At 42.0% G+C, this 144,179-nt stretch overlaps 1 protein-coding gene across 2 annotated transcripts; it reads left to right on the forward strand.

Annotated features, from left to right (window-relative positions):
- The first annotated feature begins 18,232 nt into the window (after window positions 1-18,232).
- Window positions 18,233-113,873, forward strand: LOC124805306 (putative beta-carotene-binding protein). Of its 2 annotated transcripts, XM_047265821.1 has the most exons (6): window positions 18,233-18,319; window positions 37,658-37,756; window positions 73,503-73,653; window positions 103,526-103,662; window positions 109,366-109,518; window positions 112,792-113,873. In XM_047265821.1, exons 1-6 carry the CDS (start codon window positions 18,259-18,261, stop codon window positions 112,992-112,994), a joined length of 804 nt encoding a protein of 267 aa, XP_047121777.1. In that variant the 5' UTR covers window positions 18,233-18,258; the 3' UTR covers window positions 112,995-113,873. The 2 variants fall into 2 exon arrangements, with proteins under 2 accessions (XP_047121777.1, XP_047121778.1); XM_047265822.1 differs by lacking the exon at window positions 37,658-37,756 and having other exon boundaries at window positions 18,267-18,319.
- Window positions 113,874-144,179: the final 30,306 nt, after the last annotated feature.

Raw genomic sequence — 144,179 nt, forward strand, 5'->3', positions numbered from 1 at the left:
ACTTCTAATTTGATCACTGATATATTTTCAAAACCGATGCTGCTTATTTCCAAACATTTTCAGAAAAGCATTTAAATACTTTAGAGAGTTTAACACGCTTCTTGTTTAGAGCCGGTAACGGCATAAATCTTTCAGTGGCGAGTTTGTGGGTGTCTAATTCACCGCCTTCTGGAGGGCCCGCCTTGCGCCGTGTTGACACGCCTCCAGGTGTGTGGTCCAGCAACGGTGCCCTGCGTGTGGTTGCTAGTGAGTGGCGACATGTAACGGAACTCACCACACCGCTACGAGACACAAATGGCTCTGAGCACTATGGGACTTAACATCTGTGGTCATCAGTCCCCTAGAACTTAGAACTACTTAAACCTAACTAACCTAAGGACATCACACACATCCATGCCCGAGGCAGGATTCGAACCTGCGACCGTAGCCGTCACGCGGCTCCAGACTGAAGCGCCTAGAACCGCACGGCTACACCGGCCGGCTACGAGACACAGTATAGAGCCAAATACGCACCGGCCCTGCGTCATACTTGCCCTCGTTTTATTCCACACACTGCATTCCTCCAATGGCTGACTCAAGCACCAAGCTAGTTTCATTATATCCATAAACTGTAAGTAAGACAAATACTGTGCACTTTAGACGCGAAAATAACCGTTCTTAACCTCCCGAGTGACACCGCCAAGAGTGATTTTACTTAGTACTTCTTAAATTAGAAATTTCTATGTTATTAACGGAGAATTTTATAGCAGGAGAGAATAATAACGTAACTGACGTGTAAGGGAAATACACAGGGTGAGTCACGTAGGAGGTAACACTGATTTTATTTCTTGAACGGTGACACCTATCGAAACGTGGTTTTTGGCAAATGTTAGAGCGTCGATGGGCAATACGTTATTCTTTGGTTAATGCTTTTTATGCGAGTATCAGCTCAGATGTTGAAGTAACAATGTTTTTTTAAATGGAACAGTGTACCTTTTACAATAACATCCGATAGATTTTGAGAAGAAAGTTACAGTAATATAACGTTTGTTAATGTTGACGCTGAAATCTGTCGTAAAAAATTCGAGAAATATCCTAGGGTGTGACAGCACTGTGGCCGGAAACGGCATTTCTGTGCAAAACACTTCCAAGCAGGCCTCTCGGATCAGGCTGCGTTGTTGTACACCGTAAGGTAGGCCTGCGCTACGATAATAAAGCTTTTTTTCCCCTTGAACCAACTTACGACCCAGATGCAGGTTCACCTACGAATGATGTATGTGGATATACGACATGGATAGAATCTAGCGTATCACAAACGGCTTAGAAAAACTATTTCACATTTGTGCATCCTCCAAATTTACGTGAGCTGAAACAGAGAAATCAACTGGTCCTTATTCAAAAATAGGGATGCCTTATACGATGCAAAAGACAACTACTGTATAAAATAGATAAATTGGACTCCTCTTTTCCTGTACGTGGCTGTGTGCTTCTTAGAGGTAAAATACATGTTGTCGAACAACTTTCTCCACCTATACGGCTCCATATTATATCACAAGGGATACATCCGTTGAACAAAACATTTTATTAATAATACCTTAGTGACCACCTGTCCACCGCAAAATAAATATCTTTGTTAACGAAACGTCGTTTCACGCTGAACGTAAGTGCCAAATGACAATGTTACCACGTACACACGTAAATGAAATAAACAATTTATTAACAATGATATGGTAACTACCCAAATTACATGAAATAAATCTTGTCTTCCAAAAAATAGCTTTATCCTTTATTTTGGCATATTTACAAACTGTTGGCCATGAACTGAAAGGCACATTTGCAATCGCTTTTCGAAAGAACGATGAACGATATAAATATAGTGGATGATATGTGTCGCGTTGCCTAAGAGCCAACACCGTGTTACGAGAGGAGGCCGAAATCCACGCGTTTTAGCTCACGCAGGCTGGCGTGAGGAGGGAAGAACTGTACTGACGTGAGGTCTGGAACATGACAAGAAATGAGAATTCAGAAAGCGGACATAATTAGTTTGATACTTAACTTTAATCCATTAATGATGAACGTCGCTATTGACGGTATATGATTCACAATATTATCTGTTCAGAAGACATAGTAACTGAATATGGCGCCTTGCTAGGTAGTAGCAAATGGCGTAGCTCAAGGCTATGCTAAACTGTCGTCTCTGCAAATGAGAGCGTATGTAGTCAGTGAACCATCGCTAGCAAAGTCGGCTGTACAATTGGGGCGAGTGATAGGGAGTCTCTCTAGACTAGACCTGCCCTGTGGCGGCGCTCGGTCTGCAATCACTGATAGTGGTGACACGCCGATCCGACGTATACTAACGTATCGCGGCCGATTTAAAGGCTACCACCTAGCAAGTGTGGTGTCTGGCGGTGACACCACAATATTATAGAGCACGCACTGTCGATTCCACGATACATATCGTCTGGCCATAGACTACATCTTTGAGTGCTCCCCAAAGAAAGAAATCGAGAGGAGTCAAATCCGGAACATAGCAGGCAATTAGACAACAGAATTTTGTCCTATCCAGCGTCCAGGAAAGTTGTCATTCAGTATTTGCGTTGCAACGCGGGACTAGTAAGCTGGACAACCGTCGTGTTGCAGCTACTTACACTGTCGAATACCCTGTGGTAGGTCCCTAGACGAACCGGCAGAATATTTGCCAGAAAGTGTGCTTACGAATGTCCATCTAGAACGCCTGAGATGGAGTAGGGTCCCACAATGTAATTTCCTATGATGCCTCACCATTCGTTTACGCACCACTGCCGTTGATGTTGCACCTGACGAAGACAGTGTGGATTTTCGGCTGCCCGTGCATGTTGTGTAAATTTACTTAAGCGTGGTTAGTAAACGTAGCTTCAGGGGTAAAGAGCACTCGTTGGGAAAACGTAGGGTCGTCCCTCAGTTACTGAAGAGCAAACCGACAAAACCCTGTTCGACGTTCGAAATCACGGTCGTCGAGTGCCTGATGTAGTGACAGGTGAGAGGGATGGAAATTCCGTCGAAGCAGGATGCGAATCTGTCTGATTCCACATTCCTTGGCAATATGTCTCGTCCACTGTGCGGATTAATTAGCGTCGTAGCCGGAACAGCTCCTTCGTGTTGCAACCTCTTTTCTTGTTCTGTCTTTGACGTTCAGGCAGTCTGTCCGCACTAGGATGTTAATGATCGTGCAATTGCCTGGCGCATCGGATGTTGGCGAACTGGATAGACAGCGCTATACCACTGTAGTGTTTTTGCGGCACTTCTTTCACATTCACCACATAAAAGTAGTATATCCAATTCTCCTCATTGGTGTATATGTCTGCACGCAACGAACGTTGAAGAAGATATGAGCGGCCTGCAGTGCAGACAAGTCAACCGGAAAATGTGTTGACATCGGACAGAATAGCATGAGAGCTCTTCTTGGCGATGTTTGCATCGCTAATGCCGATTCCGGTCACCATTCTCTCATATTGTAGGACATTTTGCGATTTTTTTTGCGACAGGATTCAACATTAACAAACTCTACGTCATGCTATGTCACTGTAACTGTCTTCTCAACCGATATCAAAAGCAATTAAAAAGTGTTGTGTACATAGTTCCGCGTAGTCAGCGCGTACACAACTTTCCCACTAGAGCGCGCCCCGCTAAGCACAACAGCGTAGGCGCAGCGCTCGTCCGTCTCCACACTCGAGATGGCGCTGCTATAGAGACGGACCAAATTCTGCTTCCGCCCATCCGCGTATTAATACGTAACGCAGACAATGAGATTGCTGCTAACGTAGAACCTTTTCTCCTCGCGAATCACACTCGCGCAGTGATACATGACTGCGCAAGGTATTATAACAAGTGTACAGACCTCTGATTAGTCAGTCTGCATTTGTCTGCACCAGTCTGTACCAGTCTGCATTAGTCTGTACCAGTCTGTACGAGTTCTACATTTGTCTGTACCAGTCTATAGTCAAGTTTCAGTCTGTGCCTAATAAGATTACCATATTCCTGTACATAGCCATGAAGATAAATGTATAGACACTTTTGGCAAGTATCAGAGATATATGTGAGAATAAGATTAACGTACCAATACCAAAGGAACTTCAGAGTGTCAATTGTAAATAGCATCCAGAACCAAGTTAAGTAATTTTTATGCTTGTTATTATATTAATAAATGTGTGTGAAAATTAATCAAGTTCTGTTTAAAGTTGGTCACCATCAATCTGCTACTCTAAGCGTGCAAGTGGCATTTCTATCGTCTGACCTACCGGCAGAAGATAAACACGCCACGATAAGACCACGAGACATATTGCTGACACTCGCCTACTTCGTTAGAGCGACAAGACAAATAACCTGATGGTGTGTGCACTGAAGGCCTTACAGTACGCACACCACAAAAAGTATATGGTTCCATTTAAAAAAACGTACTTGCTTCACTATCTCCGTTGATACCAGTGCTAAGAACATTAACAAAAAAAAAAAGAAAGAAAAACGTACCCCTCGACGCTCTAACATTTGCCGAAAACCGCGTTTCGATATGTGTAGCCGTACACAAAATAAAATGAGTATTACATCTCAAGTGACTCACCCTGTGCAATCTACGACAGTCTGGAGGAGGACCTGTGCTAGTAAAATAATGAACATATTAGAAACAGAACAAAACTGGATTTTCGTGTTGCATACACCGACAGGCGAAGTATTTATGTGATTAATATTGCAAGATCACAGGTTAATGTAAGCGCGAGATAAGCTATTGTAAATGTGACACACTGCTACATTAATAAGCAGTGTAGCCGTCAGAATGATGAATGCAAGCATGCAAACGTGCATGCGCTGTGTTGTACAGGTGCCGGATTTCAGTTTGTGGGATGGAGTTCCATGCCTATTGCTATTGGTCGGTCAATACAGGGAGGGTTTAATGCTGTTTGTGAATAACTCTGGACTTGTTTTCCGATGATGTCCCATATGTTCTCGACTGGAGACAGATCTGGTGATCGAGGAGGCCAAAGTGACATGTCGACTGTTTTTAGAGCATGTTGGGTTGCAGTAGCGATATGTGGGTGAACGTGGCTACATTCCTGTCAAGTCTTTCTGCAATATGGAGACGGGGCACCCAGTTTCTGTAGCCTTTCTACACGACGTCATTCAGACTCAGTGAGGTGCTGACAAAGGTGTCTTTGTCGCCTTAAAGGCATCCTTCACTAACAGTAACGTACAGCATCCAATCTCAAAGGAAACTAATGCTCAAGATCGTTACAGCATGTATTTACAGCAAATCTGATCAGCATCCTCATAGTGGCGCTACTAGTGCCAAACTTATGCGACTGGCGCGAAATGTGTCCAAAAATGTTCAGATGTGTGTGTAATCTTATGGGACTTAACTGCTAAGTTGTGATTTTTTCTGCCAGTGTAGATTTGCTCAAAATCAGGGCGGTCAGACTACAGTATTATAGCATGTTTCCTTAGTACGCTGATGTTTTATTTTTGATGTTTAGTGTAAATGCAAAGCCGTAAGAATTAAACCACCTCATGAAGCATGCAGGAGCAGCACATAGAACAGTAGACCTGCAAACGCTGGACATTCTCCAGGTGTATGCCGAGGCCGATTCCTTTCCTTAGCGGTATACAATTGCAGAAATGATTACCTCGACGTCGAACAGTAACATATCGCCGGCCAGAGTGGCCGAGCGGTTCTAGGCGCTTCAGTCTGGAACCGCGCGACCGCTGCGGTAGCAGGTTCGAATCTTGCCTCGGGCATGGATGTGTGTCATGTCCTTAGGTCAGTTAGGTTTAAGTAGTTCTAAGTTCTGGGGGACTGATGGCCTCAGAAGTTAAGTCCCATAGTGCTCAGAGCCATTTGAACCACGTAACATATCTTTCTTCCTTCATACTTTACTTATCATAAGATAACTTAGCGGAACAAATCCGGGTCTCTCGCAAGTCATGCATTTTCACTTTCAGTAAGGCTGTTGTTACTTTCAATATGTTTCATCAGTTAGTGGAAAAACAGACGAGGAATGACGAGCAACAGGTAAGAGATAGTGGACATGACGCTTGATCTATAGAAGCAAATTCACTGACATATTGAGTAAATCAAAAACCCTGGAAATGTTAAGGAATTGAGACTTACCTGATCTGTCTTCGCAGAGCTGGGGTATGCTAAATAAAGAGGCGGTCCTAAGCGTCTGGTGCAATAGTCCTTTATGATAACCGACGTTAGGATCATCTAAACTTCCTACTGAAAATCACTTTTCTGATGAAATATTCTAGAGAGTTATACAGTACATTAATCCATATGGTCACTACTTCAAGTTGGAAAATATAATTTCCTTTACATGAATCATACAGCGTCAACTTAATTCAGTATTATTTCTCACGTTTACATACAGAAATCATTAATTAAATATACAGTGTGGTCCATTGATAGAGACTGGGCCAAATATCTCACGAAATAAGCGTCAAACGAAAAAACTACAAAGAACGAAACTTGTCTAGCTTGAAGGAGGAAACCACATGGCGCTATGGTTGGCCCGCCAGATGGCGCTGCCATAGGTCAGACGGATATCAACTGCGTTTCTTTAAAAATAGGAACCCCCATTTTTATTACATATTCGTGTAGTACATATAGATGTTTTAGTTGGAGCACTTTTTTCGCTTAGTGATAGATGGCGCTATAGTAGTCACAAACATATGACTCACAATTTTAGACGAACAGTTGGTAACAGGTAGGTTATTCAAATTAAAATACAGAACGTAGGTAGGTATGTTTGAACACTTGATTTCGGTTATACCACTGTGATACATGTACCTTTGTGAACTTATCATTTCTGAGAACGCATGCTGTTACAGCGTGATTACCTGTAAATACCACATTAATGCAATAAATGGTCAAAATGACGTCCGTCAACCTCAATGCATTTGGCAATACGTGTAACGACATTCCTCTCAACAGCGAGTAGTTCGCCTTCCGTAATGTTCGCACATGCATAGACAATGCGCTGAGGCATGTTGTCAGGCGTTGTTGTTGAATCACGATAGCAAATATCCTTCAACTTTCCCCACAGAAACAAATCCGGGGACGTCAGATCCGGAGAACGCACGGGCCATGGTATGGTGCTACGACGACCAATCCACCTGTCATGAAATATGCTATTCAATACCGCTTCAACCGCACGCGAGCTATGTGCCGGACATCCATCATGTTGGAAGTACATCGCCATTCTGTCATGCAGTGAAACACCTTGTAGTAACATCGATAGAACATTACGTAATAAATTAGCATACATTGCACCATTTAGATTGCCATCGATAAAATGGGGACCAATTATCCTTCCTCCCATAATGCCGCACCCTACATTAACCCGCCAAGGTCGCTGATGTTCCACTTGTCGCAGTCATCGTGGATTTTCCGTTGCTCAATAGTGCATATTATGCTGGTTTGCGTTACCGCTATTGGTGAATGATGCTTCGTCACTAAATAGAACGGATGCAAAGAATCTGTCATCGTCCCGTAATTTCTCTTGTGCCCAGTGGCAGAACTGTACACCACTTTCAAAGTCGTCGACATGCAATTCCTGGTGCATAGAAATATGGTACGGGTGTTGATGTAGCATTCATTCTCAACACCGACGTTATGGAATTCCCGATTCTCACGGAATTTGTTTGCTACTGTTGTGAGGATTAGCCGCGACAGCAGCTAAAACACCTACTTGGGCATCATCATTTGTTGCAGGTCGTGGTTGACGTTTCACATGTGGCTGAACGCTTCCTGTTTCGTTAAATAACATAATTATCCTACGAACGGCCCGGACACTTGGATGATGTCGTCCAGGATACCGAGCAGCATACATAGCACACGCCCGTTGGGCATCTTGATCACAATAGCCATACATCAACACCATGTCGACCTTTTCCGCAATTGGTAAACGGTCCATTTTAACACGGGTATGTATCACGAAGCAAATACCGTCCGCACTGGCGGAATGTTACGTGATATCATTTATTTATACGTTTGTGACTATTACATCGCCATCTATCATAAAGCGTAAAAAGTGGTCCAACTAAAACATTCATATTTCTTTATGTACTACACGAATATGTAAAAAAAACGGAGAGTTCCTACTAAAAAAAAAAAGACGCAGTTGATATCCGTTTGACCTATGGTAGCGCCATCTAGCGGGCCAGTCATAGCGCCATCTAGTTTCCCCCTTCAACCTAGAGGAGTTTCGTTCTTTGTAGTTTTTTCGTTTGATGGTTAATTCTTTTTTTTTTTTTTGTGGTTTTAGGGCGCACAACTTCAATGGTCATTAGCGCCCTGACTACTCTAAGATTGCACCGCGAGGCACAAGTTGACAACAACAACTAAAAGGGAAAACACGATAAAAGACAGACTGACAGGCGTAGGATTAAAAAACAGCATCATCAAATGTCCTTAGCGAGGTTTGTCAAATTGATAAAACGAAGAACACGAGCAGCTGCTCGTGTGTCATCCGCTAAAATGGCATCGAAAGTACTTGGCAGGTTAAGATCTAGGCGCAGTGTGTTAAAATCTGGACAGGACATTAAAATGTGTCTAACCGTCAGCAAGTGCCCACATGGGCAGAACGGCGCCGGCGCAGCCGTCAGCAGATGGCGATGGCTGAACCGGCAGTGTCCAATTCTTAACCGGGCCAAAACTACCTCCTCCCGCCGAGAAGGGCGTGAGGAGGACGTCCAAGCCACGGGAAGAGGTTTTAAGGCCCGAAGCTTGTTGTCTGTAAGTGCAGCCCAATCGGCATGCCACAGCGATAAAATGCGCCGACAAATGACCCTGCTAAAATCGGACGAAGGGACACAACAAGAAGCTGTCCGAGGCTGGAGGACCGCAGCCTTGGCCGCGGCATCTGCAGCTTCGTTCCCAGGGATACCGACATGGCCAGGAACCCACATAAAGCTAACCGGAGAACCGAAGTCCACCAGCTGCTGAAGAGAGCGTTGGATCCGGTGTACGAAAGGGTGAACCGGATACGGATCACTGAGGCTCTGGATGGCGCTCAGGGAATCGGAGCAGATGACATAAGCAGAATGTCGGTGGCGGCAGATGTAAAGAACAGCCTGGTAGAGGGCAAAGAGCTCAACTGTGAAGACCGAACAATGGCCATGGAGCCGGTATTTGAAACTTTGTGCCCCGACAATAAAGGAACACCCGACCCCCTCATTGGTCTTAGAGCCACCTGTATAAATGAAAGTCATGTCGATGAACTTCGAACGAAGTTCCAAAAAACGGGAGTGGTAGACCGAACCGGGGGTAACCTCTTTTGGGAGCGAGCTGAGGTCAAGGTGAACGCGGACCTGAGCCTGGAGCCAAGGTGGCGTGTGGCTCTCGCCCACTCGAAAGGTTGCAGGGAGTGAAAAATTAAGGTGTTGAAGGAGGCGACGAAAGCGAACTCCAGGGGGTAGTAGGGCAGAGACATACAACCCGTATTGACGGTCAAGAGAGTCGTCAAAAAAGGAACGATAAGACGGATGGTCGGGCATTGACAGTAGCCGACAGGCATACCGACAAAGCAGTATATCGCGCCGGTAGGTGAGTGGCAATTCGCCAGCGTCAGCATGAAGACTCTCTACGGGACTAGTATAAAATGCTCCGATCGCAAGTCGTAAACCCCGATGTTGTATGGAGTTGAGGCGGCGTAAGATGGATGGCCGTGCAGAGGAGTATACGAAGCTCCCATAATCCAGCTTGGAGCGGACGATCGACCGATATAGACGAAGTAGGACGGTTCGATCCGCTCCCCACGACATACCACTGAGAACACAGAGGACATTTAAAGAACGGGTACAACGGGCGGCCAAATATGACACATGTGGAGACCAGCTAAGTTTCCTGTCAAATGTAAGGCCTAAAAATTTTGTTGTCTCCACGATTGGGAGAGCAACGGGACCGAGCCGTAAGGACGGTGGGAGAAACTCTTTGTAGCGCCAGAAGTTAATACAGACCGTCTTCTCGGCAGAAAAACGGAAGCCATTGGCGACACTCCAGGAGTAAAGGCGGTCAAGAGAACGCTGAAGACAGCGCTCCAGGACACGTGGACACTGCGCGCTGCAATAGATGGTAAAATCGTCCACGAAAAGGGAGCCTGATACATCAGATGGGAGGCAATCCATTATTGGATTGATCGCGATGGCGAAGAGAGCGACGCTCAAAACTGAGCCCTGTGGCACCCCATTCTCCTGGCGAAAGGTGTCGGACAGGACAGAACCCACACGTACCCGGAACTGTCGATCCATTAAAAAGGAACGAATAAATAGAGGGAGGCGTCCGCGAAGGCCCCATGTGTGCATGGTGCGGAGAATGCCCGCCCTCCAACAGGTGTCGTAAGCCTTCTCCAAATCAAAGAACACAGCCGCGGTCGGGCGCTTCCGCAAGAAGTTATTCATAATGAAGGTCGACAAGGTAACCAGATGATCAACAGCAGAGCGGCGCCTACGAAATCCACATTGTACATTGGTAAGTAGGCGTCGAGACTCGAGCAGCCAAACCAATCGAGAGTTAACCATTCGCTCCATCACTTTACAGACACAGCTGGTAAGCGAGATAGGTCGATAACTGGAAGGCAAGTGCTTGTCCTTCCCCGGCTTAGGAATCGGGACAACAATAGACTCGCGCCAGCATGCGGGAACATGTCCCTCAATCCAGATGCGATTGTATGTACGAAGAAGAAAACCTTTACCCGCAGGAGAAAGGTTCTTCAGCATCTGAATATGAATAGAATCAGGCCCTGGAGCGGAGGACCGTGAGCGGCCAAGTGCGCTTTCGAGTTCCCGCATGGTGAATGGGGCATTATAACTTTCACAATTCGAGGAGCGGAAGTTAGGTGGCCTAGCCTCCTCTGCCTGTTTGCGGGGGAGGAAGGCAGGGTGGTAATGAGCGGAGCTCGAAACCTCTGCGAAAAAGCGGCCGAAGGCATTGGAGACAGCCTCAGGGGCCACAAGGACGTCATTCGCGACCTTCAAGCCAGAAACTGGTGAGTGGACCTTAGTGCCAGATAGCCGGCGCAGGCTACCCCAGACAACAGAAGAAGGAGTAAAACTGTTGAAGGTGCTTGTGAAAGCAGCCCAGCTGGCTTTCTTGCTTTCTTTGATAATACGACGACACTGAGCACGTAATCGTTTATAATTGATACAATTCGCCACTGTAGGGTGGCGTTTAAATGTGCGTAAAGCACGTCGACGAGCACGTAAAGCGTCTCTACATGCTGCGGTCCACCAGGGGACCGGTACGCGACGTGGAGAAGAAGTAGGGTGAGGGATGGAATATTCAGCAGCAGCGAGAATGACTTCCGTGAGGTGTGCGACCTGACGATCGCAGCTTGTGAAGGTTTGATCCTGAAAGGTCGCCCTGGAAGAGAAGAGCCCCCAGTCTGCCTTGGAGATGGTCCAACTAGAGGAGCACGGAGAGGGGGTATGCTGCAGGAGATGGATAACACACGGGAAGTGGTCGCTCGAATATGTATCAGAAAGTGCATACCACTCAAACCGGCGTGCAAGTTGGGGAGTACATATAGAGAGGTCTAAATGGGAATATGTGTGAGATGTGTCCGAAAGAAAAGTAGGGGCGCCAGTATTGAGGCAGACAAGATTGAGCTGGTTGAAAAGGTCTGCTAACAAGGAGCCCCTCGGGCAGGATGCTGGAGAGCCCCAAAGGGGATGGTGGGCATTGAAGTCTCCAGTTAACAAAAATGGTGCAGGTAGCTGAGAAATAAGTTGCATCATGTCTGCCCTGGTAACAGCAGATGACGATGGAGTGTAAACGGTACAAAAGGAAAACGTAAAAGTGGGGAGAGTAATGCGGATGGCAACTACCTGCAGGCCGGTGTGCAACGTGATGGGATCGTAGTAAATATCATCCCGGACCAGCAACATAACCCCTCCATGAGCTGGGATACCTACCACAGGGGGTAGGTCAAAACGCACAGAGGTGTTGTGTGCCAAGGCAATTTGATCGCATGGGCGTAGCTTCGTTTCCTGGAGGGCTACGACGAGCGGACGGTGCAAGCGGAGCAGCAACAGCAAGTCCTCTCGGTTGGAGCGAATGCTGCGAATATTCCAGTGAATAAGTGCCATCGTAAGAAAAGGAAGATGAAAGAAGGGGTCACCTCGAAGGCCGCTGAGGGCCTGGCTTCGAGCGAGCACTGCCGCCGCTATCAATAGGCGGACAGTCATCGTCCATTGGGTCTATAGGTTCATCGGCCATCTCGGGAGGATGGCCGGGAGGGGAAGCTTCCTCCGCCGGTGAACGGCCAGATGTACGGCTACCAGCGGTGCGGCCAGGCGAAACGGATGACGGCCTGGGGCGGCAACCGCTGGGTGGCGCAGGAGAAGAAATGCGCCGTGGCGGAGAAGGAGAACTGTGCTTCCTATGAGCCTTTTTGGAAGGACGTTTGGTGGAAGTACCGGTCGAAGGCTGGGAGGTCGAGGTACGTAGGAAGTCTGCACGGGATGGTTCCTTCTTGAAGGCCCGTGCATCTGACTTCGGGGTCTTCGTCTTAGCAGAAGCTGATGAAGGGGCTGGTGTCTGTGGGGTGATGGGAGGAAGAGGAGACGTCGACCGCGCGATCTTAGCACTGGCCGAACGGACGACCGTGGTGCTGAAGGTCAGATCGCATGTCTGGGTTGCCACCTCCCTGGTAGTCCGAGGAGAGGCGAGGACGCTGGGAGCAGCGTGGGCTTCCTACTAGCCAATAGCTTGCGAGCAGCCGAGGTGGACACTTTCTCTTTGACCCGAATTTCTTGGATACAGCGTTCTTCCTTATAGACAGGACAGTCGCGGGAGGATGCGGCATGGTCACCCTGACAGTTCACACAACGAGGAGACGGAGGTGGACAGTCACCCTCATGGGCATCCCTGCCACAAGTGACACATTTAGCCGCATTGGAACAAGACTGTCGAGTGTGATTGAAACGCTGACACTGGTAGCAGCGCGTAGGTGTCGGGACATAGGGTCGAACAGAAATAACCTCGTGGCCCGCCTTGATGCGCGATAGCAGCTTAACACTATCGAAGGTCAAGAAAAGTGTCCGGGTCGGTACAAAGTCATTGTTGACCTTTTTCATGACCCTATGGACAGCCGTCACGCCCTGCTCAGCGAGGAAAGATTGAATCTCCTCGTCAGTCAATCCGTCGAGGGAGCTAGTATAGACTACACCACGAGACGAATTCAAAGTTCGGTGGGCCTCCACCCGGACAGGGAACGTGTACAGGAGTGTGGCCCGAAGCAGTTTTTGTGCCTGAAAGGCACTCTCAGTTTCTAGTAATAAGGTACCGTTACGCAACCTGGTACAAGATTTGACAGATCCGGCTATGGCATCTACGCCCTTCTGGATAACGAAAGGGTTGACAGAGGAAAAATCCTTTCCGTCCTCAGATCGAGAAACGACGAGGAACTGTGGGGCAGGCGGTAGTACTTTTGTCACTGGTGGCTGGTCACGTTTCCGTTTTTGGGCAGAAGTCGAAAGCGATGGAGTAGAATCCATTGCGGAGGAATCCCCCATGATTGCCAGCGTCTCCGATGGCGCGCTCCTTCCTTGTGGGGACCCTCTCAGAGGGCACTCCCGCCTTAGGTGAATGTTTACACCTCAGGTCACACCTCCCGAGAAACAGACGGAGGGACCAATCGGCATGGTCAGAAGGTATCAGCTCAGGCAATCACCCCTCCCCGGGCCTGGCCTTTACCAGGGGGTACGCGCGTGCCTTACATGTCCACCCAGGGCGGGGAATTACGCGTTACCCCGTCACCGGCTACGCGTGCGAACGCGTGAGTCGGCCTTCAGGCACGCACAGGGAGGAAGGAAGAAGAGGAAAAAGAAGAGAGAGAGGGAGAAAGAGGACAGACTGTCTCAAACGCGGAGGCGGAGACCAGAGAAGGCAAGGAGAAGAAGGCAGGGAGAAGAAGGCAATGAGAAGGTAAGGACAAGAAGGCAATGATAAGGCAAGGAGAAGAAGGCAATGAGAAGGCAAGGAGAAGAAGGCAATGAGAAGGCAAGGAGAAGAAGGCAATGAGAAGGCAAGGAGAAGAAGGCAATGAGAAGGCAAGGAGAAGAAGGCAATGAGAAGGCAAGGAGAAGAAGGCAATGAGAAGGCAAGGAGAAGTCAAGGGAAAGAGTAAGGAAGACAGTGAGGTGGAGAAGAGCAAAGAAAGGAACCAACAAAAGGAAGGAAGAAACGAGAAGTGAAAATCCAAAAAGACCACAATTATAGGTCGTGGAACCGTCCGTCTCCGGACGCAGGCGCTAACTACCCCCGTGAGGGGGATGGTCTCCTTTTAGTCGCCTCGTACGACAGGCAGGAATACCTCGGGCCTATTCTAACCCCCGGACCCGCAGGGGGGGATGGTTAATTCGTCAGATATTTGGCCCGGTCACTATCAATGGACCACCCTGTATATGCACTACTTAAAGTGGCAAGCGAGGTACTTTTTCCGTCAAGACACGAACGAAGTAGAAACGCAGACCACAAATTCAGGGAAAAATGACGCGGCTCAATCGATTTCACGATAAAAAATTTTCTTCTCCAATGCGTTGCAACATTGAAACCCCCAGCTACAGCAGTGCGTGGTTAAAATTTCCTATCTGTTTGAGAACGGGAGACAAAAACACTACATATATTATAGAGTTACGGTCTGGAATGTTTGCGTAACACTTTTACACAGTGGTAAAAAAAAACCTGGAATAAACTTACTTTATTTTGTAATAGCCTAGACCAATTTATGCAAGAAACAAGTGAAATAAAAATTATTTCTACACTACCTCCAGTCAGTCCTTTCTAAACTTGTTTGCATTTACCAGAGGTCGTAAACTTACAGAGGGTTATAGGTGGTGTGACATATTGCTGCGCCTTATGTTATTCGGATCTGCCGACTCATATAAGAACTAAAATTATTTTTGACAAATGTCAAATAAACAATAGCCACAGTGGCATACAGTTCTTTAACTGTATCACATTCTTACAGTGTTATGAAAACGGATATTTGAGTTGCTGCGAATGCATTATAAGTAAAGGTTATGCCTTGAAAGTTCAGCTTTTCTTCCTTGATATGTCACTGCTTATTAATATGTGAAATGTGTTATTTATCATCAAAACTGTCAATCATGTTTCGTGTTCTTTTCCCCTTAATTGGGTCCGCAGCTCGTGGTCTAGTGGCCAACCTTGCTACCTCTGGATAATGGGTCACGTGTTCGATTCCCGGCCGGGCTGGGGATTTTCTCTGCCTGGAGACTGGGTGCTTGTGTTGTCCTCATCATTTCATCATCATCATCATCATCATCATCATCGTTGTGCAAGTGGATAGATTGGACTGTGAAAAAATTGGGACTTTGTACGGGCGGTGATGACCGCGCAATTGAGCGCCCCATAAACAAAACATCATCATCATTTCCCCTTAATTGGATTTGTTACTTCACTCTCGGTATAGTAGTATAGAACTGTTGATATTACCGTCATTATAGACATTTGATTGTACTGTTGTAAAGTTGTTGTTTAAGAGACCTTAGTTACGTGTAATTTAGATAAATCACAATGACTTAACAAGAACCTGGCATACACCGCTTGTAACTACAGAAAAACGTGAAGCGTTATATGATATTTGTCTGTTAGATATTCTTGATTAAGACGTCATTTCGTTACGTCTACGTGATGCCAAAACAATCTGCTCGAGTTGAGTCAATCAGAACTAATATGACCGAGCGAGGTGGCGAAGTGGTTAGCACAATGGATTCGCATTGGGGAGGACGACAGTTCAAACCCGCACCCGCCATCCAGATTTAGATTTTCTGTAATTTCCCTAAATCACTTCAGGCAAATGGCGGGATGGTTCCTTGGAAAGGGCACAGCCTATTTGTTTCCCTATCCTTGACACAATTCGAGCTTGTGCTCCGTCTCATGTACATGTACATGTACATAGATACTCTGCAAATCATATTTAAGTGCCTGGCAGAGGGTTCATCGAACCACCTTCACAATTCTCTATTATTCCAATCTCGTATAGCGCCCGGAAAGAATGAACACCTGTATCTTTCCATACGAGCTCTAATTTCCCTTATTTTGTCGTGGTGATCGTTCCTCCCTGTGTAGGTCGGTGTCAACAAAATATTTTCGCATTCGGAGGAGAAAGTTGGTGATTGAAATTTCGTGAGAAGATTCCGTCGCAACGAAAAACGCGTTTCTTTAACGATTTCCAGCCCAAATCCTGTATCATTTCTGTGACACTCTCCCCCATATTTCGCGATAATACAGAACGTGCTGCCTTTCTTTGAACTTTTTCAATGTACTCCGTCAGTCCTATCTGGTAAGGATCCCACACCGCGCAGTAGTATTCTAAAAGAGGACGGACAAGCATAGCGTAGGCAGTCTCCTTAGTAGATCTGTTACATTTTCCAAGTGTCCTGCCAATAAAACGCAGTGTTTGGTTCGCCTTCCCCACAACATTTTCTATGCGTTGCTTCCAATTTAGGTTGTTCGTAATTGTAATACCTAGGTATTTAGTTGAATTTACGGCCTTTAGATTAGACTGATTTATCGTGTAACCGAAGTTTAACGAGTTCCTTTTAGGACTCATGTGGATGACCTCACACTTTTCGTTAATCAGGGTCAACTGACACTTTTCGCACTATTCAGATATTTTTTCTAATTCGTTTTGTAGTTTGTTTTGATCTTCTGATGACTTTATTAGTCGATAAATGACAGCGTCATCTGCAAACAACCGAAGACGGCTGCTCGGATTGTATCCAGAATCGTTTATATAGATAAGGAACAGCAAATGGCCTATAACACTACCTTGGGGAACGCCAGAAATCGCTTCTGTTTCACTCGATGACTTTCCGTCAGTTACTACGAACTGTGACCTCTTTGACAGGAAATCACAAATCCAGTCACATAACTGAGACGATATTCCATAAGTGCGCAATTTCAATACGAGCCGCTTGTGTAGTACAGTGTCAAAAACCTTCCGGAAATCCAGAAATACGGAATCGATCTGAAATCTCTTGTCAATAGCACTCTACACTTCATGTGAATAAAGAGCTAGGTGTGATTCACAGGAACGATGTTTTCTAAACCCATGTTGACTGTGTGTCAATAGACAGTTTTCTTCGAGGTAATTCATAATGTTCGAACTCAATATGTGTTCTAAAATCCTGCTACAAATCGACGTTAACGATATGGGCCTGTAATTTAGTGGTTACGCATACTACCTTTCTTGAATATTGGTGTGACCTGTGCAACTTTCCAGTCTTTGGGTACGGATCTTTCGTCGAGCGAACGGTTGTATATGATTGTTAAGTATGGAGCTAATGCATCAGCATACTCCGAAAGGAACCTAACTGGTATACAGTCTGGACCAGAAGACTTGCTTTTATTGCTGGCTGGAGTGGCCACACGGTTCTAGGCCTTACAGTCTGTAACCGAGCGACCGCTCCGGTCGCAGGTTCGAATCCTGCCTCTGGCATGGATGTGTGTGATGTCCTTAGGTTAGTTAGGTTTAAGTAGTTCTAAGTTCTAGGGGACTGATGGCCTCAGCAGTTAAGTGCTATAGTGCTCAAAGCCATTTGAACCATGTTTTTTGAACTTGCTTTTATTAAGTGATTTGAGTTGCTTCACTACTCCGAGGATATTTACTTCTACGTTACTCATGTTGGCAGCCGTTCTTGATTCGAATTCTGGAATATTTACTTCGTCTTCTTTTGTGAAGGCATTTCGGAAGACTGTGTTTAGTAACTCTGCTTTGGCAACACTGTCTTCGATAGTATCTCCATTGCAATCGCTCAGAGAAGGCATTGTTTGTTTATTGCCGCTAAGATACTTCACATGCGACCAGAATCTCTTTGGATTTTCTGCCAGGTTTCGAGACAACGTTTCGTTGTGGAAACTGTTATAGACATCTCGCATTGAAGTCGCTATGTTAAACCAAATCTTCCTTCCTTTAGAACCACTATGTATGGCTACTCAGAGAAGAATGCAATTGAAACTATTCATCAGCGTGCGTGGACGACGTTGTAAATAACTGGCCCAGTAACTGATATTGTCGTACAGATAGTTTGACTGATGTTGAACGTATGTTACACATTTTCCTTATAATTACGTAAGTTCGCATGTTACCTGCAAACAGCTGTAGCCGCCGTCGAGTGGTTGTCGCCGCCGGAGTGGGGACGCGTAATGACCTCGCGACGCCGCGTATTCGCCGCAACATATAAGTGCGACCGTACCTGATGTCTGCACTCCACGTTCTGCAAGACATGCACCACCGACTGGTACCCTTTTTCCTGCTCGTCGCCGGGATGGCGGTCGCCGAGTTAGGTAAGCTGCTCCACTCTCTCAGCAAACTACCCCACGCTGCGGGTATCGGCTTCATGCCTTAACGAGCTTGTGGTGATCCCTGATGTTTTCTTAGCACGAAATGAATATATGAACACATGTGTTGATTTTGTATTGACCGGACTTCTCATCTGATTCTGTATTCTACAGTTAGAAGGCCTGTCTGCAGTCCTCCCCAGTTTCTATACACAAGACACTACTAGTGTCTTTAATTTTGCTATACTGAAGTTGTTGCAGTCCCACATTACTGCAGTTTTTGAACTGAACTAGGGCTTTATTTTCGATCAACTCATCATTACAAAAACGTACTCAGAAAATGTGACAATGGCTGCTGAAAAAATGTTGTGCAAAGTGAAAATCGTAACACGATAGGACGTCGGAATTATTTTTACCTTCCTGGGGAACCCTTAAAAACAATGCTACAGATATTAATTGTAAGTGTACAACTTAGTTTGCGAGTAACAATGTGATACTACCGTATTTACTATCGAAGTGTAAAAGAGTTCTATAGTGCGAATCACAATTGTTGAAATAAAAATTAAGATGTCAATGAATTATTAAATATGGTTGACGTTTCAAGATTCTATAACAACTGAAAATGAAATTTACGCTTGAAATAGGCTAAGCTCTCATAAACTGCACATTTCCAGCATTTTTATGGTTACTGGATCACTGATAATGTGCGGCCCATTTTCTCAGACACATATGCCGAAAGTCAGTCACTAAATTTACTACACCTTCAAAGATATAACATAGCAAGTCTAGAGATGCAACGTGGTACTATTTACAAACAGGTGTTCTTATTACAAATTGCACCACTACAAATAAAATACTTTTTTCTTCACGCTTACTTCCATATCTTGGGTATAGAACCGTACACAACATCTGAGGCACTTAATCATTCCTCCTGGTCAACGGCGTACATGTTGTAGAACAGCTTGAAGATCTATTGCCTCATTTGATTCTACCAGTTATAGTTTCGTTCGACTTATTTCTGTTCTTCTAATATTTTTTATGAAGCCTCTTTTCCCTAAACAGCAAAGGAAGTTAATCTACTTCTAATTCTTTTTTATGGAGTTGGGACAGAAGAGGTGTTGTATGAGCCTAATGAAACTTTCCTGCTACTTTTTTATTTTGTGGGTATCTGATTCAGGAGTGTATCTTTTCCATTAGCTTACCTTGATATCGCTGGGAGTCCCTGAATTGCCGTCAATTCATTTCTTCATACTCATATCTAGCTTCTGGTTTTGGATTGGTTTGTCGTCGCCAAGAAGTCTGTTCAACCGCCAGATTCCAGTTTTCACGTCACTGGAAGCATTTTGGCCCCAGGCGGTCAGCAAGTAACAGTTCCGAAGACGGTAGCGAATGCGTGGGAATACTAACGTTTGTATTGATTTGTAACATAGTTTTTACAATGGGTAGAATACGATATGCCGTAAAATCGACGGTAACTACAAAATGACACAGTTGTCACTCTTTAGCTTCCAAAGGGTCCGGTAAGGTACGAAATAGTACATTACGGGACATTCAGTTTACCATTTTCTTGTAACGTACAGATGTTTATTGAATAATGTTGTTTACCTTTCATAACAAAATATTACAAGTTAGTACTGGTAGATCTGGTGTTTTGCAAAGAGACGTTGTATATCTACCCAAGAAGGTCAAGTTTCGTTCATCCATATTAGTGAATTTGGAGTGTAGGAAACCTATACGGAATGTAATATCTTTATTATTTAAGGTACGAAATAAGCCATCACAGCTGTAGCTTAAGAGAAAACAACACAGACATGATAATAAGTCGTCAAAAGCAACACAACAATACTGCTTCCCAACTTAGAGGAAACGAGCTCCACAATTGTTGCTAAATTTGAACCTCAAACGGCAAGAATCATCAACATATCCGCTTTTGAAGGGAAATAACCACATTTACAAAAATTATTCGTGCATTAGAAAGCCGAGTATAGTTTAAGAATAGGCGAATGAATGGACTCCATAAAAAAATGTTCAAGTGTTGAGGAGAGTGCCTATCGTAGTAAAACAGCTAACAACAGAAATATAGATTTTACATGCATGAAAAAAAAGTGTTTATATTCTCTTGCTTCCAGCGGAATAAGCTGCCAACATACGCATTTTCCAAAGTATTTCTCCGTGAATGAGTTGTAGCTTACGTCATTGATACTCGAAAGTATTTCCCCGTGAATGAGTTGTAGCTTACGTCATTGAATCAGCGTGGTACGGATGATTTTACGAGTGTTCCATGGAAATCCATGTCTCTTGGAAATTTACTAACTATTTCGTTAATTAAGTATAAAATAATTAAAAACGAACGTTATCATTTCAACACATGTGATTGTCTGCCTCTTCACTACTTGGAGCGTTAGTGTCGCTCCATCTGTCAAGCGGTAAAAACTTTCGTAGCAGAGAGTGTTGTAGCAGCTTTTATTAGACTGTGTTATAACACTGAAGGATACCACCGTCTAATAAATGCAACCACGACACTCTTCGCTGCGAAAGTAGTTACCGTTTGGCAGTTGGAGAGACACTAACGCTCCAAGCAGTGAAGAGGCAGACAGTCACATGTGTCGAAAAGACGGTTCTAGGCGCTGCAGTCTGGAACCACGCGACCGCTACGGTCGCAGGTTCGAATCCTGCCTCGGGCATGGATGTGTGTGATGCCCTTAGGTTAATTAGGTTTAAGTAGTTCGAAGTTCTAGGGGACTGATGACCTCAGATGTTAAGTCCCATGGTGCTCAAAGCCATTTGAACCATTGAGCCTTAAAGCTTTTTTAGGCCTCAACCGCCTAGAACCGGTCGGCCACCCCGGCCGACAAGTTCTAAGGAAAAGAGATTGAAACGAAACCTGGAGTGCAGTCCTTCTTATAATTGATCGAGTCTAAAATAATTCTCAGCCTCTGTAGGATCTCAAGTGTATATTGCTATATCCGCGGACTGCGGAAAGAAAAATTTTCAAGTCACTTGTAAGGACATTATTAGCTCTATTCCAGGATGCATTGAGGGCTATTTCCACTTACGTGTTGTGCGAAGGAAATTTGGTCCGTGCACACCGTGACCTCTTGTGGCGGAGACGAAGAGCCTGGTGGCCAGCGATGAGAGTCTGCGTGTACAGGAAAACAAGCAAAGCTAGTCCGTACTCGGTCCGGGGCCGGCTTCACAAGTCTTTTCAGCGGGTGGCCGGAATTTTAATCGCTTCGCCTTGATATATTATGTATCTACTCTATCTTCGATTTAAGAATTTAACACTGGACATACCCATCTCGATAAGGTCCGTCTCTAATGACCTCGATGTTGACAGGACGTTAAACCCTAATCTTCCTTTCGAGAATTCAGTCCTTCACGTGAGTCTCATAGCAATCCGTTGTGTAGGAAATGGCCTTTTTATCGGTGTCCGAGCAACGGTGTGACGTTCAGGTACGTGTAGCGCGTACAGTGTTTTGTAGACCTGTCGCGCAATGAGGAGCCCTCGCCTGATTTGAAGCGGTGTCTCACTAGGTTGGTTGGTTGTTTGGGGAAGGAGACCAGACAGCGTGGTCATCGGTCTCATCGGATTAGGGAAGAATGGGGAAGGAAGTCGGCCGTGCCCTTTCAGAGGAACCATCCCGGCATTTGCCTGGAGTGATTTAGGGAAATCACGGAAAACCTAAATCAGGATGGCCGGACCCGGGATTGAACCATCGTCCTCCCGAATGCGAGTCCAGTGTCTAACCACTGCGCCACCTCGCTCGGTGTGTCTCACTAGGCTCAGCGAACAGATTCAGTACGAAGATATTCCTAAAGGCTATGGTGGACAGCCATACTCCTTCATGGTGCATCACTTCCAACATTTTTAAATAAGAGGACCTTGCCGTCCCATAAAGCGCGCACCCACACTGAAGCAAAGATCGCACGAACGCCCTGTAAAACCAGAGGAGTGAAGTTCGGTCGGCTCTCTATGAAATTTGACCAATGTATTTTAGAGTCCTTCCAAAGGCCTCTTCTCAAGTTCTAAAATATGGCAATCATTTCAGATTAGAATCGAATGTGAGACCTAGCAACTTCACTGTGTCTCTAAAATTAAGAAAGGGCCTCTCATGCCCAGCACAGAAAGGTCTAAACTGGAACATGACCGGTTAAGAAGAATGCACACAGACTTCTCCGTGGAGAAATTAAAACCATTCTTCTCCGCCCATAGCTCCAACCATTTAATAGTCTGTTGCATCTGATGAGTTTTCGCGGCAAGGCGTAAGGAGGGACAAATGACAGAGAAGTCGTCAACAAACAAACGTCGTTGTATAACACATTTTACTAATGACGTTGTAATGTCTCTTGCAGCTGTCTCTCCGCGATATTTTCAGAAATTTTATAAATTATATAACTCAGTACATATCTCGAAATATCTCTTCTTATCTTTCCGATTATAAATGCAAAGTAGTTTCAAGCCCAATTATTCCTTGGAGCGTCCATTTACTCCATGGAATAGCTTCTCTGCTATCTGTGTTTTCTCTCATGAAAAGAATGAAGGAATTCTTGCCGATTAGTCGTGAAAGAAGGAGGATGTATATGTATGTATTGTTGAGCTAGTCGCCATCTTGATGAGATTCTGTATGAGAAGGAATTTAATACATGAACTAAACTAAAGTAAAAAAAAAAAATATTAAAACGTGACTGTATTACTGGCAGTGGCAAAGACACTAACACTTAAAACTCTACCTTGACGGACACTGTTTTCGCCTGAAAGACAGCAGAATGGCAAAATAACGTGGTGAGAGTAAGAGGAGCACAAAGTTAGGAAGAAATTCTCGAAATTCTCATCCATGAAGCTGCCCGAAAATGATATCCCTCCATGTAGTATTATAGCTGAACCGTGGATTTACTTTCAAAATCTTTTCTTAAAGAATTTACTTTATTTACTAGAGATTCACCAAGAACATTTAATGACACAAAGTGAGCGTGGAAGTAGTTGCTAGTGGGTAACTGATGAAAACAAATTTCTTTCAACAAATGGAAATTTTATTCCTAAAAACCCTTTCTTTAAAAAAATACAGATTTAAAAATTATAATCAGAAAGCACCCTCTAAATATTAAGTAACAATTTATTCAGAGGCAAAATAACAATTTTTTTTTTGACTGTGTGAGCTTTCGGGCTGAGAACCTTGCCGCTCCCTTTCTATACGGCCGTAGTCACGACCGCTCACAACAACCTATGAAAGACTGCACTGGTGCAAATCTGCAACACACCCGATTACTTTAAACTAAAAATTTTAACAACTCACACAAACACATAAACTATGCACCCGTAGGAGGGATGGAAATGGCACAAAACACTCACATTAAAAAATTACTTGCCACCGAAAGTGCAACTTGTTTTTAAAAGAAAACTCTTACGGTGGAAGGGTGGCAACTTTATATACTAAATTGACCATTTAAATAAAAACCCATGAAATGCAGTCTTACATAGAATGTACAAACATGCTCTACATAACAAATATACCGCCTTTCAAGATTATACGCAAGTTAAAAACATATTTCAGCAATTAGGCCTTTACACCTTAAGCAATAAATTCTTTAACACTGAATCCGACAAACATGACAGAGGCAGCTATTAACGTATGGCAGACTGACAGAAGAATTACTGAACAACCCGAACCTCAGATTGCTCTAAACCGCCCCAACTCCTCAAGGGAAAATCGGACCACCCAATTCATAAATAACCACCTTCCCGTGAATGGGCAAACGGAGAAGAATGGTGGGACGACCCCCAAAACAAAGCGGCTGGTGACCTCACCATGAAAACAAGTAGAATTTAACAAGTAAATGAAACAACATATCTCCAATCACTCAGCTTCTAATAAACTGCGATTTTTGGCGAAGACCTGGCGCAGCACCCCCAACGCTCTCCCGAACCGTCCGCTGCCAGCCGCTTCAACGGACGCAGGAAGGCTTGCCGATCTCCCGTCTCACGGCGTCGCAGTCGCACCGGCCAGACTGATGTCGTGGGTAGACTCCTGTTGCTCTCGTGTCGACCACGAAGCCGCTACCCCTTTCTATACGGCTATACGGCGCGGCCCACAGGACTCACGTGGGGGCCTCACATGCGCCGACACTCAAGGCGGATAAGTCATCTTGTGTCTCATTGCGCGACCGACCAATCGACCGATACAACCGCCAATGACCGTTGCCCGCGCAACTCGAGCAGACTGGCGGCCTAACGCGCAGACTCAGATGCAGGAACTCAGCCCCGACCGGGCGACCACTAGCTGAGTTCTGTTACTGGTGGAGCGGCAAGACTCTCATTTTCTGGCTTTAAAGTTTGATCCAAACGACAGACATACTCGCACTCTGACGACAGACAGACACTAACTGCCGCACAAATACGAACGAGAGACGGACCAGCAACTGGTGACGCGAGACTGACCCAGCCTCACACCCTGACTGACCACCTGCCACTGGCGAGCTTACAGCGCCCCTTAAATGCACGTGAACAGGCAACCTTTCCCCTTTTCCGCCAGAGGGAGACACCAAAGCTGCGATTGTCACCGCGGCGCCACCGCCGGAAACGGAGGGCGACTGTTTCACACTATGCGCTGCTGCGCGCTCTTCAAAACAGCAAATTTTACCACGGCTCAATAGTCTTGTGAATGTCAAAATATGCTCAGGAGGTGATGCTGTTGCAGGAAATCCTGTTGTATAACCGCTGTAGTCGACTCAGGTTAGGAAATGTGAAGAGATACCTTCTGATCCGCCGGCCGAGGTGGCCGAGCGGTTCTAGGCGCTACAGTCTGGAATCGCGCGACCGCTGCGGTCGCAGGTTCGAATCCTGGATGTGTGTGATGTCCTTAGTTAGGTTTAAGCAGTTCTAAGTTCTAGGGGAGTGCTCAGAGCCATTTGAACCAGCGACCTTCTCATCCTAAGACCGAGTTAAAAGGCGGTTGACCATCGTCTCCAGCACAACGATAACTACTCGGGTTAGTGGATTCCTTCCTGAGTTTCAAAAGTGGAGTTAATACTGTCTCTCGCCACTAATTGGAAAAATGACCTGAAGCTGAAATGAAGTTAAAAAGGGGAGGAGGATTTCTTTTCCCCACCTGTTTGCGGTGCCGTAACATGCTGTAATGAACCGCATCGGAATCTGGTGACCCGTCACGAGCTGCACATAGTTCAGGATCCATCTCCTGTATCGAGAAGGGGCAGTTGTATTCTTCACCAGTGATGGAGCTGAAGTCCCAAATGGCCTCTCAGTAGCTACTCTCTAGCTGGATGTTGCGCGAGTGTTGCAAAATAGGCAACCAGGGTGTACGAAATGTATCACGGGTTGGGCGACAGTCCCCATTAGAAATTGGAAATTTGTGGTAAGTACCAATGGGACCAAACTGCTAAGATTGTCGGTCTCTAGGCTTACACACTACTTAATCTAACTTAAACTAACTTACACTAAGGACAGCATACACACCCATGCCAGAGGTAGGACTCGAACCTTCGAAGGGGGTGGGGGGCGGGGGATAAAGGGGGGGGGGGGTGAGGGGGACCACGCGGCACGCGAACCGTAGCAAGGCGCCCAAGACCGCGCGGCCACAGACTCCCATTTTCCCATAACAACAGCAAAGCGGCACATCCCTCTTCTCCCAGAAGTCAACCAGGTGGTTTGCCCAACAATTTCTGGTGGAACGGTTTATAGTGGTCAAAAGCAGTTACTACAGCAGTTACTATGGGTTGTTCTCCCTAATAATTTGGCGACATTTTGCCTCCACGACCCGAATGATCAGTAGGTTCTTCGGATTTGGTCGACACTTGACCCTATTCAGAACCACCAACATGGTCCTGATTGCAGAGCGGCATTCGCTGATCCACCAATGGGAAGGCTGCCTTTTTAGCTGTTCTGAATACTTCAGAATGGAACCCTGAGTCACGTGATGGTCAAGTTTGCTGTGTGACCCATGCAATCATCGACACTGTTATAGTGATTAAACGACGCAAGTTTGCCGTATAGCGTCCTCTCGGCCCTACTGAGCACTCAGCCTAGCAGTCTTTCGGGGACTACTCTGTCTATGGGTGAACCGAGACTGCAGCGTGATCACTTGAGTGCACGTCATCGACCACTTCACATTGAACGGCCTGTACAAGGATTTATAACACTATGCCCTTATAACTGAACCTTTAGTTCTGTCACGGGAAAAGCTACGTATAACACTAATGTCCCGTGAAACACGGTAATGTTACCCTCTGAGAGGATTTCAAAGTTCGACTGTGCGTGTGTCAAGTGGAAAAGGTCTCGGATTACAAGTTGACAGTAAAACCAAACGGGGCTTAACCTTGGGAGTTACTAGAAGTGGTAAAATTGTAAGTGACAGAAAAAAATAACGGTCGCCAGCCTAATTAGGCACATTAATTTGGAAATATATATTTGAGAAAATTGGATATTAGAAATTGAAGTTACTTTTGTTGAGATTTTCCTTTGAATATCAAACAGGATACAGTGCACTCTGTACTGTGTGTAGCAGCAGTTACCAATAACACACACACCAGTAAATTATGGGGACCAAAATTGCACCGAGCTCATACTGATGATGGCATTACTGAATCAAAATACTGAAACATCACTGCATTAAATGCAGAACTAATTTTGGACATGAGGGGCTTCTATCTTGACTGACATGAATAACACAAATAAAAATGAGTAACATCTTAAATACACTGTTTAAGCTCTTATGCATATAGCTGTTTTCATTAGTAACAGGAATAGTTCATTTTTTCTTAACAGGAGAACAATGTGATGGGGACCCATGAACAGGTATAGTTTCACTTGATTATTGTAAATGTAAAACTATTTCTGAAAGCTAATCATTCGTTTAAATTACCTTGTAAGGTAATAAAATGCAACCATAGGCTTAATTAACTTCAAAAGGAACCATTCATGTTGGGCATCTTTGAAAATGTGCATAACTTCACTTCTAATAGTACTGCCGCAAATCGATTCATTTAAGATCTATGTGTACTTGTTCTTTAACCACCTGTGAAGCTCTTATTCTTGGAAATAATATTTACACAATCTTGCACTGTAACTCTATAAAACTACACTCCTGGAAATTGAAATAAGAACACCGTGAATTCATTGTCCCAGGAAGGGGAAACTTTATTGACACATTCCTGGGGTCAGATACATCACATGATCACACTGACAGAACCACAGGCACATAGACACAGGCAACAGAGCATGCACAATGTCGGCACTAGTACAGTGTATATCCACCTTTCGCAGCAATGCAGGCTGCTATTCTCCCATGGAGACGATCGTAGAGATGCTGGATGTAGTCCTGTGGAACGGCTTGCCATGCCATTTCCACCTGGCGCCTCACTTGGACCAGCGTTCGTGCTGGACGTGCAGACCGCGTGAGACGACGCATCATCCAGTCCCAAACATGCTCAATGGGGGACAGATCCGGAGATCTTGCTGGCCAGGGTAGTTGACTTACACCTTCTAGAGCACGTTGGGTGGCACGGGATACATGCGGACGTGCATTGTACTGTTGGAACAGCAAGTTCCCTTGCCGGTCTAGGAATGGTAGAACGATGGGTTCGATGACGGTTTGGATGTACCGTGCACTATTCAGTGTCCCCTCGACGATCACCAGTGGTGTACGGCCAGTGTAGGAGATCGCTCCCCACACCATGATGCCGGGTGTTGGCCCTGTGTGCCTCGGTCGTATGCAGTCCTGATTGTGGCGCTCACCTGCACGGCGCCAAACACGCATACGACCATCATTGGCACCAAGGCAGCAGCGACTCTCATCGCTGAAGACGACACGTCTCCATTCGTCCCTCCATTCACGCCTGTCGCGACACCACTGGAGGCGGGCTGCACGATGTTGGGGCGTGAGCGGAAGACGGCCTAACGGTGTGCGGGACCGTAGCCCAGCTTCATGGAGACGGTTGCGAATGGTCCTCGCCGATACCCCAGGAGCAACAGTGTCCCTGATTTGCTGGGAAGTGGCGGTGCGGTCCCCTACGGCATTGCGTAGGATCCTACGGTCTTGGCGTGCATCCGTGCGTCGCTGCGGTCCGGTCCCAGGTCGACGGGCACGTGCACCTTCCGCCGACCACTGGCGACAACATCGATGTACTGTGGAGACCTCACGCCCCACGTGTTGAGCAATTCGGCGGTACGTCCACCCGGCCTCCCGCATGCCCACTATACGCCCTCGCTCAAAGTCCGTCAACTGCACATACGGTTCACGTCCACGCTGTCGCGGCATGCTACCAGTGTTCGAAGACTGCGATGGAGCTCCGTATGCCACGGCAAACTGGCTGACACTGACGGCGGCGGTGCACAAATGCTGCGCAGCTAGCGCCATTCGACGGCCAACACCGCGGTTCCTGGTGTGTCCGCTGTGCCGTGCGTGTGATCATTGCTTGTACAGCCCTCTCGCGGTGTCCGGAGCAAGTATGGTGGGTCTGACACACCGGTGTCAATGTGTTCTTTTTTCCATTTCCAGGAGTGTATATTTTGTAATAAACTAAGGATACTTTAGCAAAAGCCAACCAACTTCATTTTATGGTTCTAGCTTTAAAAAAATTAAGGTTTTCTCTATATTATTGATTGATCTTTAAATTTGCGTACTTAAAGCTCCTACCTTAACAATTTCACTTGGAGTAGTCCATAAACAAAGCACTGATCACGAACTTTACTCTTATTTTAACTTTTACTACTCCTTTTACTTTAGACAAAAATCACCTTTAAACAATGAATGCCAGAAGTCGGGATACTCGGTTTTAGTAGCACTTAGATGAGGACCCTGCGTAGGTTCGTGATCAGAATTGAAGTTATGATTTCGAACACGAATTGATGATTTACGTGATTATTATTGAAAGAACACACAAATTAACTGTTCCATACCAATGTCCATTACGTAACTGAATGTATGAAGTCTGTGAAGCAGTGGCGAAGATTAGTGGCAGGCGAAATGGCTGCTAACTGTACTCACGGCTCTTGTGTGAATGCTCTATAAAATCTCTTCTTGTCGTCGGATTTCCAACATATTAGAGCCATTCCATTATTCCATGAATACTATGAATACCAGATAATAGCCAGATCCACATCCGAGGCAAATCCCTTCTAATTCAGCTTCAAATTGTCTCTTTTAGCACCGTCAAGGTGTACCGTGCTAAGGCTAGCCACTCACTGCGTGCCGTTCACACAAAGGAGCCGTTCAGTTCGACCGCGAAACCCACCTTTTAAATCGCTCAGTGCCACTTTAGTTGCTGAGGGACTTCCATACAGCGTTTACATGTTACAAATACAAGAGCCCTAAGTATGACTCAGCTTTTAACTGCCCCGTGGGATAGCCGCGCGGTCTTGGCGCCTTCTCACGGTCCGGGCGGCTCCCCGCCGTCGGAGGTTCGAGTCCTCTCTCGGGCTTGGGTCTGTGTGTTGTCCTTGTTAGATTAAGTAGTGCGTAAGCTTAGTGACCGATGACCTCAGCCGTTTGGTCCCATAAGACCTTTTCACAAATTTCCAACTGTTAACAAACATACTTCTTTCACAAACCCATTCATATTATAATAATTTAATATTTCGACATATTCTTTTGTTTTTTCATGTATACTTTACAAAAATATATCCTAATGGATATAAGTGTTACAGACTGGAGAGCACACAGAAGGATAGGTACCAGGGTACGGCTCTGTTGAGCTGCTGAACTGCCTGCTCAGCTCCACACTCAGGAAACACGCACATAAGGTCATGAAAAGAATGGCAATTATTCTATCCCTGGGACAGATGACTGCTGAGCCAAAGGGATGTCGCATGCATTACCACCACCACAGAGAATGAAGTAAGGAGATCACAGAGAGTCTCTTCGTCTTGAACCTCACTGGGACCCGCTGGAATGATCAGATTGTCAACATATGAGATGTTTGCAGTGTTACAACGATCAGTTATAGCCGGCTGTCAGAGAGAGAAGCTAGCAATGGTAGGCCTGGTTTACAAAACTGCCACACTTCCATCTGCTCTCTCTCCGCTCTCGCAGTCGTTTTTGGGAAGCCAGTAGCCAGATGGCTGAGGGGCATTAGCGAATTAATAATACATCTCCCGAAGACACACACAAATTGGTCAATGCATGAGCCAATGGACGTAGTTCCTCTACATGTGTCCCGAACCGCCGAAGTTCCAGTGAAAATAAAGTATGGAAGCCAACTTAATGGTGAGGTGTTCCTCTGTTTTTGTCTCCGTGGTGGAGAGACTAAAGCTGTGCAAGATAGTGGGGAGGGGGGGGGGGAGGAGGGGGGGGGGGGAGGAAGTGTTACCCGAGGGACTTGCCATTTCCCTCAGAAAGAAGTCCACGTTGATACCGTCAATGGTATCATCGTCGTCTCATTTAGCAGACAAGACGAAAGTCGCATAGTCTAATGATTCTGGACATGATGACTTTGGCCTGCCCGTTTCCGTCAACAGCTTGGATTTTGGGGCAAGGCCACTATAACGGGAACATTTTCCTGAGCCTCTCCTACTGCCTGCCGTGAGGGTCTGCTATCTTTTCTGACAGTGTACTCGACAAAAGTCATTATTGCTTTGGTAGGCAGACATAGTTGTTGGACTTGTGGTGGAGGATTTCTGCTGCATTTTCAAGGTGAGGTGGATGTGCTGTGCTCAGCTGTCAGAGTCTGGTTGCGAACAGTAGTCTTCTGTAAAGGCTGCTTCAGTGCTGATGCAATCAATTTGACAGAAATGGGTGGCTACTACACCTCAAACGTCTTCTTCGCGTCAAACTATGAGATTCTGTATGTGATTTTAATCTTCTGTATTCTTTCTCTTCCGGGAAAATGTACGTTCCTTGCTCACAACTTGAAGGACTTGGGAACAATTGACACAGATGGGTGGTGCAGCACAGTGGCTACCTGGTACGTGGTGACAGGGTGCCTGAATATTACAGTCCATTGTGGTGTGACCAAAGCTTTGACGTCGAAAGCAGCATATCAGATTACTTCAACATGACGAAAGTCTGCTGGAAAGTACTGAGGAAACTTTTATAGACTGAAAGCCAAGATATAAGTCGCTGGCTTCTGAAGCTCATCATCAACACTTTTCTAACGATTCTATATTTCAAGGACTCGTTTGCTTTCCCATTCCTTGGAGTTCTTCGATATGTGCGAGGGGCGTCCAATGTCTTATGCAACAGATTTTTTCCTGAAGGCGGGTTGATTTTAGTCGGAATTCCTATACAATATATTATTCCCCACTCTTTTCGGTAAAAAACTCTGCTTTTCAACATAATCTCCGTTGAATGCGATGGCCTGGCGCCACCTTATTGGGGGCGGGGGGGGGGGGGGTGTTGTATGCCCATATGGTAGCACTCTACTGCTCGATGTCGGAACCAACGTCTTGCTGCATCAATTAACAATCCCATCATCCAGGAACTGCTTTCCGCTTCCCGCCGAGCCAAATAGATGGAAGTCAGAAGGTGCAAGAGCTGGCCTATAGGGTAGATGAGGAAGAAGAAGCCAGAGAAGTTTTGTGAGCTCCTCTCTGGAGGGTGCAGACTTGTGTGAAGCCTTGTGTTGTCATGAAAAATGAAAATTCGCATGCATATTTCTGGCGACGAGCACGTTGAAGTCCTTTTTAAATTTCCTGATTGTGGCACGATACACTTCTGAGTTGATGTTTGCACCATGAAGGTGGAATTCAAATAAAATTGCTCCTTCAGAGTCCCCATCTCCATTGCTTTACTGGCTGAGGGTGTGGCTTTGAACTTTTTCTTCTTAGAAGAGGTGGTCAGCAAGTATCCAGAGCGCCGTTAAGTGGAATGACCACATAAATCAAATAGCGGGTAAACCAGGTGCTAGTCTCAGATTTATAGGAGGAATCTTAAGGAAATATACCGCATCCGCAAAGGAAGCTGCTTATAAGGCGCTTGTTCCACCGGTTCTTGAGTACTGTTCATGATGAATCCGTACCAGGCGGGACTGATAGAAGAGTTAGAGAAGAGCTGACGAAGAGCGGCGCCTTTCGTCACGCGATCTTTTAGCCGCCGCGAAAGCATTACGGAGATGCGCAACAAATTCCATTGGCAAAATTTATAAGAGAGACATTGTGCATCACGGAGAGATTTGCTATTGAAACTTCGAGAGAGTAGTTTCTGCGAAGAGTAAGACAGCATATTACACTATCGGCCATTGAAATTGCTACACCACGAAGAAGACGTACTACAGACGCGAAATTTAACCGACAGGAGGAAGATGCTGTGATATGCAAATGATTAGCTTTTCAGAGCATTCACACAAGGTTGGCGCCGGTGGCAACATCTACAACGTGCTGACATGGGGAAAGTTTCCAACTGGTTTCTCATACACAAACAGCAGTCGACCGGCGTTGCCTGGTGAAACGTTGTTGTGATGCCTCGTGTAAGGAGGAGAAATGCGTACCATTACGTTTCCGACTTTGATAAAGGTCGGATTGTAGCCTATCACGATTCGCGACATTGGTGCTCGCGTTGCGACTGTTAGCAGGATATGGAATCGATGGGTTCAGGAGGGCAATATGGAACGCCGTTCTGGATTCCAACCGCCTCGTATCACTAGCTGTCGAGATGACAGGCATCTTGGCCGCATGGCTGTAACGGATCGTGCGGCCACGTCTCGATCCCTGAGTCAACAGATGGGGACGTTTGCAAGACAACAACCATCTGCACGAACAGTTCGACGACGTTTGCAGCAGCATGGACTATCAGCTCGGAGACCATGGCTGCGGTTACTCTTGACGCTGCATCACAGACAGGAACGCCTGCGATGGTGTACTCAACGACGAACCTGGGTGCACCAATGGCAAAACGTCATTTTTCGGATGAATCCAGGTTGTGTTTACGGTATCATTATGGTCGCATCCGTGTTTGGCGACATGGCAGTGAACGCACATTGGGAGGGTGTATTCGTCATCGCCATACTGGCGTATCTCCCGATGTGATGGGACGGGGTGCCATTGGTTACACGTCTCGGTCACCTCTTGTTCGCATTGACGGCACTTTGAACAGTGGACGTTACATTTCAGATGTGTTACGACCCGTGGCTCTACCCTTCATTCGATCCCTGCGAAACCCTACATTTCAGCAGGATAGTGCACGACCGCATTTGAAGGTCCTGTAGGGGCTTTTCTGGATACAGAAAATGTTCGACTGCTGCCCTGGCCAGCACATACTCCAGATCTCACACCAATTGAAAACGTCTGGTCAATGGTGGCCGAGCAACTGGCCCGTCACAATACGCCAGTCACTAGTCTTGATGAACCGTGGTATCGTGTTGAAGCTGCGTGGGCAGCTGTACCTGTACACGCCATCCAAGCTCTGTTTAACTGAATGCCCAGGCGTATCAAGGCCGTTATTAAGGCCAGTGGTGCTTGTTCTGGGTACTGATTTCTCAGGCTCTATGCACCTAAATTGCTTGAAAATGTAATCAAATGTCAGTTCTAGTATAATATATGTGTCCAATGAATACCCGTTTATCATCTCCGTTTGTTTTTGGTGTTGCAATTTTAATGGCCAGTAGTGTACTTTCCCCCACATACGCCTCGCGTATTGACCACAAGAAGAAAATTCGAGAAATCAGAGCCAGTACAGAAGCTTATTGACAATCATTCTTCCCACGCGCCACTCCCGAGTGGACAGGGTTGGACCGCTCAGTTAGCGGAACAAAAGTACACTCCGCCACACTCCATTGGGTGGCTTGCGGAGTATGATCTACACGCGAGGTGTCAATTCATGGATTTCCGTTTTGTGTCACGATCCTTAACAGGGTGTACGATGATCACAGGCGGCGGTGCATGTTCTGCAACGTATTTTCCAAGCTGGTCTCAAGGCTGGTAAAGACTTCTTCTGGTAGGGCGTTCCATTCCTCCACCAGCACTGCTGCATGGTCGTTGGTGTGTGTGATATTGCCGCAAAATGTATCTCCAACACATCCCACATGTGTTCGATGCGATTAAGCAGTGGGATCGGGTAGGACAGTGCATTAACCGAATCTCCTCTCTTCCAACAGCTCCTGCGCTGTTCGATGCGGTAGATTATTTTCACCCATAAAAATAGTCAGGGTTGGATGAACCCTTGAAGAGACGCTCAAGCGGAAAGAGTACAATGTTACAACAACGTTGAGCAGTGTGTTTACCGTGTTCAAAGATTTGGAGGTTAGTATTGCCATGCAATATTATGCCCCCCACATCACAGCACATGGATCACAAAAACGACGAAGTATTCTGGACGTATTCTCCTATGGCGAGTTGTGGGAATACGTCATGCACCCAGGAACATTGTCGAACATGATCGGCAGGCAGATGTGGCCAAGCGGTTCTAGGCGCTTCAGTCTGGAACCGCGCGACCGCTACGGTTGTAGGTTCGAATCCTGCCTCGGACATGGATGTGTGTGATGTCCTTAGGTTAGTTAGGTTTAAGTAGTTCTAAGTTCTAGGGGACTGATGACCTCAGATGTTAAGCCCCATAGTGCTGAGGGCCATTTTGAACGTGATCGTTTTGATGGTGCAGGTGTTATGGCGAGGGGAGGTAAAGTGTTGCATGCTCGTACTGACCTCCAAATCTCTGAACAAATACACTCACCGGTCAACATTATTGTGACACTGTAATCATTCGCCATGCGCATTTTTTCAGGAGTGCATTCGGCTCTAACTGTATTTTTATCGATGCAGTGCAGGTGGAGGAGTTCTTGGTCCACGATGATACTTGGCAAAAGGACTGGGCTGCCCATACCCCCAACGTAAATCCCACCGAGCGCTTGCGGGATGCCTTGAGAAGGTGTAGGCCTACTGGAGCACGTGTGCTCGCACAAACGACCTTCCACCAGCTGTCAACCGCCCTCGAAGAGGAATGGGACATCCTACCATAACAACTCTTTATCAACCTTGTGGCCAACAAAGGAGCGTTGCAAATCATGTACTGTCGTCCGTGATGATTGCACGCACTGTTGAGGACCATGTCCCATTTTGTGTGTTCAGTGGACCATCACAAAACGCCATGACTTCAATGTGTTATAGTCTCTTAATAAAAATGTTATTTCTGAGCGTCTCATTGCTATTTCTTTCGGTTAGCTTCTGGCATATAGCAGATCTTTCTTTGTACAGTCCAAGTTTCATGTAGCTATGTTACTTGGCAGTGGCACATCATGCGGAAATTTTTTTCCTCCTTATATTTTGCACCTCAGCGTACAACTGAGGTGCAGAGGTTGCTTTCTAATGACTGTTCTGCCATACAGCCAAACATCTCACTGATGCGCAGCCCACCTTCAGATTGAGATTTTTTATAGACGTTTTTGCCATCCTCGCGATTCGAGCACTTAACTCAAGATATCCGTTCCCTGTGACACGTAACACTCCACCGCCGCGCTGCACTGTGGTCATTGTAGCGTGCCCAGAGCTTAGGGTTATAGAGAACTTTCGGCGCTCTCCGTTCCTCAACTCAGGATGCCGGGTTCTGAGGTACTTGCCACGTAAAACGACCCGGGGACCGTTGTGGCTAAAATAAATGGCTCTGAGCACTATGGGACTTAACATCTGAGGTCATCAGTCACCTAGAACAACAACTTAAACCTAACTAACCTAAGCACATCACACACATCCATGCCCGAGGCAGGATTCGAACCTGCGACCGCAGCGGTCGCACGGTTCCAGACTGAAGCGCCTAGAGGCGCTCGGTCACAACGGACGACGACCGTTATGGCTTTATCGAAAATACCATGAATGCTGCATCAGTCCTCCCTTTCCTTCCCACACATTGTTAAAACTCACTTTTTAGTGCACAGAGTCTAGGGCGGTTTTCAATGTTGCTACGCATATTGCCTCTAAATAAGTCCAGTTATATTTTAAATAAATTGCAAACAGTCTTTACATTCTAGTAAAAGTAGAGGCTCTTAACTCCACAAAAAGATGTTTAATTCCTCAGAGTAGAAAATAATCTTGAATCACTCTGCGCCAGAATTCTCAACAGTCTGTTAGACTGTTCACATTGAGGCACGTTTGTAGGCGACCCCTAAGCATTACTGACATTTTCCGAGATTTACTTTCCACGACAATTTAGCACCGCAAACACGTACTCCCAGCTGCCCTGATTAGCAGGATACGGCGATGTATCCAGTTCCTTAGTTATCTTTAGACCAAAACTTTTTTTTGGATTCACTGAGGTACCCTCGTGCGCACTCCAGACTACCATTAGGGAGAATTGGGGAAAACGACTGGTTTTTTCCAACGGTAGCGTTGAAAAGCACTCTTCCTGCGGCCGTGAGATGACGAGACGCAAACATCGTAGATCGCTGTTAAAGGGGTGCGTAACAAGGGTGCATTGCTCCGCAAACTGCCTGGCTTCATTTCCACATAGCTTTCACTTCAAATGACGTAGTAAATCGCTGCCACGAGAGTTGATTTGTTGTAAATAATTTGGAATTATATTGGGGTTCTAAAGCATTGAGATGCCGCATTTCCCATGGAAAAACGTTACCCGTCCCCACGTTCTAGTGGGTCGAGTCAGTTACAGCTATGTCCCACTTATTTTGCTCTACATTAATTATGTGGTTTTTATAAATTGTTTTCTCAGTTGACTCAGAGTAACCTGCAATATGCTATTTGGGATCTTCCGCGACCATTATCCAGTATGTTTACCTGAATTTCCGACAATTCGATCCCATAGCCTTCAGCCTTCTTAACTATCATCAAGACTGTTTGTCATAAAGGACGTATGTGGGAATTAGTAAGACTTTCGCTGAGGACTCCTTGTGATGAGTTGATTCAAAGCAGTTACTAGGTCTTCAGCATAACCCAGAAGTAATATCCTTTATACTATCTGAAGATGAGAACCAGTCGGCACCGGTGTTAAATTAGGAAGAGGGCTGCGTTTGGATCTTGGAACAAGGGACTGATTAAATTTACTGTTATTTCACGATATGATTAACACTGATGAAATTCAAACACCTCATTTACTCTGTATTACACGTTGGTGAAACAGAACAAGTTGATCACGTATATGACTCATACGTCGATAGTAAAGACATATTTGCTTCTCTTGCATGTTATTAAGTGCAGTAGCCAGATAAAATCTATATACATATTCTTCAATAGGTAGCTTCAAGATGCTGACAGTTTGCTCGATGTGTTAGTGGGACAATTCAAAAGGTCGTATAATTTACAAGGCTCTACCGTATGTTATGTAAGGAATGTGGCTTTCTGTTATCCACGGAAAGATTGAAAATGTCGACGATATGTCACGAGTACGATAATATTTGCACGGTGTAAACATGTCAAAGGCCGGACTGTTTGTACAGAGAGCTCCTTATTGTTTACAGTGGCACCTCTGCTTTTCAAGACGTGTGCTGACGATGAACACAACGTTGCGGAATGTCGACGGCAGGCTCTACAGGAAGTGATACCCCTACTGGCCACTGGTAAGTAGAAACTCGCCTATCGTTAGAACACCACATAAGCATAAATCGTTAGTAACAGGAATTCCAGCTTCCAAATGTAAGTACCACGTAGCTTTAAATGCGACAACAGATGTGGAAAGTTACTTAAAGTTCCAATTACGGGAAACTTAGGTGCCCACTATTGAAAATATTAGAAAAAAGTTCAATTTTTAAGCGGTTAGTGTGCATTTCTGAAGCAATTTTCATGTGGAGGTGGAACGCCTGTTTAGCAGGACGAATTTTATGCTAGCCTTGTGTCCATGTTTGTCTATAGAGACTGACATACCTTCACTGTCAAGTCAGATTGTAAGAGTGAATGCGAGTGCGAGCGTTAGAAGCGCTAATAAAAAAATATATTCACAGGAGCCATCTATGAGTTATACAAACTGTCCCAGGAAGAACGGTCAGTACTCAGGAAGATGACATGAACGATCCTTCGGAACAAAACAGACTAGTAAACATGGGTTCTAAAATCCATACCTTGAGAGTTATGAGCACTTGTTAACAACATTCACTATCGTGAAAAACATTTCTTCTACTGAATAAGTGTTCATAGCTCTTGAGGTATCGCATTTTAGAGCCCATGTTTACTAGACTTGTTTGCTTCGAATAATCTTTCCTGTCATATCCCTAAATACTGCCCATTCCTGCTGGGAAACCCTGTATAGCGGTCTTTCCAAGAAAGAGCCTCACGGGCTGGAACGCTCACGACCTCAGCTCACAGATGCTCTGGTGAGTCGAGCTGACGTCACGCGCGGTAATACCCTGCAGGCGCAAGTAAACGGATGTGCCTTCGGCTGTTTAGTAATCGTGGATATGAAGTTGTGACGGCAAGAAAGATGTCTAGAGGCGAAAGTCCACTGCCTGCTTCTTTGGGGAGAAAAACAGTGGCTGAGATTGACGTCCACAGTGCCTGTAAATGCAATTTACAAAGTCATTAATTCGCCTTCATGCATTAGATTACGATCTAACAGAAGAGGGTCCTCGTAAGAAACTTACTTCCTGTTTGAAGAGCAACTTTCAAGAAGATGTAAGTTAAGAACATACAGAGGGGTCCAAAAAAATGTATCCACTGTTTAAAAGTCCATAACTTGCAAACTAATTGACGGAGTTGTCTCATTTTTGATGAAAGTGTAGCTTAAAGTCCAACTTAAAGGTATCACTGTAGGTGTTCAAAATGGTCACAATTAACATCCACACACAAACGATGCCGCCGAACTGCAGCACGAACTACTGACTGCAACGTGTTCAGTTGGATATTTGCACATCAATGTACGATGGATTCTCGAAGTTCATCCAGTGTGCGTGACTTTTGTTGATAAACGACATCATTTAGTGTTCCCCACAGGTAAAAGTCCAGAGGAGCTAGGTCTGGGGAACGTGGTGGATACTCCACAGCACCTCTACGGTCTATCCATCTTCCTGGCAGATTTTTGTCGAGATACGCCCTAACACGAATTTGGTAGTGGGCTGGGGCACCATCTTGTTGAAAGTAAACTCTTCCGTCTCCATACAAGTCTCGGATGGCAGGTAAAATGGATGTCTGAAGCTTCTGAAGGTACACCTCACCGGTAACTGTGCCGTCAAAGAAGAATGGCCCAATCAAGCCCCGGTAAGACAACCCACACCACACATTTTACTCCTGGCAAATTTGAACTGTGCCTCATCAGACCACACAATTATCTCTGCAAACTCTTCATCGTTGCGCACAACGTTAGTAAACCACTCGCAGCACTCCATTCTACGATCTGGGTCGTTCTCGTTCATTGCGTGTAGCAATCGTGGGATGTAGCACTTCCACTTTGCTGTCTTCAAAATTCGCCGAACACTAGGGCGACTCACTCCAGTTTCACGGACACACTGTCTCACAGACTTCTGTGGTGAGCGAGTGAATTGTTGTAACACACTATGGGAGTTAGCTGGGCTTATTACTGTTACCAGTTGTCCAGATCGTTGTTGGTGTACATCTGTAACACAGCCTTCGGCTTCAAATTTGTCTCGAATGGGACGAATCGTTAAGGGTGTTTGTGGCTCTGTTTGATATTTATTTCGCCATTGCCGTTGAACCTCATTAATGTTTGCGTACTTAAAATACCACTTCAAAGCTGATTTCCTTTCATCGAATGTAAGCCTTCCGCCAGCCATGCTTACTCGAGTAACTAGGTGCAACTAAGAACAAAACACTGACTATCTGGCGACTACCATCTGACAAACAAAACAACGCAATACAACGCTTGTGTAGTGATTTCCGGAACTACAGACTATTACACTACCAAAGATGAGACAACTCTGTAAATTAGTTTGCCAGTTATGGACTTTTAAACAGTGTATACATTTCTTTGGACCTCTCCGTATTGTGAATGAGTGTTTTGCAGAAGTGTAAAACACTTCTTATGCTACAGTAATACGTTTATCCGTTCCATATAAATGCTGCTCAAGACAACCTAAATAAAGGTGTAATTCGTCCAAGTTACAAAGTAGTACACATAACTGCTCAGATTGAAAAAACCATTGTCTTTGTGACCACACGTTAAATCATGTCTGGTAGCAGTAGCAGAATGCGTAGTTACAAGGTGATTAGCAACTTTTGAAAACGTTTGTCTCTCAAAACAATCGGTGACCCGTCGAATCCTCGATAAGGAAGCTGATTTCGAGCCACGACTCAGGAATAAAGCCAGAGTTTCACAGCCTTTTATCTCGCAATCGATGAGAGGTTTATATGACTGCGCCGAACTTGTTTTTGTACGTGGTGTGCACATGCAGATGTAAGTTACGAATGAGCTATTAGATCTGGTACCACTGGATTACACGACAATAAGGGCTCAATGATTTTGTAACCGTATGTGTGTGTATATAGTACGTGAAATTGCCGTGGGAGAACCTTAATTCTGTCGCCACCGTCGGTGCGCGACAAATGGTTGGGCGTCAGCATAGTTTTTCTCTCGCTTAAAAAATAAACTGAAAGAGTAACTTTGGAAAGGATGTCTGCAGTACACACTGTATCGTTCATTAGGAGGCATTCTGTGCAGCAACGTGGAACTTTGTCATGTAGTGAACATTGTGGTTATGTCTGTGAATTTTATACGAAGGCACAGTGTGAACCACTATCAGTCCAAAGGCTGTCTACGCAACATTAAATACAGATGTGGAGATATACTTTATAATTGCGTCGTTCGGTGGATCAACAGAAATAAGGTTTTGGATTCTTTTTATTTGTTTATTTGTTTTTTTTGCGATTCATGAGGAAATCTCCTTGTGCCTAGACGAAAAGGGATATAAATTCCACAGAACCAAAATGGATATCAGATCTTGTTTCCTGTCAGGTCTAACAGTGCACCTAAATACACTGAATATATCACTACAGGAGAAAGATTTGTTGGTAGCATGCATGCATGACTAATACGAGGCGTTCCGATGTAAGGTGTGTATTTACGAGATAGATGGGGAACTGAAATCTGACGTTCTTCACTCGCCGTGATTCTCTAAATTTTCTTGCTGACGTCTCCTGTGTAAACTATCAACCTGCAATTAATCAGCAAATAAATGATTTAGAATCGTGGATCCAAGAATCGAACATTTCATTGTAGGCGCTGCAACTGTTCAGTACTACTTTTTGAGTTGTGTCTGATGCTGCGCGTATTTGAATGCAATTGGAACTGATTGACTTACAAAAGTCGTCATTAAAGGACAGGTACTGCTATGGTCTGAATTTGTCTCCATGGTATCAAAATGTAATAGGAAACATGTTCGGGTCAACATACTGTTGTGAGCAGCAATTCTCTGCAATGAAAAGGACTAAAACAAAGAAACGCCGCTGCTTCATGACCATATAATGAAGAATATGCTCCGCATCGCTGTAGCAAACAAGGTACCACCTTATATAAGCGCACACTTCTCGCAAAAAAACCATAGAAAAACATAAAAATCAAAAAATCTCTTATTAGTTGTGCAAAAATTACTCTGCTCGACAGTTCCACACAGATGGTCCATCCCTTACCAGCCTTTAAATTTTAATTTCCTTCAGTGTTTTATTGTGATTAATTTCATTAGATCGAGTTCATGCCCAAGTCGGGATCTGGAGTGTAGCTGCAGTGCCTCGTGTCGCTATTCTCTTGCCGGCCCCTTCAAAAATGGTTCAAATGGCTCTGAGCACCATGGGACTTAACTTCTGAGGTCATCAGTCCCTTAGAACTTAGAACTACTTAAACATAACTAACCTAAGGACATCACACACATCCATGACCGATGCAGGATTCGAACCCGTGACCTGAGCGGTCGCGCAGTTTCGGACTGTAGCGCCTAAAACCGCTCGGCCACCCGGGACGGCCCGGCCACTTCACTTTGAAACGTCCACTGCGCTGGTAAACTTCTACATTATATGATTTTCGAACAGCTGAGCAAAACTCAACGTACTCAAACAGTTTTCTCTTTACTTATTCTGATCATCACTAAACTGAGAGCCGGCCGGTGTGGCCGTGCGGTTCTAGGCGCTACAGTCCGGAACCGCGGGACTGCTACGGTCGCAGGTTCGAATCCTGCCTCGGGCATGGATGTGTGTGATGTCCTTAGGTTAGTTAGGTTTAAGTAGTTCTAAGTTCAAGGGGACTGATGACCTAAGATGTTAAGTCCCATACTGCTCACAAGGGAACATCCCCATCGCACCCCCCTCAGATTTAGTTATAAGTTGGCACAGTGGATAGGCGTGGAAAAACTGAACACAGATCAATCGAGAAAACAGGAAGAAGTTGTGTGGAACTACGAAAAAATAAGCAAAATATACAAACTGGGTCGTCCGTGAGTAAGATATGCAATATAAAGGGCACTGTGAGGTGAGTAGCGCCGTGGTCCGGTGGTTAGCGTGAGCAGCTGCAGAACGAGAGGTGCTTGGTTCAAATCTGCCCTCGACTGAAAATTTTGCTTTCTTTATTTTCTCTGTTCACTGTAATAAGTTTAGTGTCTGTGTTTTGCGACCGCACCGCAAAACCGTGTGATTAGTTACGAAAGGGCGTGCCTCTCCAATGGGAACCGAAAACATTTGATCGCAAGGTCATAGGTCAACCGATTCCTCCACAGGAAAACACGTCTGATATTTTGTATGCGACACTGGTGACAGCATGTGCGTCACATGACAGGAATATATTGTCGACCCACCTAACTAGTACACTTGGCGAATGGATGAAAAGATTCTTCTACCTCGCCCGATTTAGGTTTTCTTGTGGATGTAATAATCACTCCAAAAAAAGTGATGAAAGCATAAGAGTTTTTCACATAAACTGAAAATAAAAAGTTAAAATTTTCGGTCGAGGGAAGATTTGAACTGAAGACCTCTCATTCTGCAGCTGTTCACACTAACCACGGGACCACGGCGCTCCTCGTCTCATATTGCCATTAATATTGGCTATATTACACACGGACGACCCAGTTTGTATATTTTGCTTATTTTTTCATAGTTCCACACAACTTCTTCCTGTTTTCTCGATCGATCTGTGTTCAGTTTTTAAAGGCCTATCCACTGTGCCAACTTATAACTAAATCTGAGGGGGGTGCGATGGGGATGTTCCCTTGTCAGAGCCATTTGAACCATTTTTTTGGAGCATAAAAAAACAACACACATTTTGGATTCGAATTTTCTTTTGCTAAGCGGTTGCAGGAAATGAAGCAGGCAAAAAGGAATACAAACGTCTCAAAAATGAGATTGACAGGAAGTGCAATGTGGCTAAGCAGGGATGGCTGGAGGACAAATGCAACGATGTAGAGGCTTATCTCACTAGGGGTAAGATAGATACTGCCTACAGGAAAATTAAAGAGACCTATGGAGAAAAAAGAACCACTTGTATGAATATCAAGAACTCAGATGGAAACCCAGTTCTAACCAAATAATGGAAAGCAGAAAGGAGGGAGGAGTATATAGAGGGTCTATACAAGGGCGATGTACTTGAGGACAATATTAGGAAATGGAAGAGGACGTAGATGAAGATGAAATGGGCATATGATACTGCGTGAAGAGTTTGACGGAGCACTGAAAGACCTGAGTCGGAAGAAAGCCCCGGGAGTAGACAACATTCCATTATAACTACTGACAGCCTTGGGAGAGCCAGTCCTGACAAAACTCTACCATCTGGTGAGCAAGATATATGAGACAGGTGAAATACCCTCAGACTTCAGAAAGAATATAATATTTCCAATCCCAAAGAAAGCAGGTGTTGACAGATGTGAAAATTACCGAACTATCAGTTTAATAAGTCACAGCTGCAAAATACTAATCAGAATTGTTTACAGACGAATGGAAGGACTACTAGAATTCGACCTTGAGGAAGATTAGTTTGGATTCCTTAGAAATGTTGGAACATGCAAGGCAATACTGACCCTACGACTAATCTTAGAAGAAAGATTAAGGAAACGCGAACCTACGTTTCTATCATTTGTAGACTTAGAGAAAGCTTTTGACAATGTTGAGTGGAATACTCTCTTTCAAATTCTGAAGGTGGCAGGGGTAAAATACAGACAGCGAAAGGCTATTTAGAATTTGTACAGAAAACAGATGGCAATTATAAGAGTCGAGGGACATGAAAGGGTAGCAGTGGTTGGGAAGGGAGTGAGACAGGGTTGTAGCCTCTCCCCGATGTTATTCAATCTGTACATTGAGCAAGCAGTAAAGGAAACAAAAGAAAAGTTCGGAGTAGGAATTAAAATCCATGGAGAAGAAATAAAAACTTTGAGGTTCGCCGATAACATTGTAATTCTGTCAGAGACAGCAAAGGACTTGGAAGAGCAGTTGAACGGAATGGACAGTGTCTTGAAAGGAGGATATAAGATGAACATCAACAAAAGCAAAACGAGGATAATGGAATGTAGTCGAATTAAGTCGGGTGATGCTGAGGGAATTAGATTAGGAAATGAAGACACTTAAACTAGAAAAGGAATTCTGCTATCTGGGGAGCAAAATAATTGATGATGGTCGAAGTAGAGAGGATATAAAATGTAGACTGGCAATGGCAAAGAAGAGAAATTTGTTAACATCGAGTATAGATTTCAGTGTCAGGAAGTCGTTTCTGAGAGTGTTTGTATGGAGTATAGCCAGTATGGAAGTAAAACATGGAGGATAAATAGTTTGGACAAGAAGAGAATAGAAGCTCTCGAAATGTGGTGCTACAGAAGAATGCTGAAGATTAGATGGGTAGATCACATAACTAATGAGGAAGTATTGAATAGGATTGGAGAGAAGAGAAATTTGTGGCACAACTTGACTAGAAGAAGGCACCGGTTGGTAGGGCATATGCTGAGGCATCAAGGGATCACCAATTTAGTATTGGAGGGCAGCGCGGAGGGTAAAAATCGTAGATGGAGACCAAGAGATGAATACACTAAACAGATTCAGAAGGATTTAGGTTGCAGTAGGTACTGGGAGATGAAGAAGTTCAAAATGGCTCTGAGCACTATGGGACTTAACATCTGTGGTCATCAGTCCCCTAGAACTTAGAACTACTTAAACCTAACTAACCTACGGACATCACACACATCCATGCCCGAGGCAGGATTCGAACCTGCGACCGTAGCGGTCACGCGGTTCCAGACTGAAGCGCCTAGAACCGCACGGCCACACCGGCCGGCGGAGATGAAGAAGCTTGCACAGGATAGAGTAGCATGGAGAGCTGCATCAAAGCAGTGTCTGGACTGAAGACCACAACAACACAACAACAACAACAAGCAGTTGTTCTCAAACGACTGCAGGAAAGCTACTGGTTAAAAAATATTTGATCATTTCAAACTGCCTGATGAGGAGGTGGTGGTTATCTTTTCGCTTTTGGTCATATATATTCGATACATCAAGCTCAGTAAGTCTCTACCCGTTGTTCGAAGAATTTTCAGAAAAATAGAGTGGAACTGCGGCTGCTAATCTGTCGGAAGCAGAAACTAGCAGTCAGAAGCTGTCATCATACTTCGAAATGCGTCCCTCAATCGTCAGTAGAAGTATTTCGAAATTTTTGTGTTCATCCGCAAAAAATTTCTGAATTCCATTCGAGTAGATTGTGCCCATATCTTTATGATATCTAAAAGGCCTAAATCTGTTTCTCGCCAGTAGACATCTGTTTACCAGTCTTGTGTACAATTTTAGAATGTCTAAACAAATAATGTTTCTCTCCATACGCAAAGATTTGTGTTCGCTTCTGTGTTTGACTCAAGGAAAGCAGAAAGCAGCAAGCTGAGTCATCTGCTGCGACGCAGCACAACTTTTTTTGTGTAAACGCAGTGAAACTGCTTCCCCTGCTGCGTTTTACTCTGTGCATACATAACTGAAAACCACAGGTTTTAGACTCACGTGTTTTTTCGCTATGCAGTGCTCTCATTCGACTGCCATCAACTGGGTGTCACTTAGGTGACTCGCATGTCCGTAACCAGTTATTCAACCAGGGAAATGGGGCCTGCAGTGGAACTTGGAATCCGAGCCATGTTTCTGTTCTGTCGAATCTCCATATCATTGCGATGTCAATGCCAGGTTAAAAGGCAGAGTGAAAAAAATGAACCACCAGGGATTCTATCCTATAGCCTTTCAGTTTCTAACAAAACGCTCCACTACCTTTTTTGTTAAAGAATTTCTTCTGACAGTTTGAAGCCTCATTAAATAACACCGGGAATAACCTATAATGCACTGTTCTGCACCACTGTTAGAAATGAGAAATTTCGTCGCCCTTTGCTCAGAAGAGATGTGGAGAACCACTAACTTAACTTCTTTTTATGGCTTCCATGCCGTTTCCTTAATTTGGTTTAACTTCTATTATGGTAGAACGGTAAATAAAAAGTATCTCTTTTCGTTTTCCGTCCTTGTCCAGATGACTGTCATTGTACGGGAACGCTCGCAGCTCAGTGACAGGCCCGAGGTTTATCTTCGCGGGTTTACCAGTGTATTCCAGAATCTGTTCATGATTTATCCACTGCACTGATTTCCCGAAGTTTTTTTTTTTTTGGTCATCAGTCTACTGACTGGTTTGATGCGGCCCGCCACGAATTCCATTCCTCTGCTAACCTCTTCATCTCAGAGTAGCACTTGCAACCTACGTCCTCAAATATTTGCTTGACGTATTCCAATCTCTGTCTTCCTCTACAGTTTTTGCCCTCTACAGCTCCATCTAGTACCATGGAAGTCATTCCCTCATGTCTTAGCAGATGTCCTATCATCCTGTCCCTTCTCCTTATCAGTGTTTTCCACATATTCCTTTCCAATTCTGCGTAGAACCTCCTCATTTCTTACCTTACCAGACCACCTAATTTTCAACATTCGTCTATAGCACCACATCTCAAACGCTTCGATTCTCTTCTGTTCCGGTTTTCCCACCGTCCATGTTTCACTACCATACAATGCTGTACTCCAGACGTACATCCTCAGAAATTTCTTCCTCAAATTAAGGCCGGTATTTGATATTAGTAGACTTCTCTTGGCCAGAAATGCCTTTTTTGCCATAGCGAGTCTGCTTTTGATGTCCTCCTTGCTCCGTCCGTCATTGGTTATTTTACTGCCTAGGTAGCAGAATTCCTTAACTTCATTGACTTCGTGACCATCAATCCTGATGTTAAGTTTCTCGCTGTTCTCATTTCTACTACTTCTCATTACCTTCGTCTTTCTCCGATTTACTCTCAAACCATACTGTGTACTCATTAGACTGTTCATTCCGTTCAGCAGATCATTTAATTCTTCTTCACTTTCACTCAGGATAGCAATGTCATCAGCAAATCGTATCATTGATATCCTTTCACCTTGTATTTTAATTCCACTTCTGAGCCTTTCTTTTATTTCCATCATTGCTTCCTCGATGTACAGATTGAAGAGTAGGGGCGAAAGGCTACAGCCTTGTCTTACACCCTTCTTAATACGAGCACTTCGTTCTTGATCGTCCACTCTTATTATTCCCTCTTGGTTGTTGTACATATTGTATATGACCCGTCTCTCCTTATAGCTTACGCCTACTTTTTTCAGAATCTCGAACAGCTTGCACCATTTTATATTGTCGAACGCTTTTTCCAGGTCGACAAATTCTATGAAAGTGTCTTGATTTTTCTTTAGCCTTTCTTCCATTATTAGCCGTAACGTCAGAATTGCCTCTCTCGCCCCTTTACTTTTCCTAAAGCCAAACTGATCGTCACCTAGCGCATTCTCAATTTTCTTTTCCATTCTTCTGTATATTATTCTTGTCAGCAGCTTCGATGCATGAGCTGTTAAGCTGATTGTGCGATAATTCTCGCACTTGTCAGCTCTTGCCGTCTTCGGGATTGTGTGGATGATGCTTTTCCGAAAGTCAGATGGTATATCGCCAGACTCATATATTCTACACACCAACGTGAATAGTCGTTTTGTTGCCACTTCCCCCAATGATTTTAGAAATTCTGATGGAATGTTATCTATCCCTTCTGCCTTATTTGACCGTAAGTCCTCCAAAGCTCTTTTGAATTCCGATTCTAATACTGGATTCCCTATCTCTCCTAAATCGACTCCTGTTTCTTCTTCTGTCACATCAGACAAATCTTCCCCTTCATAGAGGCTTTCAATGTATTCTTTCCACCTATCTGCTCTCTCCTCTGCATTTAACAGTGGAATTCCCGTTGCACTCTTAATGTTACCACCGTTGCTTTTAATGTCACCAAAGGTTGTTTTGACTTTCCTGTATGCTGAGTCTGTCCTTCCGACAATCATATCTTTTTCGATGTCTTCAATTTTTCCTGCAGCCGTTTCGTCTTAGCTTCCCTGCACTTCCTATTTATTTCATTCCTCAGCGGCTTGTATTTCTGTATTCCTGATTTTCCCGGAACATGTTTGTACTTCCTCTTTTCATCAATCAACTGAAGTATTTCTTCTGTTACCCATGGTTTCTTCGCAGCTACCTTCTTTGTACCTATGTTTTCCTTCCCAACTTCTGTGATGGCCCTTTTTAGAGATGTCCATTCCTCTTCAACTGTACTGCCTACTGCGCTATTCCTTATTGCTGTATCTATAGCGTTAGAGAACTTCAAACGTATCTCGTCATTCCTTAGTACTTCCGTATCCCACTTCTTTGCGTGTTGATTCTTCCTGGCTAATGTCTTGAACTTCAGCCTACTCTTCATCACTACTATATTGTGATCTGAGTCTGTATCTGCTCCTGGGTACGCCTTACAATCCAGTATCTGATTTCGGAATCTCTGTCTGACCATGATGTAATCTAATTGAAATCTTCCCGTATCTCCCGGCCTTTTCCAAGTATACCTCCTCCTCTTGTGATTCTTGAACAGGGTATTCGCTATTACTAGCTGAAACTTGTTACAGAACTCAATTAGTCTTTCTCCTCTTTCGTTCCTTGTCCCAAGCCCATATTCTCCTGTAACCTTTTCTTCTACTCCTTCCCCTACAACTGCATTCCAGTCGCCCATGACTATTAGATTTTCGTCCCCCTTTACATACTGTCCCGAAGTTTATTTACTGAAATAACTCTGAGCACTCCACTGGCCGGAAGCTCTCACCACCATTTGGGCTGCTCCAGATGACGATGAATGTATCGTAGAACAGTAGAAATCAAGTTACTCACTTATTCTGGTTAACAGAAAAGCTCACAGAATTAAAAATAAGAACAGAAAAAAATATATGACTGGCGAGAGGACATAGTTTTCGCCAAAGAAATCTTCAAATCGAAATTACAGACTTGGCTATTTCATAGGTAACGTCTATTCCCTTTCCAGACACCATAAAAAACGAGGTATGAGAAGAAAAAAATGAATATAGAGTTACTATTTAGGTACTGTGATCGATATGTTTCGTTTTAAAATAGGCACCAAGTTTCACACAACAACAATTTAAAAAAAGTTGACAATTTGTTTCCTATAGGCTTTTGTCTTCATTAGGATGTGGTACAGAAGGACAAAATATTGCTGGAAATCTTCTTTGTTTTTGTTTTCTTCGGTCATGAGGTAATGTACAGTTTGGCCTTTTAGCCAGTTTCCAGCATTCTTTTTTATGTATGGGTGGGGCACACTACTGGGATTCAAAAAATCTGCAGTCATGATACTGTTTGGTGCAACATTAGCCTAATGAACTGCCACATTTCCGTCAGTGTAGTGCACATAAATCTATGTTCCTCGGTATCTATTAAGCCGCAATACCCACACGTTGGCGAATCTGCTATACGGATGGCGCGATGTTCCAATTTGGTTGCTACTTTCCTGTTTATTGCCTTGTACCATGAAGCTTTCATGCTTGTTAGTAAGTTACGAGCACTGCCACTTTGCCAAATTATTTTCGAGTCATAATGAGGGTATATTGGCTGGTTACTTCACGCATGATCATTTTAATCGTCGAGCAAGTATGCACGCCGTAATTTTATAGTCAGTATTCATCAGAGTAATACGTCATAAGTTTTTCATTGACGCACGGCATGGGTTTTTCTGGATTAGCACGACAGAGCCTTCTAAGTATTGCTTCGGAATTTGTACAAGAATTTATTAATTCTTTACATACAAGGAGCAATTTAGATTCATTTGCCTGGTAAAGCTACCGGAATGCCATTAGAATCAGGCAACATGTCTCCCGGTCTTTGCGCAATGGCAGTTACCAGATCGCCATCGCCAGTTTCTACTACAAGACTCCGCGATGTTTCAGTGCTGAGTTTTTCTTGAAGATTTTATAACAGGTCGTCTTGTGCTTCGTAACCAGCAGCACTGCCCAATACAAGGGTGGCAAGATGGCCCTAATTTTCCTTTTTAGGTTCGTTCTGCGCTGTAAGAATAGTTCCATCACTTCTTTTAATTTCTGTGATTATTTCTCTGTCTCCTGTCTTCCTTTCTTGGATGACCTGCAATAGCGAAGTTTCTTCACGGAAAACAGCACCCTGCTCTTTTGCACGAATCTGGAAACATTATAATTGTTTCTGCCTCGAAGCCTGAAGTTTGGATTTGATTCTCTTAACTGCTACATTATTTCCATTGACTGATGCGTCGGGTTTGAATGGGTCACGCAGCCATTAGAAATAAAATTTGTCTGTTTTCTTGTACCAGAAACAATTTTCGCGCAAATATTCTATTAACGTTTTCCTTAATTTCGTCTTCCGCATTTAAGCTACGAAGTCAGAGCAGAATCATAGGAAGTGAACTTACTTTCACATTCCTGACATGTTTTGCTGAAATGTTGCTGGCATTCGGCATGATGAAAGTGTGAAACATTTAGTTTCCAGCAACCTCTATCGCGCTAAGTGCCCTGTTTGTCCATGTCAGTTATTCGTGTAAATACAATATGGTCAGTAAAGCTGGAGGGCTGTTCTTCCTTTTGCAACACGTTGGGCTTTAGGTTATCAGATACGAATATGCGATCTAAGCGAACTGCTGAGCAATTAGTGATAAACGTAAAACCAAGCGCATCACCGTTTTCTGCTAACACGTGTTAATTAAAACGAACTCTTTAATTACGTATTACAGTTCAGCAAACGAGACAAAATTTGGGACTTGATCTTTGGGACTCAAGACATAATTAAAATCGTTCGCTAAAATAATATTATCATGGCGCAATCCGAATAGAGGGACAACCTAATATTTAAAAAAATCTCTGCTCTATTGCGACATTTGCCGCTGCCAGATTGGGCATAAACGTTCACGATTCGGATGTTGTGTACGGTACAGGCCATTCCACTATTACAAAATTGTTAAGGCTTTCGTGGCCAGTTGTTGACTGACTGCCTATTTGCTTCTGTCTCGGGTTCTTAGGCCGACGTTCGTCTGATGATTTTACTGACGTTTCGCCAGCACGAGTGGCTGGCATTGTCAAAGCTTCACCCTCCATTGCCGGTGGTGAACTGGAGCCGAGCTAACGGCCGCAGACTATATGTACCTGTGCCCCTCAGCGACGCTCTGGAGCACATCGGCTACATTTTCCGGCAAGACATCACAAAGCTCTTCCATGCATGTCTCACCTCGAGCTATTTCACGTGGAATGGTTATTTCTACGAACAGCTGGAAGGAGTTGCCATGGGTAGTCCTCTTAGTCCAGTGGTGGCCAACTTCTTCATGGAACATTTCGAAGCACAGGCACTGGATTCAGCGACTTCTAAACCTAAAGTGTGGTACAGGTACGTCGATGATACTTTCGTTGTGTGGAGCCATGGTGAGGAACAGTTGGGTGACTTCCTTAGACACTTGTACAGCCTCCACACCAACATATAATTTACAATGGAAGTAGAAAAGGACAAAAAAACTACCATTTCTAGACGTGCTGGTCACAAGGGACGGCGGAAACCTGGGACATATCGTGTACCGAAAGCCAACACACACGGACTGATGCCTGCACAAACTATCAAACCACCACCCAAGCCAGAAAAGAGGCATGATTCATACGCTCGTAACGCGAGCAGGACGTATATGTGAGCCGCAGCACCTCAAACGCGAAATGCTACATCTGGAAAGTGTTCTGAGGAGCAATGGGTACTCCACAAATTATATTAGAAGTATAACAGAGTCAAACACTCGATGAAGTAAGAAACCAGGAAAAGAAATGTCGGGTACGGCCTTTCTACCATACATTCCCAGAGTGACGGACAGAATCGGCTGTATATTGCACAAACACGGCGTAAAGACAATCTTAAAACCGACAAGGAAGATCAAAGAATGTCTTAGATCGGCAAAGGATAAAAGGGACCCACTTGCAATGCCGGGAATATACCGCTTACCATGCACATGCGGAAAAGTTTATATCGGAATGACTGGACGATCAATCAACACCAGGATCAAAGAACATAAGCGACATTGCAGGTTGGGGCAGGTAGAGAAATCGGCCGTGGCAGAGCACGCGCTGAGTGAGACCGACCATGTAATAAAATTCTCCGACACGGAAGTTCTGGCTGTAGAGAAGCACTATCACACCCTCTTGTTTAGAGAAGCTGTAGAAATACACAAACGTGGGAACAGCTTCAACAAGAAAGAGGAAAGCATTAAGGTAAATGGATCCTGGCTTCCCGTACTGCAGCGAACGACCGTCGCAGGTAGCAAGAGGAGAACCGCACCGGAAATGACCGCGGAGAAGCGCTCGAACGTTGGCGCGCCAGGTACATATAGTCTGCGGCCGCGAGCTCGACTCCAGTTCACCACCGGCAATGAAGGGTGAAGCTCTGACAATGCCAGCCACTCGTGCTGGCGAAATGTCGCCCGAAGAACCCGAGACAGAAGCAAATAGGCAGTTTGATCCTACTATTATTTGTAAGTTTTTCAGCGAGCTGGGCTATTATACCTTACTTCGAGAGTATTGCAGTCCTCAATTCGCTCCTGTTCCCGAATCAATTGTAGCGCATGTACTTCGTCTGCATACAGAAAGTCATTTAAGGTATTTAATTTCAGTGAACTGCATATGCTGTTTATGTTCAGAGTTACAGTTCTGCTGGCCTGAGACGCGTTCATAATCTAAAACGTTTTATAAGTTCAACTCTTTCATACAAGCAGTCAGTGTGAAATCTGTCAATTAGTTTAGACACATACCTCCCTCCTGTTGCTTGTTCTGGGAGGAGTAACCGTTCGTTAGAGGAGACGGATAGGGCCTGTCTAAAACTTAAGGGAGTTTCTCTCATTTTTCTCATCTTCTGCACTCTTGTCCGCTGAGTTCTTCTCAAACGAAAACCTGAACGTGTATATAGCGGGTGTAGGGGGGATTTCTGAAGCACCTTTGTGTAGAGCTGCATCTGTGTCTTTTCTTCCGCGGTGGTGGGTGAATTATCACCGGCCGGTGTGTGAGTTGGCGTAGACTGAGTACGATTGGAAAATTCCTCTGAACTTTCGTTTAATCTATGGGCTTTCGTGCTTTACATGGAACTGTTTGCTCAGCAACTTGACGTGGGATACATCGTCTTTTTTTAATTTTTTTCTGGGGGAGTGGCATTTCTGTGAACTTGCAGATTTTTCAGCTGCAGTATCTTGTTCAGGTTTAGTTCTCGTCATTAGACGGTGTATCCAATTTCGGAATACTTATCGAAACTGGCTCGTTTAAGGTTCCTTGCAACGTTCGGTTGGTTGCGATGCGGCCGGAGTTACCTCTACCACTTCAGTGACTTCATTGGAATATTGTCATCATTACCACTATCAGTTTGAGGAGTGACCAGAATGGGGGCGGCGGGCAGCCGCCACGCACGTTATCTACATAGAGGACGCAGCTGCATGTCCAGCGGCTTCGGCAGCCAGCAGCTGGACCACGCGCAGCTGTATACGTTAGGATCACAGAAAATGGTTCAAATGGCTCTAAGCACTATGGGACTTAAAATCTGAGGGCACCAGTCCTCTTGACTACGAACTACTTAAACGTAACTAACCTAAGGACATCACACACATCAATGCCCGAGTATATAAGACATTACAGGTTTTCTTGCCGCGTCAATTCTTGATAAAATCTCTAGCTTTCGACGATATCCTCCATCGTCATCGTCAGGAGCAACTGACTGTCTTCTCTGCTGCTGTGGTGGCCTTATATAGCCCGTGGACGGCTTCTGATTGGTCGGCGATTACGTAGTGCTGTCGCAGACGGTGTCAATGTGTGCGCTGGTGGCGCCATCGCTTCCATTTGAACGTAAACCTTGGAAGCAATGTCTCGGCTGCTTCTCTGCATCAAGCGCTCGTTTCCATACACAGCTCAGATGGTATCCCCTTTCGCGGTTAAAGTTCTTTTGGCTCATTCTTATTTCAACAGCCTCCATAATAACAGAATCCCAGTACGTGGAGGCATGGGACAGAATTTTTGTTTCATCGAACAATATTTTATGTTTGTTCATGAGGCCTTGCTCCGCATTTGCCGATTTCTCCAGTTCTCTATTTCCAATATGGTGTTGGTGTTGTGCACAGCGGTCGGAAACGGTACGAATGGTTGACCTATATAATTGCTTCCAAACTCACAGGGGATATTATAAACTCCAGGGATCCTTAGGCCAAGATTGTCCTTAACAGGGCGCATCATCTCCTTAATTTTCTTAGGAGGACGAAAAATCGGTCTTTTACCCCGTCTACGCAGGACTCTTCCTATTTTGCTGGAAACAGCGCCACAAAAAGGAAGAACCGTAATTGGTGTTTCATCCTGTGAGTGTGCAGCATTTTCACGTTTCCTGTTTTTGGAGAACGCTACCTTTATATCGCGTGCACCATAGCCATTCTTTCGGAACACGTACTTCAGATGGTCAATCTCGGACCTTAAGTGGTCCTCGTCAGAAACAGTTTTTGCTCTATATACCAACGGATTCAGAAGGATGTAGGTTGCAGTAAGTACTGGGAGATGAAGAACCTTGCACAGGATAGAGTAGCATGGAGAGCTGCATCAAACCAGTCTCAGGACTGAAGACCACAACAACAACAACAACACCGACGTGTTCAAAACGGCTCTCTTCTGAGCAGGATGATGGAAACTCTGTGCATTCAGGCATAAATCGGTATGCGTCGGCTTACGGTATACAGAGTGGCCAAGACGCACGGTCGCCTGTCGTTGTACTGAAACGTCTAAGAAAGGCAGTCTCCCTTCCTTCTCCATCTCGACAGTGAACTGGATGTTCGAATGTATGCTGTTTATGTGTTCCATGAATTGTTCGAGAGCTTCTTCGCCGTGTGGCCAGATCATAAATGTATCGTCAATATAACGATGAAATAAGGATGGGTGGAGGGGAGCCGAATTTAATGCACGTTCCTCAAAATTCTCCATAAAAAAGTTTGCCAGTGATGGAGACAACGGAGAGCCCATCGCCATACCGTCCGTCATTTCATAAAATTTGTTACCATACAATAAGTAGGTGGTCGTCATCACATGCCCGGACAACTTTATAGTTTCAGGAGGAAAAAGACCCGCCAGCATTTCTAAAGTGCCCTCCACCGGAACTTTTGTAAACAGCGATACCACATCCAGGCTGACCAAAATGTCATTTGGACCAACTATAATCTGTTTGATTTTCTCAATGAACATCTGGGAGTCTTTGATGTGATGTTCACACCGGACGACTATCGGAGTCATCAACTTTGTTAGGTATTTGGCCAGCTTGTAAGTAGGAGAACCAATTGCACTGACAATAGGTCTCATGGGAACATTTTCCTTGTGGATCTTCGGTAGTCCGTACAACCTGTGCGGTCTAGGAGCTCGGACTCTGAGATTTTTTTATAACATTGCCTGGTAGCCCGGAATTCTTCAGCAACTTCATGGTTTTTCTGCTGCACGTCAAAGTTCGGTCCCGTTTAAGACATGTATACGTACTGTCCTCCAACAGTGATTTCATTTTACTATGATATTCGGTAGTATAGATAGCTCGAGATCTTATCAAGAATTGACGCGCCAGGAAAACCGAGAATTTTTATACATAAGTGCCGTCGCGAAAGACTTCGTTCTCATCAATGCCCGAAGTAGGATTCGAACCTGCGAATGTAGCAGCTTCGCGGTTCCGGACTGAAGCGCCTAGAGCCACTCGGCCACAGCGGCCGGCTAGGATCACACATGACCCTTTGAGCGACAACCTGCAGACATTGTATGCTACCCTTCATACATGGCTATACACCGGTAGCCACAGAAGTCAAAAGTTAATAAAAGGTGGGATATGTTTCCGTAGTTCTGCTTTAAGTTGTCTGATACCACTCAGCACCGCAAACGAGTGCGAGTTCGGCAACTTTTCTGGAACATTATAGACTACTTTCCCATAAGACGATACTTCTGGTTTCATTTGCTCACTTGGGACTTCAAAAGGTGACTCGAAAATTCTTGCTGTTCTCAGACCAAATCCGTAATGGATAACAATATATTCATCAATGCTTCCGTCAAAGTGCTTGAATCTGAAAGTGCCACTAGGTTCGACAATTTTATCGCTAAGATCGGGATTTATCATTTTGACACTGACAATAGTACTCACGACCGAGAAATAGATACCAACTAGATCATCACGACCTATCTTCACATCTTCTTCAAGAAAAGATTCGTAAGAGTTCGGTTTAGCAAAGTTCCAAATGAAGGTGAACTTCAAGGCGTCTGCTCTATTTGATTGACTCACACTGGCATCGGGTAATATTCACACAAACACAAACACCCATCGGAAAGCTGCAATAAGCGCTCAGGCTTATCGCGAACGAGCAATGCGACCACAGCTCATGGCGGAGGTTCGCACAGAACAGCTGCCAAAGGCAGATTGCCACTAGACCACCACAGCAAATGTGAAATTAGTGACGCTTTCGGGTGCCTCAAGGCACTGCTGCTCTCTCGAGTGACAGTGACAGTGGCAATGTGTTCACAACTTAACCTTAATTCTGCATAATTCAGACAATTTGTATGAAATGTTTGTTAATTATGTAGGAAAACCTCCCTCGTGAATCAGTCTATCTATTAGTAAAAACCGGATAAAAATCCATATAGCAGTTTCAGACATTAGACTGCACATACAGATAGACAAGAGAAGGCGACGTGAATCTATGTCTGTACTAGCGACACGATGGTTGATATCGAGCATCTGCCGCCAGCCGACGTGATTGGCGTAGCGTATTATGTTTGTGGACGAATAAAATTGTTCAGACAACAATAATCAGTAAGTGAGCATCATAACTTTCATATAACGTATTCGATGTAAGCAGCCCACTGCAGGAAAGTGCCCTGGAGGCATGAATATTATGTGTTCCATATAGTATTTGCGTTTCGAGTGACATCTCATGGCAATGACGGGAGCACACCGTGGTGCAAATAGCATGTTTACAACTAATATAAATATTACGTACTCACAGTGAGTGTATGTGTGTGCGAGTGATTCAATGATTCAGTACCTCAAATAACTTCCAGGAATTCAGCCGGATAACACTTTCAGCGACTGCCGATATTTCGGCGGGAGAACACCCCGCCAGTTTCAAGGCAAACTGCAACAGACAGGTGACGTACATGCAAATTTAAAACCTCGGTTCTCGGACTGATGCAGGAAAGATAACACACACACTGAACACTAGTGCCACCAAAGACGGCCAAAGTCAGAGGTAGCGATAGTGAGACTACGAACTCACAGGTGAGGTAGCATTGACTCTGCCCCTCTGTTTTTTGACAAGGGAGAGAGCTGGATTCCAAACAGAGTTTAAACAAAAACCTCCGTCCCTGTTAACAAGGTTGCTCACTAATTTAATCTCAACTGCCTCCTTAACAACACTGTCCCAATAGCTGGACGTGCATTCCAATATCTCGGTGTTATTATATAACATTGTTATATAACATCGGGTAACTAATCTAAGTCATCCGACTGCCACCTCTTCCTAGGAACTGGTGGGAAGAGGACTCAGTCTGTGTATTCAGTCTTTATTTAAACAACTGGAGGCAGTACAGCCATCTAGTGTGTTAGCCATGAGGTCCAGAGTCCAACTGACCTAGTACACAGTACTGCCACCAGAGCATGCTGTCATCTGTTGTGTGATGTAATAAAAGATGGCGTTTGCCGTGGGGGGAAAACGGCGGGAAAAGGACTCAGCCTGTGCTGGATTGGATGGACGTAAATCTTTATTTTGCTGGCACTCTTTACTTAAACAATTTGAGGCAGTACCTCCATCCAATGTGTCTACCATGTGGTCTGGAGTCCAACTGACCAAGTACACAGTACTGCCACAAGAGGGTGCTGTCATCCCTCCTATGACATAACCCTAGATGGCGGTCTTGGGGGAAAAATGGCGGGAAAATGACTCAGCGTGTGTTGGGCTGCTGGATACAAGAAGGAGTGTACTTCATTTATTTTCGAGCAATTTACTTAGGGACGGATTTCACATAGTTTATTTATTACACTGATACAAAACACACAGTCTGATGTGCTTGGGGTCACGCCACACAGCCTACAGACCAGAAAACTACTCGTAAATTACCGAAATAACGCATGTCAAACGCTCCACAGACACGCAAACAACTCCTAAATTACCGAAATAATTCACTACACAGCACACAGATATGCCAACTAGTTAATAATGCAGAACAATGATGTGCAGACATGAAATATACTCATAAATTGTCAAAGTAATGCAGAACACAGCATACAGACCTGCAAACTACTCGTAAATCACTGAAATAATGCGGTACACAGATGTGCAGACCTGCAGGTTAGTCGTAAGTCACTGATAAATGCATATATAACGCTCTCCAACACGCTCACAACACTTAAACAGCCGAAATAATGTGGTCCACAAACACTCATTGCATGTAAAAACGCTTTCGAATTATTATCAGCGTATCAGAGCCTCCAGCGTAGTTGATTTGCGTAAAATGCTTCGAACTCCATTCTTCTGGATGTCCATCATGCTAAATATCACCCATTTCTTGTTCTTCTTAATAATCTGCTATTACATCACAGCACTTTCAAATCTGTTACTATACACCGATGAGGGGTGCTAACAACCTCAACATGGGTGCATCTGGAGAAATTTTGTGTACTTCGATGGGCGAGACATGAAATGTAGCAGTCTACTTCTGGTCAGTTGCAGATTAAATCGATAATGGTGCTGCAGGGTGGGTTGGTCAGTGACAGTGTGACAAGGTCTTTCAGTCTCTAATTTTTCCCTAAGACTGCGAGAATGCTCTGTGACCCTCATCAGCATAGAGATAGATCGTAAATTCAGCACTATGTTTGAGGCATTAGGAATGTGTAGAGCACTGTCTGCTATACTTTGATGATGTATGTGTTCGATAATTAACAATGAATGGACGTACTGCACAGTCATCTATCTACATTCGCAAAGATACTCGCAAAGTAGACAGGGGCCGGTTTAGCTATGATACTGGAATTTGGAAACATACTCTCGCACTGTGCGACTGGTCCCAGCGGAGGTTCGAATCCTCCATCGGGCATGGGTGTGTAAGCTTAGGGACTGATGACCTTAGCAGTTAAGTCCCATAAGATTTCACACACACACACACACAGTTGTAAGTACAGGGATAAAAGATATATGAGGCTGGCTTTTTTTTCCTAGGATGATTCTGTCTATGCGTGCTTGGCGTGCGGCGCCAGTGACCTGTGGTGGGAATGATCCACATTTACCTTTAACAGAAGGGGCTGTTGGAATGCAGAGGCATGTTGGAGTGTAGGAATATAGCTGAATTAACCATGTTGTCCTCTAGACGACCGAATAGCGAACAAATACTTTGTATGCGTAGGACAGCTTTCGTGATTGCGTGGAAATTTGAAAAGATTCAATATGGACGTGTATTTGCACTGGACCATTATTCCCCCCTCCCATGTAAATTGTTCAGTTGACTGCTTCTGCACATTTCATGCTTTTATTAAGTTGAGGGGCATCGATTGTGGTATGTGCATCTAGCATGTGAAAGGCTTGTGGAAGACACATTTTCTGGTTCTCTAGACATGAGAAACACCTTAGTTGACTTTGTAAATTATAGGGATGATTTGGAATCTGTTCCATTACTGACATCAGTATTCGTGAATGGAAATATCAGTTTCCTCCATTGTTTTCCAGTTGTCACGTAAATGTCTTCACAGATGGGATACGTATCTAGTTACTCAGTGGTTTACAGCACTCTCCACCTCGCTAAAGTTAGCTAGGATACTGCTGTGTGCTTGATAACAAGAAGTACCGCGAAAATGGTATAATATTATGGCAAACCATGCGGAAATACATGTGTTCTTGTAATCCCAGAGTCTGGAGATGGGTGTAGAAAAGCAAGCAAACAAGCAGGTCTGGACCAGAAACAGTAACGCATTTGTACCAAGGGGAAACGAGCCTGAATTTCTGATAGTGACATCAGTCTGCTGAGGGTGCTCTGGTCATGCATCGGGAGTGGATGACTTGTGACCATCCGCTGCTGCAAAATAGATAGTTCTGCAAGGAGTATATAAGGTGCTGTCTGTCCTCGCAGTATATGTACGAGCATCTAGTGGTCGATAGCTATACGAATGATGTAAAAGGGGCGATTTTTGTATGCACAGGATAAAAATTGTATGTTTATTCCATCAACATGGTATGTTGCTGGGTTGTAGATGAGTTCACGCTCTAATATTCAAGTTCCTGTCCTGAGCGGCAGAGCAGCATAATTGAGTATTTCCATATCTGACGATCTGTAGGCCACTTTGCAAGGTTTAATTGTCGGTGAAATAGGGTGATATGCGCAGAATACATTTTTGCCACTGAAAGTCTTGTCTGCAGAAAGAAAAAAATAAAGACGGGCGGTGCTTCCACACCAGCGGCATCAGTAATTCGGTGGGTAAATTCAATAAGAACCAATCATAATGCTCCATTCATTCCACAAGACATCCTTTGTTCTGAGACGTAGAAGCCTCTACATAGCAGCGAGAACATTTTCGTTTTGTAGATGTTTGTTGAAAGCAGGACTTAACGATTTCCAGGAAGGATAACATGTGATGGACGGGGTGTCAAGTTAGGAGCATCAGGAGGAATGCATTCGGCGTTATTCTGCGCTATTTTTGCAAACAGATTCCGTTAGGACAAGAATTTCCATGTAGACAAGCTGAGACATCATAAAAGATCCTACAGAAGCGACCAAAACTATTTTGGGGCACTACACAATTTCCGAGAGGTCGACTTGGCTGTTATTTTACATAGCCATGTGATGTCAGTATAACACTAAGAAACTTTTAGATGCTGAGTCGCCATGCGGATGTTTTGGGGAAATGTGTCAGCTATGCGTTCACGGCTAGACGCGTCTTGCATGTCCTGTTAGGATCATGATGGAGAGAAAGTGATTGAATAGATTTCCATACCACAAGCTGTGATGTCAGTATGCACACGTTTCGCATCAGCAACACAGCCCAGAGGGTGACTTGGGGCTTATATAGATAGACATATGACGTCAGTTTAACACTCGAAGAACTTTAACAGTAGACGTGACTTTCACCTGCTTGCTGTAGATTACAGTGGCGTGAGAGTGATGACTCACACTGGCTTGCATCTGGCAGTGGCTCTTGGTGGCGTTCTCGTGCGTACGCCCCTGGAGCCTCTGATACATTGATGATAGTTCGAAATCGTTTTTACATGCAATGAGTGTTTGTGCACCACATTATTTCCGGCTGTTTAAGCGTTGTGAGCATGTTGGCAGAGTGTTTTATATGCATTATTTCTGTGATATACGAGTAGTTTGCAGGTCTGTATGCTGTGTACTGCATTATTTTGACAATTTACGAGTTGATTACATGTAGGCACATCAGTGTACTGCATTATTTGCAAGTAGTTTGCATGTCTGTGTGCTGTGTAGTGCATTATTTCGGTAATTTAGGATTTATTTGCGTGTCTGCAGAGCGCTTAACATGCGTTATTTCGGTGATTTACGAGTAATTTTCAGGTCTGTAGGCTGTGTGGCGTGACCCTAAGAATGTCAGTGCCCTTGTAAAGGGCACTGTAATAAATAAACTATGTGAAATACGTCCCTAAATAAATTGCTCGAAAATAAATAAAGTATGCTCCTTCCTCTCTCCAGCAGTCCAGCACAGGCTGAGTCATTTTCCCACCATTTTTCCCCCTAAACTGCCATGTAGGAATACATCACAGGTGGGACGACAATGTCCTCTTGTGGCAGTACCGTGTACTAGGTCAGTTGGACTCTAGACCTCATCGTTGACACACTGGATGGAGGTACTGCCTGCAAAATAAAGACTTATGTTCATCCTATCCAGCACAGATTGAGTCCTTTTCCCACCATTTTCCCTCACGCCAAACTGCCATCTTGGATTACATAATGGAATGGATGACATTGCCCACTGGTGGAAGTACTGTGTACTATGTCAGTTGGACGCCAGACCGTGTGGCGAACACACTGGATGGGTGTACTGCCTGCAATTGTTTGGATAAATACTGAATGCAAAATAAAGACATGTATCCAGCACATGCTGAGTCTTCTTCCCACCAGTTCCAAGGAGGAGGTGGCTGTCAGAAGACTTAGGTTGGTGGAGGTAACTCAAGAGCCCTTTATTTCCCACAATTTTCTAAGGTTAGTAGAGATAGTCCAAGTGGCCTTTCTTTAGTGCCAAAATTCAAATTTTCCTCCAATCTGTAGCAAGAGGTGGCGGTCGGATGACTTCTGCTAGTGGAGGTAGCCCAATAGACGTATCTTCCCGTCATTTTCTTAGGTTAGTAGAGGTAGTTGTGGTGTGTTGCATTGTCCTGATGAAATTTGAACTTCCCGCCATTTTCTGGGGGGTGGGGGAGGGGAGTGGGGGTTAGGTTAGTGGAGATATTTTTTCATAGAAAATTCCTCACTGGGTGTATGAAAGATTTTCGATGCATCCTCAGGCAATATACACTATTTACAACATAGTAACGTTGAACATTGCCCTGTAGCCACTGCCCACCATTCGTGTCCAATATACCATCATCTGGTGAAAGCGGTGGTTAAAAATTAAAAATCTTTTTTTAAAAATTTTTTATATGATGGGAGTGGCAATGACCGTGCAAGCTGAGAGGAGCCGCGCGGCAGCCAGCCAGATGACGGTATATTGGACGTGAATGATGGGGAGCGGCTACAGAGCAATGTTCAACATTACTATGTTATAGCGTATATTGCCTGAGGGTGCACTGATAAGTGATGTGAAACCTGCTATGTCTGTGCAAGCAGAGGAAACTAACGATCAAAGTGTGAAAACAATTAATTGGACTGTTAAATTAACCAAAACAAATTCTCCAAGTATAACACCAACGCAAAATAGAGATCCACAAGAGACTTCTCCGATATACCAAGCATAATCCAGAGATCAGCGAGAAGATCCAAGCTGGGCTGCCGGGGCGGCAGATATCCATGTCTGCTGGCTTTCAATGAACTGCCGATGTGCAGCCAAGCACCGGCCTTTATAGCGCTTCGGCGGATGAGTACCTCGGAACTATTTTCCATCACGTGGTTTGATATGTGGAAATAGTTCTGGGATCTGCGACCTCTTCCTTATGTTTATGTGGGCTGGTAGTGGCCCCAGATGGCTGCTGGTGTCTTTGCAGTGGTGTTGTTGTTGTTGCTGTTGTGGCCATTCATCAATATTGCCTGTCGGTTGTGTAGTGCTTCGGTGTGCCTGCGAGTGGGCAACCCATGGCTGCAGACTGTCAGTTTGATTGCTGATACTCTAGGCGCCGTGATGTCTGGTGGAGAAGGCCACAGCAAAACCGGTCACAGATTTAATAAAAATCATTCATTCAGACATTGCGGAATTTTCTTTGAAAAAGGTCGGGCTGCCATCTTGGAAGACGTCATCGCCGCCATCTTGGATATATGGCAACAATGGAAAGTGGGGTGACGCCAGACTAGTTCCACTACTAGCGTAGATGACCAATATGTATGATTTTGTACACGTGTTTTAAGAAATAAAATGCGATTTGAAATCGAGTGCGTCAGAAGGAAAAGGAGGGAGTGAACTATGAACTAAAAGCAACTGTAATTGTGGCTTTCAGGTAGCAAAGTCGTACCAAAATTGTGCATGTCATTGAGTGCGGAAAGTGTGTCATGAAATATAATTACTGATTGTCATGAACAATTAAAAACAGCATCAGTGCTTACGAAAATGTCACAAGTGAAAGATAACAGAAGATCATCAAGAAGACGTCGTGGGGAAGAAGGAAGAAGATATGGCGAGGCCATACACGTACCAGGAAAAGGCATCGCTGCGTGCAGGGAGTGCAAGGGAAGCAGTCCATCATAAAAGCATCAGTATCGGGTGCACAAGGGGCGCAGTCGCATATGAGGTCCAGACTCGACATGCGGGCTTGATGTCGCCACATACTTCAATCAATTGCATCGTCAGGAGAGTGCAAAACCTTACACAAAGTAAGTCAACGTTTACATTATTCACATGGAGCTTGAATTTTAGTGATTAACTGCTGTGGTATATAGTCCACTTTAGAATAGTTAAAATGAGTACGTTAGAAGTGTGTGAGAAGGAAAGAACTAAAATAACCATAAATTTAAGAAAAATCTGTTACAAAGGTGGGAAAAAGAAAGCACAGCATCAGGAGAGAATAAACGACTTTTATGATATATTGTATTAGTAATAAAATTGATACTATGTAGGAATACGTACTAGAGGTTGCTGGTACCATGTAGTACGATATCAGGCAGGATAATCTAGAAGAATTACATGAGATTGGTTGGAATCTTACCAAAATGTGGGGTTGGGTCAATCATTTTAGAGAAGAACTCGACAAATGGCTATTATCATGAGATGTGTCTGATATTCCAGAGGATATTAAAGAGCAACTAAATGCTCCTTATGCAAGGGTAACGCAAGGAGAATGCCGATAACTTGGCAAACTATCTAAATGCCGAAGTAGGAGACTATAATAGTGACACTCAAAGTAAAACACAATACACCGACGAAGAGTTTTTAGCAAATAGGTGCATAAAGAAAGGTGGAAAAATAGAAGAATCTGATGTGAATTTTGAAGAAAGCTGTACGAAAGTCCTAGAGGTCGGAAGGAGCAATTTGAAAGATAATGAGGAGGAAAATTTATTGGACAGAATCTTTGGAAATGCGTAAGAGCAACGAAAAGTTAGGATGAATGATTTAATGATAGATGAGGAACAGGGAATCATTCAAGTGGATGTAAATGGCAAATAAAGTGTCTGAAGCTAGTAATCCAATAGTTAACAGAGAGGATGCAATTAGAGTATGGAAAAGTTATTTCTCTGATGTAGGAAGACTGCTTCAAGATATAAGAATATTAACAGAATCTACTAGAGATACCTGTGGTAATATAGACCATACTGACACAAGATTTGACAGCAAGGATGGTTCGGTTAAGAATACTAACAATAACAGTAACAAAGTAATAACAGCTATCACTGATACTGATGAAGGAATGATGGACTTGGAAGAACAGTCTGTCGATGTCATGAAACTAATGAATTTAATGACAGATACTTTATCCACTATCGTAAGTGAAACCTTTCAGTTGGAACCTAGAAAAATTGTAAATGAAAATGAGGCTGCCATTAATATTTTAGAAGCTACTGTCAGTGATGAGACTGAATGATTCAAGTGGACAGTCTCTGATGTAAATAATAAATTCGTTCCAGATGAACACGTACAATCAGTGCTAAATATTACAATGAATGCTGATGCAAAACTGGACACAAATGAGCAAATCCAAACCACACCGTCTGTTAAAGTAGATTCTGTTAAGAAATTTGATGCCAGAATGCAAATGAGATGGTTGCGAAAGTAGTTGGAATTCAACAGAAGACCAGTGATTTTAATAACATAGACATTGAGCATTCTACTCAAAAGGCTAAGAACAAATTAAATTCAAAATCGAGAAGCGGGGTTAAAGTAAGAATACGTAGTAGAAATGGTTAAGAAGACTTCTACGTAAAAATAGGCAGTTTCAGCAAATTTATCGCTAAGAGAAAAGTATACAATAGTGTGAGCCCTAGAAAAACCAAATGGCAATGGAAACCAGAACAATTCCAATGAAAACGAAAGATGTGGTACGGTTTTCCTAAGAAAGAAGTAGATGGGAAAAGAAGCGGTTCAGGTTTTCATGGTTGTAGAGAAAATAATGAATGTGACAAGGAAAGTGTAGACAAAAATTTACATTTTCACGATAAGAGGCGATGTAACGATTTTGACAGAGAACATCTTCCTTGGAGATCAACATTTCACAATAACAGATGATTTAATAATAATTTCAATGGATGTATGAACCAAGAGACAGGATAAGGAATATGAATAAAGAGAATTGTCAGTTTAGGCTGAGCGTTGAAGATCGTAAGTTTGAAACAGTAGTAACCACTGGAGTCGTTAGCAAGTTATGTGTCAATCTAAAAGGTGGATAACAGCTAAAGAGAGCGTACCTGCGATACCAGTGCAGAGATTTGACATTGCAGACACCAGTGAAATAAAGAAACAAAATTTGGTAAAAATGAGGTATAAAGACAAACTAGTGGGAATTATTGACTGGGTGAAACGACATCAACGTGTCAGTTTTATTGTAGGAAAGGATCCGCTGGTACACCATGCTGACGTCATGAACTTTGAGAAGGCCAATATGACCGTTAAGGTAAGTGGTACGGGAAATAAAGTGAAATTTGAAAATATTGATGAACCAGGATGAAGTGCTAAAGTGATGTTACATGACGATGATAAGCGAATGTTTTCAATGCGAATCCAGTAAGGGTGTAATTAAATCACAAAGGGAAAGGAACAGTCAGAATTTTTGTGAAACAAAGTTAGCAAACTGTGAAATGAGAGCTAAAGTAAAGGAAATATGGGTAGCAAATAGTTATATGTGGAGTGAGGAATTTGATTTTGAAGAATTTGTTTTCGAAACCACAAAACGGGTTTTCGATGTGTAGAAGATTAATGAAAAATGACGAAAAATCATTCAATACTAATGACAAGATGAAAACTTATTGTGAGAATTTTGAAGAGCAGTGTATCAAGCACAGCGTATTCCATCCACAGGTAGCAGAAGTGGCACGTCCTGAGTCCCGGTTAGTAACAGGCATATAATTACAACATGATTGATGTCAAGAAATACCAGATTAACGTTTGAAAAGCCGTTTGGCTATGACTCACATGAATACCTGAAGCCGGAAAAGAACCCCTTTTGTAAACAAAATAAGAAGAATTGAAATGTAATTGTATATATATAGTGAAATAGGAGATTTTATTGGCAAGTGGCCAACATATGTAATATTTTGTCTACTGTTTGTCAACTTACACGAAGCCACCTCGGTTTAACGGCTGTGTGAACTGGCGTGTAGTGATACATTTTAAAGGCGTCAACCAAGTTATCGACCTGCTGCTAAGGGCTCCCCCGGAGGAGGTGGCCATATAGCGAGTCCATCACACAAAAGTGCGTCACAGTGACGTAAACATGGACGCATCAAAAGGCGCAGCGTTTGTGGTTGTTTTGTAATGATTTGAGTTCTACTGTGAAATAATTTGGTTGGAGAATATTGATTATATATCTGAACACATGGAATTAATTAATTAATTATTTGGGAAGTTGGGAAACCTTTCTGTGGCGTTTCGGACATGGAAAGTAAAAGATTACTGTTATAAAAAATATGACGAAAATTATAAAAGCCTGTTACTGTATTGTGTCTAAACTATGTTCCTTTGTCACATAATAAAATACATGACGCCTGGAATCGCGGGAAATATGGAGCCGTAATAACGGAATGACCGGAACTGATACCAAACCTTTCTCTGCCTCGTGATGACTGGGTGTTGTGTGATGTCCTTAGGTTAGTTAGGTTTAAGTAGTTCTAAGTTCTAGGGGACTGATGACCATAGATGTTAAGTCCCATATTGCTCAGAGCCATTTGATACCAAACCATGCCTCACTCACTAAACAGGAGCAGGAAACATAACGGGAGCATAGCACACAGAAGAGTCGATCAACAAGGGCAACGTGGTTAAAATGAAGACAGTATCTCAGCGGAGTGTGCCATAAAAGAACGTCCGTCGAGTCATAAGTGCTAGTGAAAAATGTTATGGCGGATGGCTAAATGTCGTTACAGAGCAAAAGAAGAGTAAATATCCCGTCTGTGGTGTTACTGAGTATTCAGACTGATAACGATTATCTAGTAAAGGCGTCTTTTTTCACGTTTATGTTTATGGAATGGTAAAATGTTAAAGAACGCTCTTTTATATTTAGACTGGACGGTAACGAAGCCGCCGAATAAATAGCCAAATTTTGGATTTATAAATTACTATAATGAAATGTTATCTTACTAATGATTAGAATAAAATAACTCTGTCTAAAAAGAATATTTGCAACTTTGGTATATTATTTGGCAGTGTGAGTTTAAAATATCTCATGTTCTATAATACTTTGTATTTATAATTCATCATATTAAAAAGAATTATGAGTAGAGATCCTACGTGAGGACAGGAAATGAAATGAAAATGTGGTGTGTGTGACCTGGTGGTCAAGGAAGGCAGGATCGGTTACGACTGCGGATGGGGACGTAATCACTTACTATTGGTTCACTTTTCTTTTTATAACTCACAATTTATTTAAAATCAACAACAAATTAAATAATGGCAGTAATTTAAGATTTGTTTCACGGCTGAAGGCCTTAAAAGCAATAAATTAAGAGTTGATTAAACTTGCTGCAACTTACAATTACAGTTATCAAAATGTAAAAGGCAAGTGACCAAGGTCTTAAAGCTCGTTGCAAAAATACAATTGCCAAATTAAAATTTTAAGACAAATAACGACACTCACGGCTGAAGGCCTTAATGGCAATAAATTAAGAATTGTTTCATGGCTGAAGGCCTTAATGGCAATAAATTAAGAACTGTTTAACTTGTTGCAACTTACAAACTACAGTTATTAAAATATTGGAAACAAGTCACCAAGGTCTTAAAGGTTAACTGCAAAAATATAATTGCCACATTAGAATTTTAAGACAAGTAGCGACAGTCACAGGTGAAGGTCTTTAACACCAAGAATGGCAATAATTAAAAAAAAATTAACAAACATACTGTCAAACAGCAAGGCCATAGAAAAAGTTAATTTAAAAGACAGGCAACTGATCACCAAACAGGTGAGAGAAAATGGTAGTAACCTTGATAGCACAACCGTTTAAACTTGCTGTAACGCCAAGAATGGCAATTATATTAAAAAAATTTAGAAACATACAATAAAGCAGCAAATATAATAACAAGGTTAATTCAAAATACAATAATAAAATAATAACACAATAACAAAACACAAGGACTAGTCACAGACAGTGCTCCAGGAATCGACGTCTGAGTCAAGCCAGAAACACTTTCGCAGGCGATGAGAAAGGCAGCCAAGAGTTGCATTCACTTCACAAGATGGTGACTCAGGCTACTGGCAGTCTAACGAATGACTAATGATAATCTACTGAAGCTACCTAGCGTCCGATAACCAATGCAACGGTGGAAGTGGTGGTCAGCACTACGTCCCCAGAATGCTGTGTTTAGAGCGTCCGAAAGGAGAAAGGAACAAATACTACCAGAGTAGAAGAATCACCAACCAACCTACAATCAAGAAAGCTGTCAAAACTACACGCCTTACCGGACAGCAGTGACAAGGCGAGGAAACGTACACTGCCAACATACACTAACCTCCAGGGCAAGTTATTGGGGCTTAGCGGCCACCAGGCAGGAAAAATACCGCTGGTTGAACTTAACAAATAGTAACACATAGAATGCAGCAATTAGTAACAAGAAGTCGAGGAAAGCTGATTAGATCCGCCTCCCCAAGCACTCCACTCACTGCTCTTCGTCTCGGCGACACTGCCAGCAGCAACACGAACCCACGTAACTGGAGAACCGCGAGATCTCACATTGGTGGAGGTTTCACTGCTAGGATTAAAATCCACTCAACTAAAAGCTTGTTGGATCCGGGTGTCAACTAGGTCGTGTACCCTCTCGACCACAGCCCTTTCATCCGGCAGTGTATGCGTGCCGCCAGCAGTCCCGGCGTGTTCCCGCACTGCCCTCTTGGCTCTTCCGGAGTCCCCAACCGAACTGCTCACTCACACGACCCAGAAGAACAACCACGTCATCCCAAAGATAGGGCCACAGTTACTACATATCGATAACGCCGCTGCCGCCACTAGCAGACAGGCAACGGTTGCGAAACGAAGTGGCGCCAGTCAACACAAGAAGAATACAAACAACCGCAACCATGTCAACTAAACGATACAGTCTGGCCTCCAACAGAGTACGGAAACCTACAACAGCACCAACGCGAGCCGCAGCAATGCTCAGTGTGGATATAAAGAAACTGAAAGTTAGTATGCTTTTGAGATACGCCACCCATATCTAACACGAGCTTGCGCCTTTGAAGACATCTACCCCAGACTATACCGTATTTTCCTAGCCATTTAGTACCAAGGAAGTAGATATTGCACAGACAAGTTAAAGTGAGAAAGGTGCCAGAGCCTGATGTAATTCATCCCACATTCCTCCTCTACTACGGATATATACCAAAAAATGACTTGCGTCGTTCTTTACCGATATCACCATGAGAAGGAGAAAGCCTAAAGTTCAGCCTCGAACACCAACGACGAGCTGAAAATCTATCGCCCAATACCTCTTCGTATCTCAATATACAAGCTTCTTCAAACAACCATCTACAAAAGACTATAATACTTGAAAAAATTCCAATTGAACAAGCTTGTTTTTGCGCAGAAAGAAGATATACAGACCAAATAATGTCACTCACTACCTATATAGATTCAGATCTCCAAAAGAAATTAAAAACATCAACTGCATTTATATTCTCTCATCTGATTATGACAGAATATGGAGACGTCGTCTTCTCTACAGACCCATTCAAACAATCTCGTTCAGAAAGACAGTGCAGCTTATTAATAGTGAGCTTGCTGGGAGCTCATTCCAGATAATGCTGGGCAACAGGATAAGCTCTTGAAAGACGGTACCCCATTGCAGTTCTGTTTATACATCTCCTATATGACTGAAACTAGATCACGTAAGTGTTAATACGCTGAAGGCTTAGTGTTGGTAGTAGGAAACCGAAATTTCGAGGAAACGCAAGCCGTCTTAACACCTGATCTGGCGGTAATGGGAAAATATGTTATGAGAGGGAGACTGAAACCAAACCCCACTAAGACAAGAGACTGCTTGCTGCCATTAGTGCAACAGAGCTGCATATAAGCGGCTCCAAGTATATTTCGGTGACAGAGTACTAAACGACAACCAGCGCCTGGAATATCTAGGGGTTACACTGGGCCCGACACTGTCCTACAAGAAGTATCTGGAAAGCAGCCTGCGAAGATATGAATTAGAAACAACATCCTACATAAACTGTACAGAACTGTCTGGCCCTCCACTGCTGGAAGTGTGGACACTTCACCATTTAGATCACGCTAGTGTCAATACACTGAAGACTTAGTGCTGGTAGTAGGATACCGAAATTTCGATGAAACGGAAGCCGTTTTAACACCTGATCTGGCGGTAATGGGAAGGTATGTTATGAGATGGAGACTGAAACCAAACCTCACTAAGACAAGAGACTGCTTGCTGCCATTAGTGCAACAGAGCGGCATATAAGCGGCTCCAAGTCTATTTCGGTGACAGAGTACTAAACGACAACCAGCGCCTGGAATATCTAGGGGTTACACTGGGCCCGACACTATCCTACAAGAAGTATCTGGAAAGCAGCCTGCGAAGATATGAACTAGAAACAACATCCTACATAAACTGTACTGATCTGTCTGACCATCCACTGCTGGAACTGTGCTCACTTCACCACTTAGATTAGTCTACTGCGGGACATTGCGTTCGTGTATGGTTCAATGGCGCGCACACACACAGGTTTTCGAGACACAGCTTGGCAACGCAACGAAATTATCAGTGGTACACTAAGATCAACCCCGTCGAATGGCTGTCCATATTGAACCACATTTACACCCCCCCCCCTTCCCCCCTTGACGTTGACCAAAAGTAGCTCTTCTTTGTGAGTCTAAAGGCATACAGAATGAGATTTTCACTCTGCAGCGGAATGTGCGCTGATATGAAACTTCCTGGCAGATTAAAACTGTGTGCCGGACCGAGACTGGAACTCGGGACCTTTGCCTTTCGCGGGCAAGGTCCCGAGTTCGAGTCTCGGTCCGGCACACAGTTTTAATCTGCCAGGAAGTTTCATATCAGCGCACACTCCCCTGAAGAGTGAAAACTCATTCTGGAAACATCCCCCAGGCTGTGGCTAAGCCATGTTTCCTCATATTCTTTCTTTGAGGAGTGCTAGTTCTGCAAGGTTCGCGGGAGAGCTTCTGTTAAGTTTGGAAGGTAGGAGACGAGATACCCTAAACGCATACGGTTCAACCTTCCTATCTATCAAAATATCAAAATGCCGTTACCATGGAAAGAAACCGGCTCCAATCAACGAAACCATTCATGAAAACTCCCGTTGAAAATCACACGTCTCAATTCAGCTCAACCGACTCACGGATACAAGGGCCCCACACGACTGTTTGTAGAGGGTGGGCCAAGATATGGGGGATCTGAAGTATTTATAATATTTTGGAAGACGAAAGGCGACTCGAAAGTAACCATAGAAATTTACATTTTCGACCCTTTTAAAAACCTTTGTAATACCGCTTCTTAAATAATTTTCTTGAAAGAAAAGCTCTCTAAAAGCTAGAGCCTGTGTACGGGTGCCCTTGCACTAGAACGAGACTGGACAAAAGTGTTGCACTCCACATTGCCAGAACCTGCCCTGGCTAAGAAATAAACACCCTGGTTTCGACTAGTCGCGCACAACATGGACAACGATTAAGAGAATACGCACCAATGAAGGCAGAAAAACGGACTCTCTTCGTAGACGGGATAAGGCGCCACGTCAACATGCGATTATTTAGCAGCCAGGCAAACCGTTTGTCACGTTGTTATGAAATGTACCAACGTGACACGTCGCGGAACGTTTGACAAGTTCCTGGTAACAACGAACGACTCAACTGATTTTATTAAAAATTTACGTGTCTGAATGCAAATTGTGTTATCGTTTGCATTATGTTTAATATTGTGATTAAAAAGTACCGTAAATAAATAATAAATAAACTTGAAGACAGGAACTTTGAAAAGACAATAGTTAAATCAGCTCTTTTTGTTTAACTGGGTACATATTTCTGGTGACACGTGATCAATATACTTTCTTGTCCTTCTCTTTTACTTGGAAGAGTGGCTAATTTTCTAACCTGCAACAATCACACATTGTTGCATTCGCCATGCTAGACTCAACCCACTAAAAGTAATCCAAAGAGGTCCAAAGAAAGAGCAATCTCACTATTGAATCCTTACAATGTGCGCAGGAATTCCAGAGATCGGCGCTCCACCAATCGACCCTGCGGATCAGTTGGCGCCCCTGACGTGGCACACCAGCTCCATAGGGCTCGACATCACGTTCCGTCTGGACAACAGCCGCTTTAGCGGCCTGGGGAGCGCCGTCGTCGATAGCCTTCAGTAAGTCCAATTATCTTCCATTGTGTGTGTAGGGAACCAACGTTTCCCTATGGATAAATCGGCACCTCTCTAGTTAAATACATAATTACTCATTACCTACTAATTTGTCAGATAGTCAACCAGCGACATCTACATCTACATCTTCATGGATACTCTGCAGATCACATTTAAGTGCCTGGCAGAGGGGTCATCGAACCACCTTCACAATTCTCTATTATTACAATCTCGTATAGCGCGCGGATAGAATGAACACAAATATCTTTCCGTACGAGCTCTGATTTCCCTTATTTCATCGTGGTGATCGTTCCACCCTATGTAGGTAGGTGTCAACGAAATATTTCGCATTCGGAGAAGAAGGTTGGTGATTGAATTTCGTGAGAAGATTCCGTTTCCAACGAAAAACGCCTTTCATTTAATGATTTCCAGCCCAAATCCTGTATCATTTCTGTAACACTCTCTCCCATGTTTCACGATAATACAAAACGTGCTGCCTTTCTTTGAACTTTTTCGATGTACTCCGTCAGTCCTATCTGGTAAGGATCCCACACCGCGCAGCAGTATTCTAAAAGAGGACGGACAAGCGTAGTGTAGGCAGTCTCCTTAGTAGGTCTGTTACATTTTGCAAGTGTCCGGCCAATAAAACGCAGCCTTTGGTTAGCCTCCCCCACAACATTTTCTACGTGTTTTTTCCAATTTAAGTTGTTCGTAATTGTAATACCTAGGTATTTAGTTGAATTTACGGCTTTTAGATTATACTGACTTATCGTGTAACCGAAGGTTAACGAGTTCCTTTTAGCACTCATGTGGATGACCTCACACTTTTCGTTATTTAGGGTCAACTGCCACTTTTCGCACCATTCAGATATTTTTTCTAAATCGTTTTGCAGTTTGTTTTGATCTTCTGATGACTTCATTAGTCGATAAATGATAGCGTCATCTGCAAACAACTGAAGACTGCTGCTCAGATTGTCTCCCAAATCGTTTATATAGATAAGGAACAGGAAAGGGCCTGTAACACTACCTTGGGGAACGCCTGAAATCACTTCTGTTTTACTCGATGACTTTGGTTCAAATGGTTCAAAAATGGTTCAAATGGCTCTGAGCACTATGGGACTTAACAGCTGTGGTCATCAGTCCCCTAGAACTTAGAACTACTTAAACCTAACTAACCTAAGGACATCACAAACATCCATGCCCGAGGCAGGATTCGAACCTGCGACCGTAGCGGTCTTGCGGTTCCAGACTGCAGCGCCTTTAACCGCACGGCCACTTCGGCCGGCTCGATGACTTTCCTTCAGTTACTACGAACTGTGACCTCTCTGACAGGAAATCACAAATCCAGTCACATAACTGAGACGATATTCCATAAGCGCGCAATTTCAACACGAGCCGCTTGTGTGGTTCAAAAATGGTTCAAATGGCTCTGAGCACTATGGAACTTAACATCTTAGGTCATTAGTCCCCTAGAACTTAGGACTACTTAAACCTAACTAACCTAAGGACATCACACACATCCAAGCCCGAGGCAGGATTCGAACCTGCGACCGTAACAGTCCCGCGGTTCCGGACTGCAGCGCCTAGAACCGCACGGCCACCGCGGCCGGCGCTTGTATGGTACAGTGTCAAAAGCCTTCCGGGAGTTCGGGAATACGGAATCGATCTGAAGTCACTTCTCAATAGCACTCAGCACTTCATGTGAATAAAGAGCTAGTTGTGTTTCACAGGAACGATGTTTTCTAAACCCATGTTGACTGTGTGCCAATAGACCGTTTCCTTCGAGGTAATTCATAATGTTCGAACACAGTATGTTCCAAAATCCCGCTGCATATCGACATTAACGATATGAGCCTGTAATTTAGTGGATTACTCCTACTACCCTTCTTGAATATCGGTGTGACCTGTGCAACTTTCCATTCTTTGGGTACGGATCTTTCGTCGACCGAACGGTTGTATATGATTGTTAAGTATGGAACTAACGCATCAGGATACTCCGAAAGGAACCTAGTTGGTCGTAAGAGAAATCAGTAACGGACGCCATTCGGTGGCAGGTAATATATTTATTGCGTTAACAGTGTAGAAGCTTCGTTCGAAAAATTATCCACTTTCTACATCCCATCTAGGGACTTACAGGACAACTTAAATGAAGGGAGGCTGCACAGTAGTAACCTCCTGTTCGAAACATTGAGGACGACCCAGCCGAACAACTTGTTAAATGCTGAATCACCTAGAGAATATACTAAAACCTGAGAGCTGCACACTGGGCTCAAGTATTGTAAAGGAATTGTGATACGTTGGGGTAGTATGAATATAGATACCAAAGAACTCCAACAGGAACGGGAAAGCGAAAGTGCCACTGATGTACAGATAGATGGTGAGCTTGAGAAGTCAGCTTCTTTCATCGTGGCTTTCCATTTACCGAAGTACCAGAGTTTATTGCAGGAGGCTTTCTCCATCTTAAAGTTAGGCCTTATTTACCTAATTCAAACGATTCCTTTAAGGGTCAAAGTTTCAGTCACACCATCAAGGTTTTGTAACAATCACGTACTGCCTGTAAGATGCGGTTCCACGGTCCATGAACCAGGTATTCAATGTATTGCCTCACACGTGTGTCAATTGCACCCATGTCCATCTAATTTGGAGCAAGGAACGTCCTGTCTTTGTGGAAGAGAAAAAAATACAGGAGATTGAAATCACACAACGAATGTCCAATGATGACGTTTCAGGCCTCGCAGCCACTCGTCAGGTCGTTTGTGTCAGCGTTGAAGTAACCTGTACAGGAAACGTTGGCACCAAGCTTTGACAGATGAGCAGAGAACACCAGCTTGAACCTGTAAATGCAGCTGCAAACTTCCACAGCAAGTCCAACAACTATGCATTCCTACCACTGAAATGACGGTAATTATCGAGCCTAGTGTATGAAAGCATAACAGACCCTCGCGGCAGATAGTAGGAGCATCCCTAAAATGTATGACGGAAAATAGGCCAAAATGATCAGTTCGAGAGCCATCAGACTACGTGACATGGTATCGTCTGATACATGAGGTACAACGTCGACGTTTGCTTAATATAACCAGAAAGTCCCTGAAGTAACACCCCCTCCTTCCCCGCCCCTCCCCCACATCTCTTCGCTTCAGTCTTCCAACCAGAATGGAATGACAAGAAATAAGACAGAGAGGAACCTCACTGTTAAAACTACTTCCAAACTTCCGTGGATTCAGGACACATGTGGAGAAAATACATCTGTTGGATTAGGGTAGACCAACTTGAGTTGTTTTCTGAAGAGAAATTATTCTAGCGCACACAGTGTGCGTTCAGGCTGTTCAGTCTTCTGTCCCTGGGGAAATCATCAAGAGGACTCCTGGAGAATAGAGAGATGCCCCTTGGCTGCTGTAATAGGGAATCAGTGTTCCCAGACCAAACCCTGAGACATTGGCCAGACGATGGCGGCCTTTTTTGCGACAGTTGCCACAACTGTCAAACAGTACTCAGCCCTCCGACGCTACAAAGCAAAGAATAAAACTGCCCCTTTTTCACGCAGGACCTGGACTCTGCAACCTCTGAAGCTCTTGACACGTCACTAGGTCATCATGGGTTCCATTAGGATATGTTACTGTACCTCATAGGGTGGGACAAAGAAATTATCGCTGTCCTTTTTAACCTCATTTCGGCTTCAATTCACTTTACCTATTCGAGGCACGAGGCAATTTTAATCCTTCTTTTAAAACCTGGCAATGACCGCTCATAATCGAATAATTATTGTAATTCTGCGTCACTAACGGCGTGTAAAAGACCTTGAAAAGGATGGTTAACGCCACATTTTCTGTATCTTAGAATCCAGGCAGCTCCTTAGTCGCTCTGAGTGTGGATTCAGGATGAATCGCTCCACGTTTGATAAACTGATACTGCTGGAAGTTGCTATATAATAGGCTTTTCAAGTTCAGGTATATTTTTGACATTGAGAAGGCCTATGACACTTCTCGGGAGCCTATTATGCTCAGGCAGCTCCATAAATGCTGTTTTAGTTGGTGTGTTTCATCTTTATACGTTCCTTACCCTTACCATTCTATTTTAGAAATCGAGTCAGTGACGTCCTCTATGATAGCTTTGAGCAGGGGATCAGTGTCAGAACAGTGTCCCTCAAGTTGGGTGGGTATTTTATATTAAACCGGGGACCTAAAAACGACGGAGAGGATTCGTCCCGCCATAGCTCGCAGTGGTTCACAACAGGCCACAGTAGTCCATCCACCCTACCGCCACCCCACACCGAACCCAGGGATATTGTGCAGTTTGGCCCACAGTGGACCCCCCCCCCCCTCCACCCCCTCCTCAAGGCATCGTCTCATACAAGACGAGTATAACCCCAAATGTTTGTGCGATAGAGTAGTTATGGTGTACACGTACGTGGAGACAGTGTTTGCGCAGCAATCGTCGACATACTTTAACTGAGTCGGAAGAAAGGGAACCAGCCCACATGGACCGAGGCAGATGGAAAACCGCCTTGAAACCATCGACAGGCTGGCCGGTACACCGGACCTCGACACTTATCCGCCGGGCGGTTTTGTGCCGGGGACCGGTTCGCCTTGGAGTGGCCGAGCGGTTCTAGGCGCTTCAGTCTGGAACCGCGCGATCGCTACGGTCGTCGCAGGTTCGAATCCTGCCTCGGGCATGGATGTGTATGATGTCCTTAGGTTAGTTAGGTTTAAGTAGTTCTAAGTTCTAGGGGACTGATGACATCAGCTGTTAAGTCCCATAGTGCTCAGAGCCATTTGAACCATTTGAACCGGTACGCCTTCCCGCTCGTGGAGCAGCGTGTTAGACCGCGCGGCTAGCCGGGCGGGCGTCCCTCAATGTCGTGTTTTAAATGTGACCGGCTTCGCCACTACTATAAATAGTATCACGTCAGTAGTTAAATGTATTGTATAATGCTCTTTATTTGTTGACGTCTTCTCTGTCTTTTGATCTGCTCAAGCATTGCAGCAACAACTCTTCAATTAAACGTACTTCTCGAAATTTGGACAAATGGGCAGAGAAGAGTGGTTTTAATATGTCTACCGAGAAGTCTTCGTGGATTCTTTTTAACCATTCATGTTGTATTTTATACTCTTTAGAGTTGCGAATGGGGCATAAGACTCATACTTTTAAAGATAGGGCGAAGTTCTTGTGCCTCTCATTTGATTCTCAACTTGCACGGTTGCCACACCATAGGAATCTGAAAAGATGGTCCCTAAAAGTTTTGGATATTTTAAGATATCTCTGCCATAATTCATGGCGAGGAAACCGAACTTGTCTGCTCCGGTTTTTCACGCCCTTCATGCGATCTCGGCTTGAATCCGAGTGCACACTGTGTAGGTCGGCACGGCCGTCTTGTTTAGAAATGTTAGGCGTGATGCACAGTGATCACCGGCGCCCTTTCAACCAGCCTAATACCGAGTGGAGTGAGCGGCCACTGCACACCAGGCGACGGTTCCTCATGTCCACTGTAAAGCATTGTCCATGCCGTACGCACCTGCGTTCCATACCGTTGGTAGGTCATCAGTGGAAAGTCTTATCTTTAATCCACAACGAACTGTGAGGCCCTATCCGTTTAAGGGGTGCGAGTGATCGGTCTGCAAGTTTTACACGAATGTTGGAGATCTCCGCCTTAGCTTTGTAGACCCATTATTATTTTATACTTGACGAGTTATAAGAAGTTTTTTAAGTCATTTTAGGCCGCACCACTGATGGTTTTAAACAAGCGGACCACCTTCGCGGTTCAGTAATGTCCTTCAGGATATGGCTTCTTTGTGATTAGACTGAGCTTGCCGCAGAACTCCATGTGAAGAGGCAGTTTCAGACGAATAGTTTCTCATCTGATCTAAATCTCTTACCGCCTTACAAACGTTGTACAATATATAGCCAGCTAAGAAAATGGTCTAGTTAATACGCGAGGAAGTATATGTCAAGCAACGGCGGGGTAAGCAGGTGGCATCCCGCTCTGTACCAGGCCACGTGAAAGTTTGGGAAAATGAACAAGCAGACGAAACTGCGAAGGATGCCTGCAGCGAATATGACACTACGCAAAGTGTCATTCCTGTTAAGGCAGTCATTTCGGTGTTGTATCGGAGGTCCGAGCATTTATAGGTGAAGGAGTGGCTGGCAGCGGCGGACAATAACCCACGGCTGCTGACGCCAGGCTTCTGTCTACCCCTCGCACCACCCCTCCTCCCTGCTTATTGTGTGATGCCTGTGGCACGCAAATTACTGTACTCCATATTTTAATCGAGTGCATTGTATATTGCGATGAGAGGGTGGATGCGAATTTTGGCGTCGATCTGCCCTCGATTTTAGTTGCTGACGAGACGAATGTGCCGAAGGTTTTAAAGCTCTTTTTAGGTGCCTGCTTTTGTTTCAGAAAATTTCACTTCGTGGCTTCCTAACTCAACAGGAAGCTCTGCTATAGTCAATTTTCTGTTTTCCCTAGTTGGCAAAGACTTTTGTAGTAACTCCATGGACCCATCTTGAAAACTAAAACTTTATTTATGACGCTTTTCGAGTAAACATTATCATATCAGTGTGGCAAAATTTGCACAAAACTCAGGTTAGAAAAGTTAATATATAATTATTACAAGGCCAATGTAACATCAGGAACGGAAGTACATACTAGGTATAAGCACTTACAAAATGCTTAGAAAGCGAATACAAGTGAAACATACAAGAAAAATGTACAAACTCACGTGCAATTGCCAAAGATGTTATTTTGAGACGTCGCATGTCAGACTATTGTTTTGGACAAGCAGTGAAAGCGAAACTCTGAGAACACGAAGTCTGAAACAGTTGATGAGCTGGAAAACTAAGAACAAGAACAAATTTTCTCTGCTGTAAGCAGTAATGACCATAGGTAATAAGCTAGCCGACGAAGGCACGCAGCCGGCCGCGGTGGTCTAGCGGTTCTAGGCGCTCAGTTCGAAGCCGCGCGACTGCTACGGTCGCAGGTTTGAATCCTGCCTCGGGCATGGATGTGTGTGATGTCCTTAGGTTAGTTAGGTTTAAGTAGTTCTAAGTTCTAGGGGACTGATGACCATAAATGTTAAGTCCCATAGTGCTCAGAGCCATTTGAACCATTTGAAGGCACGCAAGGTGAAAGTATGACTGGGCTATAAGGGGAGATGGGAAACCCTAAAACAAAAATAAAACAAAAATGTGGCGAACAATACATCAACTGAATCCGAAGTTTCGCGTTTGACACCGCTGCTTGCCTGAATTTTTATACCGCATTTGGTCTGAATGCTGAAGTCTCTAGTGTAATGGTAGCACAGTTACAATGTGTTTCAGTTTACGGCTCAAATGGCTCTAAGCACTATGGGACTTAACATCTGAGGTCATCTGTCCCCTAGATTTAGAACAACTTAAACCTAACTAACCTACGGACATCACACAAGATTCGAACCTGCGACCGTAGCAGCAGCGTGGTTCCGGACTGGTGCGCCTCGAACCACTCTTCCACAGAGGCCGACTTCAGTTTATGACACACGAGTAATAATAGTTCCGTCCGATAACATTTTTGCTTGTCCACCTCTGAACAATGCAAGCACCAGAGTTCTCCGGGGCCCACTTGCTGGTAGCCAGCAGCGGCTGCTGCCGCAGTTCTATCCTCCTTCACAATTGTTCGAAAGGATCAGCTACCGCTTATCGCTTTGTAGAGTTTAAAACCCTTCACTGAGTGATGCTCCACAAAAAATGACGTCAGTATTTTTATGCCATTGAGACATACGTTGGAATTATTTACAAAATAAGCATTTCAAATATTGTTGAAATTACACTGAAGCGTCTAGGAATATGGTATAGGCATGCGTAATCATATACAGAGATATGTAAAGAGGCAGCTGCTACAATGGCAGGTTATCAACTCACTTAGTAAGTCTGAACGTGGTGTTATAGTCGGCGAACGAATGATGGGCCACAGCATCTCTGAGGAAGCGATGCAGGGAAATTCTCCCGTACGACCATTTCACGAGTGTACCGTGTATATCAGGAATCCGGTGAAACACCAAATTTCCGACATCGCTGCGGCCGGAAAAAGATCCTGCAAGAACGGGACCAACGACGACTGGAGAGAGTCGTTCAGCGTGACAGAAGTGCAACTCTTCCGAAATTGCTGCACATTTCAATGATGGGCCATCAACAAGTGTCAGCGTGCGAACCATTCAAAGAAACACCATCGATATGGCTTTTCGATGCCGAAAGCCTAATCGTGTACCCTTGATGACTACACGACATACAGCTTTACGCCTTGCCTGGGCCCGTCAATACCGACAACGGACTGTTAATGACTGGAAACATGTGGCCTGGTAGGACGAGTCTCGTTTCAAATTGGGTGGAGCAGAAGGACGTGTACGGGTATGGAGACAACCCGGTTAATCCATGGAACCTGCATGTCAGCAGGAGACTGTTCAAGCTGATGGAGGCTCTGTAATGGTGTGAGGAGTGTGCATTTGAATTGACATGGGACCCCTGATAGGTCTAGATACGACGCTGATAGGTGACACGTACGTAAGCATCCTGTCTCATCACCTGCATCCATTCATGTTCATTATGCATTCCGACAGACTTGAGTATTGCAACATCCCACAGGTCCAGAATTGCTACAGAGTGGCTCCAGGAACACTATTCTGAGTAAACACTTCTGCTGGTCACCAAACACACCAGACATGAACGTTACTACGCGTATCTGGGATGGCTTGCAACGTGCTGTTCAGAAGAGATCTCCACTGCCTCGTACTCCTACGGATTTATGGACAGCCCTGCAGAATTTAAGGTGTCAATTCCCTCCAGCACTACTCCAGGCATTAGTCGAGTCCATGCTACGTCTTGTTGCGGCACTTCTGCGTGCTCGCGGTGGTCCTACACGATATTAGGCAGGTGTACCAGCTTCTTTGGCTCTTCAGTGTATATTTTGTCATCACAAATCCTATATAACCTTAAGTAATTAACAATAACTGAAAGCGAAGAACACATAAATTGTAGTGCATTAATTTATGCCTTAATTTTTACTTTTATATTTCAAGAGGAACAGTGTATTCCCAAGTGTGATATCTGTCATAAAATGTTAAGGAGATAAAAAAAAATCGAAGCATCGTCAGCAATGCATGAAGGCACATATGCCACGCCGCGCGGGACTAGCCGAACGGTCAGGGCGATGCAGTCATGGACTGCGCGGCTGGTCCCGGCGGAGGTTCGAGTCCTCCCTCGGGCATGGGTGCGTGTGTTTGTCCTTAGGATAATTTAGGTTAAGTAGGGTGTAAGCTTAGGGACTGATGACCTTAGCAGTCAAGTCCTGTAAGATTGCACACACACACACACACACACAGACACGTATGCCACAGTCACATTCCTTAATGCGGTTGTCTTGAGGAATAGAAATTTCACTAACATTCTAAATACCTTGCGATATGGTGACAGTTTCACATCAGATCAAGCATATTAAAACATTTTCTCGAAGCTGGAACCTGCGATTGACTACACATCCAAACTTGCATTTTATTAATTTCATCGATTTCCGTTTGCTGTGTGATGAGAGTTAGGCATTTTGTAACCGCCGTATGCAAAGTATACGTCGTAGAGTTGACAAAACGGTGCCCACCTAGGTGGAATCACTTTTAACGAAAACTTCGATTTCCCAATTTCATCGACATTCAAATCATCGTGTAAGGAGGGTAGAGATCAGTGAAGTACAGAAATAGCACCATGTTTAGGATTCAATACCTCAATCAATAAAAGCGAAACCCACATCGGAGCACTTTGCTGTCCGTTCGTCCGTCTGTCTGTATCTCTGTTCTACTGTTAAGATCCCTTTTTATGGCGGTAAAGGTAACAAGATGAAATTTATCTAAATAATATAAGCGATGTGAATAACTGAAGCTTCTAAGCCAATGAACTTAAAAGATGGACGATATATGTCAAATATTTTGATACTCGTAACTCATTCATCGAAACAAATAGATTTATTATGTACAAATATGTCAGTTGCATTGGTCTAGTAGTGTAGTATGTGGGTGCAGCTGGCCGGAGTGGCCGAGCGGTTCTAGGCGATACAGTCTACAACCGCGCGACCGCTACGATCGCAGGTTCGAATCCTGCCTCGGGCATGGGTGTGTGTGATGTCCTTAGGTTAGTTAGGTTCATGTAGTTCTAAGTTCTAGGGGACTGATGACCTCAGAAGTTAAGTCCCATAGTGCTCAGAGCCATTTGAACCATTTTGTGCTTGCAAACCACGAGCTTGCGGGACTGGATCTCGGTGAGACTACCGATTCTATAGTTTTTGTTTTAACCTAGTACTCAACGATGTGAGGAGTCGCCAAAAACAACATGTGGTTCGAATTCCGCGTTACATTGTAGATTCTATTACGCCAGTTGTATAACGGGTAGGTTATGGACAATTAAGTCGAAGGGGGTCCAATAGAGAGATTTACACTATGTTACTGAGTCACCTGAAAACATTGTTCTTATCTCTTTACATAATTAAGTTTGTACGGAACCCTCAGATCGATCGTTCTTTTTTTTAAATATAAGGTCGCAAAACTTTGCCCGAAAGCTGACGATGGATTTCTTTGTTTCAATTGGCCGACAGCCTTTCTCACTTCAAACTGAAAAGGTTCTCTTACTAGAGATGAGATACATTCTGTTTGATCCGTAACCATAACAAAGTCAGTGTTGACTTCAGGAACCATAGCACAGGTTTGAAGTTGAAAGAATGTTGCTGTTTTCAATAATTCATCAAACGTAAGCTTGTCATTGGTGTTGATGCATTTGGGGAATGACGCTGCAGAGTTTTGTGTTTGCCTATGGATGAATCGCACCAGTTGTTTTAGTTTGATACTTTGAACAAAAACTTGTTCATAGGAATGGGGCTGCTGCAGCCAATGCCCACTGCCATCGTGCTCCAGTTGTCACGACATGCCCATTGCTTATAGCGTCTGTAAAGCAATTGAGCAAACATCAAACGATCATTTTATGTCAAGTCGATGCTCCGCTTGTCGCTTGGGTCTTCCATCGCGCTACCAGTTTTGTACTTGTGAGATAGCGCCCTCGTACAGAGCTCAGTATGGAGTAACAATTTGTGAAGAACTGTTACTAACAGTTTTTGTCTGTCTCCAAGAAGTGAGTCTCAGGTGGTGGTAGAAGCAGTTGTATGATAGCTTTGACGTAAAGTGTTTGTCCTTTAAGCGGGAGAATGCGTTAGGTTTTGGTTCTAATATCGCTGGAGACAAGCTTTTTACATTTTCTGTGAAAGAGCCACTAGCAGAAAGATTGACAATTAGTGAAGAATTGCTAAGACAACTTCTCTCCTACAAATTTTATCGCTGCCTTATTACTGTACCCTGTAAATCTAAAGGTGAAAAAGTTTCTTAGTTGCACGCTTGTTAGTGCCAGCCTTTTCATCTCCGACGTTGTGCTGACTGAATTGTGTCATTGAATGATTTGTTAGTTGGATCTTGTTACGTATCGACTCCTACTGCTACGTTTGCATTCTTTCGCGGTAGTCAGGTAATGTACTTCAATAAGAATGTGGATTGAACATGGAGACAGACCGTTTCGAAGCCGATTGTGCGTATTATTCCGCTCATTCGTGACAATTTAGGATACTTGCTTATTCGAGTCATGCTACCACAGGACGGTAGGTGCGCTATTCTTAAGTATTGAGGGAACTGGATAATTTTTTATTTCGTCCGTCTCAGTTGCAAAATGTTCAAATGTGTGTGAATTCCTAAGGGACCAAACTGCTGAGGTCATCGGTCCCTAGACTTAACACACTAGTTAAACTAACTTAAACTAACTTATGCTAAGACCAACACACACATCCATGCCCGAGGGAGGACTCGAACCTCCGGTGGGAGCGGCCGCGCAGTCCGTGACATGGCGACTCAGTTGCCCTCAGTTGCACTGATATAAAATTCAGCTGTAGTTGTTACCGGTTTCGGGCTGACACCCCCATTCTAAAAACCACACACTTCGCTATTAACTGTAATCATCCATACAATACAGTGTCAAAAGACATGAACAGCTTCTGTACAGCAAAGTATACGGCGGGCAACAAGTACCCTCATTACTCTTAGGCTATGTGTCTGTTGCAACTGACTGACACAACCAGTGGGTGATTGCACAAGAAGTTGCTGTTACAGTGTAGTTATGACCAAATAGAACTAAACACTTTCTTAATCTCCACGTGTAGCAGCAGTGGAATGACAATAATAACAATGGCAGTAATAACCGAATTATCTGGTGGGTGACTTCAACTCTGAAGCGGCATTTCTCGAAACTAAGAAATTTGTTGAAATAGGGTCTATGATGAGTAGAAGCACCTTTCCATCCCACTGGTATGAGACTGGAATGGTTTTCGTGTGAGAAGCTTGCTGTTAATTTACCAGTTAATGGACAACCGGATTTTCTTCATCGAGTCTAATTTGTAATTTAAGCTAATTTTCCGTTACAACACAATAAACGATCTGCAAACTAAGGCATACAGACGTGTAGTGGAATAATTCTAGCTTGACAGGTGTAAGATATGGGTTAGATTACAACGTCAGGCGTCCATTTTTACCAGGCATGAAGAGATCTCTTTCACGTCTGCACCATAGTTCAGAATCCGTATTGAACATAATATCCCTTCGCAACCAAGTGGGGGAGAGCCGGTTTAGATTGGGCCATACCTGAGGCGGAAGTCGGCAAACAGAAACTTTGTCAATTGCAAGCTTTATTACACTAAAAATTTTATTTTATGAATGTTCATTTAAGGTTATTAGGATTTATTTTATTTCAACTTGATATTGAAAATTTTGGTGGTGGAGTCGGTTTCGTGTTCGGATCTCCTCTTTCGCAGTATGTTACACTCTTGGAACGATATAATTCAATGATTTCGTTGTTTTCTTCAGGATTACAAACTTCTCTAGTTCTTCACAATAGGCACGTATCTGGGTTCAAATTGTGGGCAAGCACAAAAGTATCCTTAATTTCATTTCAAGGTCTAGCATGTGCACATAAAACTGCTAGTGAAAAATAATGATCATTTTTAATTAGTCTTTGTATGTTGTCAATAATGTCTATAGGTGCCGTTATTTCTAGTCAAATATGCAAAGATCTTACTACCGGTGAGTTAGCAGTTGATATTTAACGTCTCTTAGTGGGCAGAAAACAACGGCTGTAGGTACCTGGTTCGATTTCGGGCAGATAAAAAGAATAATTGTGTCTTTATTTCACATTCAGACATCTCACAGCTGATGAAAAAATTTGACATCCCAAATCTGAATTTACTTAATTAACATTCCGATTGCATATTGAGTACGAATCCTCGTCACGGAACTTTACATCATGACTTTCAATTTTAAACATGTGCACACTCCTTTATTTGTGAATCGAAGTATATTAAAGACTTTCTTTGTTACTTAACAGGGAGATAAGTGTGTTGATAGGATACCCAGTTCAGTAATAAAATTTTCTTCATTTATTTTCAAGTTCAAATTTGATAACTGATACTGGAGATAACATCCATATTTCAGGTCTCTTTATGAATAAACAGCAATGACGATTGTTGCCGTGGTTGAGACTCGGTCAGATACTCGATCTTTGCTTGATTAGCAAAGATCGAGAACAAAAAAGTTCATCGTGTCATTTAAAGTTGAAACATATGCACAAATATTTGTTCACGTATCATGAGTACATTCAAACTTCTGTTAAGAGTTGTAGTTCCCATTGACTGCCTGCCTCTGCCAATTGCGCTTTATTTTCAATTGGTTCGGTCAACAAGCAGTTTATGCAAAAGCACTCGCCACAGAAACGACGTTCACCAGGTGCGGGAAAGACTTTTAGAGAATGTAATAATTCAAACTGTCATAGAACTTTTGATATTCAAATATTGCTTCAAAATGTCCTGTTCACAAAAATATTTAAATTTGCCTAAGGATTACTGAATGATGTATGTGACATAGTCTCAAATCTAATGAGTGTGCAAATGCTTTTGAAATGTCACATATTGTAATAAAATTGAGTTTACAGGCGATAAGGACCTTATCATCTCTAATGACATGTATCCTAATGTTTGAAATATCGTGATGTTATTTTATGTGTGGACTAATTGACATAAATAACAATATTCCCTGGTGGTATCCGGATGTATCTATTTTGTATAGTCAAAAGATTTTGTTAGAGGAGCTACAATAGAGCTACGTTATGTGGGATGCATGCATATCAGGCGGAACGTAATACTGGTCGTTGGGATACGTTCGAGCACGACAGTATAGTGTGGGGCAAATAAAAGTGGCCTGGACGAGTGGATACGATTGGACTTGAAAGTATGCGTGCAACTGTACAACCACACCCCATGGCGCACACCACCATGTGTACGGCCGCCACATGAACCACACCAGTTCAGAGCGCAGTGTGGGCTGTGTCAGTATGAGTGGAGCAGCGGGTGTTCGTTGTCGAAATTTATGAGTCAACAAAGTCTGAAAACGTGAGGTTAGTTGTTTGCTGAGAAGTTTAATAGTGCCAGAGTGCTAGCAAATAGTGCCATGCAATGCTTAATGCGTAAATGGCGTCAGTCAGGATCTGTTTTGAATAAGTGAAAAAACTTTCCGAAACGTGCCCGCACACCAGAAAATGTGCACCAGCAAAAGCTTCAGAGTCCTACCAAATCAACCTGACACCTGTCGCAAGAGACCGGCATATCGCGAACGAATGCTCCACCTGGACCTGCACATGCCTTCCTACAGAGTGTTTGTTGTTCGCGCATTAAAAGCAGTAGATACTCGTGAGCGCCTTCAGTTTTGTGCATGGATGTTCACTGAGATAACAGTGGATGGTTTGGACATGGATCTTTTCCTTATGTCTGATGAAACCTGAGCTGGTTATGTCAACTCACTACATCACAGATTCTGGGCTGAAGAGAACTTGCATAACTTCCACGAAACATCACTGCATGATGAGAAAGTTGGGGTTTGATGTGCAGGGTATGTACGCCGTATTATTCGTCCCATCTTCTTTCATCAGACACTGACTTCGGCGCGTTACATTGCCAATATTTTGGAACCATTTGTGGCAGGATTAACGGAAGAGGAACAGACCTTCAGTTACCTCCAATAGGATGGAGCAACCGAACATACAGCCGGCCGAACCTTGAAGCATATTTACACAGTCTTCACGCCTGACAGAGTTTCTTTTTAGCGGAGTCATCCTGGTCGCGGATCTAGCTGGCCAGCCTGGTGACCCGATCTGTGGGGAGCCATCTAGTTTAAGGTATATCGCAACAATCCCCATAGTCTTCTTCGGGTGGGTTTGCAGTATTTCCAGCAGTTCAGCTTCGATCTGTCTTCAGGAACTTGCTGACCAGGGCCAAAAAGTGCCGTGAGATGAGTGGTGGTCATTTTCAATACCTACTACAGTCAGGTTACTTCTGTATGTCCTTTCCTCTGCTGTGTTTCTTTGTACCCTAGAACTCTGTTCTCTGGACAATTTTTATTCGTTCCACCCTGTACATACGTATGATTACACTAGGTGATTCATGAGGAACAGAAAATAATTATGGAAAGTGGTAGTGTAAATTCATTTGAATAAAACATTACATGTAACATTTATCCAATTTTTATGGGTTACAGAGCTAGAGCTGGTTATAGAGTTGGTACTCTAGATGATATGGGTTTATTTATAGATTGCCAGTTGTGTTTCAATGTTCAGTTTGAAGTTGTGCTTCAGTTTGAACAGCTGTATGTTTCTACTGCGATTGTGATAGTTATTTGTTAGCTAATTCTGTTTCATCTTGAAGCATGCCGCACTGATAACAAACAGACCCGAACTTTTCGACTCTGTAAGTACAGAACAGGGAATCAGTGATCACAAGGCCGTTGCAGCATCTCTGAATATGGAAGTAAATAGGAATATAAGAAAAGGGAGGAAGGTTTATCTGTTTAACAAGAGTAATAGGAGGCAGATTTCAGACTACCTAATAGATCGAAACGAAAATTTTTGTTCCGACACTGAAAATGTTGAGTGTTTATGGAAAAAGTTCAAGGCAATCGTAAAATGCGTTTTAGGCAGGTACGTGCCGAGTAAAACTGTGAGGGACGGGAAAAACCCACCGTGCTTCAACAACAAAGTTAGGAAAGTACCGCGAAAGCAAAGAGAGCTTCACTGCAGATTTGAACGCAGCCAAAACCTCTCAGACAAACAGAAGCTAAACGATGTCAAAGTTAGCGTAAGGAGGGCTGTGTGTGAAGCGTTCAGTGAATTCGAAAGTAAAATTCTATGTACCGACTTGACAGAAAACCCTAGGAAGTTCTGGTCTTGCGTTAAATCAGTAAGTGGATCGAAACAGCACATCCAGACACTCTGGGATGATAATGGTACTGAAACAAAGGATGACATGCGTAAAGCTGAAATACTAAACACCTTTTTCCAAAGCTGTTTCCGTACCAGGTCGGGTTGACTGAGGAGATAGAGAAGATGCAAAAAAGAGCGGCGCGTTTCGTCACAGTTATTTGGTAAGCGTTATAGCGTTGCGGAGATGTTTAGCAAACTCAAGTGGCAGACTCTGCAAAAGAGGCGCTCTGCATCGCGGTGTAGTTTGCTGTCCAGGTTCCCGCGAACCATACGCGACTGGAACAGGAAAGGGAGGTAATGACAGTGGCACGTAAAGTGCCCTCCGTCACACACCGTTGGGTGGCTTGCGGAGTATAAATGTAGATTTAGACTTATTTACAAACGCCAAGAGAGTCTATATTGTATTTTTGTACGGATTTAGCAATGGAAACGCTATTGCTGCTTGTAGAGAATACGGTAGACGATTTCCTAACCGCAGAGTACCAGATTCAAGAGTGTTTACTCTGTTTTCACTAAACTAAGTGAGACTGTGAGACTGGAGCAGTACCCAGCTGTTATAGTATTTCATTTGCTTGTAGAATTGAACACAGTGTGGATGAAGTAGAAGACATTACACAGTTGGTAGAACTTAGTCCTTCAATGACAATATGCGAAATATCTGCGCATATCGTTTTTCCACCTACAAGAAATTAGCAGACTTGTACACAGCTCCTGTCTTTTTCATTTACAGTGGATTCAACTCCTTTCGAAAGCAAATGAAGGTAGGCGATTTGAATTTTGGAATGGTTAATTGCAAATCGTGGAGTAATAACATTAATACAGTTTTCTGATGAGGAAACGTTCACCAGTGACGCCATCAGTAACACTACTAACAAATACAGTTTCGAACCGACGAAAATCTACAAGTGTTAATGGAGAAACATTTTGAAGAACGCTTCACTCTAAATGTGTGGTGTACTACGATAGACAATCACTTGATTGGGCTTCTTGTGTTACGGTACTACTTTACAAGTGCTACTCATCTAGACTTTCCTAAAACAAACTTCTAATATTGCTGGAAGAGGTTCTTTGGATACAGGAATGAGTATGATTTTCCTGTACGACGGGGTTCCTGCTCATTCTAGTCGTCAGGTGACTCATCATCTAAACTTAACATTTCCCAGAAAATTGATCCATAGAAATGGTCGTGTTTCTTGGCTGCCAAGGCCCTCAGAACTTACACTGTTATGCTTTTGTGATGATGGTTGAAGAGCAAAGTCTACAAAGAAAAAGTAAACGCAAAGAGAAGAATTGATCAACCTGCTGAACGTCAAGGCGACCACAGAAGATCTGCAGGTAGTGTTGTCATGAGAATTCGAAAGTACGAGGGGCATTTCATAAATAATGCAATGGGTGGTATTACTGTGGATTGCTTGATGCAACAACAATGAAAATTACGTCAGATGTAGTTGGGAGCTTGAGGAAAAAGCAAGTGTTTTTGTTTCTTCGCTTTTTTACTCTAACAAAATTGGCAAGAGGTGGGATTAGAACCCTGCAGGGTCTCGGGTACTGTGACTGTTGAAGACCAGAGGTCTTACATCAAGATCGCAACTTTACATAGCAAAAGGCTGACAGAAAGTCACATCATGTTAAGGATACAGTAGACTTATAAATGGTGGAAAAATCGAAATTTTTTTGACTTTATTAAATTCTATAGTCTTTCCTGATTACATTGAGAAATACATTATAGGTTTTCAAATGAAAACTGACCTATATATACCAAATTTTAAAGTTGAGGGCATGTATGCCGCCACGTCGCCTTTATTTGAGTTACAAAAACCAGTATTATTTCGAAAAGAACTGTGAACTTTCTGTTTCCAGCGTTTATACGAATGATACATTGCTAACAGTGCAGGTTTCTAGTGTTTGTAAATGATTACCTTTGCTAGTATTTACTTTTGTTTCGCTGAAGCAGTTCGTTCACGTGTTAGTGAATGTTTGTTGCCCAAGTGCTACTTATATTTGTGGAAGTGCATATCCCTTAGTGTGCAATAAATATGAACAATGCCACGCATCAAGAAATTCAATAAAAGGAAATTCCGTGATAACCAGTTCACAAACAAAGCAAGTCACACAGTTGAATGTAACCTATGTATCAGTTCTTCAGGGAAGAAACTTCCACATGGCACTCCTCCTGGTGATTCATGTTTTTATGTTAACAATGACGCTGTTTGTAGTGGATTTGTTGTTACTGGTGTGGGCATCTTATCTTGTTTGATAAAGGAAATGGCGAAATGAAAAAAAATTAATGGTATAGGCTGTCTGGAAATAACTGAACAACAAAGCAGCAGGAAGGGTTTAGCGTCAAAATTAGTTGTTCTACGTAGATCCTGCAATAAATCTACCTCGAAATTGACTTCGAACATTGTGCATAATTCATATCATGTGAATTTGAAGTTAGTGTATGCAATGCGTGCAGTAGGAAAAGGAGCGTTTTGTTGTTTGATGGACCTTCCTCCTCCTCCCAGTAAGTTCAGAAAGTACATCAAAATACTTTCAGGTGCCTTGCCGGTTGTGTCTAAAGCATCTACAAAACGTGCAGTAGAAGAAACTGTAAATATTGGTGGAAACAGGGACATTGCTGTTGCACTTAATGGGACATGGCAACGTTGAGGACATCATACCTTGAATGTTGTTGTAAGTGCTACTTCTTTGAAGACTGGGAAAGATGTTGATGTCGAGTGCTTATCTAATTGATGCCACACCCGCTATGGTAAACACTGAAGGACATATTGAACATCAGTTTTCTAAGAATTATGATGGCTACAGTGGAGGTATGGAGAGTGATGGAGCTCTAAAAATGTTTCAGAGGTCGGTGCCAGTTTATAACTTGGATGTAGGAAGTATCTAGGACATTTTTATGGTGATACCTTGCTAACAAAACTGGAGTGTTGTGGACATGTGCAGAAGAGAATGGATGCTAGATTGATAAAGCTACGAAGAGAAATGAAAGGAAAGTTGCTATCTGATGGAAAATCTCTCTCTGGCCGAGGCAGATTGACAGAAACTGAAATAGATCTTCTTCAGAGTTATAATGGACTGGCTATTAGACGAACTGCACCTCTGAATGATGTTACAGCAATGACAAAAGCTGAATGTGCCACCTACATTCATGAGTTGTCCACAAATGACGACCCTGTTCACGGACTTTGCCCTAAATTGGCAGATTCCTGGTGTGGTTAGCAAAAAGCTAAAGAAAGTAGTCAAATATACCATCATAAGCATTCTCTTTCTGCGCCTCTTATGAATGAAATAAAAACAATTTTTTTAGATCTGAGTGACCCTGGTTTGCTTAGTCAGTGTCTTCATGGGGGCACTCAGAATACCAATGAAAGTTTCAGCCATTGCATGTGGGAAAGATTACCCAAGAATGGTTCTGTAGGACTAAATACATTAAAAGTTGGTGTACTAGATTCAATGATATGTTTCAATGATGGAGTGATAGGAAGGTTGGAAATCCTGAGAAATTTAGGCATAAAATGTGGCTCTAATGTGGAAGATAAGTTGCTTGCATGTGACAGACAATGGGCGCATAAAGCTGAAAGTGTCGCTCTTCAAGTTAGCAAAAAAGCAAGACGTACTAAAAGGAATGCAAAGAGAAAGCTTCAAGATGAAGAAATGCTGCAGGACGAAGAATATGCTTCAGGAATGTTCTGAGGCATATCTTAATTTCCAATTTCCCACAAGTCGTATTTTTCAGAATTCAGGTACAAATATTTCCTAAAGTTTATACAGCATTGCTCTAATTTTTTTCTGTAACTTGCAATAGTCCATACTTATGTAGTAGACATATGCTTTAGTGCAAAATCAACTAAATTATAGAAAAATAACATTTTCATTAGGAAAAAAGCTATAAAAATTAAAATGTAAGATGTGATATTTTTTATCCTTGTAATATACATAATAGGTCGTATTAAAAAGATCTAGTACCTCAGCCATCATGTCATGCATATCTGGTAAAATTTTGCTCTCTTTCAAATGTATAACATTGGATGAAATCGTACCGCAATTAGAGGAAGCATTTTGGAAAAAACATTGGATCAATTTCTTTCTAATTTTTTAGTAACCCTAAGCAGCTTAAAAATATTCAAAATACTTCTACATTGTTTATAAAGTTTTCTTCATTACCTGATATCAACAAAAAATCTGTAAAACACAATTTAAACAGTGCCTGAAAGAAGTAGGTGTTGATTTTTACATAATGTTGAGCCAGAAAAGTACCCTGTGTCCTTAAGTGAAGTTTGTGGTGAGTTAACATTGGAACTTTGAACAGTATCATGTCGGATTAATCTTTTTTGTGGCGGTCATATCAGCACAGACGATAATCCAAGACCCAGAAAGCCGTAAACGGAAACAGATGAAATAGCGTGAATCTTGTGACAGATGCTCTTGAAGCAGATCGCAGTGCGGCTTTTGAGAAACTCTCTGAAGCTAGGAGAATTTCTCCAACTTCATGATTCCTGGTTCTGCCAAATGATTTGAAGAGGGGAGAAAATATCTGAGAGATGGGTCCCACACTGTTTGACTGCTAATGAGAAGTAGAAACGGCTGGATATTGCAACGTTGCTCAAACAACGATTCTACGCGAAGGTCAAGAATTTTGGTGTGAAATTGTCCTATTGATGAAAAGTGGATTAGAGTCTTTGAACCTAAGACTGCAATCATGGTTCCGTGAGAGAAAGCTTGAGATTCTCCATATCCAAAAAACTTCGGCACGATCAATAAAAGTTCAAGCAAATGATAATTTTTGCTTATAACCACCAAGGATTCATCATGACAGACAGAGTCTCATACGGAACAAGTGTGACAGCGGTGTTGTATCGTAGCTTCATGCGAAGCCCGCTCTGAACATTGCACAAAAGCCGACATCACTTGCGTGAGGGTGGGCCACTCATTCTCTACGGCAACCGTCGCCTGCATATCGGTTAATGTTGTAGCTACAAATTGCGCGAGCACGAATGCGAAGTGTTGCTGTGTCCTCCTTACAAACCGGACATGAGTCTATCAGACTTCGACTAGTTCTTGAAGTTTAAAAAACCTATGCATTGATATCATTAACTTTCTATGGAATAGATTTCTACCAGCATTACCTGAGGCATTAGAAAATTGTTCTGGATGGAATAATAGAGCTCCCGAGACGTTGGGATTGAGTCATAGAGAAGCAGGGAGACTATACTGAAGGACTGTAAAGAGATATTGAAAAAAGCGTGTATGTAAACAAAATTAGTGTGCATTATTTATGTAATGTCCCTCGTACACTTAACTCGGGAGCGGAATTTATCTAAAACAATTTTAAGCTTAATCATTTGCCTTTGGTCAACACCTTCTTTGGTTATTCCAACAACTTTATCTCTGGAACTGATAAAAATTTGACACAATTTATATGAGATGTTTTATTCGAATTGGGTTATACTACCATCTCCTAATATATTTGCTCCACCGGTGAAACACGCTGTATACTTCATTCAGCTGTAACAATATTTCGTTGGTAAGAGAAGGTATTACGTATTAGAAGTGTACTTCCGATTAGTTTTTCATGAGGTACTTAAGGTGGATTCGATACACACCACCTAAATTTTATCATTCTCTCAGTAATAAAATGCTTCACTAAAGTGGGATGTAATCGATTAATTTTGTATTGCCTTTCTGAAGATTTGAATGAAGAATAACTGAATCAACGTCAGCGTAAATAAAGGGTATTGGGTGATATGTTGAAGTTCAGTTAACATACGCTGCCTTTAAAATGCTGAGTCTGGTAGCGTAATGAATTTTTAAAATATGTCTGAGGAATAACGTGAGATTTAACACTGACAAATTAACTGCCAATGAAATAACTTATGCTGTATCAATAAACAGCAGCAGAACAAAACTTCTACTAATGTTCTTAGAAAACAAAAAATACGAGTTTCATTTGAAAAAAATGTTGATATGTCAATGGTATTTTTAATTTGTTAGATAACAAGCCATTTGTAGCTGCGGTTAGTCCACAATGGATACAATGTTCTGATCACGGTGTTCATTATTTTGTGAGGCCATAGTGACTATTTGTAAAATTATTGGTGATACTTCCAGTGCTCAACAGAATTAGGGGATATGGCTTTGCGCTTCTGCCATACGCCATTAAGTAATAATTGAGGACTGGGTATGTTACCAAATTACACCATTATCTTCTACAAATGAAGTACACAGCAATACATCATCACATTCTCGATCTTTACATAAAAAGAACTAAAATGTCTGACAGGAGTTGAAAACAAAGTGCAAACGATCATTCGTCCCCTCACCCTGGGTACTTCTCATACTTTGAGGGTTTCAATAACATGTACCCCTTCCTTGAGTGTTTATCACTGACTGACACCTACGTGGCGATCTCCATATAAGTTTACAGATGTCACCTTGTGGTATCTGTTCCCATGCTTTAATGAGTGCCTGTAAGTGTTTCTGGAGACTCTGTTGGGGAACAAGACTACCATGGACATGCCTGTAAAGGATGTCTCATATATGCAACACAGGGTTTAGGCCGGCCTTTCCAGAGTTCTCAAGATACCACCGTATACAGCAGCCACCACATGATCCAACAGGATCTATACAATGTACTGCCTGGCGGTAAGGCGACTATGGACAATGACAAGATCCATATGGCTATCAACACTGAACCCTCTCCACAACATCACAGAACTTTGTAAATCTGTAGATTTCCTGGACAACATCTGGCAGGTACCGCTACCACCGACCCTGCACTCGAGTCAGTTATCACCTTGCGTCAGAGGATATCTGGACTTATCCGTGACTTGCTCGTTTCGCCAGTGACAGAGTAACCAGTTGACATGGGAACGGTACAACTGAAGACGAGCTGCAAGATATTGTCATGTCAGAGGGAATACTCGAACAGGTCGTACGTTTCTTACTCCTAACTTGTTCATTGCAGTCTGATCGGACACAGAGGCTCTAGTGACCCTTCTGAGATCGTCTTTCAGTTTTCTGGCAGAATGAGTACGGAGCAGAGACGGCCAGATCTAGGCCTTCAAGTGTGGATATAATGCACCATTAATATGGAAACTTTCTGGCAGATTAAAACTGCCACGCGGGGCAGTGGCTGCTCTGATGCGTCTTGTCGCTATCCACACGGCTCCCTTCGTCGAAGGCTCGAGTCCCACCTTGGGGGCATGGGTGTGTGTGTTGTCCTTCGCGTAACTTAGCACAAATTTCCAATTTTTCCAGATTAAAACTGTATGCCAGAACGAGACTCGAACTCGGGACCTTTGCATTTCGTGGGAAAGTGCTCTGCCATATGAGCTACCCAAGCACGACTTGTGACCTGTCCCCACAGCTTTCAAAAAATGGTACAAAAAAATCAAATGGTTCAAATGGCTCTAAGGACTATGTGACTTAACATCTGACATCATCAGTCCCCTAGACTTAGAACTACTTAAAGCTAACTAACCTAAGGACATCACACACATCCATCAAACTTACTAGACTAGCACTTGTGGAAGAAAGGGTATTCTGGAGACATGGCTTAGCCACAACCTGAAAGATGTTTCCAGAATGTAATTTTCACTTTGCTGTGGAATGTGCAATGATATCAAACTTCCGGACTGACTAAAGTTTGGAAGGTAGGATATGAGGTACTGACGGAATTAAAGCTGTGAGAACAGGTCACCAGCTATGCCTGGGTGGTTCAGTTGGTAGAGCACTTGTCAAGGAAGGGAAAAGGTCCGCAGTACGAATCTCAATCTGGCAGACTGTTTTAATCTGCCAGGAATTATCTAACAAACAAAAAAAAAATGTATCTGAAATTGTAAATTTAGACACATCTCATCATGCTGGTACTCACTGGATTTGTTATTATAAGAATATTGATAAAAAATTTGCTTTTGTTTCATTTGGAGGTAATATACCAGAACAACTACTTAACTATTTGGGAAAAAATGGTCTATACTGTAATATTGACACAATACAAAACTCATGGTCCATTGTGTCTGTTTTAAAACTGTTTTCAGATAATTATAAGTTCAACGATATTTTGAATCTAAAAATGGACCTTTTTGGGAAATAAGCTGCACCCTAAAGGTCACACGATTAATGGTCAAATAAATTTAGAAATTATCCAAAAACGGAATTAGAAGCAAAAATTGATACAAAATAGAAAGTATAATTTTAACAATTTCATATGGAATTATGTAATATTTTTAAAGCAAGTAAAGGATATATAGATTCTAAACGTAGAAGAAAAGTAGATATAAAAGATCCAGTAAGTGGTTATGATCCAGTTACAAAACCTATGCTTTAATTAAACAGTCTTGTTACAATTCCTGAATACACAAGTATTCTAACACAACTCTGTAATTATGTCTCTACTAAAGAAGTTACTGAAGAAATTTACCAACTTAATAAAACTGATCTAGCAAATTACTTTCCAAAAAAGGAAATAGGAAAAGCTTTTACAGATTATTTCTCAAAGGCAGATTTAACACTGTATCTAATTCAGTTAAGTAATCTTCAGAAAAGATTGTGTGACAATCAAACACTTTAATTTTATTTTGTTAGAACTGATCAAATATTGAAGTGTACATTTGAAAACGAGGTAAACTTCAAGAGAATTATTTGTTTCGGCCCAATATAGATCGTGATTTGTCAACTACTGATTTTAAAATAGAGATAAAAAGACATAAATTAACGAATTTATGACCAACTCAGTTCACTAATTCATTACTTGAAAATAAAATAAAATATTTATAGCTCTAAATCAGTCAGTTAAAACTGTACCTGTATCAGGTGACTTACTCATGTTTTGTGAACTTATTTTGGAATCAAATGACGATGACAGAATGGCACAATAATTTAAATCTTATTAAATTTTTTAACTATGCAAATGTAAACCATATCTGCTTACTGAAATGTAAAAAATGTACTGAAACTTTAATTAAGTTGTAACATTTCTTCACAGTTTGGATGTCCCAGTTGTATGAATCATTGTTGCATACTTATTCTTTGTGTTCTAATTACATAATAATTATAATCTTAATCACCACCAAATAATTGAAAATAACAAAAGTTTGTCTTAAATTTCCATTTATTCACTGTTTGAGAAACAACATCAGGTAATAATGGATTTAGTACTCCATTTTCTGATGTAACTTTTCTATAGCTCGATCTATTAGCCCATTAAAGTTTTCAAAGTGATTGTCTGGATTTCCATTTATATTTTTTGTGAGTTATTTGAGGTTTATACATCTCTTTTATTTATTTTTTAATTTTATGTTTTCCATATTTTCTAATTGATGGTAGAACTACTTCATAATCCCAATTATGAAAAAATTCTGCAAATGGCATTTTGGATCTCAAAATTAAAGGATATAAACGATGTTCATTGATGATTTTGTTGGATTTTTTATATATCTTAAGGTAGTTCTGTAATGCGATTATTAAGATTTTCAAATGATTTACAATACTTTTATTTAACAAAGTCTTCAATTGCTTTCCTATGTCCACTATGTTCTAAAAGATCTGCAACTTGATGTGCATAAAACCATAGATTATTTTCCTTCATCAATTATAATAAACACTTGCTTATAACTGTATGTAAGCTTGTTGTTGAATAGATCTTTATTTGACTCCATTTAATAGAAAACGGTTTTATTAGATTTGTTATTTGTATTATTAAAAAATATAAATACCACATTCAGAATCATTAACAAATACCATTGATGCTTTTGTTTTGATTAATCTTATAATATTTTAAGTATATATATATATATATATATATATATATATATATATATATATATATATATATATATATATATATATATGAATTTACTTGTACTCTTATTGTTTGTCAAAACAGTAATTAGCAGTAATGAGAATTATGCAGTAAAATATTTATTTGATTTTTCTTATTTCAATATTCCATCAACACCTGAAATAACTCAAAAGACTGATGATTTATTACGAGAATCATGAGTGTTAGTTCAGTTAACATCCAATCTTCAGGTCACCAGTGAATTAAGTAAACAGACTCTAAATTTTATGAAGAGATGTAGATGTGGTGTACGAGATTCATTTGGTAGTTATAGAACTAATATGTGTAAATGGAATAAGAAAAATGTTGGAAGTAACAGAGGTAGCCTTTGGTTTATGGCAAAAATATATGTTTATATTCAGTTTGTTTGTAATATAAAAAAATCCTGCTATTTTAATTTCATATAAAAGATTCAAAAATATTGATTTTGTCAATGTCATTCCTCAACAAAAATAAAAAGGTTTACATGATGATCATTTAACTGGAAAATATATAAATCCATTATATGATTAATGTAATTTACAGATAAAATATCTTAGTTTTGTACAAATTTCTTTACACAATTTATCTGAATACGATTCATGCCTGTTTGTAAAAGAACTTGGATATGAAATAAGAAGTAGCCTAAATACTGAGTGATGAAGATTGATGCCTTAGTTTTGGTCAGAAGAAAGAAAGTTTGATAATGAGATTTATTGATGCTTTTAAATTTATGGCTCTTTATTTGACACTTTCATGAAATTTGAAAAAGTAACAATCAAAGAGTATTAAACTATTTTCTCACAAGAGTTATTCAATTTGTGGATATAATTTCATGGATTCTTGGGAAAAATTTGAAGTGACACAATTACCACCAAAAAGAAAATTTTATAATTCACTGACTGTAAAATAAGTGATGGAGACTATAAATATGCAAAATTAATTTGGGAAAAGCTTTATGTGAAAAATCTTGGCGAATATAATGATTTGTATCTTAAACCTGAGCTATTGTTTGTTATTGGCTGATGTGTACGAAAATTTAAGAAATACTTGTATTAAAGCTTATGTTTTCCACCCACCCCAGTATTTTATAGCACCAGGCTGAAAATGACTAAACAACATCTTTATTTATTTCACAATTATGATATGAGATTAATGGTTGAAAAGGGAATAAGCGAAACAATATTGCAATGTTCTAAAAGATATGTTGAAGCAAATAACAAATATATGGAAGATTTTGATGATAAAATGGTATCAAATTATTTAGCATATTTAGATGTGAATAATTTATATGGTTATGCTATAAGTCTATCTTGACCATATGTGAATTTGAATCAGATGAACTAAATACCTTTGACTGTACAAAAATATATGAAGTATCAGATACTGTAAAAACTGGATATATATCTGAAGTAGGTTTAGAATAGACAAAAGAATTACATGATTTACATGAAGATGTACCATTGGTCCTAAAAATAAAATTGTGCCAGGAACTAAAGAAAGAAAATTATTAACTACTTTAGAACACAAATTTAATGATTTAGTTCACTATAGAAATCGCACAGTGTGTCCATCATTGGGAATGAAAATAACAAAAATATACAGAGTTTTAAAATTTAAACAATCGGATTGGTTCAAGAAGTATATAGATTTAAACACAAGAATGAGAACTAAAGCCAAAAATTATTTTGAAAATGATTTCTATAAACTGAAAAATTATTCAGTATTTGGTAAGACAATTGAAAATATGGGAAATAGGTTGGTTATAAAATTAGTTTTAGGCAGAAAAGAGTGAGACAAACTTATAGCTAAAACAAAATTTAAAGTAAGAACTATTTATCGAAAGTCTAGTTGCTATTCCTATGAATAAAACAAAAATTAGATCCAAAGAACCAATCGACACTGGAATGAGTATATTTGATTTATCTAATGAACTGATGCCTGATTTTCACTGTAGAATGATAAAACAAAAATATAAAGAAAATATGGAGTAGTGTTATCAATACAATGACAATTATTTCCACATACAAAAATTGATGATTGATTACTTTGATACAAATGTTTAACCATAAACTAATACTTATGGAGTAAGTAAATTAGAAAGTCTCTGGGAAAATAAATGACTAATGCAATGGAAAAATAATGGAAGAATTTTGTGGTTTGAGAGCAAAAATGTATGCTTATAAATTTAGTGATAAAACAAAGAAAAATCTAAAGGCATGAACAAATGTATTATTAAATATAGAATAACCTCAGAAGATTATAAACGTTGTTCATTTAACAATAGAGAACAATACAGAAAAATAAATATGATTTGATGTGGTAAATCACGAAGTCTATACAATTGAAATAAAGAAGAAAGCATAGAGTCCTCATGATGACAAAAGGTATGTTTTGGAAAATAAGTTAGGTACATTACCATATTTACATTATGATTGTAAAAAATCTAATCAAAATTTGTCTATATAAATGGGGACTCTAATCAAGAAGCTCAGTAATGGTAGTGTCTCAAAGTAGATTAAGAAAATAATTAAGTTAGCGACAAATGTTTTATCAAATATTACTGTATGTGAACATTTAATACTAGATATGGAGTAAAGATTTATATGGAGCTTAATAATGAATTTAAAATTATTTTATGAGACAGATATTCTAAATTATTAATTAATAAATTAAATTTATTAATTTAATTAATTAATTTTCGATTAGTTGATGGACATATGAAACTGAAATATAAAGGAATGAAGAAAGTTAAAAATATAAATAATAAATTCTATGGTCTGGGATGTAGTTCACGAATTTTTTTTAAATTTTATTTTTAACCTATGGAATTTTGTAATCTTCAAATGGACACTACCAGAGAGCTAAAGCAGTGTAGTAATTGCATGGTTAGAAAGAACATTGAAGAATTACATAAAGATGAGTATTGTAATATGGATATCTAATATATGTAATGAACATGTATCTTATTAGCAGAAAATTAAGGTTACATGTGAATGTGGTAGAATTGTAGGGTAAAAAACACTAAAAAGACATGTACAATCGACATTTCATGAAAATCTTATGGCTGGGTAAGGGATAGAACAGTTGTTTCTTATTTTGTAGCATTCATCTCTTACAATGAAATACATTGAACTACTAGCCAGTAAAATTTTAATATGAATTGTTCATTGTGAGAATGAATAAATTTTTTTCTTCTTACATGCATCTTCCATAAAAATATGTTAAATTTATTTTCTTACATTCATCTTTTGTGAGAAAAAATATTTTTTTTTTAAAAAGTGAATGTGATAAAAGATTGCTACCTTTTGATTTTTCTAAGTAACCTATTATAAAATATAAGTTTTTTAATGAAAATAAGTGAGTTTGACCTAAAATATTCAACTGCAGCAGAAGACAAGTGTAAGTTGTGTTGAGTTAGTGAATGAGTGAGTTAGCTAACTTACAAAAACTGAGCCAGAACCTATATTTATCTTCTACCAATGTGAATTAAATGTGTTAGATCTCAGCAACTATCCGGGATGGGGCATAGGGCTAGATGAAGTGTTTTGTTCAGAATCACAAATACTATCTCCCCTTACTATCTCCCCTCAAAGCATGTACCTTTCGTCTTGGCTTACCCTGTATGTCGCTAGTCACGTCGCCTCCGCTCTCTCTTTTTTCTTGATCGCTCATATCACTACATTCTGTTTTCTTTTCCAGGGTGGATTCCTTTAGCAAACGTATCCGCATTGTCGCTCACAGTGATGGCATTTACACGTTAGAAGGTGCATACACTTTGGCCGCCCATGTACTTGGCATACCTTTGGAGGGCACTGGAATCTTCAAGAGTGTGATGGGTAAGTATTTCCATGCAAAAATATCTCCTCATGATAGAAAAACGGAATATTCTGGAAGTATAGTAGCATATTTAATCTAAATCCGAGAGGCAGAAGTAAAAAGAATGATGACATGGATGCAGAAACTCTCTCAAATTTTTCATGTTTGATACCAGAAATGGCTCCATCATTAATTAGACAAACTGTGAGAGCCAGTTTCTGTGTCAGAGTTAGTGTTATAACTCATGTTGTGTTTTCTGGAGCATCTGGGGTGCTGTTATGTTTAATTATAGTTTATGGAGCAAGTACTCGTAGAGTTTTATGCTGTTCTTTACCATAATTATAATCAAAGATACATCTATTTTCTGTAAGTACTGCATTTGACAAATGTAGAATTGTAATAAGACAGTTAATTTTTAACAGAAAGAGGTCTGATACACAGAAGATGAAATACATCATTTATTTATTCAGAACTTTGATGGACCAGGTTAGGCCCTTGAGGCAATCTATTACATCTGACGATGGTAACACATACCAAAGATATGACAAAACATTCACAGGAATAATAATAATAATAATAATAATAATAATAATAATAATAATAATAATAATAATAATAATAATGAAAACAATAATTCACTTTTTATAGCAATAGTAAAGGGCATTAAGAATAGTATAGATTAATATAGCACATTTGAATACATTTTGAGTATTGTGGGAGCAGAAGTGATAAAGAAAGAGTAGATTGAAATGACAGGGACAGTTACCATTAGGAAAGAACAGAATTTAAGTAAAGGACTTTGCCAACAAGGGGGACAAAAAGTTGGACAGAGAGAAGACTGACATGAGTTAGCTGCAGGCTAACAGAAGTTGGGGCATCAACTGCATTTTTGAAGTTTGGAAGGAATGTAATTTCTCTCGTTTTTTAAGGAATGTTGTTCATAACTCGGGTTCCTAATGCAGGAAATGAATGGAGAGAACATGGCAGTGTTATGTGATAATAAAGAGAGGATTTTACTTTGGTGAGAAACATACTTCAGTTGTAATGTTCAGATACCAATGTAAAAAATGGTTCAAATGGCTCTGAGCACTATGGGACTTAACTTCTGAGGTCATCCAGTTAGAACTACTTAAGCCTAACTAACCTAAGCACATCACACACACCCATGCCCGAGGCAGGATTCGAACCTGCTAATGTAGCGATCGCGCGGTTCCAGACTGAAGCACCTAGAACCGGTCGGCCACACCGGCCGGCTACCAATGTAAAAGCTGGAGTTAAATGAAAGGGAGTGCAATGATAGAGAAGACGAAAGAGTGGACATACACTGATCAGAGAGAACACTATGACCTCCTACCTAAGAGCGAGTATGTCTACCTTTGGCACGGATAACAGTGGCGACACATCGTAGCATGGAAACATTGAAGCCTTTGTAGGTCGCTGGAGGGAGTTGGTACCACATCTGCACACAGAAATCACCTAATTCTTATAAATTCTGGGGAAGGGATGATGAACTCCTGCTCCACGTTCTATCACATCGCAGATGTTTACGATCAGTTTCATTTCTGGCAAGTTGGAGGCACATTACCTTGTTGAAAAATGCCAGTGCTATTGGAAAACATGGAGCCTCCAGCAGCTTGTCTCTGAGTCAAAGAGTTGTTACCCTGGAAGACAATAGATTCGCGACCTCCAATCGCCACAATGAACAATGTGATGGATTCATCAGACCATGTAACAGTCTGCCACTACACCAGCGTCTAGTGCCGATGGTCAAGTGTCCATTTCAGTAATAGTTGCTGACATCATGGTCTTAACATTGGCAAAGGTATGTGTCGTCGACCCATTGTGTGATGTTAGCTCTGCCACGGTTGGCCGCCTCTTCTGTTTTACCCACCAGCCCCCTCTATGACGTCCGGCATCTGTAACGAGGGGTGACCGCCAACCCCACTATGTCCGGAATTGGTTTCACATTGGTTTTGAAGACACTCACCACAGCATTCCTCTAACACCGGACAACTCGTGCAGTCGTGCCGAGCCTCCAGGCCATCACAATCTCCCTTTGGTCAAACTCAGGTAGATCGCGTTCAGTCCCCATTCTTCACATGGGTAGCAAGCTCACCGACAGATGCATCGTAAGTGTGTCTGACAAGGAGTCATTCCTCACCAGATGGGGCTACTATCGCGTGGATGGGTTTATATCGGTAGTAGGTCAGTGGTCAAAATGTTCTGGCTGATCAGTGTGGAGTGTGATCGTCTCTGCGCTTATGGGCACGTAACCATGATGATTGTCCATAGGCAGGAGTGATATGTCTAAATATCACATATCACAAATGCATCGCTCACAAGTTTTCGTCTCCAATTCTAATGTGTGTGAGCTTTCGTACAAAAGTCCTTGGAGAGCAGCATCAAGTGTGGGGAACATTAGTGGCTCTACGAGCTTCCTTTGACGCTTGAAAGGAAATACTTTTGTCTATTTCTGTAGTGAATGAAGCTACGCTGCCACCATCTTAGAGTCTGCAGCTGTGTTTCAGTCCTAAGTGATGATGGTTCAAATGGTTCAAATGGCTCTGAGCACTATGGGACTTAACATCTGTGGTCATCAGTCCCCTAGAACTTAGAACTACTTAAACCTAACTAACCTAAGGACATCACACACATCCATGCCCGAGACAGGATTCGAACCTGCGACCGTAGCGGTCACGCGGTTCCAAACTGCGCTTAGAGCCGCACAGCCACACCGGCCGGCCTCTAAGTGATGATGCTGAATTGACCCCAAGTTCTTTTGGGAAAAAGAAAAGGTTATATCTATGCCGTTAAGTATTATGGACGGAAAAATTCGGTGAACTGCGTGGTAATAATTCTGTGGTGAGGGACTAAGATTGCTTACATTTTACATTGGTTGATTTTCAAACCTATGTGATGTGCCCCTCACGTATGGCAAGTAGATCAGTATTTACAGGCAGATGACTGTGTACGTTTGTTGGACTTGTACTTAGATATAACTGAGGGTCACTGGAGTATAGATGATATTTGCAGTGGGAGAGAACAGTTGACACATCAATATAGAATGAGAAATCAATGGGCCCTATACTGATACCTGTGGGACCACAGATTCTACATTCCTCCATTTCGACCTCTTAATTCGAGTCATTACATATTGTTGGCAAGATGTAAGGTATGAGTGGAACGATTATACAGCATGTGTAGAAAATTTTGAAGGTTAAATTTAGCAAGTTGAATATCAAATTAACTGCTTTGAAAGTTTTTCTGAAATCCAGAAGCACATAATGGTCGTCTACTCTTTGTCCATAGCTTGTTTCAATTCATCAGTGACTTTTACAAGAGGGGTCGTCGTGCTGCAATTTTGCCTGAAACCCAGCTGGTATTTATCTAAAAGGTTATTTGATGTTAGACAACTGGTAAATTGTTCGTGGACTCTATGTTCTAAAGCCTTGGGTATTGTTGGTAGAATGCAAATGGACCTGTAGTCGGAAGGAACTTTGGTAGGTCCCTTCTTGGGTAACGGGTTTATGAGTACATCATGCTTCCAGGACGTCGGGAAGATGCTGGAGGTCAGAGAAAAGTTGAAAATGCCTGTTATTTTGGGCAGTACAGGGTCTACGAGAAAGTTAATCATTTGAAAAAATGGTTCAAATGGCTCTGAGCACTATGGGACTTAACATCTGAGGTCACCAGTTCCCTAGAAATTAGAACTACTTAAACCTAACTAACCTAAGAACATCACACAAATCCATATCCGAGGCAGGATTCGAACCTGGGACTGTAGCGGTCGCGCGGTTCCAGACTGAAGCGCCTAGAACCGTGATCACTTGAAATGTTACATTATTATGACCTGCCACTGCCGAACGAATAAACACGACAGACTTCCTGGTCGTTTGTACCAATCACTGATACTCTAAGGGAGTCGGTGGTCGGCGCTCTTATTCGTTCGTCAAGTAAAAATGAGTTGCAGTGTCTAAGAATAAGGGTGATCAACATAATGAAGAACGGAGTAGCACACGTAAATGGAGTAGCACACCTAAAGCAGTGAATCAGTTTTCTGTATACAAAAATGGTCTGGTGGACAGGGTAAGCAGCAGTCTGGGGCTGTTTACTGATGATGCTAAGATGTATGGGAAGGTTTCGTCGTTGAGGGACTTTAGGAGAATACAAGATGACTTAGACGAAGCTTCTAGATGACGTGATGAATGGCAGCTAGCTCCAAATGTAGAAAAATATAAGTTAATGCCGATGAGTAGAGAAAACCTACTAATAATGTTCGAGAGCAGCATTAGTAGTGTGCGGCTTAAAAAAGTCAAATCTACTAAATATGTAGGCGTAACGTTGCAAAGTAATATGAATTGCAACAGGCATGTAAGGATTGTGGTAGGGAAGGCGCGTGATCGACTTAGGTTTATTGGGGGAGTTTTAGGAAAGTGTGGTTTATGTGTAAACGAGACCACATATAGGTGACTAGTGCGACCTATTACTGAGTACTGTTCGAGTGTTCAGGATCCGCACAAGATCGGATTAAGGAAAGACATTGAAGCAATGCAGAGCTAGCTGCTAGATTTGTAATCGGTAGATTTTAAGAACCCGCAAGTATTACGGAGGTGCTTCAGAAACTCAAATGAGCATCTCAGGAGGGAAGCGACGTTCTTTCCCTATTGATAAAATCTAGAGACTTGGCAACTGAGGCTGACTGCGGAACTATTCTACTGCCACCAACGTACGCTTTACGTAAGAACCAAGAAGATAAGATCAGAGAGATTAGAGTTTGTGTGGAGGCATACAGATAGTCGTGTTTCCTTCGCTCTATTTTTCGGGTTGAACACGAAAGGAAATGACTAATTGTGGTACAGGGTATTCTACCCGACGTCCCTCTCGGTGACTTGCGGAGAATAAGTGTGGATGTAGATGTAAAGGATGGCCCTAGTTATTGCCTTTAATGTTCCCTTGTGAGCACATTGTGAATAACTATCACTAGTTCGCAAACAGATAGTTGTTGAACGAACGCTCACTGAGTGATGCAGTTCCCTCAGTAAGGTAATCCAATAAACTGTTCTATTAAAATGGATAGTTGAGAGCACGATGTATTATGCGGGACATTAACTATCGCATTAGTGTGAAAATAAAGAAACTTGAAAGAAGGGGAAAGTGTGGAAGTAAGAGACATATTACAGAAAAGTGAACGAAAACTAAAAAAAAAAAAAAAAAAAAAAAAAAAAAAAAAACCAACAACATTACAAGATGAAGGAAACGTAATGTCTAACGACGTGTGAAGCACTTTGCTGAGGGGAGATTACCTAAGTGATAATTGACACGTGACTGTTACAAACTGAAAATCAGACGTTCATAAGTCTTTCGCCCGACTGTGAAAATAATTAAGATTCGAAAGGGAAAATCAATTAAAAAAATGGTGAATGTATGTTGAAAACCATGTTATTATGTTGTTATTCCTCTTCCTCAGCTGCTATTTATAAAAAAGCAGAGCAGCAGTTATGTTGGCACTAATATCTTACTTGCTACGCTACATTGTTGTTTTAAATGCTATATTACCGGTACCAAGAAATTATTTTTATTTGCAGGTGCGGTCAGAAGAAAAAACACAACGTATTTTAAAGACTACTAAATCGTCCCTTTATCAAAACGTCATTTTCATGTTTGGATGTGTGGCTATAAAAAAACGTACATGAAGAGAGAAGTACATACATATCGCATTTCAGGTGGTGGCGCCGTGGACGTCACATATTCTGGACACCTTGAGAGCGGCCAGGGAGGACGGTCATATCTGAAGCTAGACACTGTCCAAGTCGCATTGGCCTTAGGCAGGTCTCAGTATGAGCTCACTGGTCTCTTTGGGGACTACCAGCCTCTAGGTACGTTACTGAATAAAAAATCTATAAACAACACTCACTTTAGTCTTAGGTAGAACAGAGCACACCAATACACTGACGTAAAAAAATTGCAGCACCAAGAAGAAGCTGAGAAACATAATCTAAAGTTGCAAGGCATGTTACTACATCTGAGAGAGGATGTCTGTTCAGATTTCGTGCCAGTCGCATTAGAGTGACGCTGATACCGCCACTATGTCGATGAAGATCAGGTTTGCTTTAAATACACTCTGCAACGGTTGTGAACGTGAGTTATCTTTGGAACTGGAAGTGGCGTGTTGATGCTAGTCAATAATGCCTTTAAGATGTCACAGACGCCATTATCAACATCTCACTGAGTTTGAGCGAGGTCGTGTTACTACACGAGACGCAGGATGTGCCACGTGCGCTATTGTAGAAAGATTTGGCAGGAAAGTAACCACTATGCACGATAGCTGACTTCGGTGGTCACGAGATTGTAAGAAGATCAAACTCTGGAGAGCCACGTGGCACTACGAAGAGGGAAGACCATGGTGTTCAGTGTATGGCTCTTGCGCATCGTAATGCATCTACAGCAGACGTTTCAGCAGCAGTTGGCACCCAATTGACACAAAGTACTGTTACAAATCGGTTACTTCAAGGACAGTCCCGGGCCAGATATCCTATAGCGTGCATACCACTGACCCCAAACCATCACCGTTTGTAACTTCAGTGATGTCGGGCGAGAGACCATTGGAAGGCAGGGTAGAGTTCTGTTGTGTGCTCTGATAGTCGTGTTGATCAGGGGAGGCCAATTGAGGGCCTACAACCAACCTGTCTGCTTGATAGATGCACTGGAGTTATTGTCTGGGATGCGATTTCATATGACAATAGTATTGATCTCGTCGTTATACTACTTACCCTAACTGCAACATTGTATTGTAATCAGGCCATTATTGAGCAGTATTCTAGGGGGTGTCTTCTGACAGGATAACACTCGTCCATATATCGCTGTTGTAACCCAGCACACTCTGTAATTGTCGACATGTTGACTTGGCCTGCTCGATCACCAGATCTGTCTCCAGTCGAGCACATATGGGATGTCATCAGATGACAACTCACGTCATTCACAAATAGCATTAACCGTCCGGGTACAGACAGACCAAGTGCAACAGGCGTGGAACTTCATCTCAAAAACTGACATGTGGCACCTGTACAACACAATACATGCACGTTTGCATGCTTGTATTCAACGTTCAGATGGTTACATGTGTTATTAACGTATCAGCATTTCACATTTGCAATGGCTTCCTCGTGTAGGTGCCCCGGTGGTCCTGGTCACCTATGGTGGACTGGATGGCCGAGCGGTGACCTCTCCAGTTGTCAGGATGCTAGGAAATGACTGTGGACGCGTCAGAAACGCAAAAGAAACATTATTAATTCATAACACCTTTATTCCCGCCGAGTACAATGTGGCCCGCGTAGCACAGGCTGGCTGAGCTTGGTGATATCAATGACCTTCCCCGAGTCCTCGCTGACTCGTAGCGATGACACCAGCTCCGGGCCGCACAGTCTTGCCAGCGCAGCGCCGCGCGCTGTGACGTAGCGAAGTAATGTCCTTACTTCGTACTTCGGCCGCGCGTGGCTGGTGGCACCCGGCTGGCCGGCCGGCTCGGCTGCGGACAGCAAGCCGCTGTGCGTAGGAGGCTCCGGGTTGAAGTCCTGCTGCTGTCGGCACGAGAGGCGTTCTCGTAGTGCGGAGTGTACTCCATCCCACCCCGTCATCTTCCATGCTCCTCCTGGTGGCTCGCCCGTGGTGGACGGGCGGAACGGGCTGCAGTCCCCCAGCGTCGTCGGCTCACCCGGTTGTGACAGCGGATGCACAGGGCCTAGGTCCCACACGATTTCGACGACGGCTCACTGATGTGGTCAGCATTGGCGGCGAGCGAGTCTGCCGCGATGTCTGCTAATCCTGGGTTGATGATTGACAGCGGCAGCAGAGAGGACCGGAGCTGGTACTGTCCCCTCGCGTCTGCTGCTGGATGGGCCACCCTTACTGCAACATCTCCTTAATAAAGATTAACATGTCGATCACCGAGCTGACCGCTACACAGCGACCCAGTACACATCTAACTGCAAGTCTAACTGTGAGTGCCTTGTTGCTATCAAAGTTGGCGTATTTAAAGGAAGCACGAGCGACGTCCTGACGTCATGCTCATTTGTAATGAACGCATTCGTTCCAGTTATACTGCTGATTCATCTGTCGTACTCGCCCCTTAGGTGTTCTTGCGACAGAGTTACGTGTTGTTACGGCAGACTTACGTGAAGTTGTGAAATGCAGTACAGCTGACGCTATACCTCTGTCTTGCACTCTACGAAACTCTCCGCAATGCTAAGCAATTCACTCTCGCCTTTTGTGTGTAACCAGGCCATTGCCCCTGTGTCACGACACATTCCGATATATGTGCAATCCTCCTACCTCTTGGCTAAACTACTGCCTCTTTCTCTCGGCATAGGCAACGAAACTTTGACACGTTTCCACGTTTCCAACTCTTTGCTATTCCGCGACACTACACTCGCACTTGCGGTTAACCTGTCGTCTTGCGATGTCTATCAGTTAAATATGTTACCTACACAAATTTATTCCCGAAATTTCACCAGAGTACCTTAAACAATTTTTGGTGCTGAGATTTTTTCCGTCAGTGTATTAAATTCGTGGAGGAATTGGGAATATCATTTTGTTTTAATGTAATGCAAAGTTATGCATGTACTCCACGTCTATCACCTAGTGTCATACGTGAGTGACTTGTCAAAAAACCTCAAGTGGAAAGCTACTTTTAAGCCTCCCATGGTATTTGTTTTGTCTTTCATAAACATTTCAACATACTATGTATTCTTCCTTAGACTTAGATCAGTAGTTTTAATCTGGCAAGACTGAAAGAAGAATTAGAGGAACTTGAGATATATAGACTGTAATAAAAAACGTCTCTTTTTCTATAAAAAACACCAACTTTCGTGGCCTAAGGTCTCACTAAAACTGTTCATGCGAATCTAGGAATTGTTTAGTTGAACAACCGATGGATGGTTATATTCCTACACTTCTTCAATTGAGAAACTGCTCCATCTGTAATGACCACAGCCTCAATGACAGTAAAAGCTGTTCAGTTCCTTAATTCTTAATAACTGGGTTGCACATTTCAACAGTAAAAGTTCTGGTCGGACCACAGTTTGTAAGGCAATAACCTCACAATCACTTTGTCTCAGTTGATCTGTTTAAGACTGTAGTTTCTCTGTTTACAGTGCTCGCTGGTAATATGTTCATCAACAACGTTGCAGCGAACGTAGTGGAACCGAATTTGAAGCCAACGCTGGAAAAGTGGCTGGCCGAAGTGTTCCGCCATTATGCACAAGCCGTCTTCGATACTGTACCCTACGACGAGCTGTTTCCAAAGACGCCCGCTTACAGAGGTTTCTACAGAGCGGTTTTCCCACACAATTTTTGATTTTCCTGCTGATATAGAACGCTTTATAGTTTACTGGGCGCGTTCCTCCAGTTAACAGATTAAAATAACCAGCACCGCACTAACAATTCAGTGGATATAATAGCCTAGCAATTTAATATTAATACAACAGTGTGTTTGGGATTCGTATCTTCGAAGAAGCCAACATTTACACAACATGCACGTAGTTAGATAATATTGTGAGCTTCCTATAGTTCCAAGGTGAAAATGTGCCAACTTCTAGGGTTCTTTCCTCCGTACCAGCAACTAGAGCATTTACGTAGAATGAGCAGTGAACAGTTGAGTGACGTAATGTTGTACTTAAGATATTCATCTTGCATATTCTAGTAATGGGCTCAAAACCTTCGACTTATCATCCTGATTTGGATTTTCCGTGGTCTTCCTGAACCACATTAGGCAAATGACGGGATGTGACAGTAACACGGCCACGCCAATTGTTCCTCACACTTCTGTGATTCAGTTCCTGTTCCATTTCTAGCGCTGGTAATTTCTATGGGTCCTGAAAGTTAACCACACACCTAGAATTATAAGCAGTAGGGAAACCTACAGCTTTTCCTTCCGCTCTGACCATTGTCACTAAAATTATCCAGAAGTCTTAGAACTTGTAAGGAAATTTTACCCATTGTTGAGATATCCCGTTGATTCATTTTGTTTATTCATTGTCTTAGCTTCACCACTTTGTGACCCTAGCTATAGGCTTATACTACATGTTTTGTAGAGCACACGAGATTAAAAAAATGCGCGTAGTGAAAATTGGAAAGAGAAAACTATATGATACACTTTTAAGTAACTTAACTTTCTGCAGCTTACACATTTATGATGTTGCCTAATGATCGGTTTGTCCATCAATTACTAATTGAAACCTAGTATAATGCAATTATACTTAGAGGCATTGTATTAATTCTCTCTTTTCAAAAATATAAAAGTTTCGTGGTTGCTGGTGAACTACACAGTGTATTTTTTTGCGTGTATTATTTTAAGCTTCTCAAGAAAGTCCGTGTCAATGAGGACTGTACAGTAACTATGAATAATAAATTTTCTTATACTAAGTATGTCGATTTGGATTGAGTAATGGTATTTTTTAAAGTTTTTTCTTCCTCAGTTTATATGTGTCGAAAACTGTTATAATGCCCCTAAAATATTTCTGCCAGTAGAAAGAATATGTTTTCTGTCAAGCTCCTCGTTTTTCATAATAAATTTTCCTCACATAAAAGTATAAGACTTTTCTTTCAAATGATATCATCTGTTTAATACAAAACTATTAAGTTAGAGCTTGATATAATCTGCAAGTCTTACTGAAGCAACAAATGAATGAAGTTTAATAACAACAAGAACTGTATAGATACCTCATCTTAATTATTCCCATGTATTTCAGTCCCATGAAAGTTATTGCGAATGGAACCAGGAATAGGCTCTTTTTCCCGTTTCTGTCTTCTAGACGTCAGAATGATACCTCTGAAGTATTTATCGGTGACAAAGAGCCAGCAACAGCTAGCAATAGCGATTTGAATCGGCTGAACATTGTTGAACTATCTTATTAGAAGGTTGTGGTGACACCCAGTGATGATGTTCTCTTAAAAGACACTGTTAAAAATCGTGATAGGAGAAATATTTACGCTTACTGATCCTAACACGTGTAGATCTGTTAAATTTGCTTTTTCGCTCCGTTGTAGTAACACAGGTATCATGATAGACAACCGTCAGCAACTAGCTCAATACGCCTCATAACCTGCTCTACACTCGTAGCTCAAAATTACTTTCCTTTGAAATATTGTTAGCAATTTAAGAAGTATCAAAACATTATATGAAGCCTTGTAAAGAGTATAGCTAATAACAGGCATAGCTAATTTGGTTTGATAGGTTGAATAGGATACAGAACTCATGTTTGGGCGAAATGCACTTCAAATCATTGTTCTCAAAATTTGAACAGTTTCTTAAAGTAATTTAGGTGAATCCAAGATGGTAGCTTAAACGTGATACTTCAGCCGTGATCTAGGCTTCATTTGCAGAACGAATTTCTAATTTTACGAGCATACAATAAAAATAGTGCTAACCACTGAGATATACCATATTTTCTCTGCCATTTAACACAGCAGCCGTTAATAAATACACAGATCCGCAATTCTCATGGAGATACTTACCTTAACTTTGTCCTGATCAACGTGTAGATTTGTTGTGACCTTGTGATGGGAATAATAAAATAAAATATTACGAAACGTTTATTCTTAACTTACAGTACTGAAAAAACGTATGCGGAATTATATCCACCTTCATGGCTGCCATCCGTTCAGCAACCATACGTAGGAGGGCAGTGGGCATTTTGGCTAAATCGCTGATCCGCAAAAGTATCAAAAATATTAAAAAAAATATAGGTCAAAGTATCTGAATTGTGTAATGTATGACGAACTATGGTTGTATTACTGCCTTCTAAAGTCGTTTATGGACTGTCTCAGTAGTAACATCGCCAAATTTCATTTGAAGGTACATACCATCATGTTAGATTATTGAAAAGTTTATAAAATATACTCTCTGTAAATATTTAAAAATTAGTATTTGCTTATAAAATGTAACTAACAAATTAGTGATACACAGTTGTCAAATATGAGTTTTCTTTTAATACTATTCTGCAAACCCCGAGAACACGCAAAATAAACTCGACACCTGTTTTACATCCTGATTGCTCGCTGTCACTAACAAATGTTGCACTACAGAAAACGTGCATTGTTAGTTCTTTGTACCAGAAGTTTCGTCCTATCACCAACAGATGTCTGCAATGATAACAATGATAAATTTTTGCTGTATATACAATGCTTCGCTCAAGACATAAGAGCCGCTTAAATCAATTGTTTTTCACATCCATTAATGTATGTTCTGTCAATAATTTTGCAGACTTCCGCATTAGGTTTTTCTTATCAGTGCTGACACACTGGTGTCATATTACTGCTGACACAATTGCACGCCTCATAAACACAGTCACTGTCGACACATGTCAAGGTTATGAGGGGATATCCAACATCGACATTGCTGAGGTAAACGTGCTAGTTACATTTTGCTGAGATCAACAATTCCTGGAGTAGTCAGGTATTCGTTACAACTAATTAATTATTGCTCAAAGGTTTCCAAACTAATGGCGACAGACATGTGTTACAAACGTTCATCACATTGGTGTAACATAGGCATCTCTCATGCAAAACACACACACACACACACACACACACACACACGTGTGTGTGTGACTACTATCACAATGCCATCGTCATATAGGTCAGAAAAAGGGTCTACTGTACTTTCAGCTACCTAGTTTTGATTAGTTTCCGGACTCAGGAAACTACACACTTTAAATACATATGAATCACCATAAATAGGAGTCTTGTTTAGCAGTTTTTGGCAGGGTGGGGAATACAAAAACAAATATTTTCTTACAAAATCTTTATTAAATGCGGCATATACATTCACTCACAGAAAACATTCGTTTCTTTATTTCTGCTTGATGTAGTTGTAACCTGTGTGAATATAATTGCACGGACTCAACATTCAAAACTTAGTTTTTCGGCATTCTGTGAAGCAGGCAAACGCACTGCTATCACATAAACACAGGCATCTTGTGTCGTCTCAAGCACCTAGCATTAGTTAAGTAACTCCAGAATTTTGCTTTTAGCAGTCGCAGACTGAGATAGAGTTCCACAGCATTCAGAATCCAAATAGAGAGTGCAAAATGATCTTATAGCTGTGAACAGAATGGATCATATGGCCGACCCTGTGCGTGATTACTTCAGTGTATTAAACACCAACACAATATTTACCACGAACTCCACTGTACTCTGTTCCAGTCTCTTCCCTGTAGTAACGAGTAATGAGTAACCGAGTAACCTATAGAACTCTTTGGTTTGTTGTTATTAACATTAGCAACATATACACCATAAGTTTTGCAATAACATTGTGCTAGTTAAAATTTGTTCAAAAATGGTTCAAATGGCTCTGAGCACTATGGGACTTAACGTCTGCGGTCATCAGTCCCCTAGAACGTAGAACTACTTAAACCTAACTAACCTAAGGACATCACACACATCCATGCCCGAGGCAGGATTCGAACCTGCGATCGTAGCGGTCGAGCGGTTCCAGATTGTAGCCCCTAGAATTGCTCGGCCACTCCGGCCGACTTAAAATTTGTGGTCAAGCGGATTGTCACGATCGATTCGGAAAGAGACGGTCAGCAATGTTGAAGAAGAAAATATTTAGGTCATTTAATTATTATCTGTGAATAAAATTTTCCAAGTTCATCACCGTAAAACATTAAGGTGAAGACGACAGAATTGTTGCTATATATTCTTGGTTGCTGGTATTATACTCAGGTTTCTGAATCACCACGCACACACGCATACACACAGTTGTAAGGATGGTCTAAGGTCTGATTCAAATGTTCAAATGTGTGTGGATTCCTAACGGATCAAACTACATAGGTCATCGGTCCCTGGACTTACTCACTACTTGAACTAACTGAAACTAACTTATGCTAAGAACAATACAGACACTCACACCCATGCCCGAGGGAGGACTCGAACCTCCGGTGGGAGGGGCCGCGCTGAGGTCTGGTAAAAAAGCAAGAAAAGTGTTTGTTCTGTAAACAACTCACTCTACTTCTCGACGTAGTCTCCTCTGAGACATACATACCTAACACGTTTAATAGAAATGCAATTTCAAAAACGAGTGTTTGCCACTGTTGTGACTGTGTGCAGTGTGGCCAAGAAGAGGTAGTATGAAATCTACACTGTGCCGGAGCTGTCCCATTAAGTTCACTGAGACTAGACAATGAGGCAATGTCGTGTGGAATGGATATGCAGACACGCCAATGTTTGAGCCACATTCACGCCAAACTTTTTTTCACTTAAAGCATCAGACTATATCTAATTCAAATGCGGTATTTTGTTCATTTCTGTCTGGTACTGTTATCTTCATTTAAACATTAAGACTTTAAATAAACTTCTTATAGACGTAAATGACCATTTTGTTTTATCCATGACACAAATGAAGAAATCAACCCAATAGTAAATAACTGTGAATACAGTAACATCATCGGTATCCAATGAGGTACAAAAAACGCGGTAAGTAGGCTACACTAGAGTGCACGTTATGCTACACACAATAATTCCATTCTGTACCTTTCACATCCAGGCTTATCTTCACATAGCCGTTATGTACATACATGAGCAACGATCACTTTAAAGAAGATGTTCAAAGCGACCACCTTACATTAGAAACACTTCGCCATTCGCTAGATCGTACTTCGCTGGACCCTATGCCATACAGCTGCATCAATCATTCCAAAAGCGACATGTACGCGAGCTATTAGGTCGTTTACATCTAGAGGTGGTGTAGCACAAACTTGTTCCTGTAAGTGTCCCCAAAAATAAAAACCTCCGTGAAACATGGAGGCCAGGACACTGGTCCTCCACTAACAGTCCGTTTCTCTGGAAACGCGTCAGTTAAATAGTTAAATACATTCATTCAGAAGTGTGGCGGTGCACGTTCATGCTGAAAACATAGCTGTACCGAACACGAAGTGGGACGTTTTCTAATGCGTCATGTAAAGATCTGCAAAGAAACGTACGACACAGGAGCGCATTAAACTTGCCCAGCCCCAATAGGTAAGGGCCCAAAACCTCCTACGATTCCAGCCCACGGGTTTATGGCAAAGCGTGCCTGAAAACCACGTTCATGGGTGACACGTGGGTCGTGTTCAGACCAATAATGGCTGCGATGTTCTTGCCACCGGTGTTGAGTTAACGTGCAAGGTACGGATGCAGTTCATCGTGCAGCACTCCAACAACCAGTCTTTGAGACATCTGGAACGTCCTTGCAGTATCACAGGTACTTCGCACAGGTGGCTGGTGGACGGTTTCAAGAATCAAAAAATGGTTCAAATGGCTCTGAGCACTATGGGACACAACATCTTAGGTCATAAGTCCCCTAGAACTTAGAACTACTTAAACCTAACTAACCTAAGGACATCACACACACCCATGCCCGAGGCAGGATTCGAACCTGCGTCCGTAGCAGTCCCGCGGTTCCGGACTGCAGCGCCAGAACCGCACGGCCACCGCGGCTGGCGCTTTCAAGAATCGCGTCCTGTGTTCGTGGAGTACGTCTTGTCCTTGTACGACTTCTTTCCATTACTTGTGGATGAAGATTACCTGTTTCCCGAAGGCGTTGCTCCAGGCAACGAAAAACATTCGTATCTGGAAAGCGCCTTTTAGGAGGGCACCGTGCAGCATATGCATGAACAGTAGCAGCAGCTTGGCCATTGGATGCGTCCAGTACCAAAAGCATATCGACTTGTTCATCGTTTGTTTACTCCATCGGGAAGCCGCCCTACGTGAACGTGACAGGACCAGTTATGGTTCTGCACTGCGCGTTTAGTAGACACATGCATGTATTTTAACGGATCCCAGTGTTATGCGACAGGCTGTTTTCACGTGACAAAATGAAGTCGGGCTTTCAACGACGAAAACTAGGGAACGGACGTCTAAAAAATAAAGAAAGGGACCTGACGAGGATTCGAACAATACCATCACCGTGCACGTGGGTTAGATGTCACAGCAGTCTATTCCATGAGCTACGGCGGCTGGTACGGTACTTCAGAGTGATACACGTTCCTGTGTACATTTCGAAGCGCTGCACGACGTAACAGTTTTGCCAGATCCTTGTTTTCACACATTATTTAGAATGCCCCCTATTTGATTTTGCTAGATAAACTTCTGTCTTGAATCTGAATGAGGAATCGCATGCCAATATTCAAGTGCGATATTTTTTTTTCCGCCCTGTGTAAAGGGCCGCCTAACCTATGGAACGCTTTCGTTCTGCATCTTTCTGTCAGTTGCTAATAAATAAACAGCATTCATAGCAAAATCGAAACTGTTGATGTTTAATCCAAGATTTTTAAAAAATTGTTCTTTTGGAATGTAAAAAAATACCGTTTTATCATTTAGCGCTAGAAATCGGGACTTCCTTGAAAAAAGGTAAAATTGAAGAGAACCACAAAACGAAAGCATATCATACACCTACTTAATACTTTGAGGAGATTGTACAAAACATGTTTCTGTTATTCACAAACAACATTCGCAGTTACCAACAATGACACGAAACTCCCGCTTTCCATCGTGATAAACGAAGTTTAATTGAATAGATTTCTATACGTTTGTGCCTGTAAACTGCACTTGTTTAAAAAGCAATTGATTTGGTTTCATAAGCGCAGAGGTTATGCGATCAACAAATTTTTATTACTTATAAAATGCTTTTTGTATTTTGTAAGGATATAAAGCACGCAATGGACTAATACTGAGCGACGTGCAGTTCTAGTTACTTACAAAACAAACAAACAATAAACAGGAGAAGGCGCAGGCTACCAGCTTGTTTCTCACGCGTTCGTATAAATCAGTTCCACAAATACTACCGGTAATTAAACAATTTTTACGTCATTTACGTACTGCGAGAAAACTGCTTGATCCGTTGTTTCGGTAGAGTGCAACTCTACGCATAACAATCGTCCTCTGTCATTGTTGTTAGTTGCTAAAGCAACATTTAACCCACTGTGTGTACATTGCATCAGTAATTAATGCCGTGAAGAGTTGCACCGGTAGCAAAAGAATTTTCGTCCCATGTTAGTATGGAAATATTCGCAGTGTGTCAGAAAACAGTCGTTGCACTAATCGTTAACATTCACGTTCCAGTTTAAGTTTTCCATCCTCTCGTAGGTACACTCTTAAAAGTGCCACTATTTTGCTCTTTAAATATATTAGGTGTTGCTATGTCTGCGTTTGAATGCACGACATACCTTTTCCTTGTTCCAGAGTCAGTTATATAACTTTCATACCTTCTCTGCATCTAAATTTGCTGCTAACAAATTAAAAGTTTAAATTGCATCTGTCTTGGATGGACGCTGAAGTAATTTACTTAAAGACATACGAAAATTAAAATACAATCTAATTCGTCTGATAAACGTCGTCTACGCACATTTGATATAAAACAACCAGATAATGGTTAATTAAAGCTCGAGTCTTCATTCACTGCTTTCACTTTCTTTTTACAGTTTCAGCTTACAAATCAGATAAAGAACCTATTGTTTGTTTACATGCACCAGGTAACATTTTACTTAATAGACACATGTTGTGACAAGACGTGAATAGTTTTAATTCTAAAAGAGTAATGTGTAAGTACCGAATTAATGATTACTGCATTCTGGTACGACATGACTGCTTTCTAGTGTGATTTAATAGAATCAGCTGGCATTATTTTCTCAAACTACAAATCTATCATTCAACAAAGACACCAAAGTTAGGTGAGCAACTTTGGTCTACCATAGACAATTTCTTCCTCGCTGTCGAAACTGATGTACAAATTAATGTATTAATAAAACACTTACTCTAAAGTTATATCCTTTATTCACAACCATATTTCTTCCTTTCCCTTTCGTCTGTTTCCTGCCCATCATGATCTGAGGGTAAAGTACTAAGGAATGTTAGTGGATTGCAACTAATGATAGTCGAACACACTGTTCAGTGAACGATAACTACTTTATTAATTATTTTTTCTCCTAACACAAAACACGTACAGGCACATTGCATTACCAGAGCACACTGACTCTCTTTCTCCAAAGAACCGACACTTCTCAGGCTTTTGGATGGGTAAGTTTGTTTCTTCCCTCTAACGATCCTGATTGGTTCCATTTTCTTTAACTTTTATTCTTATTATTCTTGTCGCTGCTACATAGCATCCACCCCACTACAGTGCGAAGCACTAGGGGAATGTTCTGTGTATTATGTATGTGTAGCGTTTTCATGGTACACTGTAAGGCACAGTACTGAGACAATAAACATGAAACGTACCGAGAAACCGAGCGAGGTGGCGCAGTGGTTAGACACTGAGCTCGCATTCGGGAGGACGACGGTTCAATCCCGCGTCCGGCCATCCTGATTTAGGTTTTCCGTGATTTCCCTAAATCACTCCAGGCAAATGCCAGGATGGTTCCTCTGAAAGGGCACGGCCGACTTCCTTCCCCCTCCTTCCCTAATCCGATGAGACCGATGACTTCGCTGTCTGGTCTCCTTCCCCAAACAGTCCAATCCAATCCGTACCGAGAAACGCAAGAATATTACATAACGGATTGGCAAAAATTAATATGTTAACATAAGAAATTAAACACTGTGTAATATATAACTGATACATATATAAGAATCTTATTGACGCTAGAAATATAATAGTGACAAGAGAGTCATCATATATTTGGTAGAAGAAGGATGTATTTGTGAGCCATGCAAATGTACGATAACTGTGTCTGTCAAATGAATAAAAACTGTATTTTAACACCACAGCTGTAACTAATATATACTACTAAACTAAACTAAACTCAGTCCGAACGGGGCCTTGGAAGGCCCAACGGTACCGACAGACCGCCGTGTCATCCTCAGCCCACAGGCGTCACTGGATGCGGATATGGAGGGGCAGGTGGTCAGCACACCGCTCTCCTGGCCGCATGTCAGTTTACGAGACCGGAGCCGCTACTTCTCAAACAAGTACCTCCTCAGTTTGCCTCACAAGGGCCAAGTGCACCCCGCTTGCCAACAGCGCTCGGCAGTTCGGATGATCGCCCATCCAAGTGCTACTCCAGCTCGACAGCGCTTAACCGCGGTGGTCTGACGGGAACCGATGTTACTATTGCGGCAAGGCCGTTGGCATTTAATATATAGGGGAGAGAAAACGACCTACGCACAGGTATTTACAATGAGAATGATAACTTTTATATCGACAATACAGTCCTCCAGATGCACTGGTAATCTGCATCCACATTCATAACGTGATAGTGTCACGTCAGCTGGTGTAGCAGTAGGAGCTTGGTTGTGGGCATTATGTTGCTGCTGCGTATGGCGTGAATAACCAACATCTTCTGATACACAGGCCTCACGGCGGAACTATGACGTCATCAGCGCTAGGCTAACACCTTCTGCCGCTGCAAGACAGCCTGTGCGCTAGAGCCGATGAACGTGTATTTCTTTTGTGAAACCATAAGAAATTCACTGATCGTTAAATTTGCCCTTTACAGAGAAATTGTGCCGCCCTTGTATGATATCGCGCGCAGTGTGGCACACTGATTGCAACACAGTGTGATCTCCTTCTGTTGTGTTTAAAATCGTATGCAAAATATGACATACTTGTTAAGAAAAACGTCGCTACAGAAATCTAGATCCATTAGTCAGCAAATGACACAAACGGAGATACTTCGTAACAGTTAACAGACAGGATGACGAAATTATTGTAGTGATCATAAGTTTATTACTGGGACAAAAATGTAATTCACTGTGGCATGAATGGCTCATCAATGATCACATAGATATTGGAGATATTGTCACAGTGAAAAGTTTAATTACAAACGCTCATTTAACCAATGCAAAAGCGTGACACAAGACTCATTTGTGGTGTAAATTCAAGAACATAATGTATAAATCTACTCAAAGAACTGAGTATTCTAACCACTGCTTCTCAGTATATTTATTCCTTAATGCAATTTGTTGCAAACAATATGTCTCTACTTCCAACCAATAGGTTAATACATAGTACCAATACTAGGAATAAGAACAACCTATATAAAGACCTAAAATCACTTACCTTGGGCCAATATTCAGGAATACACATTTTCAATAAATTATCAGCAACCATTAAAAGCTTGATCTAAGATAAAGCACAGGTTGAAAAGCTTCTTGGTGGGTAACTCCTTTTGTACTCTACAGATGAATTTTCTTAACAGGGACTGTTAGAACAGCTGAAGTAAAAATGTCTGTTAGATTTAAGGTCTGACAGCACTTGGCCACAACAATCAAGATTAGGTAATTTGTGTATGATATATTTAATAAAAGTGTATAATTATGTTTCGTTCTGACTGTGTACATTCTGTAGATATTAGCAGTTTCAGTTTATGGATATCTTGACAATCTACTGGCAAAATGATCAGGGAAGTGAGTATTATATTAAAGTGTCCTATTTTTTTATGTTATATCTTCTGACATGTCCCACACCCATGAGACTCATATCATTTTTGAATCTACAGTACAAAAACTGAATCTACTCTAACCTTTAACGCACAAAGCAAAATCAAGGATTTTGTAAGTTTGACATTTTTGTCTGTCTCTCTCAACAAAACTCTCAAATATGTAACAGAATATTCTTGATAATCATATGACATCATTGTAAATAGAATCTAGGCCTAATTTTATGCACATTCATTTTAAGCAATGCAGCTACACACATCAAGTAGAGAAAAGTCGGAATTAGGGGAGAATGATAAATGTAAATGTTTGTTAACCTGTCACAAAATTTATTCTAAAATACTTTACAGTTGACAGTTTTCTCTTTTTCATTTTACTGCCAACATGGCTGTCATTAAATTTTTTAACATAATTATTGAGAAATATATTACATGCTACTTTTACTAGAGACTGAAGAATTTTGTCATCAGTGTGATCTACCTGACTACAAGAAAACTCCTTTAGGAAAAAGTTTCCCTTCCAGTTATATCAACAGCTAATCTTATAACTAGATTTCTCTGGGATATACATATCATGAAGGAGAGCTCATGTTCTCCAGACACCAAGTTTTTAACGGTCAAATAAGTGAAAATAACAGCATTAATGACTTCATTATTAGGGCAATACAGTCCACCTCTATCTACCTTTCTTATAAGTTCATAGCTTTCATCGCTTTCTATTACTGATAATGTTTTATCAAGCACTAATTATGTTTTACATGTTTCACACCTCAGCTTCTTAAGAACAGCTCTGGAACAGTATTCTGACAAGTATGTGAAAACAGTCAAGTATTCCTGAACAGACTGAACTTGTTCTTCACTGAAATCCATTATGCTCTCAAAGTTTGGTGGTGGTGGTAAGGTAATATTATCTACACAATCATTTTCAAAAGAATCTAAATCTATGCCCACTTCACCAAGAGCAGAGGATGACATTTTCAGCGAAAGGAGAGTCTGAATTCTTAGCTTGGATTCAATTTGAAATACCTGTCTCAAAGATACCAAATACTGAGGTCCTGCCATTGTTCGATATTTTCCAAACCTTGCTTCAAGAGCGTCTGTTTGAACCTTACCTGGCAAAAGATATTTAAAATTCAACTCCTCAGTGCAATACTTGGTCAGTTCTAGAAGGGCATTTGATATGGCCAAATGTATATCACTGGATAATCTAAATGTACTATCAGAAATATGTTTCCATTTATCCAGCCATGATAGAAATCTTTCTAAATATCTGATATTTTCATTACTTGTGCTCGAGAGTGGTTTCAGCATTGCATCCTTGAAATGGATATCTTTACCAGGTGAGCTAACATTAACAATGTTCCACCATGTACAAATTAATTTAATGAATTTAGCAGTGCTCTCAAAACTTTCAATATGATGATGTTCCCCCAAGGCTAACAAACCTTGGACAGTCATCTCATCGAAAACATTAAGTACAAGTTTGACATTTTGTCGCTCCAGGTTACTTGGAAAAAGAGACTTTAAATTAAGCTTTTTGGCAAATTTTACTATCTGTGTACACTCTATGTCATGAAGTTTTTTAACTGTTGAGAATCTGGCCATACACAGCTGTGTATTTTCTGAATCTGTTTCAAACTTTGGGTACATAATTGTCTGATCAGGATCTTTTTTACTAATCCAATTGTTTCTGACACATTTTAAAATGTGAACAGAATCTAAAACATAAAAAAGAGGATCAGTGTCATCACAGGGGTGTTTGTATACAATTCACAGTTGAGGAGGGGAAGCAAAGAATAACATTGCCCTTCTGTTAATTGAATTGTTGTCACTAACAACACAGACTACCTTAAAACCTATTGCATGCAGTCCAGAAAATGTTTTCTTTATTACAGTGAAAAGTCCTTCACCAATTATATTTTTTACTGGAAGAATGTGGACTACATCTTTATATGAAGACAACAAACTCTGTATGATAAAAACCTGAGCACTAGTTGCCACATTTTTAGAATAGAATGCAGCACCCAAAATGTTACCTCCTGAGAAGTCTAAATAAGGTTTCAAGTGTATTTCACCTAACATTAGTGAAACAACATGATCTGATTCACAAAGAAACTGGAAATTCTGTTTTATATATATCAGAAAATTGCCACCTAGCTGCTCAGCTGCTGGGTTTGTTTGAAAATGTGAACAGATTTTATGCAGGGTATTAGGATGAGGTAGTACAATACACTGTGTACTTCTTATAAACTTATAAGCATGTGGTGATATTGAAAATAGAATACTACAAAATATAATACAGTCTGTTGAGTATCTGTAATGGCTCTTGTGGATTCCCATTAGATTCAATTGCTCACATAAAAAATTTATTTTGTTGCTTTCACTCTCATCAAAATGTTTTGCCATATCTCTCAAATAATCAGTAACGAATAGCAAGTGGTCTTTCCCAGTGCTACCATTGTTTTTCCTAGTAAAGTTCTCCAAGTTATCAATAGTGTTAATTAAGTCATTTAAATGGTTGACAGTTAAAGGGAACTTTCTTGTACCAAGTTTTGAGATTACGCTTTTACCTTCATATAAAGACACATTCAGGTCAGTAGTCACAACAACAGAACGCAAAAGTGTAGGAATATCTTTGACGTCTATTAGAACAAAAGTTATGGAACTTTCTGACTTTATCAGATGCCAGTCATTAGGCAGCTTGATACCCACTAAACACTTAACAAAACCATTAAATTCCACAAAATGTCTTTCCTATTCATACTGAGCATGAGTTACTACACTCGCTGCAATAGCTATTTCTAAGTCTCTATTTTCTAGACGCTTTCGTCTCTCATCTCGACTTTCCCTCGAACAAGGAGCTGACGAAAGATACTTCGGACAGTTAGGCAGAATGGATGGTATGGCTCCTGTTTAAAGGCGAGTTTTGGAAGTGGCACAGAATATTTCTTCCCTGTGGAACTGTCGAAATATTCACTATGTTTCAGAATGAGGTCTTCAGTGAAGTGGAGCTCGCAGACCTTGAAATAATGAGAAAATCTTTTGTTAGCTACATGTAATAATCCCGAGCTAAAGCTATTCTTGCATAAGTAAATCACAGTTTTCCAGTGACTCAGCAATGTATGTAACGTAGTTGATCTTCTAGAGAAGGGCATCAAATCAATCGAATTCACGTTGTTAATGAACATCTAAAGAGCGTGCTGCTTAAATATGTGATTAGTTGCTCCCGCTCTCTAAATTAAAGAACACACACCCTGAGATAATGTAACTGAATTGTAAAGAACCTGAGCTTACCTTCGAATTCTGTGTAACCTGAAAATTTTCACGACGTATTGCAGATATCCATTTCTGCTGTAGTTCCGTGCTTTTAGGAAAAGAAAACACCGCTACTCGTGGCCCATTTTCGTAATTTCCTCTGCAACGTGGAACACAACACTTATACACCATTTCGAACGAAATGTCAGAGTTAAACGGAGATGTAATTTCGGCGAATCACCACTATACTTTGAAAGTAAACAGAACACAAATTTTGTTTCCCGGGTAGGTTAGCCAACATAAACACAGAATTTCGAGTTACTTATAAAGGTAAATCCACACAAATTAAGCACAGCATCTCACGGTGCAGATTTCTTAACGCATTTTGCTTTGTAAACGGCGCTACTTTTTCTTGCAGTGCTTTAAATATTTATTTTCAACTAAATGAACAATGTATTCTACCGGTGCCTTTTGTTGCTTGGTTAGTATGGCTATTAGATCCAGTTTTGGCCACCAGCAGCGCTAATTGTAGCAAAATCTGTCTTTCCACCACTGGCCTAGTGTAAGTGACGTCACATGGCCTACTCGTCTTGGCTGGGAGGCCTGTATGTTAGATGGTCTTTGAATAACTCGCCGTGCAAGGTGGACGTAGTCGATAAGTCTTGTAGATCTTGTGCTGTGTCCCCATCCTGCAGGATCCTCCAAGCGCGTTGGTGGAATGCGCCGACGTACTTGGCGTGATTGTATCGCATGAGCTGGTGAAGCAATTGCATCATAGTCTGGAGCAGTCAGCTGCGTCTGTGTATGAAGTGAATCCTCTAACCCAGGGTGGCCTATGAATTCGGTTCGCGATCCATGTCCTGGCGCGAGTGCCATAGCGCTCGGCCTGGCTGGCACATTTCTCCCACCACCACGGCAAGCTGTCTGAGCGTGAAGAGGCCGAGGAATGGTAAGATTGGAGAAATGCGAAGGCGCCCCATTTAAATGCCAGTGCAGTCGCCCTGAGTATGACTTGTTCCTATATTTCACTTTTGCTCAACAAAATACGCTGAAGAACCAAAGAAATTGGTACACCTGGCTACTATCGTGTAGGGCCCACGCAGAAGTCCGCAACACGACGAGGCATGGACTAAACTAATGTCTGAAGTAGTGCCGGAGTGTATTGACACCATGAATCCTGCACAGCTGTCCATAAATCCGTAAGGGGGGGGGGGGGGGGGAGGTAGATCTCTTCTGAACAGCACGTTGCAAGGCCTCTCGGATACGCTTAATAATGTTCATGTCTGGGGAGTTTGGTGGCCAGCGGAAGTGTTTAAACCAGAAGAGTGTTTCTGAAACCATTCTGTAGGAATTCTAGACGTGTGGGTGTTGAATTGTCCTGCAAGAATTGCCCAAGTCCGTCGGAATGCAGAATGCACATGAATGGATGCACGTCATCAGACAGGATGCTTACGCTCGTGTGACCTGTCGGAGTCTTATTTAGACTATGAGGGGTCCCATATTACTCCAACTGCACACGCCCCACACCATTACAGAGCCTCCATCAACTTGTACATTCCCCTGCTGACATGCATGATCCACAGATCATGAGGTTGTCTCCATCTGCTCGATACAATTCGAAACGAGATTCGTCCGACCAGGCAACATGTTTCCAGTCATCAACAGACCATTGTCGGCGTTGACAGGCCCAAGAGAGGCGTGTCCTGCAGTCACCCTGGGTACACAAGTGGGAGGGAATTCGGCTTCGAAAGCCCATATCGATGCTATTTCGGTGAATGGTTCACACGCTGACAGTTGTTAATGGCCCAGCATTTGCGCAAGGGTTGCATTTCTGTCACGATGAATGATTCTCTTGAGTCGTCGTTGGTCCCGTTTCTACAGGATCTTTTTCCGGTCTCAGATACGTCGGAGATTTGATGTTTCACCGGATTCCTCATATTCACTGTACGCTCGTGAAATAGTCGTTCGGGAAAAATCCCCACTTCATCACTACCTCGGAGATGCTGTACCCATCGCTCGTGCGCCGACTGTAGCAGCACGCTCAAAGTCACTTAGAACTTGAGAACCTACCATTATAGCAGCAGTAACCGATCTAACAACTGTGCCAGACACTTGTCTTATATAGACGTTTCCGACCGCAGCACTGTATTGTGCCTGTTTACATCTCTCTGTATTTGAATACGAATGCCTATACCAGTTTCTTTGTCGCTTCGATGGAGCTCGAAAACAAAACAAATACTCAGTATCTTTTAAATATCTCTGGGGCGCTGAAAACATAATATACTTTTTTGTGCTACAAACTCTTGACATACGAACAGGTGCAGACAGTTATACAGATTTTCGCATTCATGATGCCACGCAAGAATCGTGACTTATTTTGTTTCATAATGGAAAAGGTCTTTCACACACATATTGATCGAAATACTGTAGCACTTTTGTAACCTGATTATGAAGACGGGGAAGCACTACCTGAGAAAGCAATGTAGACGTCCTGAACAGTTATACAGGGATTTGTCTTTAAAATGGGAGTCACCTTGCATAGCAATCAGTTACATCTGCACAGGCACAGGGACACTTTCAGGTGAAACGGCAAATGATCTCGAAACCAATTCGAAAACAGGTGTAAGATTGCCGTGTCTTTAAAACGTGTAGGAAGTTATCCTTATAATTCTTCCAAGGCCACAACGATTTCTTCAAACTTCGCGTTTTCTTTAACTCCAGTAAGCGTCAGGAAGTGGACTGTTTGTCAGAATGTGTCCCTTCTACAATATGATTTTCTTTTTAAATGCATCCCCATCAAATAACAAAGAAGTTTGTTCTCACTTTGCGAAATCTTACTTTGGGAGTATGCAGTAAAGTCCAAAAAATCTGCAGTTCACTCTTGACGTTCCAATTTTCTTGAACACGTTTTTCCTTCGTAAATTCAAAAATAGCCAGTTTTAAATCGAAACATTGTCCAGGCTTACCCCTTAACATGACTGAAGTACTTTCTAGTAATGTATCAGGACTCCGTACTCCTCGTTCGCTTCCTGTAACAACTGTTGTAACAGAAAGTGGAATAATGAGTGCGACTTCAGCAATTTTACTATTTGTACCACCAATTTCTTTACGTGATCCATGCCTGGATATTTAGCAGAAAGTGCTTCTTGATGCACAAAACAGTGAATCCCTTCTATCGATCGTTGTAAGTTTTTGCTCTTTTATTGGGAACTAAATATTTAAATTCTTTCTGCATGGTATTGAAATGTCGTTTCATAGTAAATTAGTAGAACTTGTCGCTTAAGCGACTACACAATACATGTTGAGAATTTTCTCCTTCCACTCTGTCATTTCCATTCTTTTTAAGTGCTTGTAATGATATATCGTTAGACCGCCTCTCTTTGTGCAAACAACAGTTGGAGTTGTGAACGTCCTTCATATCACGAACAAATAGGAAAGGGTAAACAGCACTGACACCGAGACTCTCCCGAACTAAAGAGAGTTGTCCCAACTGAAAAACGCCCCACCGTAACACTCAGTGCAATGTCGCGTTGTTCTGGGTACTTCCGGGAAGGACAGAGCAAAGCCAAGACAGGCCGGGCCCTAGCTCGCATACACTGCACGCATGAAGCTTGGCAATATGCATTTTAACTCTTTGAACCAATTTAGGAAATTCCTTGGAATCCGATGCAGGTCTACGCGTTTTACCGTAGGCTGGGGAACCTTGCGACGTATGAATGTAATGCCATGCCCCGCGTCTGTCTTCTCCAAATAAACTGAAGATGTGTCTTATCTGTTGCATGTCACGTCCTGTCTCTATATCTGGGTGAACCACTTTCAGCCATAACTGCACGAACCTGTGTGTTCCACATTCTGCAGCAAGTTATTTATGCTTGTGCATATAATATCCAAGTTATATTGTCTACTCTTTATTTTTTCTCAAAGTTCTGTATTCTCGATCTAATATCACTTTAAGTTCTAAAATATCCTTTGTATTGTTGTTAGTAGATGTTATCTCTCAAATAAGGCAGAAGGGATAAGTAAGATTCCATCACTATTCACGTCAGTGTGTAGATTAGATTAGATTAGATTAGTACTTGTTCCATAGATCATGAATACGACACTTCGTAATGATGTGGAACGTGTCAGGTTAATAAAAGGTGTCTATACAAGATATTACTTTACACAAAATATTACATGTCACTTAACATTTTTAATTTTTTTTTCGTGGGAGGAATTACCCACTTACTATATCCAAAAATTCATCTAATGAGTAAAAGGAGTTCCAATCAGAAATTCTTTTAATTTCCTTTTAGATCCTATATGGCTATCTGCCAGACTTTTGATGCTATTAGGTAAGTGACCAAAGACTTTTGTGGCAGCATAATTTACCTTTCTGAGCCAAAGTTAGATTTCAGCTTGATTAGTGAAGATCATCCTTTCTCCTAGAGTTGTAGCCATGTACACTGCTATTACTTTTGAATTCGTTCGGATTGTTAATAACAAATTTCATAAGTGAATGTATATATTGTGAGGCTACAGTGAAGATCCCTAGCTCTTTAAATAAGTGTTTGCAGGATGATCTTGGATGAGCACCAGCAATTATTCTGATTACACACTTTTGTGCAATGAACACTCTTTTACTCAATGATGAATTACCCCAGAATATGATGCCATACGAAAGCAGAGAATGAAAATAGGCGTGGTAAGCTAATTTACTGAGATGTATATCGCCAAAATTTGCAATGACCCTAATAGCATAAGTAGCTGAACTCAAACGTTTCAGCAGATCTTCAGTATGTTTTTTCCAGTTCAACCCCTCATCAATGCATACACCTAGAAATTTTGAACATCCAACCTGAGCTACCTATTTCTGATCGAAGTCTATATTTATTAATGGTGTCATTCCATTTACTGTGTGGAACTGTATATACTGTGTTTTGTCAAAGTTTAATGAGAGCCCATTTGCAGAGAACCACTTAATGATCTTCTGAAAAACATCATTTACAATTTCATCAGTTAATTCTTGTATGTTGGGTATAATAGCTGTACTTGTATTACCCGCAAAAAGTACCAGCTTTTCATCTTCATGAATATAGAATGGCAAGTCATTAATATATATTAAGAACAGCAAAGAACTCAAGACCGAACCTTGCGGCACCCCATTCTTGATTGTTCCCCAGTTTGAGAAATCAACAGTTTTTTCCATATTATGTGAACTGCTTATTTCAACTTTCTGCACTCTTCCAGTTAGGTACGATTTAAACCATTTGAGTGCTGTTCCATTCATACCAAAGTACTTGAGCTTACCTAGAAGTATTCCATGATTTACACTACCAAAAGCCTTTGAGAGATCACAAAAAATCCCAATGGATGATTTCCGTTTACTCAGAGCATTTAATATTTCATTAGTGAAAGTATATATAGCATTTTCCGTTCAAAAACATTTCTGGAAACCAAACTGACATTCTGTTAAAACTTTATTTTTACAAAGGTGTGAAGCTACTGTACAATATATTACTTTTTCAAGTATTTTGGTTAAGGCAGTCAGAAGAGAGATTGGGTGGTAGTTGTTGACATCAGACGTATCCCCTGTTCTACGCAGTGGTTTAACAATGGCATACTTCAGTCTATCTGGGAAAATACACTGCTTCAGAGAGCTATTACATATGTGGGTAAGAATCCCACTTATGTCTTGGGAACAAGCTTTTATTATCCTGCTGGAAATGCCATCAATTCCATATGAGCTTTTATTCTTGAGAGTGATTATTATCTTCCTAATTTCAGAAGGAGAGGTGTGTGGAATTTCAGTTGTATGAAATTGTGTGGGTAAGGCCTCTTCCATTAACTGCCTTGATTCTTATAATGAACATTTAGATCCTATTTTCCCTACAACATTTAAAAAATGTTTATTCAAAATGTTTTCGACTTCTGGCTTGTTGTTTGTCAAGTTTCCATTCACTTTATGGTAATGCCGTCATCCTACACTCTTGGTAGCCCTGTCTCCCTTATAATAATATTCCAAATTGTTTTGATTTTATTATCAGAAGTATTAATCTCAGACATGATGCACATGCTTCTGGACTTTTTAATAACCTTTCTTAACGTAGCACAGTAGTTTTTATAATATTTGGCTGTTTCTGGATCATTACTCTTCCTTGTTGTTAGATCCCTTCTGTGGTTACAAGATATTTTTATTCGTTTAGTAAGCCAAGGTTTTTTTGCATGGTTTCTTATAATCAGATGTAACTACTTTCTTGGGGAAACAGTTTTCAAATTCTCTTACAAGTGTATCATGAAATAATTTAAATTTTAAACTAGCATAGGGTTCCTTGTGCACCTCATCCCAGTCTAACTGCTGAAGATTTTCCCGGAAATTTCTAATCATTAACCGAATGCACAACTTTGGAGGGTAGTTTTGAATTACTGAATGGAGCTATGTCACATACTGTAGCTACCTGAGCCCCATGATCAGAAAGGCCATTCCCAAGAGGACAAGAATTTATGTTTTTAAATTTATCTTGGTCTATAAAAGTGTTATCTATTAATGTGCTGCTGTCCTTCACTACCCAAGTAGGAAAATCAGTGACAGATGTCAAAATGAAAGAAGCGAGCAAGACTTCCAAGTCATTCATCCTATTACGCTCTTTCAATGAATCAACACTGAAGTCCCCAAAAATAATAATTTGCTTTCCCTTATCTGACAGATAGCACAACAAGGCACCCAAGTCTTCCAGGAATAAATGAAAGTTTCCTGAAGGGGGCCTATATACTGTTACAATTATAAAAGAGCCCTCCTTCAGTTTAAGTTGACAGCCACATGCTTCTGTATGTTGCTCTAGACAAAACTTTTTTGTATCTAAGCTTTTTACACAGTGATATCTTTTGACACATATGGCAACTCCTCCTCTCATCTTATTCTCTCTGCTCATATGTGCAGCTAGTTTATAACCACTGATAATTACCTTTTCCATATCAGACACAATGTGATGCTCAGACAAGCATAGTATATCTATTACATTATCATCTAAACAAACCAGGAGCTCATCTACTTTATTCTTCAATACCGGAATATTTTGGTGAAAAATGGCAACATTATTTTTTACTTTGCTTTTGTGAGAATCTACTTTTTTCTTTAATCCACCAATATTTTGGTTAAATATGGTAACATTATTATTTACTTTACTGTTGTGAGAATCTTGTGAGTTTTGGACCTCTTTAGCACCTGCCTGCCTGACCTCATTGGACACTGATATTAGTCTAAAAAAGAGGTACATCCATGAGTACTAGTGTCTCCCCCTTATGGATTGCGCTAACAACCCTGCCAGTTTACTCTTCCCTTTAATAATGAGGTGTAGGCCATGCCTTGTGAAATCCCCCTATCAATAGCCTCGACAGAAACCAATCCAATGTCTGACAGAGTGCCCACCCTAGGCAATGATCCAACTCCATATTTCCCCTCCTGACAAAGCGGTTCACCTGGGGCTGATCATGCTACACGAGAGCAGGAACCGGCCCAACATTGGTATGGGTCGTTGCCGAGGCTATTTTTACCAGCTGACACTCAATACTCTAGCCCTGATTCCTATCAACACTGTTTCCCACTCCACCCACTATCATTACATGATCATGCTATGAGAAACCCTTGCACAAGGGACCTATATCCTCTACCACCTGGCTAAGACATGCACTTGGCTTGAAAAAGTTTGTGACCTGGTACCTGTCACCTAATTTAATAATGTAAAATATATGAGTCTGGTGATATAAAACATGACTTTCGGGAAAACATCAATTACATAACACCGAAGACTGCAAGAACTGACAAGTGCGAGAGCTATCGCACAATCAGCTTGACAGGTAATGCGTCCAAGTAGGTGACAAGAATAATACACAGAATAATGGGAAAGAAAATTGAGGGTGCTAGATGACGATCAGTTTGGCTTTAGAAAAGAGAAACAGTTCTGACGTTGCCGTTGGTAATGGAAGCAAGACGAAAGAAACATCAAGACTCTTTCATAGGATTTGTTGACCTGGAAAAAGCATTCGACACTGTCAAATGGTGCAAGATGTTCGAAATTCTGAGGAAAATAGGGGTAAGCTATAAGGAGAGACGGGTAACGTACAACATTTACAAGATTCAAGGAGAAATAATAAGAGTGAAAGACCAAGAACGAAGTGTTGGGGTTAAAAAGAGTGTAAGAGAAGAATGAAGTCTTTCGCTCCTGTTGTTCAGTCTATACATCGACGAAGCAATGATGAAAATAAAAGATAGGTTCGAGAGTGGAATTAAAATTCAAGGTGAAAGAATTTCAGTGATGAGATTCGCTGATGACATTGATATCCTCAGTGACGGATGGAGCAAGTAGAACGTCAAAAGCACTGGCAAAGAGAGGATTCCTGTCCAAAAGTAATATCATAGACTTGATTTCGAGGAAGAAGTTTCTGAGAACGTACGTTTGTAGCGGAGAATTGTATGCCATTGGAACATGGACTGTGGGCAAACCGGGACAGAACGGAATCGAAGCATTTTAATTGTGGTGCTAAAGACTAATTTTAAAAATTAGGTGCACTGATAAGGTAAGGAATGAGGAGTTTCTGCGCAGAATCGGAGAGGGAAGGAATGTATGAAAAACACTGACGATAAGAAGGGACAGAATCATAGGACATTTGTTAGTAGATCAGGAAATAATTTACATGGTATCAGAGTGAGATGTAGAGGGTGAAAAAGAGGGTGAAAACTGTGTAGAAAGACAGAGATTGACAAACATCCAGCAGATAATTGAGGATGTAAGTTGCAAGTGCTACTCTAAGATGAAAAGGTTGGCACAGGAGAGGAATTCGCGGCAGGGACCATAAAACCAGTCAGAAGGCTGATGACTTAAAAAAAAATCTATTGTTTTTCATCGTATTTATGAGGCTCCATATTTTGTTTTTATTCTCTCCTTGTGCTGGAATACTCAAAACTTTCGTGGTGTTGGACGTCTGCATTGATTGTCCCATAATGGTACAACTACACTTCCGTAGCTAAGTCTGAGGTCTGTAAGCTGATAGAGCCTAAGATTATTTTGGTCATCTGCATCTTCGATCCTGGACGCGTCGTGCTTGCGTCTTATATGAGACAACTGTTGCTAGTATTTGAAACCGGAAGGTGCGTTGTTTCTCGTGGTGCCAACATATTTGTCGCGGTCATACCACCAGATCGCACTGTGTTGTGGTTTAGCCGCAAGGCCGACGACATCGGGGCAATGTGCTTCATTCGTGAGAGGTCTGCTGCTTCCGTGCTCTCTCGGCTGACTGTCATCTCGCGTCGTCGCTGTGGTTCCCATGATTCTTTCCGTCTGACATGACTGGCTCGGACGGATTCGTAAACGTTTGTAATACACCGGAAGTTTACCCTTCTTCATGCACAAATAATGGCTGACATCGCAACATTAGGAAAAAACTTCATGCTCGAAAACGATTCGGAATGTAACTGCAGTAATGCATGGGTTCTATCGGACAAGACTAATTTGACCTCTTTGGGTTCCTGCGAGGACTGCAGTGAAGGTGGAAGTTCGAGTAGCCGTATTATCCCCAAGATGTCATCAGGAAAGATGTCGACTTCTACAGCTTGCCGGAGGTGCTACCAGTGGCGTTCATTTAGGGGAAGCAGCTGAAGCACTACTTTGGTAACAATAATTGTAACGATATGAAAGTGTGTCGTGGTGCCAGGATGCCAGGTGGCATCTAGTTATCTCTTTCTATACAAATGGATGGCACTTGCTCGCGTCATCTGTATGTGCAAGCTAGTCTCAGGGACTGCTGTATGGATTTTGATCCAGTTTTTACTAATAGGTACACTGTATCGCGAGGATGGTTTTTGTATATAATTTATAAATGTTTCATTCGAATTGTCAGAGCTACCGTAAATACTTAACGCTACCCGTGTGAAGTCAGTCGCTCATATAATACAGAACTATGTGCTTATGCATTAAAAAACAGCTTTTTTCTAAACCGTTTTGCGCACATTATTTCTCAGAAAAGTAGGAAATAATTGAAAATGGACTGCCAACAGCAGAGCTACCGAACTCGTTTCAAAAGACAAATAAATTCGCTAGACATTTTCAGTGTAATATTAAATTTTGTGCCAAATGTGGCTGGTTAGTCGATAACGGTGGCTTAAGTGCGGTGTTTTGTTGGTATTGTCTGTTGTTTGGAAAGGACAAAAAAAAAAAATGGCTCTGAGCACTATGGACTTAACCTCTGAGGTCAGCAGTCCCCTAGAACTTAGAACTACTTAAACCTAACTAACCTAAGGACATCACACACATTCATGCCCGAGGCAGGATTCGAACCTGCGACCGTAGCGGTCGCGCGGTTCCAGACTGTAGCGCCTAGAACCGTTTCTGGAAAGGACAGAAATACTAGTTGGACCAAAACTGGCTAAACGCATTTTGGAAATTCTGTGAAGTCGATAACGAGCATGCGATGTCTGTTAACCATCTACGATCATCTGTAACTATAGCTGGATTTGGGGAATACACAATAAAAACTGAATTTGAGGACCAGCTTAAAAATGAAATATCTCTACACAATCCAAAGGTAAGGCAGATGAGGGACATCTTTAAAAGGCTTATTAATGCAGTGAGTTTTCCGGAAAAGCTAGAGTTGTCCTTTCGATTACACGATGAAACAACAAATTATGTTAATCAAGGAATTTTGTGGAATTCTTGAAGTAAACTGTGGAGTATGATCCTCGTCGGGCGGAGCACATAGAAACTCTATTGTGTTTCAAGGAATTTCTAATCGAATTCACAATGCTCTAATACAAGCCATAGGTTCGACCGTTTCATTAGCTTAACGAGGGAAGTTGTAAATGTTCATTTTGTGGCCGTCAGATGCGGAAAATAAAGCACAGTTCTCTACTGTCCTGCGTTGTGTATATGAAGGGGAGATGAAAGTACGACTCTAAGGACTGTGTGATACAAAGAGTGATACACATATCCAGGCTATTGAAGAACTTGTCCAGCACTTCTTATCAGAATTCGGATGTAATGAAAATGAAAGACTGATTGCACAAACGCCTGACGGCTCGCTGACTATGGCGAGAAACCTGAAGGGAACTCAAGCATTAATCAAAGTCACACATCATGAAGCCATATTTTTCCACTGTTATGCTCACGTACTAATCCTCGTTTTCTCTGAATGCACCAGCCAAATACCGGAGTTTAAAATATTTTTAAATTCTCTTGATATACTTGCAGTTTATTTTTCAAAATCTTCTGAACATACTACATTTTTGGGTACACCTTTTGCAACCTTGTCGTCACGCATCTGTCCAGCATGATGTAACTACTCATCAAAACTGGTGAACACTGTTTTTAGTGCCATGTGAGAACATCCTCAAGAAAATGAGGTTTTGGCACTTTCAGAAGATTTCAGATTTTTTTTTTCTTGAACACAATCGACAAACTACTTACTGTCAATCATGTGTTGTGCTACGAAACCAATTAAGTGATATTTTGTACCGTGCACGGAAAATCCAAGAAGCTCGCCAGTCTACAGCAGCGCTACCTGACGACTATGAAGAAATTTCCCAAGAAACCGTGTCTCAAGTAGGAGAACCTTTGAAGAGGATAAATATCAACTATTAACGCATTTATTGCGAAGTATTTGATATCATTGATACCAACTTGGATTTAAGATTTCAGGATAATTCTAAATTGAATTTTTTAAACTCATTGTCACATGAGAACCGTGAACAATATCCCAACAAGTTATCCCAAAGAAACTTACAAAAACCCTGAGATGCTTTTGCAAAGATTTCGACGACATTCGATTGAAAACTAAGTTGATTATAGTGTAGAGTACTGAAGGGTTTAGAAGTAAAACAGCGAGCGAGCTTGCAAAAGTAATGAGTACTACTCCAAAGCCAAACAAAAGGTTTGAGCTGCATAATATTTTAGCGTCATTACTATGTACAATTCCTGTAAGAAAGTTTTCGGTAAAAAGGTTGTTTTCAGCTATAAAGAGTATCAAAAACTATTCTCAAAAATTCTGATGGAGAAGAGAGGCTGACTTATTTTTCAATTGCAGCTCACCTTGTGTGAGAACTCAGAAAGATGTAATATTCCTTTGTGGAGGTGGTTACAAAATTTGCTTCCCAGGAGAGAAGGATGGAACTTCGAGTCCGTTGATAGTACAGAGGTGGTCTACAACAATGTTCAGGAAGAGATTCAAGTCAGAAACTATTTATTTTCTCTAAAAGTTTGCTTATACCTACATGAATTGGTATTAGGTCTAATTATTTCAGTATCTTTTCTTTCCGTTTAATCTGTTACCATTTGTGATTTCAGTGATTAATATTTAGTCTTTTAGTTTAAAATATTATCAGTTGTGAGCGTTATCAAGATGAGCTTATCCTTCTATTTACTATTATTTACTTAAAATTACAATAGTAAGGCGATTAATTAATAATGCAACTAGTTTGTTTTCTTTGCATGTATTATCTTCTTCTAGGTCTGATGTTGCTATATGCTTTATACCTTTTCTTTCAAGTAAGTTTGTTAGATGTATCATTTAATTTCCTGTATTAGAATGCCTTGTCCTTCAAAATAATATTGCTGCTATCATGTGTTCTATCAGTAAACATTTTAATAATTAACTCTGTACTGGAGCAGAAATATTATAGTGACACTTCTGAACACTGAATAATACACTGTTGTTAATTATAACATTATTGTATATTAATATATACAATAATGTTATAATTAATAATAGTATATTAATTATATTATAGTATTTACTATTAAGAATCATAATTAATAATAGTATAATATTAATTATTAATTAATAATAGTATAATATTCAGTGTTTCAGAAGTGTCACTATAATATTTCTGCTCCAGTACAGAGTTAATTATTAAAAATGTTTACTGATAGAATACATGAAAGCAGCAATATTATTTGGAAGGACAAGACATTCTAATACAGGAAATGAAACGATATATCTAACGAACTTACTTGAAAGAAAAGGTATAAATCATATAGCAATATCAGATCTAACAGAAGATAATATATGCAAAGACAATAAGTTATGGAAATAATTAAGACCAGAGTAGCTGGTGTTCGTGGTCAGTCATCAATAGGGTGATGCTAGACCGTGTATCACTAATAAAGAATTGTTCGCCAATGCTGGTGCGCATAAAAATGCGTACAATGAATTGTAATCGGGCTTCAAAATTCATTAAAAGACAATTAGGGCAGATTCTATGTTGGATCATGTAAATTTACATACAGACTGTCACTATGGCAGCCGGTCAGTCACATCACCTCATCAACACTTTCACGTCACCTTGTCTCAAATTAATGCTGAAACAGACAAATATGGGTTAGGACAAGGTATATACAATGTTTCATCTTAAATAAGAACATTTCAGGGATTAAATGATACAGCACATAAAACATGCAGACACAAAAAATACCGCACCTGCTATCAAAGCTTGTGTGTACATCGGAAACTACGACAGAAGAGAGTGAGACAGGGCTTCATGCTAAAGAAACTTGAATAATTTGTTTCAGCAGACATTAGCTGACATTTGAAGAGTCTCAGATTACGTTTACACAATTTTGTTACCACGATGCGCCGTCCCATCTGTGGAGCGCTCGATTATCCGTTTAAGTTTGAAAAACGTGTATCACACAGCCCCCTTGAAAGGCATTGACATAGTTTATCGACTGACGGTGACACCATTCAACAAGTAGTGAGATGGTGGCTATTGACTGTCTGTTACCCTCGTAATCATTTCTCATTAACACAAATTGACACTAACAGTTCAATGACTTACTTTACGGTACATTGTACAGAGTTTTCACTTTACATATATGTGACTTCATAAATAACAAATGGCATTTTCATTTACATAGGTATTGTCTTTTCTCGATTGGAGAGCTGCATTGTTCCTTTCTTTTGAGTACAACATTCTCAAAATATTTATTCTTTGTCGATACTAGGTACTACATAACCGTTTCACTGTTAACAAGGGGAATGGTTTACAAAAGGAATAAAGGCTACAGTATCACAATATGTTATGCGTCTATACGTAGAATCATTGAAGACATAGAGGCTACGTTTGACAGGTGACGACACAGCGACACAGTGTGACAAGTGGTACCAGCCCTGGGACTAGGAATCGAGCAAGGAGTTCTGTGTCCCGACTAGCACCTGGCATTGTAGGATGAACAGGATGTAATTCAGATAGGCCTCAGGCCCTCGAAAGGTTAAGGACTCATGAAACCGTTAAACAATACGGTCAGTGATGCCTCAGCACAACTCACGATGGTTATGCTGAAAGAAAAACATTAGACTTAAAAATACAAAGTTATCGTTCTTGACAGCAAGTACAGAGATTAAAGTTAAAACGTTTTTGATATTTACCTTCGAGATCCGTTAAGTTCTCTGCCCAGGGACGTGACCTTTCTTTATTTTGTCTTATTTTGTTTAGTACTTTTCGTCGCGGTGTAACCACACAAGTTCTGCGATTGCGGTACAACACAACGCAGTCTTCATCATCCCAGTTCACCGTAAGTGAACGACCGATGCAGGAGCCGGGGAACCTGGCCCGCCGACGCCAGACAGCCTCCGCCAGGGACGTCCGCTGAGACAAGGCACTGACCTGTCCCGCAGCCGCCACGCCCCCCACTCGCCAGCACAACAGAGACCCGTGGCGCGTGGTTCCAGCTGCGGCAGTCAAGTCCTTGCAAGGCCTGCGCGCCGCTGTCGAGGCAGCAGATACAAGTTACGGCAGCGCAGCTTCAGATGCAGCAGCGGGCGCGCGTGTGAACGTCCGCCGGTCGATTCCGTCGCCGCCACGATATTGCGAGTGGAAGCGAACCTCGCCCACAGGGCCCAAGACCAAAGTATTGCAGTTGATCAATAAATGTTGTTATTCTGTCATCAGGAGCCTTCCGTGTATAGACCCTCACCATCCTCTTCCTCATGCCTAGCAGAGAACCCGTGCTCGAAAGTGGTGATGGGCAAAGGAGTCCCGTGTCGGGTAACCGGGCCCGTTTACACTGGTACCACATGTGTCCGTTTACGCTAAATGCATTGCTTATATTGGAGGTGTTGGATATAGTTCAGCATTAGAACATCTGTTTCTTGGATTAGCCTTCTGGCATATGTGACAGGTTTTTAAAAGCTGTTCGGTGTACCTGCAGGTATTTTGGAAATAGCAATATAAATTCAGTTTTCTCAAGCAAGTAGTTGACCAAAACATTGAAAGTCTACCCTTCGTTTGTTATGCTGATTATTTTTCATGTAAGAAGTATCTCCCTTTAATATAAACGGACGTAGTGCTCCATGGTTCCCATTTCTACCGCTATGTGTCTAATTCTTTCAATTAGACCCGATAAATTGAGATATGGGTAATCAAACCCGCTAGAAAAGATAGTATCCTACTTTAAAAATGAAGCAACGGATAACGGCAACATCGGTGAATGGCCATGAAACAATACGTGAACATTAGGGACTGTAAGATTTCCTTTTTTTTTTTTTGATACTATGAATTCAGTTAGTCGCATAAAGTGCATAATGCATACAATGGATACGCCTGGATTGAAAATTCATAGAATATAGTCATTATCTCAGTGATATGAATGAAGGACACTGAATAACGCTAAGAGAATTTCAATTGTCATTGTGATTTATTTCGATAATATTTAAGAAAACTATTTCCCTTTGTGATAAAACATACATGAAATCTATTATATTTTAGAAAACGACCACTCTCAGTGACAAAACCTTCATGAAGCACTCACTGTCTCTTGCATCTCGTCATACCGGAAACATAGACAATACTTCGTCGCCAGTTACATCTATTAATGATTAAAATGGGTAAAAATGAATGTTTCTGAATGGTGGCCTCTTAAAACCATTTAGTTATTGCCACACCTATTTAACGCGCGGAGTAGGGAAGGATATTACCTTTCACTCTCTCAAACATTACTTGGGTTACTACACATGCAGTACCATGTGAATAAGTTCATGTTGAAACCGCGTATTATGCAACCGCAATGCAACGTGAGCAAACTAGCCCAGGCTTCATGACTCCACGTTATTCATGCTATGATTAACGAAAGGCAAATCCAGTGACTACCGTTATGAATGCTGGCAACACGTGGCCAAGTTCGACAACAAAGAAACGAGTAAAATAAACCGTTGAATCATGAAAAATTTATATTGCTTGTATCCAGAACTAAACTATGCAACAAATGAAACATTAATGAACCTATCTGCTAGTGACCTAAGAATAAGAACCGTTGGTTCATGCCCTCAATCACCTCGCGCCCAAATCCGCTAGTTGAAACACATTAATCTGAAAAATTTCTACAAATAACATTTCGCTGAACGTTTCCCGGTATTAATTCACACCCAAACATGTTTCATAATCAATGTTTCCCCAAAAAACCTACATTATGAATAACTTTTCTTACCATCCATGACGAGCGCCGCACCCCTGCGTCCGTCTCGTTCAATCGACGGCTTCAGAGTGTCCTAACATGGCGCGTTCCGGCCGCCAACCGTTCAAAAAGACTGGTGGTGGGAGTGGGACCTCAGTGAGAACCAACCTCACAAACTCTGCCCTGCTCATCCCCACTATCTTTGGAATCACTAACTCTCTGCCGAATCTGCTCACGTTGTTGTGTTGGTGCTAAACTACCCTACTGCTAACATCTTTGACTAATCCAGATTATTATACATTCCATGCATAATTACATTTATCCATCCACATACATCACGGGATCAAAGGATGAGAGAGGAGGTGTGACACCAACAGAAGAAAAAATATACACGGAAGCATTCTTTAATTCAGAGGTTAATTAGCTAGACGAAACATTGAAAGGACGCTCTCGGCGTAA

The sequence above is a fragment of the Schistocerca piceifrons genome, chromosome 7 (genome assembly GCF_021461385.2).
Source record: "Schistocerca piceifrons isolate TAMUIC-IGC-003096 chromosome 7, iqSchPice1.1, whole genome shotgun sequence".
NCBI classification, from domain to species: Eukaryota; Metazoa; Arthropoda; class Insecta; order Orthoptera; family Acrididae; genus Schistocerca; species Schistocerca piceifrons.

Coding starts and splice junctions, on each gene's coding strand:
- LOC124805306 (XM_047265821.1), top strand. CDS start 18,259: ATGCACCACCGACTGGTACCCTTTTTCCTGCTCGTCGCCGGGATGGCG. Junction 73,654..103,525: donor GCCGTCGTCGATAGCCTTCA/GTAAGTCCAATT, acceptor TTTCTTTTCCAG/GGTGGATTCCTTTAGCAAAC. Junction 103,663..109,365: donor AATCTTCAAGAGTGTGATGG/GTAAGTATTTCC, acceptor ATCGCATTTCAG/GTGGTGGCGCCGTGGACGTC.